The sequence below is a fragment of the Pelodiscus sinensis genome, chromosome 24, assembly GCF_052426305.1.
Source record: "Pelodiscus sinensis isolate ZL-2025 chromosome 24, ASM5242630v1, whole genome shotgun sequence".
Lineage (NCBI taxonomy): Eukaryota > Metazoa > Chordata > Testudines > Trionychidae > Pelodiscus > Pelodiscus sinensis.
Window position 1 is genome coordinate 10349779 of NC_143075.1, and position 109246 is coordinate 10459024.

At 47.2% G+C, this 109246-nt stretch overlaps 3 protein-coding genes and 1 long non-coding RNA gene across 8 annotated transcripts in view; 2 read left to right on the forward strand and 2 right to left on the reverse strand.

The window, feature by feature from the left end:
- The first annotated feature begins 7397 nt into the window (after positions 1–7397).
- On the forward strand, positions 7398–23928 carry TNFRSF4 (TNF receptor superfamily member 4). 2 transcript variants are annotated; one of them, XM_014575521.4, is made up of 7 exons: positions 7400–8045; positions 14632–14754; positions 15682–15795; positions 16795–16861; positions 17680–17906; positions 19389–19514; positions 20261–23925. In XM_014575521.4, exons 1-7 carry the CDS (start codon positions 7898–7900, stop codon positions 20329–20331), a joined length of 876 nt encoding a protein of 291 aa, XP_014431007.1. In that variant the 5' UTR covers positions 7400–7897; the 3' UTR covers positions 20332–23925. The 2 variants fall into 2 exon arrangements, with proteins under 2 accessions (XP_075762389.1, XP_014431007.1); XM_075906274.2 differs by lacking the exon at positions 14632–14754 and having other exon boundaries at positions 7398–8045; positions 20261–23928.
- LOC142819399 (uncharacterized) lies at positions 19360–33192 on the reverse strand. The gene is made up of 3 exons (XR_012897269.2): positions 33043–33192; positions 31792–32023; positions 19360–19496 (listed from the first exon to the last, which is right to left on the reverse strand). It is a non-coding gene; the product is annotated as an uncharacterized LOC142819399 (long non-coding RNA).
- Positions 33193–44098: 10906 nt separating this feature from the next.
- Positions 44099–85970, forward strand: TNFRSF18 (TNF receptor superfamily member 18). Its single transcript, XM_075906350.2, has 8 exons — positions 44099–44673; positions 58744–58869; positions 71204–71509; positions 74693–74836; positions 79981–80068; positions 80571–80668; positions 81974–82099; positions 84056–85970. The coding sequence occupies exons 3-8, from the start codon at positions 71377–71379 to the stop codon at positions 84190–84192; spliced, it is 726 nt and encodes a 241-aa protein (XP_075762465.2). The 5' UTR covers positions 44099–44673; positions 58744–58869; positions 71204–71376; the 3' UTR covers positions 84193–85970.
- An 8178-nt stretch (positions 85971–94148) lies between these two features.
- The window catches only part of LOC102445242 (putative pleckstrin homology domain-containing family N member 1), an 18084-nt gene continuing 2986 nt past the window's right edge, over positions 94149–109246 (reverse strand). Inside the window, exons 4-12 of one of the 4 annotated variants that reach the window (XM_006127111.5) lie at positions 108742–108888; positions 104473–104559; positions 102657–102729; positions 101938–102074; positions 98565–98711; positions 97465–97551; positions 96167–96242; positions 95180–95256; positions 94149–94387 (exon numbers count right to left, since the gene is read on the reverse strand). In XM_006127111.5, the coding sequence (XP_006127173.2) occupies positions 94316–94387; positions 95180–95256; positions 96167–96242; positions 97465–97551; positions 98565–98711; positions 101938–102074; positions 102657–102729; positions 104473–104559; positions 108742–108888 (903 nt within the window). In that variant the 3' untranslated portion in view covers positions 94149–94315. The remainder of the gene's footprint in view (positions 94388–95179; positions 95257–96166; positions 96243–97464; positions 97552–98564; positions 98712–101937; positions 102075–102656; positions 102730–104472; positions 104560–108741; positions 108889–109246) is intronic. The other 3 variants (XM_075906258.2, XM_075906260.2, XM_075906261.2) reach the window with 3 other exon arrangements.

The following is a 109246-nucleotide window of genomic DNA, read 5'->3' on the forward strand; positions in this document are numbered from 1 at the left end:
TCTAGTGGGGGTCCGAGCTCCCCGCCGACAGGGCCTACTGCCAGAGCAGCCTCTAACCACGACATCTCAGACTGCTGCAGGCAGAGGTTGCTTCATGGCAGACTCCCCTGCCCCTTAGCACTCCCCACAGCAGCCTCTGTCTGCAGGGAGCTCAGGTCCCTGCAGACAGGGGCTGCTTCCATCCCACACTGCTGCCTCTGATACAAAGGCAACAGTGCGAGGCAGCAGGCAACCGGTCTGCGAGGGCAGCCAGTTTTTATACCAGCTCCCCTAGTGGTTTGGCTCCCACCTGGCATCCTGGTAGTGGGGCCAGATTGCATTGGCTGCCAGCCCTGCCCCTGGGGACTATTCTGTTACCTGCTATCTAAAATCCCTAACAGGAATTCCAACGGCTGGAAAGAAGAGACAGCTGCCATGAGAAAGGAAGTTGGCAACCACATTGCTTAAAATGGCTATCCAATCCGAGCTGTACTTTTTTTCTGGTTCATCTTCCTTCATTTTTCACAATCTTGTTCAGTCTAGGTATTGGGTGTCTAGAGTTGGAGACTATTAAGTAACTTTGATTTTACAGCACTGCTTTCACAATCTGAAACATGACTCCTTTTTAAACAGGAGTGTATTTGAAAATTTTACAAGTGAAATCCTTTTTTCGATTTAAAGCAGAATGGAAACTGGTCTACGTTGTCATAAAAATCCTGCTTTTGCATTGTTCTGCAGCTGTGCAAGACCAAGATGCTTATTTCAATCACTTTCATTTCAAACCAGTCCATGTTACTAAATACAGAGAGAACAACTTAGCCTGTGAACTTTCAGGGGGTTGAAGTGAGCAAAAATGGATTAATCTTTTAGAATCATCAGTTGTGTTGCAACTAATTAGAATTGATTCTGTTTTCAATCTGGTTAAATTTGTTAAAACTATTTCAATTTGTAGAGTTGAATGGTTCCAGATCACACAAGCTTAGTCTCTTAATATAATGGAAATACAGGTATTGCTGTTTGTTTTTTATTCAAAATGTCCCCTTTTGTTAAATGGCTTGTATCCATCTTTTTATATACTTTTTTTGCATTAAATATATTTTTTCTGTGCTTTGGAAATGCTCCAGCATTGAGATTCTTCATTAAGACAAGCAATCTAAAACCTCAGATTTAAAAAACGGAACCATGAAGTGAGCAGAAGTCAGATAGGAGTGGGAAGACTTGTGGTGGTCTACTCACTTTCTGTTAATAGCCAAAAGTAGCTGGTGGTTTCTGCTAAAATGAGGCTCTAGAAACTGATTTAGATCCCAACTATGTTATGACTTTAAACAAAACTAGAAACTGGTTGCAGCATGGTTGAGTTGTAGTGTAGCAGGGCCTGAAACAATAGCTGTGATGTGATTTTTATCTCACGTGATGTTAACCTGACTTCACTTATCTCTTTCACTTTGGACTAATTGGTCCATTTGCCATTATGAGGATTAGAAACCAAGACTAGAGCTGCACAATAAATATTGTAGTCACAGGTGTGTCTTGCCCTGCGTCATTCCCTGATCTGGCACTAACTCATTTCAAATTTGTGCAGTTGGTTTTTTACAGTTTCCTAGAAATTGGACTAAAAATTAGGTCCTATCCATTAAAAAAAAATTAATTGTAGCTAAGTCAGGATTCAGCAAATAAGTGTCTTCTGACTACATGTGCAACATACTCCGTAGTTATTTTTTAATGCTAAAATTCTGTACTAGAAGGTGCATTAATGCAGTATTGATACAAGATACTGCACATTTGCTCAATCCAATACCCTGAAAGCGAACAGTAGGTACTAGTAAACTTCTTTGGGCTGGTAGAGTGGAGAAAATTTAAAGGCTTATCTATACTACAATATGTTTGCGTTATAACCCGTGCCTGTAAAATACCTTATGTCTACAGACTAGGGATGTAGTTGACTAACAGATAAAGCCAGGCTTATCAGTCAGTCAAGTTCACTACTCGCATTCTCCCTCCCCCTCTCCCTCTGTATTAGAGGCAGCAAGGGGGGAGCTGGCTTAAAAGCCAGTCCCCCCCAGCATCATCTCCGTGGAGGCAACAGTACCCGGGGGGGGGGGGGGGGGGTCCCTCTGTCCATGGTGGGCCCAAGCTCGCTGCAGGCAGGGGCTGCTCCATATCCCGCAGAGCAGCTCCTGTCTGTAGGGGGTCCCAGCAGTGAGCTGGGACCCCCTGTGTTCAGGGGCTACTGGACCCATCATGAGCTGGGACTGAGCAAGTCCACCTCAGCCCCTGCCTGCCTGGCTCTTACTACATTTAAACTGCAGAGCTGCAGCTGGGGGTGGGGGGGCATATAGCTCCTGGACCCAGCACGAGCTGGGACTGAGGCTTCCTCCCTTATCAACTAATCTTTTAGTCGTTAGAAATTCTATTGACTACACGATTAGCTAATTATTCACTTCCTAACATCCGTACTACAGACTGCTTGCAATGCTAGTACTGGTATTACTTTCTCTACCTCTACAATGCTCTACCTTTGCAACATCAGTGGAAACAATAACTGATGGTGCAACTTCTTCACCCTTCACAATTTGCCCTCTGGGTGCAGTCTCGTGGTGTCCATGTTTAGAGCACCGCCTGGTCACTTGTGAAGTGTGCTTAATGATTTCCATAAAAGCCCAAAAACGTATGGCGCAGCACTCAGCTGTATTGTGATCTGCCTAGTGTCCCTCATCTTCTCCTGCTTAGTCGCGACAGGTCTGAGTAATACATGAGATGGTTATTTAGCTGCTCTTGACTTAGGCTATGTCTAGACTACATCCCTCTTTCAAAAGAGGGATGTAAATTAGACATCGAAATAGCAAATGAAGCCGGGATTTGAATTTCTCGTGCTTCATTTGCATAATCGCATCACGGCGTTTTTTCAAAAAACGCTATTTCAAAGTGAAACCGCAGTCTAGACCTGGTTCTTTCGAAAAGAAAAGCCTTTTTTGAAAGATCCTGTAATCCTCATTTTTTTGAGTACAGGATCTTTCAAAAAAGGCTTTTCTTTTCGAAAGAACCAAGTCTAGACCGCGGTTTCACTTTTGAAATAGCGTTTTTTGAAAAAATGCCATCATGCGATTATGCAAATGAAGCACAGGAAATTCAAATCTCGGCTTCATTTGCAATTTCGATATTTCTAATTTACATCCCTCTTTCGAAAGAGGGATGTAGTTTAGATGTACCTTTAATGTAGAACCCACAAAGATACAGTTGGATTTTTGCACTGTTTTGTCCCAGAAAAACTTTTTCTTATTCGTTTCTGTGGGGATTCACCTGAAGAATGCAAATGGAAAAACAATTGTTAGTTGTACAGGCCACACCCACTTTCAAAGACCATACTTTGAGAGTTGCCATGACAGTTTGTGAACTGCCTCAGCGGTGTTTCCTATGCTCCTGAAATCTGACACATGGTAAATGTAACAAAGCTACCCCATGCCCTCAGATAAATCCACGTGCCTCCCACGGCAGGCCAGCTCCCATTTGTTGTCCTTTCTCTGTCGTCTTCCCCGATTATAGAACTTAACACTTCTTTTTTGTGGGGGAGGGAAGGCATTTGCATTTGGGGGCAGGGGCAATTAGACTACATGGAGTGATGCAAATGATTCCTCTCTACATTTTAGAAAGAAACCAACCAAGTTCAGATGCTGTTTTGTTTCATCATCCTATGGCTCTTTAGTGTTCTACTTCCAATCTTTGCCTTTCTCAATTTCTGCTTTTGTCAGACCCCTATCCACAAGGCAGTTTTCATCTACCAGTCATCTACTAGGAAATCATTGATCCAGTTCTTCCATTTTGCACTTCTTACAGTAGTTGATTGTTCAACTTCATCCATGGTCACTTACCACTGTTCATAACACAAAAACAGTCTGTCTACTGCTATTAAGTGCTTGGTAGCCAAGCTATCACTGGCACTTGACAGGTGGGAGGGCTTGTATTTTAGGGAGAGGTGTGGGGATTTAATGAAATCTATTTGGTCTTTAGTAGACTAATTTTGAGTTATTCATTATGTGATATAACATGGGATGCGTGCATATAATTATAAATTCCTGAAATTGAAATATAAAGAATGTACATTAACAGTATTTACAAATGGAACTGTCTAAGAATGGTACTTCACCAGAATTCAGTTGTATTGAAGTATAATCTTAATATTTAATGATCAGTGTTTACATTGTTTTTGCTTTAAATGAATTTAGCACATTTCCAGCCCTGTGGTGTTTGTAAATTTCATCTATATCAAAATCCTTTGTTCTGATTACTTTCCAAATGAATAAACAGATGCTATTTGCTATGAAAGGGGAAGGAAGACAGTTTAATTTGATCAAGAGTTTGAAGAGAAGAAATGTCAGGATATAAAACTATATTTACCTGATTTTTTTTTAAAAGTAACTACCAAGACTTATTCCACTGTATTTCCTATATGCAAACCAGCGTGGTTTTTTTTTTTTTTTTTTTTTTTTTTTTTAAATCGCGGGTAGAGCAAAAGATCATTTGGAGTGAAAAAAAATGTAAGTTCTGGTTTTCTCTTGAAAGGAACGGCTTTTCTAACGCTGTAATTTTCCAGTGATTTAGAGAGGACTGGGGACTGGAAAAAAAAGTCTTTACAAATTGAGAGAGATTGCGGGAGGGGGCGAGATCATAAAAGAAATACAGCAGTAGCATTGCTGTGCCGTTCTCAGCTATATAGAATTATAAGGGATGTCACTCATTTCAGGTCAAAATTTATTTCCCTCCAGTACAAACCCGGTGGTGGTTCCTTACAAGTGAACTGTAAAGTGACATCAGAAACGCTGAGTCTTTGAAGTCTGGTTCTAAAAAGACTTGACAAATCTAAATAAATAAAATAAAACACCTTGAATACACTGTTTTTTAGTTTGGACCTGGACTTGACCACTTTTAAGAGCCATTATCACTAAGGGAGCTAAGCAGCATCAGGGAATTCCAAAAGTTGTATGTCTAACTCCTGTTGATAGAACTTGAATGATGAATGTAGCTGTAACTTTGCTTCTGTCATCAGTCTCATTTTCCCTTTCCGTGCTACACTTAACTAGTACCAGAGCAGGAAGAAGAACAAGATGATGATGCCTTACTCACACTTCTCACTATTGCTGGCTTTTCCCTCCCACAGATGTACCTTCTTTCGGATCCCCCTTCTATTATATGGGAGGACACCAAACCATACTAAGGGTCATCCATGTGGGCTCATTATCCCCTGTACTCCAAGGGAAACCATTCTGCAGGGTGCTTCGTTTCCCCTTGTGCACAGGAAGGCTTTTGAGAGAAGGGTCAGGATGGCTGGTTGGTGTATAGGCCAGACTCCCCTGGCAGCTGCCGTGGAGGTTATGGTGGCTCTAATGCTGTAGCCATTACAGCATAGCCCCACTTTTGCACTAGCCCCACAGAATTACTATGTACACGGTCTGTTTTACTTGCACTGTTCCCTGAGGTACAGATGATGTATCACACTCTTCACTCCTGAATACTAATACAGATACGTACAGACTAAGGGTATGTCTACACAGCAAAGTTATTTCAAAATAACAGCCCTTATTTCAAAATAACTTTCCTAGTGTCTACACAGCCAAACTGCTATTTCGAAATAAAATCAAAATAGCGGAGCGCTTATTTTGAATTTGTTAAACCTCATTCTACAAGGAATAGCGCCAAATTCGAAATAGCTATTTTGAAATAAGTGCTGTGTAGACACTTATTTTGAAATAGGGGGTCTCCAGCCTTCCCAGGGTGCCCTGGTGGCCACTCCAGCCTCAACCAAGCACACTCCTCTTCTTTCCCCTCCATCCCTGGAGCCCTTAAAGGGGTAGACTCTGGCCACAGTGCCTGCACCAGCTCCAAGCCTACCAGCCCAGAGCCAGCAGTCACTGCCACTGACCCCGTGACCCCACAACAGGAGCCAGCAAGCCACTGGCAGCCATCCCTCCACCGCTCCCCAGGAGTTGTCTGCCAGCTTCCAGGATCCTGCCAGGGCCCAGAGAAGGCGGGCACCTTCCTGGTCCAGGGCGGAGATCATGGACCTTATTCAGGTTTGGGGGGGATGCCTCCAATGTCCATGATCTCCACACTAGATGGAGGAACGCAGCCATCTATGGCAGGATAGCTGCCAGCCTGGCCACCGAAGGTTACATGCGAACCGAGGAGCAGGTTTGCATGAAAATCAAGTTGGTCCAGTGAGACCTCCACCCCTGAGCTTCCCCTCCCCCTTCTTCCCCTTGCTTCTCCCTTCCAGGTTTCTCCCCCTCCCCTCTCTCACCCTCTCTTCTCCCTTCTCCCACCTCCTTTCACCTGTCTCTCATTCCCCTCCCCCCCCCCAGTTTTGTTAAAGACTGTTTGCATTTATAAAAAAACGTTTTATTTTACATCAGGAAGGAGGGCTGGGTGGGGAGTGGAAGGACGTGAAGGAGGAATGAGGCACAAGCCCTTGGTGGAGCAGACCAGGGAGGCTCTTAGTGCTCCTCAGGGTGGAAGCTCTCCCGCAGGGCCTCCTGGATACTGACAGCCCCCTGATGGACCTCCCTAACCCTCACCCCAATGGACCTCCCGGATGGCAGCCTGCAGAAAGTGCAGCCAGGCTTGCAGCAATGCATCCAAGAGAAGTACCAGAGTGCCCGGGGGCAGCTCCGGCTCCATGTTGTAGAGTGCTGTGGTGTCCCTGGTGAGGGCAAGCAGAGCACGCAGAGACAAAATGCTTTGCTGTTCTTTGAGGTAGGCAAGCAAGCAGGGAACCCTGAGATCTGGCTGTTGGAGGGGTCCCTTTAAGTACAGGCCTCAGATAGTCTCAGGCAGCAGCCACACAAAGTAACTCCTGACCTGATGCCCTGTCAGACCTGGTTCCGGCCAGCCTTAAATGTGATTCAGCATCCACTCAGTGTGGACACGCTATTTCAAAATAGCAAAATGCTATTTCTAAATGCATTTTGTGTGTAGATGCGTTATTTTGAAATAAGGCTTTAGTGTAGACATACACTAACACAGCCACCCCTCTGAGAGTCTCAGGGTATGTCTACACTAGCTCGTTAATTCGAGTTTGGTAGGCAAATCAGGCAACCGGAGTTGCAAATGAAGGCCGGGATTTAAATATCCCGGGCTTTATTTGCATGTTCCCGTCCGGTCGCCATTTTGAAATTTCATTAGCCCGTAGTAACTGCTGCGCAGCTACACGTGGCAGTGAAATGGTAATTCGAACTAAGAGCTTAGTTCGAATTAACTGTTGCTCATGGAATGAGGAGTAACAGTTAATTCGAACTAAGCTCTTAGTCTGAATTACCATTTCACTGCCACGTGTAGCCGCGCAGCAGTTACTACGGGCTAGTGAAATTTCAAAATGGCGACCGGACGGGAACATGCAAATAAAGCCCGGGATATTTAAATCCCGGCCTTCATTTGCAACTCCGGTTGCCTGATTTGCCTACCTAGCTCGAATTAATGAGCTAGCGTAGACCTACCCCCAGTAATGATGGACCCTCTTTCCTTTCTCCTACCTTTAAAGCCCTCCCCATTTACAGTCTCTGGAGTGCTATTTGCAAAGAATTCTTGCAAAACCATTCTGTATGTGCCCCTTCTGGCTTTAAAAATGAGTGATGGGGCTTCAGCTTACGTAACAGGAGAGGCTAGGGCTGGGATTTCTCAGGAAGGGCATGGTTTGTTGCTAATAAAAACTTAAAGTAAGAAATGACATGTGGCCTCTTTCATAGAATTCAGAAAGTGTTTGCTTCCTTTCAGGAAGAAAGGAAAATAAGAGGTGGAGCTGAAAAGACGTATTACATTGCTGGGAATTTCCCCATTGTAGACATATGAATTGCCTTCCTGTCCTTTAGCAGTTTAGGTTCAACCTCTCCTAGAGTTTACATTTTTGGAGGTGAAGTGAAGAGTCAGAATGGTTGAACAAGGATTAGCCAAATGTATCTGTACTTTTACTGCTGTTTTGTTGTTCTTGCTGTTCTCTGCTATGTGCTGTTCAGGGCTGAGTTGTGGGCAAAATGAATATCCCTTACATGGAAAATGCTGCAAGGAGTGTGCTCCTGGTAAGTCGTCATTATTAACTTAATAGTGACTCTATTTGCTAGATGTAGAATGAAAGTCCAGCACGTAATGAAGGTGGGGAGGGAGAGAATAATCTTGTGAACTGAAAAGGTTACTGAGATGTAAGAAATGTTACATATGAATTATAAAATGGTTTCACACAATGTCTAAAATTGTCTAGTTAGGAACAAACTCTTTCTGTAACTTAAGCAGGTAACCTTAAGAAACCCTATGCATTACTCTAAGGAATGAAATCTTCAAAGACTTGTCTACATGGGCTTATTTGTTCCTAAAATTTCCCCTTGCTGTGCTATGGGAGCACTAGTACAGCCTGCCTGCCAACAGCAGAACTAATTTGTCTGGCTCATCTTAGATTAGGAGTAAATGGCATGTTGGTTAAAAGCTGATGGACATAGGAGCCCTTTTTGTTTGTTTGTTAAAAAGTGCTGAATGACCATATGCATGCCTATTGGGGGGAAAAAACAAGGCATGCCAAATATCACTGAAAAGATCAAGATTTATGGATGGCAGGTGTGTTTGAATTTTTAAAGTGCTCTGGTCCACATGCCATGCAGACCTCTTCCTGTGATGTTAGCTAATTCTCTTTGCTTCACGTAATTCATCCAGTTCTCTTTGCTTCAATGATTCGGTAAAATAAATAGAATGCTTGTTTCCTCGTACATTTTTGGGGGGGAGGGGGAGAAGAAACTGAATTTTGTTTTGTCAGGGGAGGTGGAAGGGTTTCTTATTCACAGCTGCTGTTAGAGCAGAACTACAGTTCTGTAGTCAGAGTAGAGCAGGTGGAAAAGTACCGAAAAAATATAGCCGCTGTTGGATATCATTATAGAAATTACTTGACAACCCAGAGTAACCACAACTGGCATGTGATGCTGCATTGTACAGTGGGCCGTTTGTTAATAGAAAGTGGCTTTGGTGCTAACAGAAAGGGAAGGAAAGGTACGTTCTCACCTTTGCAGGATGATTAGATTGTGTGAATGCACCTTTTTTGCAAGAGGTTACAATTAAAACAAAAATCCTGTGCAGAATTGCTCAAGCATCTTTTTTCACAGTTCCATCCTCCCCACCATGTAAAATGTGTACTGCATTAGCTACTGCAGCAAAAACTGAAATCAGTTTTTTCCGAGACTGGTTGTAACACATCCCCGCTTTTGAGAGACAGATTGCTACATGAGCCCCCTCTGGATATTCCCACAGCTAGTGAGTTTTGTGAGGTTTTGCATACATCATTCTGGGATGCATCCCATCCCTGGTAAGTGGGTACAATTCCTCCAAGCTCACATGCAACTTTTTCTCTTTAGTGTGGTGAAGGAGTTTCCACTGGCTGTGGCTTAGTCAGAAACTACCAAGTCAGTTCTAGACTTGGGAGACCTGTTCCCTCCTGCCCCTCGGGAGAATTTTACAGTTTCGCAGTTAATTATGGAGATGTAGCAGTGGATACAGTCTTTGGAAATGGTCATATGAAGATGCAGGAGTCAAGACTGTGGATATAGACAGTATCTTCCATGATACAAGGTCATTTGATTGTGGGTATCAATCTGTGATTCAGTTTGATTTTGTTCATGTGAATTTGCTCCCAGTTACTCAGAAAATGCCCCAAATCTTGCTTGCTAGTTCTTGGAACATTCTCCATTCAGGGGAGTAATCTGTTTCCTGAGTGTGTAGGATGTATAGTAGATAGCAAGTTAATGGGTTATGAGAATAACTCATTCTCAGAAGTGGCTGCTGTTCACATCCAGTGAAACTTAAAGAAAATGAATGAGTGGGGTGGGGAAAAGTACGAGTGGCTGCTGTTCACATCCAGTGAAACTTAAAGAAAATGAATGAGTGGGGTGGGGAAAAGTGTGATCCTCATTTCCCAAGAGCAAGTGTGTGTATAAGAAAATACAAAAAAAATTAATTGCAGCTGGATTTTAGAAGTACTGAGCATTAAAACGATTGCTCTTTGTTTTCAATTAGTCTATACCAGGGGTTCTCTAATTGTGGGTTGTGATATCTTAGGGTGTTGCAGGGTGGTTTTATGGGACCCACAAGCTGTCAGTTCCTTGGGGCTGAGCCTCCATTAAATTAAATTGCCCCCATTTTTAATTTACAAGGAGGGGATCACACACAAAGACTTGCTATATAAAAGGGCTCTCCAGCAAAAAAGTTTGAATGCTACCAGACGACACCATATTACAGGGCATTTGCGAGAATATCCCTCGATACCTAGAGCATGAGATGGGGACTCAAAACCTCTTGAGTCTATTCCCAGTTCTGCCACTGACTTGCTATTTGACCATGGGCAAGTCATTTAATCCCTTCATCTCATCGTCTGTGAAACAGAAACCAGAGTGAATTTTTACCCACTTCAAAAGTGATATGAAAACTAATGTTTGAGAAGCATTCTGAATTCAGATGAAAGTACTGAAAGTGTAGCATTGTCACATTAGCTGGTGTGGCAACATGAATGTGCCTCATTCCTTGTGCAAAAAACAAAAACAAAAAAAACCCACCAACCGCCTATCCACGATATGCAAGTTTTCTGGGCAGAGATTCAAGACATCAAACCTGGCACAACTGACCAGCATTTAACAGGGAGAGCTTTCTGTCCATATGGATGTTCCTTTGGTATAATGCTGTGTGTATCTAAAACAAGCACTCCTGGAAGAGTAAATCAAATTCTGAAACATTACAAATGGGATAGATTACCTAGTAAAGCTGATAAAACCCGTACACTTCTCTACTATTCGAGAAGAAGTGTTTTATGTCACTTTACAAATGTGATTTGATTATTTCCTGACATATGGATGAGTCGGCTAAATAATATTGGGATAATGCAGATGGGGAAACAGACAGAGCCCTGTACCATAGAAGTAGAACTCAGGATCACTACTTGAACCATTGTACCACCCCACTCCTCTGATCTCTGTTATGTGTCCCTTCTGAGTTAGTGATTTGAATCCAGACTTCTCTGACAACTGTTTTAGCCCAAGTTAAATTATTTTGGTGGCGTTAATCAAGTTGTTATTGAATACTAAGCTAATTTAAGCATGTTAGAAATGGGTAGGTGTTCATATTACACATCCTGCCTTCGTAGCGGACTCCCTTTGTAGTCGAAAGAGGCTGAATCAATTTCTAACTCCTGGAGGGGGTTCATACTTGGATGATGCCAAGAAAGACACCAGTGCTGCTAGACCACAGAAATGAAACAAAGAACTAATACCGATTTGAGTACAAAAGAAAACTGAAACTGTGAGTGATTAGTCTAACATCAGAACCAGGCAAATTGAGTTGAAACTACAGTAAAAAAATAAAATTGTCAGACACATAGATGAACATAATTTGTTGGGGAAAAGTCAACATGGTTTCCATAGAGGGAAATCATGCCTTACTAATCTACTAGAGTTCTTTGAACTCTAGTAGATTAATATGTGGACAAGAGGAATCCAGTGGATGTAGCATCAAAGGTTTTCTGGAAATCTAAGTACAAGGTCCCTCACAAAAGGCTCTTAAGTAAAGAAAGTAGCCATGGGATAAGAGGGAAGGTCCTCTCATGAATTAATAACTGGTTAAAAGACAGGAAACAAAGAATAGGAATAAATGGTAAGTTTTCAGAATGGAGAGAGATAACAAGTGGTGTCCTCCAAGGGTCTGCATTGGGACCAATCCTATTCAACCTATTTATAAATGATCTGGAGAAAAGTGTAAACAGTGAGGTGGCAAAATTTGCAAATGATATTAAACTGCTCAAGCTAGTTAAGACCAAATAAGACTGTGAAGAGCTTCAAAAAGTTCTCACCAAACTAAGTGATTGGGCAACAAAATGGCAAATGAAATTTCATGTTGATAAATGTAAAGTAATGTACATTGGAAAAAATCATCCCAACTATGCATACAATATGATGGGGCTAATTTAGCTATAACTACTCAGAGATCTTGGAGTCAATGTGGATAGTTCTCTGAAAATATCCCCTCACTATGCAGCAGCAATTGAAAAAGCAAACAATGTTAGGAATAATTTAAAAAAGGGATAGAGAATATGACAGAATATCTTATTGCCTCCATATAAAACCATGGTATGCCCACATCTTGAATACCTCCTACAGATGTGGTTGCCTCATCTCAAAAAAGATGTATTGGCATTGGAAAAGGTTCAGAAAATGGTAACAAAAATGATGAGGGGTTTGGAACCAGTCCCATGTGAGGAGAGATTAAAAAGTCTGGGACTTTTCAGGTTATAAAAGAGGAGACGGGGGGATATGATAGAGGTCTATAAAATCATGACTGGTGTAGAAAAAGTGAATAAGGAAAAGTTTTGTACTTATTCCCATAACATAAGAACTAGGGCTCACTAAATGAAATTCATAGGTAGTAGCTTTAAAACAAACAAAAGGAAGTTTTTCTTCATGCAGAGCATGGTCAACCTGTGAAACACTTTGCCAAAGGATGTGGTGAAGACCAGGACTTTAACAGGGTTCAAAAAAGTAATAGATCAATTCATGGAGGTTAGGTCCCTCAATGGCTATTAGCCAGGCTGGGTAGGAATGGCGTTCCTGGCTTCTGTTTGTCAGAGGCTGGAAATGGATGACAGGAGAGGGATCATATGATGATTCCTTTTTCTGTTCATTCCCTCTGGGGCATCTGGCATTGGCCACTGTTGGCAGACAGGATACTGGGCTGGATGGACCTTTGGTCTGAACCAGTGTGGCCCTTCTTATGTTCTTATGAAACATTAGCGTTAATTTCCCACCTCCTCCATCCTCCAATTCTATATATACAACAATGTACTTTGAGTTTTAGCCAGGAGGAAGTGCTCTGAAGAGAAGACTGAGAGATGTATACCTAGTATACTTCAGGACTATGAGGATCTGGATCATACTGATTGATCCTGTAAGCTCAGAAGTCAAGGGGAATTTGCAGGTTTGGGCATATAACTGTTTCCTTTTGAACAACGTTGCTCAACTCAGAGTATTATCCATCTACTGAAACTTATTTTACAATTTTATAGCTACTTCCCTGTTTCAAACAGGAGCCCTCTATTGACCCCACCCCTATCGATTAATATCAAATACTCTATCATGTTCTGCAAGTCTTTATAAAACAGAGCTAGTTTTTCTGGATTCTATTCCTGGCTCTGTTATTGAGTCACTGCATGACTTTGTCATTTGATCTGTGGGTCTATTTTCCTGTTTTAAAAAGGGGAACACAATATCTATACAGAATGGAAAGAGATTGTCTAGGGAGGAGTACTGCAGAAAGGGAACTAGGGGTCATAGTGGACCACAAGCTAACTATGAGCCAGTATCACACTGTTGCAAGCAAAAAAAAAAAAAAAAAAAGATTCTGGGATGCATTAACAAGACACAAAAAGTCATTCTTCCACTCTACTCTGAACTGATTAGGCTTCAGCCAGAGTACTGTGTCCAGTTCTGGGCACCACATTTCAAGAAAGATGTGGAAAAATTGGAGAAGGTCCAGAGAAGAGCAACAAAAATGATTAAAGGCCTAGAAAACAAGAGCTTTGAAGGAAGACTGAAAGAATTGGGCTTGTTTAGTTTGGAAAAGAGAAGACAGAGAAGGGAACATGATGGCAGTTTTCAAGTATCTAAAGGGGTGTTACAAGGAGGAGGGAGAAAAATTATTCTCCTTGACCTCTGAGGATAGGACAAGCTGCAATTTAAGCCCATTGCTTCAAGGCAGGTTTAGGTTGGACATTAGGAAAAACTTCCTTGCTGTCAGGGTAGTTAAACACTGGAATAGCTTGGCTAGGGAGGCTGTGGAATCTTTATCTCTGGAGATATTTAAGAGCAGGTTAGACAGGCACCTATCAGGGATGGTCTAGATGGTACTTGGTCCTGCTGTGGGGGCAGGGGACTGGACTTGATGACCTCTCGAGGTCCCTTCCAATTCTAGTATTCTGTGATTCCATCTGCTCCTCTGATGAGTGCCAATGTAAGAGCTTGGATGGATGAATGGATACCCCAGAGGGGAGGCTGTCAGGCTTCATTTAACTAATGTGCTTTGACATCCCCCTGCAGAAAGATGCAATAGACGAGCACATTATTGTTAACTGTTTAATTGCTGCATGCCATCATCGGTCTATCCTGCCTGCGGGCATTTCCCATCCAGTGCATCTCTTTGCTCCTTGAGAACTAGTCAGGCTGTTCAGATGACTTTATTGTGGTGGGGGGAACTGTGGCAAAGCCACAATATTAGAGAGATTGCAAAGCTGCAGTGGTAAATTGACCCTTGTAAGCAACTTCAGCTGCAAACCCTGACATTCAAATAATTCAAAAGATTCCATAGTAGAAAAATGCTGGTTGGGATGCACTGGTGAAGGGGACAGACACGGGTCACTGTCTAGGTTTTCAGACTATCTAGAACTGGGTCATGGTTGTGAATGCCTGGTCAGTGGCACAAAGGGCCAGATTCCTCAGGCCTCTTGAAGGCAAAAGTCCCCTCTTCCTAAGCACAATCCCAGCCCACACATGGGCTTAAGTGGACAGAAGATGTTTGATTTAGTCTATTTGAGAGATCAAAATATCAGCTTCCCTGTGCTAGACGTCCACATGTGTCCCTTTGTCACAGGCCAGGAAATGAAAACTCGCTGCACAGTAACCTCAGGTACAGAGTGTGTCCCTTGCCGAGATGGATACTATAACTCAAACCATAACTACTATAAATGCAAACGCTGCACCGCCTGCAATGCAAGTAAGTCAGCGACACCAGCGGTTTTCAAACTTTTTTTTTCTCATGACCCAGTTGAAAGAAAATTGTCGATGCCTGTCTCCCAACATCATTTGACTGCAGTGTAGGCTCCGGGGTGGGGCTGAGGGGGGGAGCTTTGGGGTGTGGGAGGGGGCTCCAACTTTGGAGATGTCAAGGCTCAGCAGGAGGGGCTTACCTTGAGTGGCTCCCAGTCAGTAATACAGCGGGGGCGCTAAGGCAGCTTCCTGCCTCTCCTGGTGCCGCAGACTATGCTGTGTTCCAGAAGCAGCCAGCAGCAGGTTCCCAGCCAATGGGAGTGCAGAGCTAGTGCTGGAGGCAGGGACAGTGCATGGAGCCCTGTGCACTCTTTTCCCCTCCCCCGCTTAGGAGCTGGGCTTGTTGCCGGCTGCTTCTGGGGTGCAGCGCAGTCTGCAGTGCCAGGACAGGCAGGTCATTGCCTTCACCCCCCCCATTGGTCACTTGATCCCCCTGCAGGAACGAGACCCAGCACCCGACATTCCCCTACCCAGTCCTGCGTTGTGACCCGTAGTTTGAAAAACTACCGAGCTACACAATGGCCACTTCTCTGCAAGGGGTCCCCAGAATATCTCCTCAAACCCCTTAGGATCTCTCCTTACACCCTTTTCTTCCTCCATCACCTACTCTTCTTTTCTACTCACCAGAGGGCTGACACATGACATTTTGGGGGGGAAATACCATTTTCAACCTATTGTAAGAATGATTTAAATTTCTTTTTAATTCTGACAATATTTTGATGTAGTCCATGCAAGCAAGAGTTGAAGAGAGAAGAATTGACGTCCATGTCTCTCATTTGCCAGTGCAGAATATTGAGCACGAGGCTGGTTTCATTTATGCTTTTAATTGATTTTTCTCTCTCCCTTACCACCTCCCCAACTCTGTTGCTCCTAGAGAGGGGAAGAATAGAGGTGAAGAAGTGTGATAAGAGATCAGATGCAGTTTGCACATGCATGAGGGGTTACACCCTGGCTGACACATCATCAGAGGAATCTGCATCAGGAAAAAGTGAGTGAATAGCTTTTTTAGGGTTATGACTGTATTCCTCCCAGTCAAAAGTCTCTGCTGGTTGCTTTATAATTTATCTCTGTCTCCAGGACAATTGCTAACAGAATGATGGGCAAATGCTGCCATCTGATCTCTCCTCTTTAATCTCCAGAAACAATCTGAAGGAAATGCAAGGAACCTTACTAGGAAACAGAATAAAAAGGGGGGAGAGGAGTTATGTGTGTTCAAAAATTCTGCGCTGGTTAGGCCTCAGTTGGAGTATTGTGTCCAGTTCTGGGCACCGCATTTCAAGAAAGATGTGGAGAAACTGGAGAGGGTCCAGAGAAGAGCAACAAGAATGATTAAAGGTCTAGAGAACATGACCTATGAGGGGAGACTGAAGGAATTGGGTTTATTTAGAAAAGAGAAGATTGAGGGGGGACATGATAGCAGTTTTCAGGTATCTAAAAGGGTGTCATGAGGAGGGAGAAAACTTGTTCATCTTGGCCTCTAAGGATAGAACAAGAAGCAATGGGCTTAAACTGCAGCAAGGGAGGTTTAGATTAGACATTAGGAAAAAGTTCCTAACTGTCAGGGTAGTCAGACACTGGAATAAATTGCCCAGGGAGGTTGTGGAATCTCCATCTCTGGAGCTATTTAAGAGTAAGTTAGATAAATGTCTATCAGGGATGGTTTAGTCAGTATTTGGTCTGCCATGAGGGCAGGGGACTGGACTCGATGACCTCTCGAGGTCCCTTCCAGTCCTAGTATTCAATGATTCTATGAATATGTCACCATCCCTTTGTACAGGCCCCAATGCTAGCTGCAATTTTCAATGGTTCTGTTGTATGTACTCTGGTTTTGTGTGGCACTCTCTGGAATAAAAGCTGTTTTATAAACGTAAAGTGGTGTTGTAATGGGCATGCATCACTTTTGCCCCAGGCTTGTTTAAGGGATGTTCACAGCTACTCCAAATCTGTATCAGGAGACCATAGATTTAAAATATTGTCTATTTTTCAGATTGCGTCCCTTGTTCTCATGGACATTTTTCCAATGGCAACAATGAGAAATGTCAGCCCTGGAAAAAGTACGTATCCAACTTTTGTTTCTTGCACACAACAGTCTTTCTCTCACTTGTCCTAATGTCGGTGTATAGAATTCCCAAAGATAAGCCAGCAATGAATACAGTAAGACTGTCTTCATGATGACTTTTAAGATGCTAGCAAGTGGGTTATGTGTCAGCTATTGGTATGCATGGGCATGCTGCATAGTCTCTTTTCTACTCTGAGGCCTTCAGTAGAAAGATGGCCAAGTGGAAATTTCACCTACCCGGAAAGAACTCGATCACCTCACAGGGAAGCTATTCATGATTGTAGGGAACCACTTGAAACCTGAAGGGACAACCCACAGCTTGGAGGAGAGAGGAGTTTGGAGGAGGCTCCAGGAAGTCGGTCTGTGTACTCATGACTAGAGAATGCTAGCGACTCCCACAGCATCTCTGTAAATAGAGTTCTTCATAAAGAAACAGTTTAATTCATAAGCATGGAGTTTTTTCATGTTATCCCGACATGCACTGCCTGGAACGATGTTTTCTTCCCTGAGAGCAATTCTGTACCCCTTTTTCTTTTTGTCTGACCCCAAGGTGTTCTCTCTAGTTGAGCAAAGGTTGGTAATTCCTACTGAGTGTTGCTATAGAGTAGAAGAGCAGTGATTTTCTTTTCCCCCTTGCAGGATTCATCTGAATTTCAAGTGTTAGAGCAAGCAGGAAAAAAAACCCAGATATCTTTTATACAACATAAAGAAGCCCTTCCTCCCCCCTGCCCTCAACATCCCCCCACAAGTGCACATGCCTCTGTGCAGGTCACTTTTATATTTGTGATTGAAACTATCTATTTACACGGGCAGCTGCACCGCTAATGGGAAAAAGACTCTGAGAGCTGGGACACAAACAGAAGATGCCATTTGTGACGACCAGGGCGAACAGGCTACCACACTCCGAACATCCACCTTGTACCTCTTTGTCATCGATCCCAGACGCAACAGTTCTACGGCAGCACTCACCACCTTCACCCCCCAAAACAACCTTTCCAACCCAGAGGTTATAAATGACAACCAAGCAGGGACTAACTGGGGTAAGGGAAGGCTGAGTCTTGTCTTCTGGTGGTTGCCTCCTTTTCCTGCTCTGAGAACAGCTGTTTTACTCCCCTTCAGTCTGTCTAAAATGCCACTGCCAAACTCCTTTTCCTTCAAGTATATCAGCCTCTTTTTTAACCCATCTCCTCACAGATGCCACATCCTCTTCCTCACCAGCATGGTCCTGTTGTTGCCAACGTCTCATGACTTGTTGCCTGCTTGTTTCCTCTTTCGCTCTGCTAGTTCTGCATCCTTCCACCCCTCTCATTACCCTTTTCCACAAGCATGTCTGCATCTTCCCCAAGTTTTGGGATACCCTCTCTCTATCCTATAGGCCAGGTGGCCTGCCCTCTCTTCTTCAGACCTGTTTTCCCATAGCCCCTCCCTAAGCATTCCTCTCATTCTGTAGATACACAACAAAGAATGACAGCTTCAAAAAAATAAACCAAGGCTTGAAAAGGGCGATTGTGCCAACCCAAGTGTCCCATAACCTGTCACGTGTCTTCCTTCCTCAAAAAGGAGGAAGCAACTTATTTCTGCTGATCTGGGTTCCTGCTCTTCCTGAGCCACTCACATACATCCTAGATTGGAATTTGGCAGTGCTCATGTTTTTCTGTGAAATGATTTAACCTCTTGCTGTCCTAACCACCTACTCATTTGTAGTCATGGGCTAGCTTTTAAAAACCGGCAAGCATGGACACCACAAGTCCTGTGACATGAATGTAGCCTTGATTCTAAGGTAGCCTTGATTCTAAGGCTGCCACAGGTTGGACCTCCCTGGTCCGGCACCCTGGGAACTTGAGTGATCCCAAAGGAGGCAGTTTGAGGACCAGAGGAGGTCGGGTCTTGAGCTCTTTTGAGGCTCCCTTCCTAGCCAATGCATTGCCCTGGCTGCCACCCTGCACTGGCCGGCAAGGCTCCCTTCCTCCAGCTGGCAGCATCTCTGGTCCTTCAGACACGGAGGCTTCACTACCCCCCTGCCACTGGTGGCTCCATGTCCCCAGCCACAGGGACTTCCCAACCAGCAAGGGCTTCCCTTCCCCCCAGCCGCCAAAAGCTCCATGCCCCAAGCTGCGCTCCTTGCTTCCAGTCCACTGGCCCTCCAGGCTGCCTACCGGTGGTTCCTATCTAGCTACTCCCTGTAGCGATACCAGTAGCACAGGGAGAAGTTACATGTAAACCACCAGCTGAGTTCTCAGTCGCTGTCCAGTCCCCATCGAATGTTGCTGGACCAGAGGGTCCTGGACCACAGAGTTCAACATGCATTGTGTTCATTGGAATAGTCAGCACTCTCTCATGTGTTCTACCAAATATCATGCTCCTTGAAATCTTATCGCAGCTAGCAAGTTTTCATGGTGTGCTCATCATCATGGTAGCTGAGTGCCTGCCTTTTATGTCACTCAGAATGGAAACAATTCACAGGGCCAGCAGTTCATTCTCCCTCTCAACCGTGTAATGGTCTTCCTTTATTTTTCTCCTAGGGTTCTTATCCCTCATTCTGATTTGCTTAACGTTGCTCCTGGTATCTGGAATGTCCATCCTCCTCTTGACTATCCAGACAGCCAAAAAGGAGACGACAAAGAGGCCTCCTGTGAACAGACAACATGGTGAGTTTCTGTTTTAAAGCTTGTTGCTCTACACCATTAGTAGCAAGGGAAGGGTGGATAATGTCATCTCTCAGGATATAACTACATTGCAGTTTAGGCCCAGGATTCAAACTCAAGCTCAGTCCTAGTCCCCCATCCAACTAAACACACGTTGTGCTTGCCCCAGCTCAGAGCCAAGGTCCTAGGATCCTAGAGGTTGGAGGGTCCGGACCTGAGTCAAGCCACGTGTCATAACTTGCACTTTTCCCTCTGTGTCATTTTGTATTTGTATTTCCTTTTTTTCCTTTCTTTTTTCCATTTCCCTGCTTATGTTGGGGGTGGAAGAAAATCAATAATATACAAATCATAAGAAAATGGCTGCTCTGCTGGCCAACCATGAAGATGTCTCCTGAAGTTGTGACCCTTTTCTATCCCTGTCCATGTAAGCTACCTCAAAGTCCTTCATTCACCTCCAAGAATGAATGAATTTGGTTTGACTGACAGGGAGCAGGCACTCTATGCAAAGCCAATGAGATGCATCATTCTGGATCGGTCCACTGCTGCCTCTCTTCTTGTTATACACAGCACCAATAAAGCGATCCGTAAACCCAACCCACTTCTGTTACATACCCAGCATTGGCTAGACCAGCAAGCAGTTATCTCCAAAAGCCACTTCCTGCTCCCATATGTGTGAAACCAGAAGAGCCATTTGCTTGTCTTTCCCCTCCTGCACTGTACAGAAAGTTTCTCTACTCTGTATTTTTCAGATGGAAAGAGCTTTCGAATTCCTATCCAGGAAGAGCAAATCGACTCCAATTCCAGTCTCATCAAAAACTGATTCCCGGTTATGCTACATGTTACTGCCAACTGAGCCAAACAGGAGTAGCCTAGTAATGTAACACATGCTCCTCACGTAAAGGAATATTACATATGTTTTGATCTTCATTCCAGGGCTGGCTGCATGACTGTCTCCTTTTTGGTCTCTCTGAGTGCATCCACTCAAGTCTTGGACCTCATGCCTCTTCCTCTCTTGGAGTAGAGTCATGTGATTCTCCCACTGTTTGACTGAGTCATGGGTATGGACTGTGCTTACCAAGTAGGTCCTTACTGAGTTTGAGAACCTACAGCTTTTCCCTTTGGGAGTTTGTCACCAGTGGTCCATGATGAGCAGAGCTTTCTGAACCCCTAGTATTGTATTTAGCAATCATAGAATGCATTAGCGAGAGGATTTCAAAATGACAGTCTAGCCTTACTCTTCTTCCTATGCAGGCCTCTTTTCTCCAGACCCCCACTCAAGGTCCTGTATCTGAGTCTCCTTCCAGTCTGGTTCCGGGGAGGCTCTCCCTCCCCCTGAGAGAGTGACCCCCATTGAATCTTGCTTGGGTTCATTGTTGTCTTGTGATTGTGAGCCTTGGTCTGTCCTGCTCAAAACTGTTTTGTAGGGTGTCTGGAGCCATGGCAACAGAATCATTGACAATAATAACTGTAGCACAGCCAACAGGTTTTAAGCGTTTGAGAGGGTGTAATCTAGAGCCATGCTGCTGCTTTCTGTCTGTGTCAGCCAGGTACCTGTTGTGCAAATACAGTGCATTCATCTGGTAAATACCATCCCTCTAACCCTGATTAGAGAGTAATCCAAATCTGCATGGAAAGGCAGAGTCTTTACACTCACAGCCTTGAGAGACAGTAGTGGGGAACTGTGCAGCTCATAGTGAACAAGCATATCACTTGTCCTCATTTCAGGCGTTATCACTCAGCATTTGCACCACTACTTCACCTGCAAACACACACACCCTCTTGTGCTTCCTGTTTATCTTCATGTGCATCACCATGAACTTCCTGTGATGATGGGTGTCTGCAGACAAGAAAGAGCAGGTGAAGGGTGGGAGCAGATGGAGTGAAAAGCAAATGTAGATACTATGCAAAAGGGGGCCGAGTTGAGGAAAAGAGAACTTCCAATGGAAGCATAAATAGTAACTACTGGGCCAGATGCTAATCCACTGACTTCAGTGGAACTAGGTGGGTGCCTTGGGGTATCCGGCGTACTGTCTGAATACATTGTGTGGTTGGTGTTGCTTTCGAGGATTCTTCTCTCACTGACATCACAATTAAACTGAAACTCTCTGGGGGGGATGAAATTACAATCAAAGTCGAGCTAACGATGCAAAGCCCCAAATAGCTGGAAGCTTGCAAACTGTGAAGCCACTTTGTCACTGATCCTTGCCGCTTTCCACTGTTGTTTCTGAACCCCTTTCTGTACCCACAGTATTATAAGTCTGCGCTAAGTAATCCCAACAAACCCCACTCTGAATGAAGGTGCTGTCTTGCTAGCTTTGCAGCACATGACTTCTTGTACATATACAGTAATATCTTTTCTTGAACTCAGGTATTGGCTGGGAACAGACAATGGATTGGTATTCCAGTAGCAACACCCAGGGTTTTCTGCAGATGTCTTGACAATAGAGTTATGCAGAACCCTGCTGGTAATCGATAGACAATCCAGACGCAGGCTGATATGCTGAACTTGAGTGCTTTGCGGCAGTTCACACTCAAACTGAACGAATACTGATCCAGCTCCTAGCTGAAATCAATAGGCTACATCTACACTGGCAGCTCCTTGCACAAGAACAGCTGTTCTTGCGCAAAAACTTGCTGGGTGTCTACACTGCACACACGTTCTTGCGGAAGTAAATTTACAGTACAGCGTTGGAAAACAGGGCTTCTTCTGGAAGAGTTATTCCTCTCCCCACGAGGAATGAGCTCTCTTGCGCAAGAGTGCAGTGTGGACAGGCAACATGAATTTCTTGCACAAGAAATCCCTATGGCTAAAATGGCCATCAGAGCTTTCTTGCGCAAGAAAGCGTCCACATTGCAATAGACGCTCTTGCGCAAAAGTACATCTCTTGCGCAAAAGCACATGCCAGTGTAAACGCGCTCTTGTGGAAGACTTTTTGCGCAAGTACTCTTCCGCAAAACAGTTCTTGCACAAGAAGCTGCCAGTGTAGATGTAACCCTGGTGTGGTATTTAAATTCAGTAGGAACAAGAACAGACTATATGAATAAATGTTACACTGGATGCCAACTGTGTCTGCAACAGCAGTGCTGCATGTCTTCTCGTTGGGCCATATATTGTCAAGGGGGAGAATGGCATTTAAAGTCAGTAGGAAGTGCCCTTGTAAATCCAGACTCTGAACCTGGTCTTGGGCTAATCTCTGAATCCCTTTATTTGACCCTCTGTGAAGCAGGAGTAATGATAGTTACTTCCTTCCTGGCAGAGTGGGGGAGGATGAATGTTTGAAGTACTCTGAAAATCTTTAGAACGTTTTGAAAACTGACAAGTGGCAGGTTTTGTTATTGGGATCCAGCTGTGACAAAAGTGAAGAATTTGCACTTGCACTGTACAAATGAACATGTTAATTACGCTTTATGTATTTTGGTTTAATATAAATGGGTATAATTTATTAGATCCTATGGTCTAAATTCTTGCAAATATGCGAAAACTAGAGTCCAGGGAGACTACTACTGTGCTTAAAGCAAAGCATGTATATAAGTGTTTGCAGGATCAGGGTCTTACTGTGGTTGTACTTGTAAAATACAATATACAAATGCAAATATATTCCATGTGCTCACACTCATGCTGAACTTTGTGGTGATTTTATATATATTTCACAGTATTTAACATGCCTTTTGGGGTCTATCCCCACTGCAATTAGAGTCCCACAGCTGGCACTAGCTAAGGGGCTGTTCAATGGTGGTGTAGATGTTCAAATTCCATCTGCAGCTTGCGCTTTGAGACTTCCCACTGCAGGGGGTCCAGCCAGATCCCAAAACTTTACACCACAGTTACAGTCCCTTAGCCCAAGCCCAATTCAGCTGGTACCAGTCAGTGATGGATTTTTAATTGCAGTGTAGATATACCGGAAGTGAATTCGGCATACCTTTAATACATTACAGGATTTTGCAATATGTTTTCATCTAAACAGCTTTTGGATGTAATTTCATATGCCTTAATGTATGAAATAGATGAAGGGAAAAAGTCAAAGTGCGCTAGCAAAGCTGAGATGGGAGCGCTCATTTTCAATGTCACTCTTAAAGGTGTAGTTAAAAAAATATTTATTTTGTACACAAAATAACCATCCTATGTGCCAAAATGACCCGTGTAATATAGAATACAACAGCTGCGTAGAAACATGTTTTTTTTTAAATATGTATGGTTATATGTTATACATATAATGTAATTAAAAATTATTTCCAAAAGTGAAATACAGACACATCGTATACAGACTTTTGTATTATTTTCTAAGTATCATAAATGGAGGAATTACTTGTCAATAAAACATTTCTCTAAAATGTGATTTGATGTGTGTGTAGTATCTGTGCAACTGCAGAGTTAAAACGCGGGATGCGCGGGGTGTTCCAACAGGCCGGAGGCAACTTGTACAAGTCATTATGAAACTGAAGACCAAGGGCAGGATTTTCACAAAAATGTTGACCCAGGTCCCCAAAGGTATTTAGGCACCTAACGCCTGTGGGAGGTAGGCATGTACAGGGATGGCTTTAGAGTTTATGGGGCCCTACGCAGTTCTATTAAGCTGGTGTATCCCCAGTGACAACCTGAGGGGAGGGAATCACGACATTCTAGAGCTGTGATTTTTATAATCTTCAACACACTCATGAAATTGCTTTAAAGCAAATTTTAAACTGAGGTTCTGTCGACTAACACAGTAAATTGAGAAGCTGACAGGATATACCTGGAGTTGGCAAATGCTTATGAAATGGCTTCATTCCACTTGAATGGCTCTTTCACATCGATGTTCTACAAAGCTCTGGCAAGCTTTTTCACTTTTAAGTTGACTAGCTCCTCTCCGGAGGAAGCTGAGCCACAGACCACGGACAGGAAGAGGCGTGTGGGTGGATATTAAGACCCAGTGGCGCCCCACATTTTTGGGTGTTCTTAGGGCCAGCCCACAACATTTTGGCACCTGAGGTGGGGAGCTCAAATGATGCCCCCATGTCCCCTTTTCTCCTGCCTGCCTGTTATGTCTCTTGTGCCCTCCTTCCTCCAGCACGGGGCTCCACCATCTCTGTGCATCTAGAGCAGAGAGAATACATATGCACCAGCAGCAGACACCATTTTCTACACTCTGGGTCCTACACAGTATACACTGTGGGTACACTGTGGTGCCCCCCCACAGTCTGGCACCTCAGGCAGCTGCCTCAATTCGCCTCATGGGAAGGCCAGCCCTGGGTGCTCTACACAGCTGCATATTCTGCATATGGGTAAGGACGACTCTGCACGTATAATTAATTACCTTTGAGGATCTGGGCCCTACAGATTTTGGACCATTATCTTTTGAATGGCACTTGTGCTCCTCAGTCACTTAGGAACATTTGAAAAATGTTTGTTACCCTAAGTGACTTGGGAGCTGAAGTCTCACTGAAAGTCACTCACTTCAGTTTCGCTGCGGGTAATAGCACTTCCGTACCACATAGGGTTGTTGTGAGGACAAATGCAGTAATGAATAGAAGATGCTCAGACGCTATAGCAATGGGGGATCATGTAAGAACCTAAGCGAGATCATCAGCAATTGGTTATCACTTTCTTGTCCTTGCACCCACAAGCAGAGACTGGGATCTGTGAGTGGACTGGGCATTGTTGGCTTGGCACGAGGAAGGCTTCCCTAGTGGTTAGGTGCTGTGCTGGGATGGGGGAGAGTTGGGTTTGGTTTCCTGCTATGCCCCAGACTTCCTGTGTGGCCTTGCACAAGTTGCTTAGGCACTCAGGATCTTGGTTTCCCTATCTGAAAAATTGGGAATAATAATCTTCCCTACCTTCCCAGGTTCCAGGAAGGAGTTGGGCTGCTGCGATTAAAAAATGCCCATTAATATGCCATGAAGTGGTGCCTTTGACTGAATCAGCCCTGACAGACGTGGGTGTAGACAGCCTACCCGAGAGCCAAATGTTTCTAAATGCGTTTCACCATAGAACATTTCTGTAAGTGCTGAGCTGGGCAGCATGTGGGCCACTGCCAGATCCCAAATGAACCTTAACAGGTCAATCATGATTAATTCATAAAATGTGTGTGTGCAGCCAGAAGCAACAGCCAGCCCTGTAGGCTGCACAGCTGCAACACACAACTGGCAGATACCATCCCAGTGGAGTAGTGAATATCAAAGAAGTGATGAGCTGCTGCATTGCCCTCCTGCAAATGGCTTTAGCAGAGGCGGCAGCAATCTGGGTGACTGGGAAGGATGGTCTCCGGGCCATGGAATTTGGCGTGATTAACTTCATAGGGTTATTTACTCCAGAGGCTGATGCCCTTTCCCCTCAGTTCACACCCCACCTCCAGCAGGTCCCTTATCCTCCTTTCCAAATGTGGGAGCCAGCGCCATCCCTGGGGCAGCCTGTGTGGGCTGTCTGGCTGCTCCAATGGTGGTGGGCGGAGGGGGAGCAGGACTTAATCCCACCTCCCTGCGCTCCCCAGGCAAATGCCCTATTGCCTAGTCCACTCCAAGGCCTACCCCGACTGCTATACCTCTGGGGGCCTTATCACTTGACTAAAGTGGGTAATCAGCATATCATCTAGAGATTACAACCCTGAGGCTACATCTGTATTACGAGTTTTCTTGGCAAAAAAGATGCTAATGAGGGACTTATTTGCATGAGTCGTGATCTCATTTGCATATTTTCTGGCAATCTGTTTTTGCACTAGGGGTTTTTGCACAAAAACAAGCAGTGTGCACATTTTCTTTTTGGTTTTGCACCAAATCGCCTAGTGCAAAAACAGATCAGCAGAAAATATGCAAATGAGATCATGACTCATGCAAATGAGTCCCTCATTAGCATATTTTTTGCCAAGAAAACTCGTACTACGTCTACACTGGCACGTTCTCACGAAAAAATTCTTTTGCAAAGTAGGAATAAGGGATCTTCCGGAAAAGGGTTTATTTTCTGCAAGATCCCGTCTAGAATGGCGCTTTTCTCTGGCAAAGCCCCGAGCCGGAAAAAAGCGGCAGCCATGTTCATGCAAATGCCGCTGGGGATATTTAAATCCCCCGCGGTATTTGCAATTCCGACTGGTCTCATTAGCATCCCTTTTCCGGAAAAGGGTGCCAATGTAGACACAGCCTTCCAGAAGAGAGCGTCTACACTGGCATGTGCTTTTGCGCAAGAGATGTGCTTTTGCGTAAGAGCATCCATGCCAGTGTAGACGCTCTCTTGCACAAGAAAGCTCTGATGGCCATTTTAACCATAGGGGCTTCTTGTGCAAGAAATTCATGTTGCCTGTCTACACTGGCCTCTTCTGGAAGAGCTCTTGCGCTTCCTGAGTGGGAGTGTCAGAGTTCTGGCACAACAAGCCCTGATTTTATACATTAGAACATCAGTTTACTTGCGCAAGACCACACGAGCAGCAAGTTTTTGCGCAAGAGTGGCTGCTTTTGCGTGAGATTGCGCCAGTGTAGAGACAGCCATAGTGTAGACGTAGCCTGAATGTATAGAACTGTTCAGGACCAACCACTTGGAGTGCATAAGACTTTTTTTTTTTTTTAAACAAATCCATATGGTCAGGCTCTGACAAGTTGAGGATTCTGAGGTAGATTTTTTTTAAGCTTTCCTGTTTCTTATAGGGCAGCGTTTCCCAAACTACGGGCAGCAGGAAAAAAATACCGAGCTTCAGCGTGGTTGCTGGGGTGTTCCGGGCTCCCAGAGTACCTGTGTGGCACCAGGTCCCTCAAGCCCTCGGCCGACCTGGATGGAATCTGCAGCCAGATGTTCCGGCTTCCGGCAGAGACATAGCTAGGGGAGGTTGGGCGGGGAGGAAGGGAGAACCTACCACCAGAAGCAGCACTGGACAGAGGAATCGGGGTGGGCTGCGGAGATGGGGGGGGAGGGGCAGCCAGCGGAAGCAGAGGGGCTGGCCGGGGGAGATCGGGAGGAGGAGTAGGGGAGAAGCGGCTGCCGGAAGCAGGGCTTGTCTGGGGCATCAGGGCTGGCCAGGAGAGATTGGGGGGCCAGCGGAAGCAGGGCTGTCAGGGGCGTGAGGTCGAGGGTCAGGAGCCGGCTGGGGAAGATGTGTTGGGAGGGAAAGAAGGGGCCACTGGAAGCAGAGCTGGCCAAAGGATATTGGGAGGAGAAGCGGGGGAGAACTGGCTGTCTGGGAGGGGGTTGGGGGAAGTGGGGCTGGCCAGAGGCGCAGCGTGAGGAGCAGGGAGGGGGGAGAGAATCGGCCGGCGGGGAGCGGGACTGACCTGGCCATATGCAGATCTCGGGGCACTGCCCCCTTTTCCTCCCGCTCCTGCAAAGCACGAATGAGTCCAGCCCGTGGATTCTATTGTGCCTCCCCCCGCCACACTCCCTCAAGTAGTAGCGAACTGGATGGCTGGTAGACACACTCATGCAGCCTGAGCGCATTTGCCAGCCAGGCAGTTTGAAACTACAAACTGATACATCTAGTACAGTAATAATAAAACGTACCCAATGAGAAAATACCAGACATGTTATATGGTTGGTATTTTCTCAGTTTGTTTTTTATGTGTTTATATTTTTGGGCTGCAAAAAACAGTCCTGAAAAAAAAGAATTCCAACTAAAGTAAAAAGTTTAGGAAACCCTGGTCTAACCAGCTTTCTGTCTTACAGTCCATTTATCCAATCCATATTCCTTAACTTGCTGGCAAGAATATTGTGGGTGAACATATCAAAAGCTTTGCTAAAGCTGGCACTGGGGGCTTTGGGAGGACCAGAAACAACTTATCTGAATATTCATCATTTGATTAATGAATATGCAAATGAATGTTACCGGTCCTCCAAAAGTTATAGGGAAAGTTATAGGGAATGTAAAAGGGACAGTTAAAATAAAATGGGGGGGGGAAGGGGGATTCAAATACCGTAGGGCAATGGTTCTCAAATGGTGGGTTAGGACCCCATTTTAATGGGGTCACTAATGCTGGCTTAGACATGCTGGGGCCAGAGCCAGAGGGCTTCTGACCTGGGTGGTGGGGATGAGGTTATAGGCCCCTACCTGAGTCTGTTATCTTTGAGCTTCAGCGTTGGGGATCCCTTCAGAGGAAGTGGGGCTCAGGCTTTAGCTCCCCTACCCGAGGCAGTGGGGCTTGGACGAGCTCAGGCTTCAGTCTCCCTCCCTGGAGTGTGTAGTAATTGTTGTTGTCTGGAGGAGGTTGCGGTGCAATGAAGTTTGAAAACCGCTGCCTATGGGTAGAACAGCAGAGCCCTTTATTTCAGTCCCTCTTCCTTGGCATTTAGAACATTGTGCAAGAGAAAAGGAAGGAAATACCCTTCTTTGGAGACAGATTCACGCATGGGCCAGACTGACCCTGGGCTGATGTAAACTGTGGTAATTTCATTGGAGGCCTTGAACCTTTGAGCGTTCTTTCTCTGCGTGTCACAAGGAGAGCCTGGCGGAGCCCTTCCGTTCTGTTCTGGGGAGCTGGGTTGACCTCCAGCCATTCTTGCAAGCCACGTGTTCTCCAGCTGGTCCAAGACGGTTGGGTGTGAGTATGTTGCAGGTGGAGGGGTGCGTCTTGCCAGGACTGGTGCCTCAGCAGAGTTGTATAGTTGTTAAAACCATAATAGCAAGAGGTAACAAGCCATGATTGAGGGACTTTGGCAAAATGGTGGGGAACTGAATCAGCAACGAATTGGAAGGCATCAGGTTTTATCAAGGGCAGATGGAGCAGAATGATAATAGAGCCCGGTGGCTCTCAACCTTCCAGATTCCTGTACAGGAGTCTGTTTTGTCTTGTCTACCCTCCAAGTTTCACCTCACTTAAAATCCACTTGCTTACAAAATCAGACAGAAAAATAAAAAAGTATCACAGCGCACAGTTACTGAAAAATTGCTGCTTTTGTCATTTTTACTATATTATAAAGTAAGCCAATTGGAATATAAATACTGGACTTACCAGTGAGTGTATAATGTATAGGGCAGTATAATCAAGTCATTGTATGACATATGAATCAAGCGAAATATGAGTCAACAGTGTGACACTGTTGCCAAAAAGGCAAACATCATTCTGGGATTCATTAACAGGAGTGTTGTGAGCAAGACACGAGAAGTCATTCTTCTGCTCTGCTCTGCGCTGATTAGGCCTCAATTGGAGTATTGTGTCCAGTTCTGGGCACCGCATTTCAGGAAGGATGTAGAGAAGTTGGGGAAGGTCCAGAGAAGAGAAGCAAAAATGATTAAAGGTCTAGAAAACATGAGCTTGGAAGGAAGACAAAAAGAACTGGGCTTGTTTAGTTTGGAAAAGAGAAGACAGAGAGGAGACATGAGAGCAGTTTTCAAGTATCTAAAAGGGTGTTACAAGGAGGAGGGATAAAAATCATTCTGCTTAACCTCTGATGATAGGGCAAGAAACAATGGGTTTTAAATTGCAGCAAGGGAGGTTTATGCTGGAAATTAGAAAAAACTTCCTGTCAGGGTGGTTAAATACTGGAAAAAATTGCCTAGGGAGGAATTGTGGAATCTCCATCCTTGGAGATCAGCCCCAAATGATACATCTTGGGCTTCAGTTTCAGACCTGTTGAGCACTGATTTCCCTGAGAATCACTGAAAATCATGCCCTTAGGTTCTATGTAATTTGACACACTTTTTAATTTGATTTTGAAGGGTGGCGGTTTTGTTTTTTTTGTTTACCTTAAAAAAAAAAAGATAGCCCAGCTGAATTTTAACCCCTTCCTCTTCACCGGGAAGAAAAGTGCAGTGCCTGCATGTGGTAAAACCCCAACTCTACCCAAAGCGCTGATAGACAATTACGTAGATGATAGCACAGAATCTGAAACAAAACGAGTGCTCCGTATGCTTGTACCCACATTGCTCTTTTCAAGCCTACCCGCATGACAGCGAGAAACTTTCCCTTCTCTGAGGTGGGTATCTACATGACAAAGCCAGTTCCTGTTTTTAAACCTTTTTAGACTTCCCCGTTTTTTTGAGATGGCTTCTAGCAAGAAGACTCAGAAATGCTTTCGAGTTCATGATATTTTATCTCAGCTAGTTATGCCAGGTCTATAATGGAAACATTTGCTGGCATAAGAATCATACAACGCTGGAACAGGAAGGGACCTCGAGAGGTCATCGAGTCCAGTCATTTGCCCTCATGGCAGGACTCAGTACTGTCTAGATCATCCCTGATAGATGTCTATCTAACCTGCTCTTAAATATCTCCAGAGATGGAGATTCTACAACCTCCCTAGACAACTTAGTCCAGTGTTTCACCACCCTGACAATTAGGAAGTTTTTCCTAATGTCCAACCTAAACCTTCCTTGCTGCAGTTTAAGCCCATTGCTTCTTGTCCTATCCTCAGAGGTCAAGGAGAATGATTTTTCTCCCTCCTCCTTATAACACCCTTTTAGATACTTGAAAACCACTAACATGTCCCCTTCTCTGTCTTCTCTTTTTCAAACTAAAGAAGCCCAATGCTTTCAGTCTTCCTTCAAAGCTCATGTTTTCTAGGCCTTTAATAATTTTTGTTGCTCTTCTCTGGACCTTCTCGAGTTTCTCCACATCTTTCTTGGAATGGGGTGCCCAGAACTGGACACAATACTCCAACTGAGGACTAATCAGGGCAGAGTAGACCGGAAAAATGACTTCTTGTGTCTTTTTCACAACACACCTGTTAATGCATCCCAGAATCATGTTTGCTTTTTTTGCAGCAGCATCACACTCTTGACTCATATTTAGCTTGTGGTTCACTATGACCCCTAAATCCCTTTCTGCAGCACTCCTTTCTAGACAGTCACTTCCCATTGTGTATGTGAGACTGAGTGTTCCTTCCTAAGAGGATTACTTTGCATTTGTCCATATTAAACTTCATCCTATTTACCTCAGGCCATTTCTCCAGTTTGTCCAGATCATTTTGAATTATGACCCTATCCTCCAAAGCACTCGCAACCCCACCCAGCTTGGTATCATCTGAAAACTTAATAAACATACTGTCTATGAAGATATTTAACAGAACAGGTTCCAAAATAGGCCCCTGAGGAATCCCTCTTGTTATGTCTTTCCAGAAGGATTGTGAACCATTAATAACTACTCTCTGAGAATGGTTATTCAGCCAGTTATGAACCCTCCTTATAGCAGCCTCATCTAAGTTGTATTTGCCTAGTTTATTGATAAGAATATCATGCGAGACCATATCAAATGCCGTACTAAAGTCTAAGTATACCACGTCCACCATTTCTCCCTTATCCACAAGACTCATCATCCTATCAAAGAAAGCTATCAGATTGGTTTGATATGATTAGTTCTTTACAAATCCATGCTGGCTGTTACCTATCACCTTATGTTCTTCTTCGAGTAGTGTCCCCATGGGTGCTCCATCAAAGGTGCCTGGCTCATCCCAGCACCGCAGCACGGAGATTTTTCTGTAGCAGTAGCCCCTGGCAGACCGCGCATGCTCAGAAGCCATCTCGCGCCGTTGGCGCCTTTTCTGAGTCACGCGGTCCAGCCCGCCAGTTCCTCCTAACTGTCCATGGTCACAAATGGATTTGGGATGAGCTCCTACTTCCATCCTGAGGAGAGAATTAGTATAGCACATTTAAACTTCTTATTCCTCACAATTTAGCCCCTACCCTATAGTTCTATTAGTGGTTCATTTAAAAAAAAAGAAGAAAAAGAAAAAGAAAAATGCTGTACATAGTTTTCTGTCAGTTGGCCAGTTCACTCAGGCCCAGTTTCATGGCCTCAGACTCATCATGCCTGGCTCTCTGGGATTTAAGAAATGTGCGTCATGTGGAGACGCTCTGCCAGCATCGGATGGCCATTCCTGATATATAAGGTGGTTGGGGGAAGGCCATATCCCCCAGAAATGCACCATTGTTCTAAACTAACTGCCCATGCGAGACGGGACAGAGAAATGCAGCTGAAAATGCTGCTGTTTAACAGAGTGTTACAGCCTCCATCTACAGGACGCCCAGCGGATGGTGTTGCTGTGACACTTAAGTCCCATGGAGGGAAGAGTCCCACTCTGGCCAGAAGTGCTAGTGCAGGGGATGCACCAACAATCCCCGGGGTGTCACCCAGGCACACCACAGGCAAGACATCTAAAGCCCATAATACTTCTGCGCCTAGCCTGGCCGTATCTTCCCCTCTGGTGCCAACGGCATGAACGGCAGCACAGCCTGAATTGGCGCCATCTGCGTCGGCACCATGAGCCGACCTGGCACCGAGAACCGAAGTGGCACCACACAAACCAGCACCGTGCAAACTGGCACCAACAACAGCACCGGTCAAGACGCGGGGTGCTCCGAGACCAATATCATCGGCACCGTCACCCCCTCCTATACGGCCGGCACCAGGATCACCATCATCGGTACCAAGGATACCCCCCCGACACCGGGAGATGTTGCAGCCAGGTTCCCTGGCCTCCATACTGGCTAGTCCGCCAATCATGATTCCAACGAAGGCACAACGGAAAACTTGACACGTGCGCACACCTATCCCCAACCCCGATAGGCTGTTTTCTCTCTGGAGCCTTCCCCTCCACCTCCCCGCCTCTCAGACAGGCATGAGCACAACTGATATAGATCACCTGCACGGTGTTATTGGAGGTCCCCATGTCGATCCCGCACGCCGCCTCACTACTACCGGTCCTATCATTCTCGTTCACCATCGCACTACACGGAGCGATCAAGATCGCCGGTGTCCCCAACCCATTCATATTACTCTAGCCACAGGAGTGCAAGTTCATACTCTCCTAGACATTCCCCTTATGGGTATCATCGTCACCTCACCACTGACATCACAGAGACTATTATCGTGAACAGCCACACTCCTGCAGTGTTGTTCACTCAACATTCAAGTCTCCAGGCCATGCCCAATCACACTCTCCGCACCCCCGAATCCGGGATACTCTACCCCCAGGGCAAGCTCCTCTAACACCCACAGGAGATGCTCCCTCTACTTCTACCCAACAGGAGAGGGATGATATTCAGTCCCCTATCGGTGAAGAACAGCACATGGACTCCCCCACTGACCAATCGTCCTCGTCACTGGATGACGCGGTCTTTCAGGGTGTCTCTTCTCCTGTTGACGATTACAAACAGTTTCAGGAGCTATTTAAAAGGGTAGACCAGTCTCAGGACCTACACACGACTGACATTCCACAAAAACAACACCATCTCTTAAAAAATCTACAGCCGTCCCAAAAATCAAAGTTGGTGCTCCCCTTTGATGAAGCTATCCTTGAAATTGCCAAGACTATCTGGCAAACACCAGGTTCCGTGCCACCCACGAGCAAAGGGAAACATAAAAAGTACTTTGTGGCTGCCAACGATACAGAGTTCATATTCATGCATCCCCAATCCGACTGCATCGTGATTGATGCGGCACAGCAAAAATCAAAGACGGCACAAGGCAAAATCACGGTGCATGACAAAGAGGTGAAAAGATTAGACCTGCTGGGTAGGAAGATCTATTCTTTAGCCACAGCTACCCTCAGGATGACAAATTACGCAGCTCAACTCGCCAATCACGACTTTGATAATTATTCAAAGCTTGTCTCCCGCATAGAGTTTTTGCCTGAGAGTAAGAAACAAATTCTGAAGGCCGTGGTGCAGGAGGGCTACATAGCAGCCTGTACAGCACTCCAAATCACCCTGGACATCGCAGATACTGCTTCCCAGACCACAGCAACTTTGGTGGTCATGCACCGTGCTTCTTGTCTCCATCTGGCATCTGTACCGAAGGACCTCCAACCAAAAATGGAGGACTTACCCTTCGAACGGCAATCCCTGTTTGCACAAAACATTGACCAGGTCTTCCATTCTGGCAAAGACTCTCGCAACACCCTGAGGACGCTCGGAATGTATACCCCCATTCAAATGTAAGAAATTTGGCCCATACAATAGACAAAGACAACACCTTTGGTGGAGCACCCACGGGGGGACACATCTTGAAGAACAGACGTTACTACACAGGTGAGTAACTCTTTCATCTTCCAGGTGTTTGCAGATGAATTCCTTAATTACTTGCTCCATTATCTTTCCTGTCACAGAAGTTAAACTGACTGGTCTGTAGTTCCCTAGGTTGTTCTTATTTCCTTTTTTATAGATGGGCACTATATTTGCCCTTTTTCAGTCTTCCGGAATCTCTCCCGTCTTCCATGATTTTTCAAAGATGATAGCTAACGGCTCAGATACCTTCACTATCAGCTCCTCAACTATTCTAGGGTGCATATCATCACCTGTGGTGACTTGCAGACATCTAACTTATTTTTATCTTGTTCTTTATTTTATCTTCTAAACCTACCCCCTTCCCACTAGCATTCACTATGTTAGGCATTCCTTCATAAGACTTCTTCATGAAGACTGAAACAAAGAAGTCATTAAGCATCTCTGCCATTTCCAAATTTCCTGTTACTGTTTCTCCCTCCTCACTGAACAGTGGGCGTACCCTGTTCTTGGTCTTCCTCTTCCTTCTAATATATTTATAGAATATCTTCTTATTTCCTTTTATATAGGAAATATATAAAACGTCTGTAGCTAGTCTGAGATCGTTTTATGCCTTTGCCTTTCTAATATTGCCCCTGCATGCTTGTATCAGAGGGTTTGCTTCCTTATGCTTTAAAAGTCCTAGTGTAGACACTGATACCCCTGCAAAAAAATTCTTTTGCCACTACAGCTTGTTTTATTGGGGGAACTGAAGAAAGGTGGGCCAGCAAAAGACCTTTCTGCTGGTATCAGCTGCAGCTCTACTAGGAAGGTTGTTGGTATAATTATGCTGGCAAATTCTCTCCAGACACCAGACATTGTAGCCACAGGTCTTTCTTTACAGTCTTGTGAGATTTATTCTTGACTAATATGTTTGTAATTTATGGTGGAAAACATGAAAATTGTCCAAACAAACAAACAAAAAAATGAAAAGCAGAGAAACTCTGTGTTGGGATTTTCAAAACTGACAGACAAAATTGTTCTGGATTTTTGGTTTATTTCCCCTTTTCTTTTTTACTTCCCCCCCCCCACTTTTTTTTGTCCCTTTTCTCATTTAGTCTTAGAGGCAGGAGGCAAGGGATAGAAGGGAGAGACAGAAAAGAAAAGGATGGGTGGGATAGAAAAACTCAAGAAAAGCTGAAATCTTTTTCATTTTTAAGCAGACTCACTGTTTTCATCCAGCTTGGCCTGTTTGCTTCGTGCATTTCAGCATTGAGTTAGAAGGGCTTCAGACACAGAGGCTGTGTCTACATTGGCAAGATTTAGCGCAAAAGCAGGTGCTTTTGCGCAAAATCTTGCCGTTTGTCTACACTGGCCGCGAGTATTTGCACAAGAACACTGATGTTCTACTGTATGAAATCAGTGCTTCTTGTGCAAATACTCTGATGCTCCCGCTCAGGGATAAGTCCTCTTGCGCAAATGTTCTTGTGCAAGAGGCCAATGTAGACAGGTAATATCAATTTCTTGCGCAAGAAAGCCCGATGGTTAAAATGGCCATCGGAGCTTCCTTGCGCAAGAGAGCGTCTACACTGGCACGGATGCTTTTGCGCAAAAGCAAATCTTTTGCGCAAAGGCACATGCCAGTATAGACGCTCTCTTACTCAAATACTCTGACGCAAAAACTCTTGTGTTTAGATTATTTTCGCTAAATCTTGCCAGTCTAGATGTAGCCAGAAAGTTTATAATCTAAATAATGAAATGTATACCTCTGGCCGTCAGGCCTTTACGGGTATGTCTATACAGTAAAGTTATTTCGGGATACCAGAGGTATTCCGAAATAGCTACCCAGTGACTTTTGAATGCATCCACTATTTCAAAATATAGCAGACGTGCTATTTCGCCATCCCGGTAAACTTCATTCTATGAGGAGTAGGTCTCTTTCCCATCTAATAGCCGATCCCACGGGTGCCAACAGGTTCCGTGAGTCCTAGGCAAGGTGTGTATGGGGGGGGTGCACTATGCTCCCAGCAGAGGCAGGATCTCAGGCAGAAGGGGCGGGACCAGAGGAGCCAGCCCTGAGCACTGCATGTTTCCCCCCACCCTAGCCCTTTGCACTGCCTGGAGCATGCAGCACGGTGTGTCAGCAGCGATTTGAAGGGCCCAGGTCGCCACCTGCCACAGTAGCAGCCAGGAGCCTCAGAACCCGTTAAATCACCAGACCCTAGGGCAACTGCCCTCTTTGTCCATCCTGTGGGTGGGCCTGGCAGTTGTTCCCTTCTGCGGTAAATTATATCAGGAGATGTCATGAGCCAAACAGGAAAGTGCAAGATTAGGGTTGTTTTCCTCCCCTCTCTTTTTTTCTCCTTTAAAGGCGTTTTTTCCAGTGTAAATGAGGCCCCGTATTTCACACCTTGGTTGCTGATATATGCAAAAGAGCACACAAGAGACCACAGATTCACGAGTTAAGGCAGATCTCTGGTGACAGGCATGCCGGAGGTTCATTAGCGCTCCCAACAGGAGAGGAGCCGTGTCTTTACAAAGCCGTCAGCTTTAATTGTTTGGACTTAACCTGCCAAAAAATCCATAGTGCAGGCAAAGCAAGTGGTCTGCATAATTCCTATGTACCACTCTGCCAAATTTCCTTATTCAACACCTGTGATATTATTGCTGTTTCAGTCCAGGGCCCTTACACATTTCTGACTATATACACACACAAACATATACAGGCAGTCCCCGGGTTACATGGATCCGACTTACATCAGATCCCTACTTACAAACGGGGTGAGGCAACCCCGCACTAGCTGCCTCCCCCCAGCAGACCAGAGAGATATGAAGCTAGCGCCCCCCGCCAGCAGACCAGGGAGACGCGGAGCGGCTTTTCTCAGCAGACACCTCATCTTGAGAATAAAGGACTGAGGGAAGTGAGGTGTGGGAGAATAAAACTGAGCTCTGGAGAAATGTTTGGCTAGAGTTTCCCCTACAATATGTACCAGTTCCGACTTACATACAAATTCAACTTAAGAACAAACCTACAGTCCCTATCTTGTACATAACCCGGGGACTGCCTGTATATACACACACATTGCTGTTATATATCTCTTGGATTCTGTATTTCCACTCCAACGCATCTGATGAAGTAGGTTTTACCCATGAAAGCTCATGATCCTATACCTTTGCTCGTCTCTAAGAAGCCCTGGTCTACACCAGGGAGTTATTTCAAAATATCCCCCCTTATTTTGAAATAATAAGCAGAGCATCCACACTACCAAGCCCCCTATTTCAAAATAAATGGGCTGGTTATTTCAAAATCAGTACTCCTGCTTTCCTCAGGGAATAATGCGTATTCCAAAATAGCTATTTCAAAATAGTGGTATGTGGCTACTCCGCTGCTGCTACTTCAAAATATCTACTCTTCAGAATAATTTGAAGTAATTACCCCCCAGTGCTTTCTGGGGCTATAAGTTGAGGTAATGCATCCATAATAATGACGCTTGCCTCGGACTCATTTTCAGGCTTCCCTGTAGTGGGGATGTGCTATTTCAATTTTGTTATTTCGGGAGTTATTTTGAATTTAGTTATTTTGAAATAATTTTAGACGTGTAGACATGCCCTATGGTGCTACAGGACTACTCATTGTTTTTAAAGTTACAGACTAACACAGCAACCCGTCAGACGTTTCTGACTGTGCACTCAGTTCTGATCTGCAGCCAGCCTACTTATATTCCTTGCTTGGGTCACTCTGCACTGTTCTGCCCATGCAAACCTCAATCCTGCCCATCATATTTCCCCCAAAGGACTGTAAAACAGTAATTCCCCTTCTGGAAAAACAGCGGGCAGAGTCTGACTAAGTTATAAGTCTGACTCGCTTAGCTGTGGAACCTTGTTATTTAGCAAATACACCCAATGAAGTGCAGGAGAGCTAAGAAATATTCATCATGGCAAACCCAAAACATTCAAAAATCATTAGATTGGCTTAAAAATAATGAGATTTTAAAATAACAATTTTAAAAAAATTGTCGTCTGGTTTCTGTTTACATTCAAGTCACTATAGCCCCCAAAACCCAGAGGGCTAAAAAGTGGAGATTCACACATAATCCCAGAACTCCAGGAATTCAGGGCATAAGAGAAAACAATAACTAGCATGAGACTCTCAATAAAATCACAAGAGTTAGCAACCTTGGTTTACATTAAAAACCCTCTTAGCTCATTCAACTGTCAGCAGAGATTTTGATATTTTAAAATCTGCTGCATGTGTTTTATGATTAGCATACAAGGGGGGGAAGCAGGTTATTAGCCCATCTACTTATGTCTTACTAGCAGATTTACCCAGCATTCCTTGGGTCCTTAACTCAATTAAGGGTGGGTTTTTTTTTGGGGGGGGGGGAGTTGGAAAATAAAAGGAAAATATACATGTTTAATTAAAATTATTGTATTTTTCAAAAATAAAATGTTATTTTTATGATGATAATTTTTATTTCAGATTTCTTTAAAAAAGGGATTGGTAAAATTTGTCCAAGTAATTTTTTTAATAGGAATTCCATCAAATGTATTTTTCTACATTCCTATAAACTCTGATTTGCCATGTTTTAACAAAAAAGGGCTGTTGTCAATTTGGTTTCCAATAACACTGTATTCTAGTTTTCAAACCCTAAGCATTGGTTTAGCTGTGCCAACACAGAGCACTACTCCAAATGTCTCTGTTTTATCCCTTTTCTGTAAGGTTTATTGAGAAGCAATCCTATTCCAGATTCGTCCTATGTTTCTTGATCATCTTGGTTTAGTCTCTTTCAACATTCGCTCAATTGTGTTAGGTTTGAAGACTGTACTTGCTTCGGTGATTTTGTCTTTTTTCTGTTTGGTTTTATGAGAAGCAATCCCATTCCGGTCACAGCCCATTTTCCCAGCACAACCAAACCCTGACCTTGCTTTAAGTTACGATAAGAGGAAACTGCATGCCAAGTTTGGTGGTCCTAGCTCTTACCATTTAGGAGAAGTTCTTGAACAAATAGACAGATGTACTGACAGACACACAGACAAACTCTCTTGACTACGTAGTAGAATAGTGTTGGCTTATTGGGTTGTTTAAATGTTCAAATTTATAGTATAGGTAGTTCCTATACATCTATTATAAGACTTTTAAATGACAACACGCAGGCTGTGATACTCAACAACGGCAACACAACTCACAACTGAACCAGTTGATGTAAGGACCGGGGTCAAACAAGGGTGTGTGATAGCACCTATGCTATTTAATATCATTTTGACAGCCATGCTACAGGTTATTGGAGATGACCTCCCAGGCAAAGTCATAACAACCTACAGGATGGATGGTAGCCTCTTCAATCTGGGCCACTTCAGAGCCAAGACCAAGACCACAATAATGCCAATGGTAGAACTTCAGTACGCTGACAATGTCCAGGTCAGTGCCACCTCGGAAGATGGTCTCCAAGCAATCATTGACATTTTCGCTGCAGCCTTCTGCAGGTTGGGACTGACTCTCAGTTCACGAAAGATCAAGGTTCTCTTTCAGCCAAAAACTGCCATACCGTTATCCAAACCAACCATCACTGCGGACAACCAAGTGCTGGAGAATGTCAACAGCTTCCCCTGTCTCAGAAGCTATCTGTCCAGCAATGCTGATTTTGACAATGAAATCCACCACCAAATCTCCAGTGTGAGTGTCACTTATGGATGTTTACGGAGGCGAGTCTTTGATGACAGTGCCATTAAGATACAGACCAACATCGACGTCTATAATGCCGTACTTATTCCAACATTGCTGTATGGAGCTGATGCCTGGACTCCCTATAGATGTCATATTAAAGATCAGGAGAAATTCCGCCAAAGGAACCTGAGGTGAATATTGGACATCATGTGGCAGGACAGACAGACCAACATTAGTGTCCTCGCAGAGGCTGATTCCTGCAGCATAGAGGCAATAAACACTCACAGGCAGCAATGATGGTCTGGTCACATGGTCAGGATGCCTGACACATGTTTGCCTAAACAGGTTTTCGATGCTCAGCTGAGAACCGGGGCGAGATCTCGTGGCGGGCAGAGGAAGTGCTCCAGATACGTCCTTAAGAACACCTTGGTTTAATGCAACATTGACACTGACACCTGGGAGAGGCAGATGAAGGATCGGGTACCCTGGAGGACCACCATCAAGAATGGTGCCTCTGTGCCTGACATTTTGAGATCAAGCGTCATCTCCATGAAGAAGATCAGAGAGCCCAACGTAAGGAGTGTGCCTGGACTCACATTGGGGCCACTGATGTTGGCACTGATGGAGATAGAGACATGCTGCCACTGCCAGAGAGTGTCCCTTGCCAGAATTGGCCTAATTTCTCATCTACGCAATCATCAGTTAAAGGCGTCTAAGGAGAAATCTTACTCGATTCGAGGGATCCCAGAGAGGAGAGAGATAAGTAGTTCCTGATAGCACCAGTAGAGGGACCCCTCTATCCTTTTGTTAGACTTCAGCAAGTTAAGTTGTCTCCCTTCAAGGCAGTAAGTGATGGAACAATAGTAGCAGCTCTGAGTGCTGTGTGGAGTTTGGGCAGTACCCAGAGGTGCCCACAGTCTCCATGGGCCCCTGGGCAAGGTGGGGGGGCCAGCTCCATGCTTTTGGAAGGGCGAAGCCTTGGACGGAAGGGACGGGGATGGGAGCTGCCACCCTGCCACGCTGCTCAGAGCAAGCTGCCCCCCTCCAGTACTGAGAGCCACAGACTCACATGGGATTGCAGAGAAACTGAAATCTACCGGAGAGAGGGAGGATGGGTCAATGTTTTAGATGCCAGCCTGGGGCTTGTGACACTTCCGTAAGCATCATGGTGCTGGTCTGTAATGTTTCCCTACTACTCTAGTCTTATCATTAGAGCCATGGAATTACTATCCAGAGACACTCTGTGTTACTGGTTAGCTCATGTTAAGATGTTTTATCTCATTTGATTCCAAACTTTCTTTCACTGATGGTGCCACTCCCTGTCCAGCACGACCTCTTCTGTCCTTCCGATATATTTGAATTCCCCCATTATTACTGAGGGGTGGTTTTCTTTATTATTTAATAGCCTCTCTGATCTCCATGAGCATTGCTTAGAAAATAACTTAGAAAAGTCAAAACAAAAAACAGGGCTATGTAGCACTTTAAAGACTAACAAGATGGTTTATTAGGTGATGAGCTTTCATGGGCCAGACCCACTTCCTCAGATCAAATAGTGGAAGAAAATTGGCACAACCATATATACCAAAGGATACAATTAAAAAAAATGAACACGTATGAAAAGGACAAATCAAATTTCAGAACAGAAGCGGGATGGGGGGGGGAGGGGGGGAGTAAATGTCTGTGAGCTAATGATATTAGAGGTGATAATTAGGGAAGCTATCTTTGTAATGGGTAAGATAATTAATGTCTTTGTTTAGACCGAGATGTAAAGTAATATCATTAGCTCACAGACATTTACCTCCTCCCCACATCTCCCTTCTGTTCTGAAATTTGATTTGTCCTTTATATATGGTTGTGACAATTTTCTTCCACTGTTTGATCTGAAGAAGTGGGTCTGGCCCACGAAAGCTCATCACCTAATAAACCATCTTGTTAGTCTTTAAAGTGCTACATAGTCCTGTTTTTTGTTTCAGCTACACCAGACTAACACAGCTTCATTTCTATCCTTAGAAAAGACAGATGTCTTCAAGTCACCATGGCCTGATGGAATGCATCCTAGAATACTCAAGGAACTGATAGAGGAGGTATCTGAGCCTTTAGCTATCATTTTTGAAATGTCATGGAAGTTGGGAAAGATACCAGAAGTCTGGAAAAGGGCAAATCTAGTGCCCATCTATAAAAAGGGAAATGAGAACAACCCAGGGAATTACAGATCAGTCAGTTTCTCTGTGCCAGGAAAGATAATGGAACAAATAATTAAGGAATTCATCTGCAAACACCTGGAAGATAATAAGGTGATAGGTCATAGCTAGCATGGATTTGTAAAGAACAAATCATGTCAAACCAATCTGATAGCTTTCTTTGATAGGATAATGAGTCTTGTGGATAACGGAGAAGTGGTAGACATGGTATACCTAGACTTTAGAAAGGCATTTGATACGGTCTCGCATGACCTTCTTATCAATAAACTAGGGAAATTTAACCTAGATGAGGCTACTATCATGTGGGTGCATAACTGGTTGGATAACCGTTTAAAGAGAATACTGTAGTTAATAACTGTTCACAATCCTTCTGGAAGGGCATAACAAGTGGGGTTCCACAGGGGTCTGTTTTGGGACCAGTTCTGTTCAATATCTTCATCAATGATTTAGATATTGGCATAGAGAGTACGCTTATGAAGTTTGCAGATGATACCAAGCTGGGAGGCATTGAGAGTGCTTTGGAGGATGGGGTCATAATACAAAATGATCTGCACAAACTGGAGAAATGGTCTGAGGTAAATAGGATGAAGTTTAATAAGGACAAATGCAAAGTATTGACTTAGGAAGGGACAACCAGCTTCACGCATAGGCTATGTCTACACTACAGGGTTTTTGTGCAAACCCAACCGTTTTTGTGCAAAAACCCTCAGAGCATACACACCTCAAGTGCATTTTTGCGCAAGAAAATTTACAGTAAAATGGCAGAACAGAGGGATTTTTGCGGTGTAGATATACCTCTTTCTATGAGGACTAATTCCTTTTTGTGCAAGAGTTCTTGCGTAAAAAGGTGTGTGTGGATGCTCAGCAGGGGTTTCTTGTGCAAAAAGAGCCTATCAAAAGAAGCACAACTGCTCTAATGGCCATTTTATTAATGGCAATCAGAACTTTCTTGTGCAAGAGTGTCCATGCAGTGTGGACACTCTCTTGCACAAAAGCACATCACTTTTGCAATGCGCTTTTGAGGTATGGACACGTTTTTGTGCAAGAAGTTTTTGCAGAAGATCTCCTCCGCAAAAAGCTTCTTGTGCTAAAACCCTGCAGTGTAGACAAAGCCATTCAGAATGGGAAGCGACTGTCTAGGAAGGAGTCAGCAGAAAGGGATCTAGATCTAGGTCATAGTGGACCACAAGCTAAATATGAGTCAACAATGTGACACTGTTAGAAAAAAAGAAAACATGATTCTGGGATGCATTAACAGGAGTGTTGTGAACAAGACACGAGAAGTCATTCTTCCACTCTACTCTGCCCTTATTAGGCCTTAACTGGAGTATTGTGTCCAGTTCTGGTTATCACATTTCAGGAAAGATGTGGAGAAATTGGAGAAGGTCCAGAGGAGAGCAACAAAAATGATTAAAATTTGACCTATGAGGGAAGACGAAAGAATTGGGCTTGTTTAGTTTAGAAAAGAGAAGTCTGAGAGCGGACATGATCTCTAAAAGGGTGGTACAAGTAGGAGGGAGAAAAATGGTTCTCTTTGGCCTCTGATGATAGAACAAGAAGCATTACATTGCAGCAAGGGAGGTTTAGGTTGGACATTAGGAAAAACTTCCGCACGCCTCAGATGGCCAAACACTGGAATAGATTGCTTAGGGAGATTGTGGAATCTCCATCTCTGGAGATATTTAAGAGCAGGTGTCATGACCATGAGGGTTAGCCAGCAGCCTGGGGACTAAGGGGTTAACTATGTCGCTTACCTAAGCCAGGTAGATTCAGCCAATAGGAATCTGTGTGGCAGTTTGGCTGCTGGGAGGGGCAGTATGCCTGAGGGAGAAGGGTTTCTTCCCAGTTCTTTGTCTCCTGGGGAGAGTGGTGCTGTAACTGGAGTGGGTCTAGTAAGTATCATGTCAGTATCCCAGGTGTAAGGGGACTGCTACCCCTTACTAAAACTCTGTGGGAGTTTTTGGTTTGCCAGCTCGCAGTATCTGAAGGGGAAGATTTCATGAGACTGACAGACCCCAGAGACAATGGAAAGCAGCCAACACTCCAGCTCAGCCTGATTGACAGGTTGGACAGGCCAGTGAGGAAGGGGAGAGGCCAGGCCCCGTCCCTGTGATCTGGGATTGTTCTGGCTCTCTCTCTGAACAAACAAGCTGTGTGCAGAAGAGGTCCTGCAAAGACAGAGAGCTGAAATAGGAGTACAAGCTGTGTGAAGAAGTCCTGCAAAAACAGAGAGCTGAGAGACTGCTAAGAGGAGCAAGCTGTGCTGAGGGGCAGTTTTTGCAGCAGCAGAGCCAGGCATACACAGCTCAAGGAGAGCAGACCCTGTGTTGAGCAGCAGACTGGCAGTGCTCAGAGAGCCAAAAGGAACAGAGAAGCCACACAAGGAGCTGGAACTGGCCAAGCAGCACAGCCTGCAGCTGGATGTGGTGAGCACCTGGGACCAGCAAAGTGTGGGGAAAGGCTCTGGACTGGGAGAGGGGTCTGGCCACTTCGAGCTTGAGACTGTGTGGTCACTACCAGAGCTAGCGTGTCCTGCCTGTAGCCCCCCTGCAGCATATCCAGGGCCTCTAAGAAAGAGACTGTGGACTGTCCTTACACTCTGCAGACTGCTGTTTTGATGTCCCTGTGCTACAGAGCAGGGCTGTGTGTTCTCATTTAACCATTCTCGCTTTTTCTTATTCTTTTCTCTTTAATCAGTTGTTGTTTAATAAATTGTATTTGCTTTGAACCTTATGAAGTGATCACTGGGCCAAGAAGGCCTGCAGTGTAAAGAGAGCACCTCGGAGTGGGGACACCCTAACTCCTGCCCCTAGTGACTACAAGGTCAGGGATTAAGCCCCAGGAAACCTGGGCCCTGCCTTGTTGGGGTTTCAAGGGCTCTGCTACTCCGGAGAGTGGAAGGGGAGCCCTCAGGATCAGGAAGCCTTGGGGTAAAGGAAGTGGGAGTGGGGACTCAGATCCTTTCGCTGGTTCATTTCACCGGGGTGTATAGAAGCCAGGAAAGTTCCCCACAATAGCGGGATCATTCCCTCGCTTACACAAGGATCAAACAAGTCTGGTGTTTGTGTGTTACCTGTTGCTGGTGTGTTGCTGGGAGGGAGGAGAGTGACTCTGTGTGATCAGGGTACTAACCTAGCCAGGACACCTGGGGAGCAGGAGGGTGTGGTAAGTGTGATACCTACAGACAATATGGAAGTGTGTAGCAGTCTAGAGAGCTGCAAGGGGGAGGGAGATGTCTCTGATCTCCCCCAGATGAGTCTGTGTTTTCCTGAAGGGGGGTTGTGTGGAGACCTGCCTGTTCAGGGGGTTAAGGAAACTCCAGGGGAGTTGACGATGGCTCAGCAGGGCGATGCTTCTGTAGGGCCAGGGGAAAGTGAGCTTTTGCTCACAGAAAGCCATAGGGAAAAGAATCCTTATAGTAATGTTGGCTAGCAGTTTGCTGTGCCTGAAGGGGGTCAAGGTGACATGGAGTTAGAAAGATCCAGTGTGGACAAGGGTAAGGAAGTTGCAGAGGGATGGAGGGTGTTTCAGATGGAGTGGAAGAAGCCAGGGAGATGAAACAGCCCTCTGGTGACCATGTGACTGTGTTTGCTGGGAAGTGTGGGTGACTGAAACAAAAGTGTTTCCAGTCTGATTCTGTGAAGAGACCAGAGATCCATAAGTCTATCAGACCAGTATACCCAGGCCCTGTCTCTGTAAGGCAGTGACCCACTTAGAAAACTAGCTGGAAAACTAGATTGAAAACAGCAGGGTGCCAGATTAGTATCTGGATTGCTTGCTTCATGATTAGCTGTGGGGAGCAAAGGGATTCCATAGCCATTGTGAGCAGGGGAGACACACCCAGCCAGCCCTTTGTCTTTAGGAGAGGGCGGGGCAAGACTTGTGTTTGCCCAGGAAGGCTGCAGCTTTTTAAATCAAAAAGCCCAAAACTGTCAGGGTACACTTGCTATGGGTTTGATCCTATTGCTGACGTCAACTTTTGTAACCACTGTACTGCTGTTACTAAGAATTGTAACCATGTCCACTGTGCAGGATCTTGTGCCAAAATGCTGGAAACTGTTAAGAAATGTACCCAAGGACACACTGTATGTTAAAAAACCTTGTGATACTGATATTTCACTGTTGATGCCTGTAATTGAGTTTGGAGCTTCTCACCTGAGAAGGGGCATCCCAGGACTGGTGTGCTGTGTGAAAAGGGAAACTGAGGCACAACTATATTTTTGTTTTCATGGCTAAGTGCCAAGATGCCTACACTATGGGGAATGAGGATACATACATTGTACCAGTGTTAATTGGATTTCAGACCACTGCTAAAGCTGGCATGGATAAATTTAATTTCTTTAGCTCTGAGCAAGGGCATTGCTGTACCCACTAATGGGTGTTGGATCCAAATTTTGTGAAAAGGGGCCCATGAAAGGTGCCTACAGAAAGCTTGTTCTCTGCTGATTCTATGTATGATACTTGTGTACGTGTGTGATGTTTGTATATGGAGTTATGGAATGGACTCTGTTCTTGTATTTTTAAAATGTTTTCTGTCTGGAAGGAAGCAATGGAAATGGACTGCTTGCATGTGACCAGTTCCAACTGGAAGACGCAAGGAACATCAAAGGGCCCTCTGATACTAAGGACTGTTAAGCTAGCAGTTTGTACTATCTGTGCTAACCACCTGCATCCAGCACTCGGTGATCGATGTATAACAAGTGTTCTTGTTAACAATCATACTCTCAACTTTTTCTTTCTTTTATTAATATACCTTTAGAGTTTAGATGCTAAAGGATTGGCCCAGGGATCTTGTGGGTAAGATCTAAAGGAAAATTGGCCTGGAACTGTGGCTGAGTCCTTTGGTTCAGGAGGATCTGTCTGGAGTTGGTGAGTGTGGGTTTTATAACCTCTCACCTGTGTGTGAGGCCTAAGTCTGATGATGGCACAGGGAAGCTGTGGTGTCCGAGGGGTTTTGCTGGTGAGGCTTCCTGCTGGCCAGAGTGGCAGCTGAAGTGCTCGGTGTAACTGGCCGGGTGCCTTGGAAAGGACCCCAGTTGAGGGCAGTAAGTAGCCCAGGTTTTAAGCAATTAACCCTAAGCAGATGCCCTCAGCAGTGCAAAGACCTGGCCTGGTGTATGACAGTGTTGTATTCATCAGGATGCACAAAACCTGGTCAACTGAGCTTTGGATCAGGACCCTACACAATTCTAAATTTGATTTGAGACTGAGGGTACGTCTATATTAGCCCCCGTTCGAACTAGGGAGGCTAATGAGGGCGACCGAAATTGCAAATGAAGCGCAGGATTTAAATATCCCGCGCTTCATTAGCATGTTCCTGGCCAGTCACCATTTTGGAAATTGATTAGCCCGGAATAACTGCCCACGACTACACGTGGCAGAGAAGTGCAATTCCGAGATAAACCCGTTAGTTCGAATCAACAGTTAAACATCATGGAATGAGGTTTCCAAAATGGCAACCAGCTGGGAACATGCTAATGAAGCACGGGATATTTAAATCCTGCACTTCATTTGCAATTTCGGTCGCCCTCATTAGCCTCCCTAGTTCTAACCAGGGGGCTAGTGTAGACATATCTTGAGAGTTTGGTTGGTTAAAGGGACAGTTGAAATGAGACAACAACATGGGGCCTTGGCAAAAACGCCCTGCAAAAGTAATGCTCTACAAGAAATATACTTAGGACTCTCTGTATATCTGTCATGGTACTCCACGGATATGGAACCGTTGTGTTTACTTTCCATGTATTTCAATAGTCTAGTAAGGTGTGCATGTACTTATTCACTATGTTTTATCCCAGACCTCCCAGAAGAAATCACAGCCAGTGTGGCCAGAAGCTGTCCAGCACTGTCTGCGATTTGGGGGGCGTGTCATGACCATGAGGGTTAGCCAACAGCCTGGGGACTAAAAGGTTAACTATGTCCCTTACCTAAGCCAGGTAGATTCATCCAATAGGAATGCAGGTAGGAATTTCAAACTAGGACAAAGGAATTTTTGGGTTTTTCTCTTCTTTGTCCCTGAGCAGTTTGCTCTCCAGCTAGTGAGGGGGACAGACAGAATGTCTCCCTCCAAGAAGAGACTCTTTACTATCTGTAGGTAGGGTAAGGTTTAGATAAATCCGTTAGGTTTTATTGTTTTATGGTTCGGAAAATGGGATCTGATGTCTGTGCATTTTTAAAAATGGGTTTTGCTCTCCTTTGAAATTAAGTCTTGGCCCATGGTGGGGTTCCCCAATGAGTATATTAATTTGTGACTTTTCCATCTAATCATTATGCTTGCAACAGGAATATTGTGGTGATAATAAAAGTTCTTTCTCTTTTCTTTTATTAACCTGGTATTGGTTAATTTTTGTGTCCTGGTTTTTACATTAGGGGTGAGACTTCCCAAGTGATCTTTCCCCTGATTTTCTTATCCTTACTTGGGTGGTGGCAGTGGATTTTATCCCCGAAATCTAGGTTTTTAAGATTTTGGGGGGAAGTTTTATACCAAAGCCTGGAAAGATAAGGTTTTGGGGTACTTTTGCGGGCCCCCACTTATGCATTCATCGTGCCAGAGTGGGGAAGAAGCCTTGACAGCAGGTCAGACAGACATCTATCAGGGGTGATCTAGACGGTGCTTGGTCCTGCCGTGGCAGGAGACTGGACTTGATGACCTCTCAGGGTCCCTTCCCGTTCTCGTGTTCGATGATTCTATGATTTCACAGTATCTGTCACATTTCTGGTAATAGATTTCAAGGCCAGAAATGATACCAGCTTAATATCACCTAGAGATTTCCCCCCAGTTATCTCAGTGTCGAGCCCAATAATGTGTCTGGCTCAAGAATCTTCCAGAAAAGCATCTAGTCTGGATCGGATGACTTCAAAATATGAAGATTCCAGCACTTCCCTGTTAGTTTATCCCCAAGGGTGGTGGCTGAACGGCTGATTTGGGGAGGCAAGCTTCCCAGCCCCACCCCTTCCGTGCCCTCTGGAGCCCTTCCAGCCCCTACTGCAGCCATTGGCTCCTGCCCCACACCTCCAGATCTCCTCATTGTGACTGCTGGTGGGACCCAGCCCTAGGCTCATACTCCCTGGAGCATTAAGTTGCCAGACACCACAACCCCCCCTGCCACCCCCCTGACCAGGCAGCCACATGGCCCCAGCTTTCCTGGCTTGTCAGCTGGCTGGGCAGCAATGAGGCTATGGAGCAGTGGCCGAGACAGCCACACCCATGAGTGTAGGAGGGCCATGAAGCGCAGGCCACGCTCCCAGACATGGCTCCTGGCTGCCCTTTTCCCTCCAGCTGCTAGCCCCAGCGCCAGGCCAAGAACAGCCTTCTGCATGCAGGAGGCGGGGGGACCTGACCAAGGATGGAGCATGGACAAGGCCACCCCTGTCTGTTTGGGAAGGCAACACTCCCCTTGCCTTCATTACCCAACAGCCATGTTTATCCCATTGGTTCCCCACCCTAAAAATATGTCTCATTTCTAATTTGAATGTGTACGGCTCTAACCTCTGTAACTGATGAGCCTTCTGCTTTGTTCTGCTAAATTAAAGCCCTGCCGTGCCTGGTAGCTCTCTCCCCGAAGGTGCTGACACACTGTAATCCAGTCACCTCTCAATCTTTTTGATAAACTCAGGCCCGCTCATAGGAGGTGGGGGCAAAGAGAGCAGTTGCCAGAGGGCCCAGTGGTTCAAAGTGGCCTGGGGCTCCTAGCTGCCATTGGAGCACTGTGCTCCACACACCTCTGAGGGCTGAAAGGGCATCATGACGCACTCCGGGACGCACTCCAAGGTGGCTGTTCCCAGTTCAGACCCTTCCACCCAAAGCCCCAACCCCTTTTGGGAGCACAGAGCCAGCCCCACACATACCTTGTCCAGGGGCCTACAGAGGCTGTTGGTTCCCGTGGATGCATTCAGTCTATCACTGTTCGCTTTTTTTTTTTCTAGCCCTCAAAAATTTTTGGTGGTTCATTCCTGCATCGGCTCCAGTTTTTTCAGCATCCTTGCTAACGTGTGCAGTATTCCACGTCTACTAGACACGATACCCATTCTTAGTCTCACTGGTGCCATATTGGCAAAGTCCAGAGGCCTTTCTCTTGGACTGTTTTTTTTTTTCTTATATCGATTTAGCAGAGCAGAAATTGACGGACATAAGGACATACAACTTCCTCTCCAGACTGGGTCTGTGGCTCTTCCAGGTTGAAATCCTGCTCCTGTTGATACCTTAATAGCAGCTAACCCTGTTCTTATTGGCAGGTCCAGTGAACTTGGATTTCCTCGCTTCTTCTCACCCTCTGAAAGAAACTAAGTTTGAATTCCTTGTTTCATTGAAATGAAACGGATTTTGGCCATTGACTTCAATAGAGCCAGAATTTTGCCCTAGATGTCTAATGCAACAACTCTTTACCACTGGAGATATGGGTTTGAATAAAATTGCTGCACACTATTCATCTCCTACTGTAGCTCTGTCTGTGTGGGAGAGGCCTTGGAGGGGAATAGCATGCCTGGTTGGAACAGAGGTGTAGTTGAAGAGCTGTGTGGGATCCGGGGTTGGAAGAGCAAATCAGGACTGAGGTGCAGTGGTAGAGCTGTGTCAAACCTACAGCTGGAACCACACAGGACATTCTCTGGATCAGAAATAACATAAGAACTAGGGGTCACCAAATGAAATTAATAGATAGCAGGTTTAAAACAAACCAAAGGAAGTTTTTCTTCATGCAGTGCACAGTCAACCTGTGGAACTCCTTGCCAGAGGATGTTGTGAAGACCAGGACTTTAATAGGGTTCAAAAAAGAACTAGATAAATTCCTGGAGGTTAGGTCCATCAATACTTATTAGCCAGGATGAGTAGGATTTGTGTCGCTCGCCTCTGTTTGTCAGAGGCTGGGAACAGATGACAGGAGAGGAATCATTTGATGATTACCTGTTCTGTTCACTCCCTCTGGGGCATCTGGCATTGGTCACTGTTGGCAGACAGGATACTGGGCTAAATGGACCTTTGGTCTGACCCAGTATGGCCGTTCTTATGTTCCTATGTTAAACGAGGTCCAATGGCAGAGCTATATGCAGGTGTGGAAAGATCCTGGGGGCTGGAATGGCAGGGGGTGTTGTGCGCTAGGGATCAGGTACATTGGCAGAATGTATGTTATTCTTTAGACAATAATCACAGGGGATTAACACACTTGCAAAGTTGCACAGCAAGGTAAACTGCCTAGTGACTAGCCAGGTTTATTAGTCCTTTAGCATTTCTGAGCAGCTTTTGTGATCTAACACAGCCCTAACCTACCTCTAGGAACTGTACTGAGGTTGCTTCTTTGATCGTGCGCTGATCTCTACATCAGCAGGTTTTAACCAAGGCTTCTCTCTCATTTTATCATTCGTTGTCATCACAGGTTTTAAAAAGATGGTCACAGTTTTACCACTTGGTGTTCATTTCTAGCCTACCATTACTGTGCGTAACCACAACAGGTGTGAGATGTGCAATTTGCAGGAACTAATCACTCAGGGTTCATTTCCATTACGCATAAAAATACTTCAGCACCTCAGCAGATTTGTAGCGCGGGCGAGAAGATTTCTGTGAAGTGGGGCTGGTGATGTGTGTGGGGCTGGTGATGTGTGTGGAAATGGGCAAGAGCTGGCTGGAGAACGAGATCAGTAAAGCTACACTCTCCGCGCCAAAGACTATCAGCCCAATCTGTTTATTTAATCCAGTGGTCTCCAACCTTTTTAAGCACAAGATCACTTTCTGAATTTGTCACCTCAGGATCTATTTCACACCTGAATACCCCTGCCCTGCCTCCTTGCCCGTTCTTTCCCCTATCCCACTTCTTGCCCAAGACCCTGTTCTGCTCACTCCATGGGGATGGGGTACAGGAGCAGAAGAAAGGGGACACCCTGATGTTAGCACTCCCCTCTTCTGCCTCCCCCACCCTGTACTATGAGCTGGAGGCTTCCAGGGGTCAACTTCAAGGCAGAGGGTAGGAGCAGTGTGGCAGTGCAGGGGAGGGCAACTGCAGTGCTGGCATTTGATAGCCTCATGACCAAACCAGTCTGGATCATCTGTCAGAGGCTCCAAGATCTACCAGTAGATCTTGATCTACTGGCTGGTGACCACTGATTTAATCTAATGATTTTTATCTTGGATTCTGGTCCACGGCTATTACAATGCTAGGAGCCCCTCATGGTCCAAAATGCCCTGTAATGTATATTTTTCTATAGTCAATGACCAATCACAGAGCTCAATGCATTGCTTCAACCTTAGCTCGACCCCACTTCTTGATGTTTAAAAGTCTCAGAAGGGTAGCTGTATTAGGCTGTAACTTTAAAAACAAGTAGTCCTGTGGCACCTTGCAGTCTGTCTATCTATCTATCTATCTATCTATCTATCTATCTACCTATCTACCTACCTACCTACCTACCTACCTACCTACCTACCTACCTACCTACCTATCTACACACCTACACACCTACACAGCATCATGAGCTTTGGGGGCAAAATCCACTTCTTCAGGTGAGATGATCTTGAGTGGAGTCTCAAGATCAGCTCATCTGAAGAAGTGGGTTTTGCCCATGAAAGCTCAGGATACTATATATATATATTTGTGAGGTTCTAAGGTGCCACAGGACCGCTCCCACGTCTTGAGTTATGCGACTAGAAGAAGCATGAGCAAGGATGTGTGGAAAAGATACCTCTCTGGGAGCACTGAGGCAGACTTTGGAAGGCTAATCTGTCCTGTGTGACTGGATATATTTGGGGATTCCATCACCATCCAGTTCTGCATGAAAAAAGTGGAAGAAACCACATCATCCCTGGAGTTGCTGACATACTGTGGCAAGAAGGTTCCCCATCGCTTGGAAATGAAGCACTACGGGACAAAACAGCATCAAGCAAGGCTGTGAGGTACAAACAAAGCCACGAGGGCTAACACCAATGTTCCCTCTAATCTGTGCCATCAATATGGGGATTTTTCCATCCATGTGCAGAAAAATTATACATGCACTGAGGTATGTATGAATGTGCACCACCAGTAGAAACAGAGACCAAGCTGTGAGTGTTCTGGTAATCAGCTGGGCAGCACTGGAATCTCCTGAGTAGCCACATAAGCACACAGTATATAGGCAGTGTTCCCTTTAAGCTGCACAGCATGGAGCCCTGAGCCTCTGATTGGGCAGGGCTGATTAATTGCCGATGAAGCTGGGCTGCTGTGCAGCTTGCAGGGAACACTGGCTAACACTAGAGCCATACGCATGGCATCAGCACCAAACCAGCATATTATACCATTCTCATGGCTCTGCAGTAAAAGTTTCATTCGAAGCCCTAGTTGAGATTTTCAGAGCTGATTCGATTGGGGTGCCAGATTCCCATTCATTTTAATAGGAGCTGGGCACTGAAATCCCATAGGCCTCTTGTAAGCACTTCACTCCTATTTCTTTCTTTGTCTTGGTCAGGGAACTGGGAACTGTCAGGTTTTATTCTTGAGACTAAGGAGAAGTCCCTGGGAACTTCATGGCTTGGAGTGCCTCTGAAAATCAGGAACCTGATGTTAGTCAACTGGTTTTGAAAATGGTCGGACATGACCTACTGCAAAGAACCAAAGCCAGTATTTGAACCCAGGTATTCCGCTCTTCCTTACTGTTGCTTTCTAAGGGTATGTCTACACTACAGCACTAATTCGAACTAACTTGAACTAGTGCATCTAGACCTCAAAAGTAGTTCGAATTAGCATTTTGCTAATTTGAACTAGCATGTCCACATTGAGTGGACCCTGAACCGAGGTTAAGGCTGGCTGGAACAGGTGCCGGCAGGGCATCAGGTTAGGACTTAGAGGTGGAGCTGCTGCCTCAGGCTAGCCGAGGGCTGTGCTTAAAGGGACCTGACCCCCACCCCGGACAGACAGTTCTCAGGGTTCCCCGCTTGCTTGTCTACCTCGATGAGGGACAGCAAAGCATTTGTGTCTCGGAGTGCTCTGCTTGCCCTCACCTGGGGCACCACGGCACTCTGCAACATGGAACCAGACCTGCCCCCGGGGACTCTGCTGCATCTTGTGGACATATTGCCGGCAGCCTGGCTGCACTGTCTGCAGGCTGCCATCCGGGAGGACCATCGAGGGGCAGTCAGGATCCAGGGGGCCCTGTGGGAGAGCTTCCACCCTGAGGAGTGCTAATAGTCTCCCCGGTCTGCCCCACCGGGGGCTCGTGCCCCATTCCTCCCTCTCCTCCTTCCACTTCCCTAACCCCCCTTACTGATGTCAAATAAAAGACTCGTATTTTCAAAAAAACAACTCTGTTTATTGAACACAACTGGGGAGCAGGAATGAACCTGTGGGGAGACGGAGGAAAGGAGGTGGGAGAGGGCAGGAGAGAGGGTGGGAGAGGGGAGGGGGAAAACTGGGAGGAGGGAGCTGGAAGGGGGAAGCAAGGGGACGGAGGGGGAGCGGAAGCTCAGGGATCAGGGTTGTGGGTCTCGCTGGGCCAACCGCCTCCCAGCACGACGAGGGAGGGGGGCCTCAGTGTCCCCGGGAGGATGGGGTGGAGGGTGCGGAGGTTGAGGTGGGGGGTGTGGACATTGAGGAGGAGGGTGTGGAGGTTGAGGAGGAAGAGGTGGGAGGGGGTCAGGAGTGGGAGGAGGGACAGTTGTTGGGGGGGCAGCAGGTGCCGGATGGGCACGGGGCGCCATGCTCTGCAGCAGGGCCTGCAGGGTAGCAATCCTGGCTCGCTCCTCAGCCAAGTGTTCCTGGCAGAGCTGCAGGTCTGCCCGCATCCAGACCTCCACTGTGTGGTGCAGGGCTCGCAAGGACCCCAGATGCTGGTCCCAGTACTCCTGCTCCGTGGTGGTGGTGCAGGAGCATGTCCTGGGTGGGGTGGTGGACCCTGCACGAGCAGCTGGTGCAGCTGTAGAGAAAGGAGAGAAGTGGTCAGTTCTCCCTGGGGACACAGTGGATGATGCCCAGCACCCCCCTGCGACGTGAGGGCAACCGTGCCCTGCACCGTCAGAGCCGTTGTGTTTGTACAGAGGCCGTTGTCAGGATGTCTGGCTCTCCCCGGGACTGGGAGCTGCCCCAAGACCACACCCATGTCCCTGTGCCGTGTATAGTGTGGCTGGGGCCGGGGATAGGTGTTCCCTGCCTCTGTGTAGAGGGGGCGTGTGAAGGGAGAGCGTCCTGCTGGGTCCTGCCCCGGGGTCGGGAGCGTGTCAGGTCTCTTCACACATGCATGTGCCTATTGTGCCATGGCCCCTGGATGTCACGCAGCTGGAGCCACCTGCCCAAGGGTGGCATGGCACGTGCTTGCATGTGCACAGGTGCCTGTATGATCCATGGGAGGCATGGCCCACACGCACGGTCCCTGGTCTTTCTCCCCACCTCCCCCTCCCCCGGGCAGGGGACACTTACCCGGTATGGTCTCCCTGGCTGACCCTGCTGACTCCGGTGCTGGAACACTTGGCGGTGGCCCCTCTGGTGTGCCCAGGTCAGGGCCCTCCGGTCCCGGCTCGCTGCCTCCCGGGCTGGCGCGGACCGCCCCGCCCCCCAGGAGTCGATCAAGGGCGGGGAAGTAGGGGCAGGTGTCAGCCCCTGCTGCGGCACCACACCTGGTGGATCTGGCGTACGCCTGACGCAGCTGCTTCACTTTCCGGCGCACCTGTTCTTGCATGCGCCTGTGTCCCTTGCGGGCCACGGCAGCCGCTATGCGGCCATAGATGGCCGCGTTCCTCCTCCTAGTGCGGAGATCATGGAGATTGGGGGCCTGCCCCCAAACCTCAATGAGGTCCATGACCTCTGCATCAGTCCAGTTGGCCGCGCGCATTGTTCTGAAGGAAGGAAGACTGGATTTTGTTTTTAAGATCTTCAGCATGTAGTGTCTAATTCCCCATCAAATGAAGACCTATTTAACCCCTGAACTGCTGCTGAATATCCTCAGCGTGCTACACCAGACAGCCTGGCCTGGATAGCAGTGAACACACGGTGCTGTCTCGAAATGGCACTGGGGGTTAATGGGATTTGAGGGTGGTTGGCAGCACCTTGCTGGTCCAGGGTGGCTCTGGCAGCTGTCCCAGGCTGGGGCAAACAAGGCAAGAGGCCAAAGTCAGCGGCTGCTGGGTGAAATGTCATTCGTTCTGAGATCAATACAAGCACTTTGAAAAAAGCCCCATTGATCTCACACCCAGATACAGGCCCTGAAAAGGTCACAGCTGATCATTGCAATTTTGGCCCCAGATGTGCTGCTGCTGCTCTCCGTGCTTTTCTTGGACGTGTTCCACCCTTGGCAGGGGGATACCAGAGCATAAGTGCGTCACTTGCCGCAAAACCTGCGAGAAAGATGAGAGGAGATGACATCAGGAGGAAACAAAGTGAACCGAGAGAGCAGGTGGCGGGGAAATCATAGAATCATAGGACTGGAAGGGACCTCGAGAGGTCATCGAGTCCAGCCCCCCGCCCTCAAGGCAGGACCAAGCTCCGTCTACACCATCCCTGACAGATGTCTATCTAACCTGTTCTTAAATATCTCCAGAGAGGGAGATTCCACCACCTCCCTTGGCAATTTATTCCAATATTTGACCACCCTGACAGTTAGGAATTTTTTCCTAATGTCCAATCTAAACCTCCCCTGCTGCACTTTAAGCCCATTACTCCTTGTCCTGTCCTCAGAAACCAAGAGGAACAAATTTTCTCCTTCCTCCTTGTGACACCCTTTTAGATATTTGAAAACCGCTATCATGCCCCCCCCTTAATCTTCTTTTTTCCAAACTAAACAAGCCCAGTTCGTGAAGCCTGGCTTCATAGGTCATGTTCTCTAAACCTTTAATCATTCTTGTCGCTCTTCTCTGTACCCTTTCCAATTTCTCCACCTCTTTCTTGAAATGTGGCGCCCAGAACTGGACACAGTACTCCAGCTGAGGCCTAACTAGCGCAGAGTAGAGCGGCAGAATGACTTCACGAGTTTTGCTTACAACACACCTGTTGATACAACCTAGAATCGTATTTGCTTTTTTTGCAACAGCATCACACTGTTGACTCATATTCAACTTGTGGTCCACTATGACCCCTAGATCCCTTTCCGCCATGCTCCTTCCTAGACAGTCAGTGCAGGCTCCCGTGGCACCTGGTCCGCACCAGTTGTGACACTGGAACTGCTGCTCTCCACCTCATTCCTGCCCCATAGGAATGTCCACTGCCCCTCATCCCTTGTGTGCCAATCTCTAGCACAGGCCTGAGCAACCCACTGACTCCCTGTTCCTCTGCACTCCACTCCCCAGCTCAGCCCTTTCTGTGGGCATTACAGGAGCCCCCTCAGAGCCCTCTCCCATACCCATTCACTCTCATTTCCTGGCTCAGATCTACCCTCCAACTCTCTCCTTGCCTTTCTCTCCTGTAGCGTATTGTACTTTGAATGGCTGTCTCCCATCTCCTGTAGTAGTGAGGGGCAACCGAGGCTAGTGAGGGGCCCTCCTTCATTCCAGTGGGCCACAAGATTGTCGTAACCCAACAGCCACGTCCTCTTTCCCCTCTCCTTCTCCTCAGGCACCAGGGCGCACCCACATTCCACTCTTACCCTCAGCTCTCCACAGCAGCAGCCTCCCCGAAACTGCTTGTTATTCTTGCCCAGCTCAGCTCAGCTCCCAGCTTCAGAATTACGCCGCGTCCTTACTGAGTTCTTTCCACTGTGTGTGCGCTCTCTGCTTTCCTGGGATCAGGGTGTACAGTTTGTGTCACCGAAGTGGGGGGAGTCACCGGGCCCTGCACCCCCATCCACAGCCAGACGTGACACTCAGCCGGCAGGTAGAACTGAAGGTTTGTTAGCTGACGGAGACACAGCGTAGAAAAGACTTGTGAGCGCAGAAACCAGAAACAGTAGGTACAAGCCAGCACGCGGAGAGGTGGGGCCCAGAGCCAAGGCCCTGGTCCCCCTCCCTGTACCCTAAGCCAGCTGAGACTCACTCACACACTCAGCAACTGGTCCCAGCCTTGCGGGCAGCCCTACCTCCTACTTTGTCCCATTTCCTAGGCAAAAGGTGTCATCTGGTTGCACCCCTCTTCCAGGCTCAGGTTAAAGAAAGCCTGGGCCACTGTGTATGTGCTGGCCTCGGCAGCCTCCTTCAGTGAGTCACACCTGATATTCCCATCCCCATCTAGGTATTGGTGCAGTGTCCAGGGAAACTGAGGCACACACACGGGGCTATTACAAGACAGCAGAAATCACATGCGATTCAACAAAGCGAGCAGAGCAAAGACCGTCCCCACTTCATCTCAGCTCAGGGCTGCACTTCCTCACAGGGGACTGCTAGTTTCCAGAAGGGCTGATTTGGAGCAAGGAATTTGGAGATGTGCAGGAGCTGCAAAGTCTGGATGGGCTGAAGGGTCCAGTGCACATGTGAGACAGAGATTGGGTCAGTGGTTCTGGTAGCATTTGGAGCCAATATGGCATTGCCCACCGCCGGCATGCAAAAATCCCCAGAGCAGTGCGAAAAATCACGAGATTTCCTTTTTTTTTTAAATAACACATTTTGGGTTCTTTTTATTTAGCATCTGCCTGGAGGGCGAGGACACCCACTCTTTTGTGTGCCTGCATGCTGCGAGTCTCAGGAGAGCACAGGACTCCCAGAGCCAAGCATCACGGGACCTGGGATAAAATGGCAAGTTGGCAACTTTGTGAGTATATCGTGTGTTTGCAACATACTGGGAAATCCATTTCCACCGGGAAAGAGCAGGCACGTGTTTCTCTCTAGGAAGCTGACAGATGGGGAAACTGAGGCACAGAGCGGTGCCTGCCTGGCCTAAGTGTCAGAACCTGGAAAAGGGCCCTTCCTTCCGGACTGCTAGTTCCGTGTCTTAGCCCCAAAACCAACTGCCCTTGTTACCTTACCTGCCCCTCCGGCAGAGTGTAAAGCTGCTTGTGAGGGTGTGCCAGCTTCTCCAGAAGGAGAGTGGCCTTGTGGTGTGGCTTCCCGGGTCTGCTGCTAAGAGAGGCGGCGCACTTTGCAACTCCAATGGACTTCAGCTTGGGGAGGGCTGCCCAGAACCTCTCAGGGCTCCTCTAGGGACTGGTAAGCGGCGTGTCTGCGATGGTAGAGTGGGCCAAGGAATGCAGAGCCACAGAGGCGTGGCTGGTAGGCAGGCTGGCAGCAAGCCCAGTGGGCCCGACAGCCACCGCAGGCTCCAGGCAAGTAGGGTTGCCAGGTAGACCACACTCGATCGTGGGGGGGGGGGGGGAGGAGGGGGAACCAGCCGGGACGGGGGCAGGGCGGGAAGAAAAGCTGGGGGGACTCCGGGGGCCACGGGGCTAGATGGGAGGGGGGGCAGGGGCTGCAGGGCTGGACCGGAGGAGAGGGGGGCTCGGAGGAAGGGGGGCGGGAAGCAGACCTCGCTGGGAGGGGGGGAAGTAGCCACTGGCCACAGCTGGGGTCCTTCGGGCCGTGCCCCCAGCAGGCACTCCCTTTACTTGTGAGCAGAAGTCAGGTGGGGGCGGGGAGGGGCTGGGAGTCACTCCCCCCCACCCGGCTTCTGCACCCAACCAGAGGCTCTGGGAGTGGCTGGGACATTGCATGTGTCCGGTATTTTCTGAATTTTTCTACTGGACAGACGGTGCAGATACCGGACTGTTCAGTAGAAAATCGGACACCTGGCAACCCTAAGGACAAGGTGTGTGTGGGGGGTTGGAGGGGGGAGTTGGTTCTGCACCCCTCGGAAAGGGCAGGACCTCAAGTGGAAGGGGTGAGGCTCGTGACAGATTGCGGACCCACACCCCTGCAAGCTCTCAAAGCCGTGCAGAGAGCCCGGGGCGGGGGGGGGGGGTTGCTCCAACGCTGCTGCAGTAATTCAAAGGGGCCAGGACCTCCAGTCAGCCCTGCTGCTACTGCAACATTGGTGGCAGTCGGAGCCTGAGGCCCCTTGAATTGCTGGTTCCGGGGGGCGGAGGGGGAGGGCTGCTCCCTCCTCCTGCCCCTCCCATTCTCTCAGCTGTCAGGAAAGGTTCTCTCCTCCTTGCTGCTGGCTCCCGCCCACCCACCTACATGTGGCTCCTTCTAGTGAAGCCGGTTGCTGACGTCAGCCTGCAGTGCTGCTGGCAATGTAGCCTATTGCTATAGCATCTGTGGCCTTTTAGCTCACAGCCGGCCACGTACTGTTGCTTGAGGTCTGCTGCTCTCAGTTTCACTTCTCAGGGCTGCCGTGCTGCTGGGAGGGATGAGGGCGGCTGGAAGATTTTTTACTTTCCATGATGAGACTTCGGCTCCCCCTCCCGCTCCGCCTCCCGACCAGAGGTGAGAGATGCCCTCTGCGGGGCCATGGGCAAAGAGGAAGCCCACGGATGCAAGCTGATACCCAGCTCAGGGCTGCAAGGGAAGGGAAAGGCAGGAGCTCTCAAAAAGAGTAAGGCACAGCCTCGGCCAGAGATCGGCCCCTGCTCTCCTCCCCACTGAACACCCATCCAAAGGGCAAAGGTGCCGCTGCACCCGGTGCTGCCAGCGACTAGGGAGGGCTTGCTTGGGAGCACCCTGGCACGTTGTGAGTGCAGGCGTGTGCTTCTTGGTTACCGATGCGGAGTGCAATGATGGGGTATCCCAGCCACAGCAGCTGGAGTAAGGTACTGGCATCGTAAGGACTTCTCCAGGAGCAGCACTGACTGAGCATGGCCATGCCCTGCTCGGATCCTCACTCTGCTCCTGACCAGGATTTCGGAACAACCCAAGAAGAGACTCCCCCCTCCTCAGTCCTCTCCAGATGATCCATCCCGGGTTTATGGTGAGCTCTAGGGAGCAGTGGGCATAGGCAGGGCTTTGTGCCACGTGTGCAGTGACCAGTGAAGCTGATGTTTGCACAGCACCTCGCTGGGGCGTCCCTGGGCCTTTGCTGAAGAAGTCTTGCAGGATGGCCATTGGACTTCCCTGCATGTCGCTGAGATTGTTAAGCTCCTTAGGGCAATGACTGGTTATGTTCTGCGTTTGTACAGCTCCTAGCGCAGTGCTGCGGCTGTTCAGCGCTCTGGTGCGAACAGGAATAATAAATGAGGCAGCTCCCGTAAGACAGTGGCACAGTGGGCTCCCTTTCTGCCATGAGATTGTTTCTCTGAGGGATTCCCCACGCCTGTAACACAGGAAGAACCCATTATGGTGCACATGGGGTGTTTGCTCCCTGTTAACCACAGTTTTTCTGCTCTCTGGGGATGCCAGCATGAGAGGGCTGCCTACCTGGCACCTTTCACTCACACCAACACCTTCTGCGGGCCCTGGCTTCTGCGGGACCTGAGGTTGGTGTCGTCATTGACACCCTGTGAAGCTGTGGGTGTAAAATGCTATTTCCCCCCAAATTCTCCTCTCCCTGGTCTGGGGAAAGCATTTGAAAAGCCACCGTAGTGCACATATGAAAACGACTACACAAAGCACCAGGCTGAGGGTGCCCGAGCCCAGGAGAGAAACTGCCATGGGCAGAGAGCGGCCGAGGGAGAGAAAGGAAGCTCCGGTCTACCCCTGTGGATAACAATCGAAACCACGTGGGCCAGTGGTTAGCATGAACTCACATTTGGCATGACTTCCCCGGGTTGGGGCTGCAAAGCTGTGGTGCTGCAAGAGGCTGCTAAGACTCATTCTCATAGCACAGGAGGGATGGGCAGATGGTTGTGGCCAGAGCTTGGCTTCATCCCTTGCTCTTCCTTTCTGGGACATTCAGAGCAAGTTTCTCTTTTCCTTTGTCTCCCTGGGCCTCAGCGCCTCCTCTGCGAAGTGGGGATATTAGCACTGTGGGGTTGCAAGGCTAACTACAGAAAGAGGGCGAGGAGCGGAGATAATGGGGCTCTTGTGGTATCCTAGGCAGACACGTTGTTCTATTTGAATCTGGGTGCGTCTAGACTGGCATGATTTTGCGCAAAAGCAACAGCCTGTGTATACTGGCCGCGAGTATTTGCACAAGAACACTGACTTTGTAATGTACAAAATCAGTGGTTCTTGCGCAAATACTCTGACGCGCCCGCTCAGGGATAAGCCCTCTTGCGCAAGTATTCTTGCGCAGGAGGGCCAGTGTAGACAGCAACGTTAATTTCTTGCGCAAGAAAGCCCGATGGTTAAAATGGCCATCGGAGCTTTCTTGCGCAAGAGAGTGTCTACACTGGCATGGATGCTTTTGCGCTAAAGCAAATCTTTTGCGCAAAGGCACATGCCAGTATAGACAATCTCTTGCACAAATACTTTTAAACTTTTCTGTTAAAAGTATTTGCGCAAAATCATGCCAGTCTAAACGCAGCCTCTTGTGTTTTCCGTGGCATCTGCATAGAACAGCAAATCATAGGAAAGGAGGGCTGGAAAGCACCTCATGGAGTCACCACGTCCAGTGCCTGCACTGAAGCAGGACCCAATCAGCCTAGACAGATGTTTAGGGACAGATGTTTTAGGACAGATGTTCCTAAAAACATCCAGCGAGGGGGTTCTACAATCTTCCTTGAAAACTGATGCCAGAGCCTAATTACCCCGAGAGTTGCAAAGCTTTTCCTAATGCCTAACCTAAATCCTTATTGCTGCAGATTAATCCCAGTACTTCTTGTCCTACCTTCAGTGGACGCAGGGAATAACAGGTCACCGTCCTGAGCTGCTCCTTCACTGTTCGTTTCTCAAGACTAGACATGCCCCGTTTTTTTCACCTTTCCTCATAGGTCAGGTTTTCTAACCCTTTTAGCATCATTATTGTTCTTCCATGGACTCGCTCCAATTTATCCACATGGGGCACCCAGAATTGGACTCCAGGGGATGCCTCACCAGTGCTAGATAAAGCCGGGCAGTCACCACCCATGCCTTACATAGGACCACTTGTTAACACACCCCAGAATGATACTAGCCTTTTTCACAGCTGCGTCCGATTGTTGGCTCCTATTCACTTTGGCTGTGTCCAGACTCAGGGGTTTTTTCGGGAAAAGTAGCCTTTTCCCGAAAAAACTTCCCCTGCGTCCAGACTCAAGCTGCGTTCTTTCGAAATTATTTCGAAAGAACACGGCTTTTCTTTCGATGGCGGTAAACCTCGTTTCACGAGGAAGAACGCCTTCTTTCGAAAGTTCCTCTTTCGAAAGAAGGCGTTCTTCAATGTAAATAGGGCTTCCTCGAAAGAGAGCATCCAGACTCGCTGGGTGCTCTCTTTCGAAAAAGCGGCTTGCTCTTTCGAAAGATCCGCCTGCAGTCTAGACATAGCCTTTGGGACTTAATCTTCAGCAGGGGAGCCACCAGCCTGTGTTGGCCCCTGGGCAAGGTGTGGGAGCTGTCTCTGTGCTCCTGGAAGGGACGGGGCCTTGGGTGGAAAGAGCAGGGCGTGTCCCCAGCCCTCAGAGCCGCACAGAGGGGGCGGCGTGGTGTGCCAGTATCAACTGAAAGAACCTTGGGTTCCAGCTACCGCTGAGGCTGCAGTCACCAGGAATCCCAGGCCCCTTTGAATTGCCTGGGCCCGGGGCAACTGTCCCTTTTACCCCTGCCCCATGCAGGCCTGATATTCAGATCCTTTTCAGCAGTAGTACAGTCGAGCCAGTGACTCCCCATTTTTTAGTAATGCATTTGCTCTTATCTTCCTAAGCATGGGTGGCTGGTAATGTAGGCAAGGGAAGGTACAGCCTTCCCAAAACTGCCTACATGCCCAGCCACTGAGGAAGGCTGGGGCAACCACCGGGGAAGGCTGCAGCCCAACTTCCCCAGACACAAGGGTGGGCTGGGGCCGCGGCGTAACCACACTGCTCTGTGGGCACTACGGAGGGCTAGGCCAAGGCCGCCGCAGAGCAGCCCTGGCCCTCCAGGTGGCCAGCAAGGATTATGGTGAGGGCAGGAAGGGATTGGCTCCAGGGGCGGGGCCTCGGGCAAAAGGGGCGGGGTGAAGCTGTGGCTTGCCTTCCCTAACTGGGCTTTCACCCACCGCCCATGTTCCTAAGCAACATACTTTCCCCACAGGACTCCTCGTCGCTTTCCCCATGTCTTTATTCAATTTCTCCTTCTTGATTTCAGCCCCAATTTTCTAATTTGTCAATTTTAATTTTAATGCTGTCCTACAAACTACTTGCCAGCCTTCCAATTTGACAGTGAACCACTTCTCTTGGAGTATGTGAAACAAAATACAGGACTATGTAGCATTTTGTTTCAGCTACACCAGACTAACACGGCTACATTTCTATCACTATTCTTGGAGTATGGTCTTTCAACCAGTGCTGCACCCATTTCATAATAATTTTATCTAGACTACAACTCCCTAGTTTGCTTATGAGAATGCTATGTAGGATTGTGTCAAAAGCTTTACCAAAATCAAGATAAATCTTATCTATTGCTTCCCATCTATCCACTAGGCCAGTAACTCCACCTAAGATGGAAATTAGGTTGGTTTGACATGCTTTGTTCTTGACAAATCCATGCTGGCTGTTCCTTAAAACTATTATCTTCTGCTGTTTACAAATTGATGTTTAATACTTTATTCCAGTATCTTTCAAGATACCACAATTAGGACGACTGGTCTATAATCTCCTGGGTCCTCTTTGTTCCCTCTTTAAAGATAAGTACTATGTTTGTCCTGCACTTCTCACCCCTTCTTCATGATTTCTTGAAAATAATTGCTAATGGTTCAGAGACTGCTTTAGCTGAAGCAAAATGCAGGACAATGTAGCACTTTAAAGACTAACAAGATGGTTTATTAGATGATGAGCTTTCGTGGGCCAGACCCACTTCCTCAGATCAAATAGCTGGTTCCTTAAATGCCTTAGGACAAATGTCATCAGGCCCTGCTGACGAAAGTAATCCAAATCCTCTTTAATTTGTTCTTTCCCTGTTTTGTCTTGTGTCCCTCCCCCCTTTGTTCATATTAATTGTGTTAATTAACTGGGCACTATTAACCTTTTCAGTAAAGACTGAAGCAAAATAGTCATTAAACACAGCAGTCTGCTTGATGTCATCAGCAATTAGTTCTCCTTTCCAGAGAAGTGGAGTTCATATAACTTATTTTTTCTTTCTCTCTTGACCCTAAAGAACCTCTTCTTATTGTCTTTTATGTCCCTTACGAAGCATAACTCATTTTGTGATGGAGCCATTCTGCTTTTGTTCGTACGTGCATGTGCTATTCTTTTGCATTCCTCCGTTGCAATTTGTCCATATTTCCACTTTTTGTAGGATTCCTTTTTACTATTCAGGTCCTTAGAGAGTTCCCGTTGGAGCCATACTGGCCTCTTATTATTATTCCTGTATTCTCTTTGTATTGGGTTACCTTGTAGTTAAGCCTGTAATATTGTCTCCTTGTGAAAGTGCCAGTTCTCCTGAACTCCTTTTTCCCTTTCATAATCACTTTCCCCCAAATTGCCTGCCACCATCAAATTCACAACCCATTCCTCCCTTCTGCTCAGAATCCACTGTAGATTGGCTGTCCCCCTCATTACTTCTTCCATGTTTGATGCAAATTGTGTATCTTATTTTGATGCTTTTTCAAAATTGCTTATTTTGTCATAACCCGCTATTCCGAAACGTCCCTTACTCCTCGTAGAATGAGAGTTACAGGGACATCAGAATAGCGAGCCCGAAATAACGGGTTTGCCATGAAGACATGGGATAGTTATTTCAGGATACTCTGGTATCCTGAAATAGCATTGTAATGTAGACAGTCTAACAAAGCAATTAACCCTGTTTGGTGTAAATGAGGGAGCTGTGTATTAAGAGATAAGTGTGAAAGCCACCAGAGCAGATGTTCTAGGGAAGTACCAGGGACTGACTAGAGGCACCAAAGATTACTGCATATCAAAAGAGGGCAGATTGGCAACCCCAGACACTGAGGGAAAGAGCAAGTTTGTCCCCTATTGGGACAAGATATTCTTGATTAAAACCAGCTTAGCATGGCAGAACAAAGAAGATAAGGAACAAGAAAAACAACTGGAGATAACAGATATCTGTCAGAAAACCAGAAAGGAGATGCAAAACGTACTGATCCCAATTAAAGATAACTGCTATAAAAAAGAGCTGCTTTGCCATAATTTTGGGGGACATTCTGCCAAGACTGGCGCTTTGGTCAAGACTGATAGACCCCTCCCTCCCACTCCTCTCCCCATGATCAGTCTGGTTGGCCACGGACCATGGACTGATAAATATAACATCAATTGGTGGGATTCTGTGTCTGTCTGCCTATGTAAGCAGATGCTAACTGCTTTGCCATTGTATTCTCAGTAAACGTGGCATAGTGCCTTTCCCCCCTATAAAGATCCCTGTGCTTCTTATAAGCACAACATCTGAAACAAAAAGTGGTCTCATGCTCTCTGGAGCACTCCACATAGCTTATAGTGGAGCACTTTTTAAGTGGGAGGCATCTCACAGATATTGCACTGATCAGCGGTTGTGTTGAAAGTTAAATGGGAGGTATTGAGTTCATTGGTTTCATTGGGTTCACTGGGGCCACACTCAGGACTGGCCCGAGCCATTTTGGTGCCCCAGGCACACGGCGCATGCGCGAGCCTCCCCCTGGGGCATGAGCCCCCCTCCCCCCCAGGGCACCTGGGCCCGTCCCGGGGTGCACAGTGCATGCACTGCCCAGCCATGGCTGCTAGCGTGCAGCCTGAGGCCCGCCCCTGGGGCGCATTGTGCATACGCTGCCCAGCCCGGCCCGGCCACCACTGCTGGCGCGCAGCCCGGGGTGGGCTGCACCTGGCTGTGCAGGGTCCCGTGGCCGTGAGGGAAAGGGTGCTGCTGGCTGGCGCCCAGGGGATGGGGGGGGCCTGCACTGCAGGATCTGGGCACACGGCGCCTGATGGCAGCTATAAGGGATGTCACGCGCACCTTACAGCTGCCATCAGGTGCCCCCCATCAGTTGGCGCCCCGGGCAACTGCCCGGCTCACCCACCCCTTAGTCTGGCCCTGGCCACACTGATTTGCACCAGCTCAGGATGTGGCTATTGGTTGCTAAGCAAGTGGATGGTAATTCAAGAATTTTACAGTCCAGCGTTTGCAAACGGTTGTAACACTCAGCACCACCAGATTTGGAAAAGATGTGTGATTGAGTTTGGTCTGCGGTGGTTAGGAATGCGAGGGTCAGACAGTCTCTGAAGCCTTTTATGGGAGCTTCGAAGCAGGTATGATAATGATTTAGAGATTGCGTGGAAACAAAGGGAATTTCTAGACTGAGAGGCTATGTCTACACTGGCACCCTTTTCTGGAAATGCTTAAAACGGAACAGTTTTCCGTTATAAGTATTTCTGAGAAAAGCGCGTCTACATTGGCAGGATGCTTTTCCGGAAAAGCACTTTTCCGGAAAAGCGTCCGTGGCCAATGTAGATGCGCTTTTCCGGAAAAAAGGCCCGATCGTCATTTTCGCAATCGGGGCTTTTTTGCGGAAAAGAAATCTGTGCTGTCTACACTGGCCCTTTTCCGGAACAGTTTTTCCGGAAAAGGACTTTTGCCCAAATGGGAGCAGCATAGTTTTTCCGGAAAAGCACTGACAATTTTACAGTAGATGGTTATTGCTTTTCCGGAAAAGCAAGCGGCCAGTGTAGACAGCTGGCAAGTTATTCCAGAAAAGCGGCTGCTTTTCCAGAATAAGTGGCCCAGTGTAGACACAGCCAGAATGTCTTGGGATAACTTTGCTCAATGTGTTAACATTTATTTATCAGACTTAGGGTATGTCTACACTACCCCGCTAGTTCGAACTAGCGGGGTAATGTAGACATACCGCACTTGCAAATGAAGCCCGGGATTTGAATTTCCCGGGCTTCATTTGCATAAGCGGGGCGCCGCCATTTTTAAAACCCCGCTGGTTCGAACCCCGTGCAGCGCGGCTACACGGGGCACGAACTAGGTAGTTCAAACTAGGCTTCCTAGTTCGAATTACCGTTACTCTTCATTTCACGAGGAGTAACGGTAGTTCGAACTAGGAAACCTAGTCCGAACTACCTAGTTCGTGCCCCGTGTAGCCGCGCTGCACGGGGTTCGAACCAGCGGGGTTTTAAAATGGCGGTGCCCCGCTTATGCAAATGAAGCCCGGGAAATTCAAATCCCGGGCTTCATTTGCAAGTGCGGTATGCCTACATTACCCCGCTAGTTCGAACTAGGAGGGTAGTGTAGACATACCCCTAGGGATTTGTAGTCTATGCCTCTGTGCAGTAAATAAATAGATTCCAAGTTAGAGCTCCTTAACTAGTTCAAAAACATGTTAGTCAGATAAGTGATTCAATACATCTTTCAACTCTCTTTATTCTATGAATAATAGATCATCAACGGGCAACCTAAGCTAGGGAGTAGGCTGCATGAGTGGTCCTCCTACATCTCAGTGGGCCACAAGATTGTTGTAACCAAGATGGTTTTCTGGGATAGAGTAGTTTTGCTCACTGCGCTGGCGTACCTAGAATTTGCGGGAGGTGCCGACTGAACGGTAGTAGCGCTTTGCTTGGCTGCGGAGGGAGCGCACGACTCTCAGAGTCAGTGTGATGTGCAATCGGCACTCCCCTCACTTCACACGTCCTGGTTTTACGCGTGTGACATTTTAGCAACACCGGTAGGGAAAAAACTACATCCTGTGCATGGGCAACAGTAAACAAAATGTCTGGTGGGCCACACACAGAACCCCAATGGGCCGTATGAAGCCCACAAGTTGCCCACTATTGATACAGAACTTCACATCCTCAGGAAGCGAGGTCGGCAGACCTATGGGATTATAGGGATGGGAAAGTGGTGACAATCCAGGCCCAGAGAATTTAGCCCCAAGCTGCCCTGGGAAGGATTCCATTTCCACAGAAAGCGTCTGACTGGAGCCGCTGAAAATTCTCTCTCTGGATAATATGGCGGGATTCACACATCAGCGATTCCTTTGAGGAGATGAGCAGGGGAGAGATAGCCCAAAGACTGGGTTACCCTCCCCAACAGAAATCCATGCTGGTGTTCAGAGCGACATCAAGCTCTCCTGGCATTAAATACAGGACACAAGACATAACGGGCCACATCAGACCCATGAGTTCAGCTAGCACAGTATCCCCCCACCCCCAAATCAATGGGCCCATCTGAATGCTAACACATCTCTTCTATCCTGGTGTGACAATTAGAGTCCAGACACCCCAGTGAGAGAAGAGGAGGTCTGCACCCCAGAGAGTACGCAATCAAACCTACTGGCTGAATGCAATGTTGCTATGTTTACAACAATGTCGAGTGAAGTCTTTTGGAAAGCTTGTAAGGTTCTCAACTCGATGGTTATTATGAAAGGTGTAGCCAGGCTGTGGTTGTAAACTGACGTAGGGATAAAACTGTGCTCATAATTCGTATTGCCTCCTGCAGCTCCACCTTGCAACGGGCAGGTTTGCCAGGCAGGGGCATAGTCAGCCTGCCTCCTCAGCCAGAGAAGACTAGCTCTAAGCACCTAGCATTGTACAACATAAAGCAAGGCAAGTGAAGGGCCATTCAGGTTATTGGGAAAACATTGCAACAGCTTGAAAACAAAAAGAAATCACAGTCTTCAAAAGGAAGTTCCTTCCTTCCTTCCTTCCTTCCTTCCTTCCTTCCTTCCTTCCTTCCTTCCATCCATCCATCTGTAAGGGGACTGTTACCCCTTACTAAAACTCTGTGGGAGTTTTTTGGTTTGCCAGCTCCCAGCTTCAGAAGGGGAAGGGTTCATGAGACTGACAGACCCCAGAGACAATGGAAAGCAGTCAACACTCTAGCTCAGCCTGACTGACAGGTTGTAAGCGGGGATTGTTCTGGCTCTCTCTGAGCAAACAGAGAGCTGAAAGAGTAGTGCAAGCTCTGTGAAGAAGTCCTGAAGCGACAGAACCAGACACAGACAGCCCGAGCAGTGCAAGCTGTGTGCAGAAGAAGTCCTGCCAAAGGAACAGAGAGCTGAGAGACTGCTAAGAGGAGCAAGCTGTGCTGAGGGGCAGTTTTTGCAGCAGCAGAGCCAGGCATACACAACTCAAGGAGTGCAGACCCTGTGTTGAGCAGCAGATTGGCAGTGCTCAGAGAGCCAAAAGGAACAGAGAAGCCACACAAGGAGCTGGAACTGGCCAAGCAGCACAGCCTGCAGCTGGATGTGGTGAGCACCTGGGACCAGCAAAGTGTGGGGAAAGGCTCTGGACTGGGAGAGGGGTCTGGCCACTTCGAGCTTGAGACTGTGTGGTCACTACCAGAGCTAGCGTGTCCTGCCTGTAGGCCCCCTGCAGCATATCCAGGGCCTCTAAGAAAGAGACTGTGGACTGTCCTTACACTCTGCAGACTGCTGTTTTGATGTCCCTGTGCTACAGAGCAGGGCTGTGTGTTCTCATTTAACCATTCTCATTTTTTCTTATTCTTTTCTCTTTAATCAGTTGATGTTTAATAAATTGTATTTGCTTTGAACCTTATGAAGTGATCACTGGGCCAAGAAGGCCTGCAGTGTAAAGAGAGCACCTCGGAGTGGGGACACCCTAACTCCTGCCCCTAGTGACTACAAGGTCAGGGATTAAGCCCCAGGAAACCTGGGCCCAGCCTTGTTGGGGTTTCAAGGGCTCTGCTACTCAGGAGAGTGGAGGGGGAGCCCTCAGGATCAGGGAGGCTGTGGGGTAAAGGAAGTGGGAGCGGGGACTCAGATCCTTTCGCTGGTTCATTTCACCGGGGTGTATAGAAGCCAGGAAAGTTCCCCACAATAGCGGGATCATTCCCCCGCTTACACATCCATCCAAAGTTCCCAGGTAGGTGGTGAAAGTACATCTTATTGGTCCTAATGATCCCCAAAACTTCAACAACTAAATGCAGTGGAGGCTGAAAACCTGGACTCCCCAGCATTGTCTACACAAGGAAGGATTCCAGAATAACTCCACATTCAACCCCTTTTTAAAATCCAAATTACCTTGCAAGTGTAGACAAAACCCTTTGAAAATCCAAGTCTGCATTGCTTATTTCAGGATGCTCCATCCTTACTGATGTCCTTTGTGAGTGGCCCCTTAACTCAGTCTGCGGTTGGAATTCCAGCTAGTTTGTATTGTGTTAAAATAACGAAGCCCTGCTCTTCCCCCCCCCCCCCCCGCCCCTCTTTGAAACAGAAACTGCGTACAGGAAGAAAACCACGTGTGTGCGGTAGCCACTTGCTACAAAAAGTGCTCTACCAGAGCAGAATGCATCAGAGAGACGGAAGACACTTGGCTGGGGCAGTGTTAAAGTAAACCCAGCCGCAGTGCCTGAGTGGCAGCCACCCACAGGGAAACCAGCTTGAGACATGACCAGGCAAAGAAGACTTCATCTCTCCAGTCAGGGCATCAGCTTGATTTTGTTGATGAACCTGTGGTTGCGGGTGGAGCTGGCTTTGGCGATCCAGGACCCGGTTACAAACTGTCTCCAGAGCAGCTCAGGTAAGAGAGGAGGGCAAGTGTCTTCTGTCTTGTCCCCATATTGCATGTTGACCACAGAATCAATGAGGCAAATTACAGAGTGACAGGAGCAGCAGTGTATTCAAAGGAAAATAGCAACAGAGGATTTCCTCCTTCTCATTATCAGACAGGGGCTTGAATGGCAAAATTCAGACTAAATGTAGCTTCTAGTTTTTGAACCTGCCTTAACTCAAAGGTTGCCGGTGGGGAGCTATGGGATTTGGAATTGCCTTTTTGGAGGCACAGGAGCAAGCTGCAAAATCCCAATCTGACGTTGCAGGTGGAACCCTCCCCAAGCTGAATCATGGTTTGTGTCTAGCATGTTGGGCCTCGCCCAGCTCTCCTTAGGATCGCAATGGAAAGGAAACCTGCTGCCTTGGGGAAGCTGCCCCTCAGGGTGGTAGCAGCCTCTGCATTTGGGCTAGATATGCTCCCATCTGTGGGACCAAAAGTGGGAGTGCTGGCTTCTCCCCCAGCCTTGCCATGGTGTTGCCAGTCACACCTTTGCCAAGTGGCCATTAAATGCCACAAAATCCCTGCTTCGCACAGGACTAAATGACAACCAAAGGTGCGAGATAATAGGAACCCAGGCCTGGAGGCTGGGGATCATTGCAAACGGTGCGCAGGTCTTAGGATGTTCATGGAAGAAGGTAACTAGGGCGTGGTGGATTCTCCATCCCTGAAGTCAAGACGGAGATGTCTTTCTAAAAGTTCTGGTGTAGCTCATTCAGCAGGTAGGGGTGGGATGCAGGAATTACAGGGTGACGTTCTTGGGCTTGGTTTATGCAGGAGGTCAGAGCAGATGCTCCTAATGGTCCCTTCTAGCTTTAGTATCTATAAACTGCCCCACCAGCATAGATCTAAGTGTAACCCACTAAGTGGCACTAAGACCACTGAGAAGGGAGAGCAAAGTTTGCTCTCTACAGCCCTAGCAAAGAGCCAGCTGGCTTTTAGCTCATGCTGTAGAGGCTCATGGCTTTAGCCCCTAAGGTCTCAGCTTCAATCCCACCTGCCGACGACCCAGGTCTGACAAGTTTTCATAAGGTACTTCTCATCTGGTCTCATGTCCTTAACAGTGGCCAGTGTTGGACTCCCCAGGAGCTGATGCTTGGCAGCAAGGGGACTGGGAGCCAAAGTAAATTTTACCCTGGAGAGTGTAACAGCCAATGTTGTTCTCATACAGAAATGGCAACTTCATGTAGGTGTGGTGCTCCAGTTTTTCCGCAGGCAGTTTTGCTGCCTAGATGAGGGTTTTGTTGCAGTCTGTGAAGGTGACCTCAGATTCCAGACAAGTGTAAAGGAGTGATGCTCTCACCCTGCCTGTCTCCTCCCAGCCTACACTTAAAGAGGCTTTTTAGTGCTAGGGGACAAAATTCAGTCATTTGGGGGCATGAATTGTAGTTGGTGAAGGGCTATGGAGTCTGCCCCTCCAAATTCATCAGTTTAAACCCCAGCAGAGGCGAACGGTCATTGGAACTCAAGTGAGCTCAGTAGCCTTTTGTGTAGGTGCATCTCGGCCCATTTTTCCAGTCTCACACATCCCCCTCAGCCAAACCATGTCTTTCAGCTGGCTGTCTCAACAAAAAGGCCACAGAGTGAAAGGACCATGGGGATGAAATTCCCCTTCAGCTACCAGCCAGCACACCAGTGGGGCAGCGTGGGAGGAGATGGCTTCACTGCTGCTGTTGATGCTGTGTGCACAGAGGGTTTCGGATTCCCAGGGCTGTGCCACTCCAGCACCGTTCACCAAAATGAACCTCCAGAAGAAAGAGGAGGGCAATCTCAGGTCAGCCAATGGCAGCTCAGCAAACCCTCAGGCCTTTCTCCTCGACTGAGTAACTGGACTTGGCTACCAATGGAGGGTCATCAGGACTGGCTCATTATTAGCCTGTCATTCACAGGCTTTTAATGCACGGAGCAAAGAATTATAATCTCTCTTGTCTCCTGCTGTCTGCTTCCTTTAATTGCCAAAGTCATTCCATTACTCTGTCTCCAAACCATCCCAGAATGGAAAAAAATACAAGGGGCCAATGTGTGACAGGTAGACTGGTGAAAGGCCCAGGGGAAAGGCCCAGCCCCCTGGTACATACCAGCATCAGCTCAGGAAATTGCTCTGGGTTGACCACTGCCACACACTTTTTCATTTGACGTCCTACTGCACTAACCTGTACTTTCCCTGTATCGCTCTCAATATCATCCAAGTGCTAGGTGACCACACCGCTCTCTTTCCTCTAAACAGCCCCCCAGGAGCTGGTATCACAAGCTCTGGCCCTGACTCATGTGGTCAGGGCTTCATGTTCACGACCTCCGGTGTTGCTCACTGTTAGCTTTTCTGTTCTGTTCTGTTCTGTTTTTTTTTTTTTAAAAGAGTATGTCAGAAATAGACGTGGGCTGAGTTCAGCTCTGGGATTGGAGCTGGGCTTCTCCAGATTCGGAAAGGGGGAGGGGTTGGCTCCATGGTTTTGATTTGGAGCCAGCTCTTTCTCTCTCAATATATTTTGGGAGCAAGTGTCTGAATGCAAGGGAGAGAATGAGAACCGGGCCCTGGTGGCCTGGAATCCTGTGAGCAGCCCTCAGACGCGGGGGCTTTGCCTCGCAGTGCCATGCATTGCCACCTGACTGGAAGCCCGAGGGCTAAAGGGAGGGTCTGTTCCTGGGTGGCGCTCCTTGTGGGAGCTGGGGTTGTTCAGCGCCCATTACCTCAGAGTACCAAGGCCTGACATTTGCCCTGAGTACCAGCGGATTGCAACTGTCTGCATGTTTCGTATGAAACATTGTGTGCTGAGACCTACAGGCCTCATTGGCAGCATTTTCCCATTAAATGTGGGGACAATCACAGACTTCTGGCCCACAGGCTGCACATGCGTTTACCTGTCCGGACAATACACTTGGTTCCAGGCACCCCAATATGCTGGAGGAGTCACAGTGGCTCAGATCCTCCACATTTTACCTCAGTGTCACCCCTCTGACTGAAAGAGAGTCCTCCTGGATTTCACCCAGTGTTGCTGAGAGCATATTTGGCTCTGTGCCTTTATAGCTTTCCCAGAGTCACCCTCCTGCCTAGAAGGAGATTCTCCAGAATCATCCAGTAACACTCATGGTTAAATAACATGCACCAGTTTTTGGTCTCCGTCATTCCAGGCAAATCTCACCCTTTGCTTTTAGTGACATGTGGCCTTTCGGATCTATGCCCCAACATCCTGAAGCTGACCGGGAATTGTAAACCTGGGGAGCTGTGTGGTAATCTTCCGTGTACAATCTGCACTCCACTGCCGCAGTGCAAGGCCGGGATGGAGCTGAACAAATCAGGTAACTTTTGGAACACAAACAGACCCGCCAAGTTGAGTGCTGTAAAGGTGGCGAGGGGAGGGAGTTAGTGGCCACTGCATATACATCTGCTACATGGGCGCATTCTGGAAGCCTTGTGGTGGTAAGGGGGAGACGTGGGGTAGCAGGCCAAGCATCTGCTTGGAAGTGGCTCAAGTTCATGAAAAGAATTGTTCATATCTTGGGGGAGGAAAGCCCATTCATTAGCTCTTTCTGAGCTATTTTGCAGCTTTAAAACACTGGCGGTGGCAGGGGAGGAAGGGAGTTGTGAAATGCTTACTCCAAACAGGCAAAATGTCAAAATTCTTCACGTTGCACTGCAAAATGTGTGTCTAGTATTTTACTCGATAATGAGACCATTTGGGGGCATTCAGGAAGTACAGTGGGAGGGGAGCAACTGCCCATGGCCCAGTCATTCAAAGGAGCCCTTTAAATCGCTGCCAGAGTGCCACACGCCATGCTCCAGTGCCCTCTGGACAGCGCTGAGGGCTGGCTGCCCTGGCCCCACCCCTTCTGCCTGAGGCTCCACCTCTTCAGAAGTGCAGAGTCTCCCCCCCTGCTCCCCCCAGCTCCTGCAACTTGCCCCGGGGCCTGGTAGGTCTGTCGGATCCCCAGCTGAGGAGTGTGATATAAAAATGATTGATGGACAGAGTGAAAATTAGGCCAGATTTTACTCCAAGAGTCCACTTTCTGAGTATCAGAGGGGTAGCCGTGTTAGTCTGAATCTGCAAAAGCGACGAGGAGTTCTGTGGCACCTTATAGACTAACTGAAGTGTAAGAGCATAAGCTTTCGTGGGCAAAGACCCACTTCGTCAGATGCATGCATGTGACGAAGTGGGTCTTTGCCCACGAAAGCTTATGTTCCTACACTTCAGTTAGTTTATAAGGTGCCACAGGACTCCTCGGCACTTTCTGAGTGTAAACCAAAATGGCTCACAGGGGAGGGGAGGGGAGAGTTCATGACACTGAGCCGCTTTCATGAAGTACTAGGTTTCTCATCTGATTGCAAATACTTTGCACCACTCAGGAGTATAACAGTGAGCACCCAACAAAGGGGAAATGAAAAGGGAACTAAAAGAACCAGTCTAGAGGAAAAGCGGTTGGAATAGCACATTTTAATTTACCAACGAATCCCAGTTTGACATTGTTTTTTAGCACTGAGGAGGAAGGGCGGAGTTGCGGCTGGGGCCTAGAAGATGTGGACTCATGCTGCAGCCCAGCAACATGCAGGCTTCTTGTGAGACTTTGGCGGGAAAGACTAATCTCTCACTGCCTTGTTTCTTATGTATCAAAGAGAGAGAATGAGGGTATGTTTACACTACTCCGCTAGTTCGAACTAGCGGGGTAATGTAGGCATACCGGAGTTGCAAATGAAGCCCGGGATTTGAATTTCCCGGGCTTCATTTGCATAAGCAGGGCGCCGCCATTTTTGAACCCCGTGCCGTTCGAACCCCGTGCTCGTTCGAACTCCACGAGGAGTAACGGTAGTTCGAACTAGGAAGCCTAGTTCGAACTACCTAGTTCGTGCCGTGTGTAGCCGCGTGGCACAGGGTTCGAACGAGCGGGGATTTAAAAATGGCGGCGCCCGCTTATGCAAATGAAGCCCGGGAAATTCAAATCCCGGGCTTCATTTGCAATTGCGGTATGCCTACATTACCCTCCTATTTCGAAATAGCAGGGTAGTGTAGACATACCCTGAGACTTCCCTACCTTGTAGGGTGACTCAAGGTGATAGCTCCATACATGTGGAAGGTGTGCTCAGATATTACAGTGGGGCCCAAACCAAGAGGTGGATTTTTAAGGATCGGGCTGATTCAAAACCCATTAAATTCAATTGGAAGAGGCCCATTGGTTTCATTGTGACGTTTTCAAAATGCCCTGTTTGATTTCTTGAGACAAAAGGACCTTTTGTTTTGAAATTTTAGAATGTTTAGACCAGAGGTGAGAAACCATTTTTCTATCAGGGCCGCTGATCCACAGAAAAAAATCAGTCAGGGCCCACACAGAGCCCCATGAGTCAGAAATCTTGGGGCTTCTCTTTGGCTCTAGGGGTGGGTCCAGAAATGAGAAGTTCAGAGTGTGGAGTGGGGCTCCAGGCTGGGGTAGGGAGTTGAGGTGTGAGAGGAGGTAAGGGCTCTGGCTGGAGTTGCGGGCTGTGGGGTGGGGCCAGGAATGAGATAGGGGGCTGGAGTATAGGGAGAGGTTCAGGGTGCAGGCTCTGGGAGGCAGCTTGGGTGCAGGAGGGGGCTCAGGGTTGGTGGGGGTGAGGTCTGCTAGGGAGTGGGAGAGGGTTCCAACCTGGGGCATGGAAGTTGGGGTGCGAGCTCCAGTCGAGCAGTGCTTACCTCAGACAGCTCCCAGTCAGTGGCGCAGTAGAAGTAAGGTGGAGTTCCTGCCTGCCCACCTTGGTTCCACGCTGCTTCCCAAAGCAGCTGCCACGTCCATTCCTTATCTGGGAGAGACAGGCAGCTCTGTGCAGTACGTGCTACCATGCCCTCAGATACCGCCCCTGCAGCTCTCTTTGGCCACAGTTCCTGGCCAATGGGAGCTATGGAGCTGTTGCTGCGGGTGGGGACAGTACACAGAGCATCCCTGATTGCTCCTCTGACAAGGGGATGCAGGGACATGCCACTGAGCCGGTGTTCATGGCTCTGGCCCTGCCGGGGGTCCCAAGGCTGGGGCTTCTGGCCCACAGTGTGGAGTCTTGCCACCTGCCACATGAAATGAACCAGTAGGCCAGTTCCCACCCCTGATTTAGACTAAAAAAAGGGTGGAGGGCAAGGTCAAAATCAAAATGGGACATTTTGAAATGATGGAAACAAAACATTTTGTTTGACCCGAACCAAACGTTATTTCATTTTCTCTCTGTGGCATCCCAGACAAGAATGCTCCTGCCACCTCCTCGTAGGGGACCAATCTCCAATCTAAGGGAACCTCCCTCTTCAGGGAAATGAGTGGTCCTGTAGCACCTTAGGGTATGTCTAGACTACATGGCTTTGTCGCCAGAGCCATGTAGATTAGTTTATTAGACATACCCAAATGAAGTGGTGATTTAAATAATTGCTGCTTCATTTAAATTAAAATGGCTGCCGCGCTGAGCCGATCAGCTGTTTGGCGGCACAGCACTGTAGTCTGGATGCTCCGTAGTCGACATCAAAGGCATTTGTCGACCTCCCTGGTAAATCTCATCCCATGAGGCATAACGGGGAGGTTGACAAATGCCTTTGATGTCGACCGCGGAGCGTTCAGACTACAGCGCTGTGCCGCCAAACAGCGCGGCACAGCGCAGCAGCCATTTTAATTTAAATGAAGCGGTGATTATTTAAATGGCTCTGGAGACAGAGCTTTTATCAAGAGCTTTTGTGGGCACAACCCACTTCTTCAGATGAGTGGAGCAAAAGCAAGTCACATAGAAAGGCTTATGGGGGAATGCATAGGGCCCCGTGCATTCTAAGGATGGCCCTGCCTGACAGGTGTTGGTCCAATCAATGATCACAAATCTCCAGTTATGGAGATTCCTTAAAACACCCTTGGAAGGCTAGTCCGAGCATTTTTCTACCTTCAGAATTTGTAAAGGTGTCCTGATATCTAATTGAAATCTCCCTTGCTGCAGATTAAGCCCATTACTTCTTGTCCAGCTTTCATTGGACATGGAGAACAAGTGTTGAGATATTCATGAGATATTGAGAGATTGCTTTCAGGCCCCCCTCAGTTCTCATTTATCTAGACTTGCCTCATTTTGTTAACCTTTCCTCATAGATCCAGTTTTCTCACCCTTTTCTCATCTCTGTTGCTCTCCTCTGGACTCTGACCAGTTTGTTCACATCCTTCCAAACATGTGGCACTCACAACTGGACAGGGCATGCCAACTGAGGTCTGAACAAATAGAGGGTTGAGTATAATGAGACAATTATTTTGGATGTCTGACATACCATCTGGTTAATATACCTTGTGACCCCAGAATACTGCCTCTTTTCACATCTGCATTACGTGGTTGGCTCATATTCAATTTGTGACCCCGTATAATCCCCAGTTCCTTTTCAGCAGAGCTAATACCTAGTCAAATTGTTCCCCATTTTGTAGTTGCACGTTTTATTTTTCTTTCCTAAATGAAATACATTCCCCTTGTCTTCACTGAATTTAATCTTGTTGATTTTAGGTCAGTTCTCTTAATTTGTCATGGTCATTTTGAATTCTTATCCTGGCCTCCAAAGTATTTGCAGCCTCTCCTAGTTTGGTGTCATCTGCATTCTTTATAAGCATACTCTCCACTCCATTATCTGAGCTATTAATGAAAATATTGAATAAATCTCTGGATCTCTGTAGAACACCTTTCCAATCTGGCAGTGAGCCACTGATAACTTCTCTTTCAGTATGGTCCTTCAACCAGTTGTGTTGATGCTTTATAGTCATTTCATCTAAACCACATTTCACAGGTTTGCTTGTGAGCATATTATGTGGGACTGTGTCAAAACAACAGTGTGCTTTACTACAATCAAGATATATCATGTCTACTGCTTCCCACCTGTGCACTAGGTCTGGACAAAGAAGAAAATGAATTGATTAGTCATGATTTATTCTTGACAAATCTATTCTGGTCCTTCCTTATAACCTTTCTATTTTCCAGGTGCTTACAAACTGGCTGCTTATTTATTCTTTCCAGTACCTTTCCAGGTACTGAAGTTAAGAAGGCCAGTCTATAATTTCCTAGGTAGCTTTGTTTCCTTATTTAAAGACAGGTGCTGCGTTTGCCCTTTTCTAGTCTTCTGGCACCTCACCTTTCTTCCATGAGTTTTGAAAGATAACTGCTAATGGCTCTGAGATTGCTTCAGATAGTTGTTTATATACCCTAGAATGAGTTTCATCAGCCCCTGCCAGCTAAATACATTTAATTTATGTAAATATTCTTTAACCTATTCTTTCCCTATTTTGACTTGAATGCCTTCCTTCTTGTTAATATTAATTGTGTTGAATATTTGGTCTCCATTAAACTCCTCAACTTTCTTGATGTCATCAGTTATTAGCTCTCCTCTTCATTCTCCATGTTGATGCTCAAATTCTTGAAGATAGACCCTATTTGTCATCCTAGGCTCCCCAGAAGTAACCTTCTTTCTTTTGTCTCCTAGGCACTGATCACTTCAAATTCACCTGTGAACCATGTAAAAAAGGAACTTATTCTGACACTGTGAACAGCTGTTGCAAGCCTTGGACTAAGTATGTATTTATGGATAGATCTCTTTTTTGGGGCATTCATGATACATACTCCATGTGGCTAATTTTTAATTTTTCTAAAAATTGAAAGCCACCGTAATGAATTATCTAAGAGTCTGCTGTGTTAGGATTACGGGAGTTTTTCCTTGGCAGGTTACCACATAAATCTTTTCTTTGGTTTTATACCTAACCAATCTTAAAGTGAAACTCAATGAAGACAAAAAACCTCTGTGTTTCACCTCCTTTCAGGTCAAAGCCACAAACTTACGCAAGTGTGGATATGGTTTGAAAGTCGGCCTGGGTGGGATTAAAGATCAATTAACTTCTCAGCAGAACCTGTCCAGTGTATCCGATGGGGGCAGGTGTACTTTGGCCACCTGTAAACTAAGCAAATAAAAAAGTAAAGGAAAGAGAGATGGGGGATGGGGAGAGAAGGAGGAAGTGGGCGGAGGGCGGCAAAAACAGGTAGAGAGTTGTTCTGAACAATGCTTTCTCTTTTTCTTAGATGTGAGAATTCTGGATTACGAACAATCATACCAGGAAATTTTACCCATAATGTAGAATGTGGAATTTCCAGAGATGTGCCCCTACCTGGGGAGCAAGGTATATCCTGGGTGATGGACCGTTTACTTCAAACTCTTCCTTTCCTCGAGGCATTTAAGAACGTGACCAATGTTTCCTCAGTGTTCCTAAACTGCATGATAGCACAGCCCCACATCTGCTTAATCAGCTCCACCCAGTCAGGGGCTCAGGGTTTAAGCAGCTGCAGGGCTTTGCTGCCTTGTGGTTTAGAGGGAACACTGACTGTGACCCTCAGACAAAAGCATGATCCTGGGTTTGTGCCATCATGGTTTCTTGGCATGGAAATAACCCTTGAATTTTCTGCAGTATTTCTGAAGCAGCACAACTTGCTGAGCAGGGCAGATTTGAACATCAAGGGAACATTATTGATAACAACCCTCAAAGGGCCAGGAGGAGAAATGCAGGGGTGGTAAGAGAATGGTTCCTTAGCAAACAGCTGCGCAGAGTTTTCCATCCGGCATCTGCTGCTCTTTAATTGGGCTTTCTCAAGAGACACAATTTAGCAGTTAGTCACCCACGTTTAAACTTCCTTCTGTCTCTGGCTCCCCACCACGTGCCCCTTGTGGGCCCCACTCACCGAGATGTGAATGAGCAGCAGAACCTGGAAATTCAAGTTCCAGATAGAAAAAAATAGTGGGCCTCATCCTGACAGGTACCAGGCATCTCTGGTGAGGTACTCAGAATCCTCAACTGTCATAGGTCATTGGAGCTGAGGGAACTCTGGCACCCAGCCTCTCGACTGCAGATATCTTTCATTATATTGGACCAGATTACCTCGTTGACTTCACTAGAGCTGCAACTGGGGTGAATGTTTGATCCATTGTATGTTGTCTTCCTTCAGGGAAACCTTGGGCGGGCTTTGACTTGCACCTATTGAAGTCAAAGGTAAATGGATGAGGCGGAAGTGCTGTAGACATACTAGGTCATCGTTATGGAAAGAGATGGATGCCTTGTGGTTAAGCAATGTAGCGATCATGCATGCTATTCGTGTTTAAAGAATGCAGAGATCATGCATGCTATTTATGTTTAAAGAATGCAGAGATCATGCATGCTATCCGTGTTTAAGCAATGTAGGAATCATGCATGCTATCCATGTTTAAGCAAGGTAGCGATCATCATGCTATCCATAAACAATGATCTCCTGCACACACGATCACTGGCCAGTTCTGTGCTTAATAACCTGTTCTGTGGTTTTCCCTGCTTAATGGCTTTGCCAGTTTCGTGGTTCCCTGTCTGACTTAAGCACCTCTCTTTCATTTCCTTGGAAGCTGTGGTTTCACTGTTATCTGTGGTCATGTATTTCATTTCACTCCCCCTCCTCCTCAGATCCCAAGTACACCACCATCCTGGCAATACTGGCTGCACTGGGCATATTCATTCTCATCCTGATGACCTTCTTCCTCCACCTTTGCTTATGGACCCTGAAGAAAGAGAAACTCCTCATAATCGAAGGTCAGTGCAGCTGAAGGGAGGAAGGGATGGGTCAGAGGGCAAGGTCCTAGCCTAGGGCTTGGTAGACTTGGCTCAAATCCCTGCTTCACCACTGACTTCAGATGTGACCTTGGGTGAGCAGCTTCAGTTTATGTCTACACTGCAGTCAGAGGTGTGATTGTCACTTTGGTAGTAAGGCTTAAAATAGCATTCAGTATGGCAGCATGCACTTCCATGCAGGCTGTGCAAGTGGATATGTACTTGCACTGCAAGCTCGTGCTGTTGAGTCTTCCTTGCTATTTTTAGCTATGCTGGCTGGATTAAAGCTCACATGCGTATGTCTACTGGAGTCGCATGTCTGAGTGCAGTGTAGACCTCGCCTAAACCTGTCTGTGCATTTGTCTTCCCCTCCCTTCTGCAGAGGGCTATTGCAAAGGGAGATATGCTTAGGACAGAGAGCTGCTCAGAGTTATAGAAAGCTAGGGTTGCCAGGTGTCCGGTATTGACCCGGACACCTAAAATGTCCGGTATTTTCTGATTTTTTCCCAGCCAGGAGGCGAAAATCCCGGGTGCTTATCGGGTTCCGCAGGGGAGCTGTCCAGCCCGGAGCAGGGAGACAAGATGGCGGACGGCCGCTGGCAGCCTGTTAGGGCAAAAAGCCTCAAAAGCATTTCTTAAAGGGGCAATGCTGGGTTTTTTTTAAAAAAAAAAATTAATTTTTTGTTTTGTTTTACAGTTCTCGGGTCCCCCCCCCCCCCTTTTTCTTTTCTTTTCTTTTTGGCTCAACAATTTTGGTCTCCTCCCTTTTTTTTCTCAACAGAATTTTTTCCCCAGTGGTTTTTTTTGGAGGGGAGGGTGTTCGGTATTTTTTGCTAAATCATCTGGCAACCCTTTGGAGAGTAATGGGGGCTGTGTGGCTACAGATGCAATGTGTGTCAATGAAGCAGACTCTCTGGAGGTAGAGGTGCTGCTTCTCGGTTTGCTTACATAGCAGCAAGCGGCGGGGGAGCTGGTTTTGTGTGATCAGACTGTGTGCACAAGTATTTGTGGCCTGCAGAGTGAGTGTGTGTGCGAGGAAGGAACAAGCAGAGATTATATGGCCAGGACTTGGAAAAGTATAATCTAGTTCAGAATCTTGGTCTCTATATAGAACAGAGCCCCCCTCCCACCACCGAGGGTCAAATTTTCATTTGCACTAAGTGCAATGACACCCTGGCAGAAGTGCAGTGAGGCTTGTAAGTGGGAGTAACCACATTCACACATAGTCGAAGACTTCCTCACCCTGTCTGAGCAAAGCAAAGGGACCTTAGGGTATGTCTACACTGCAAGAAAAAGCCCCTTGGCAAAGTGTGTCACAGCCTGGGTCAACTGCTGGACTTGCGGGACTCCCGCTGCCGGGCGAAGAGGACCAGGGTAGAGTTAGGGCTCAGCCTGGGCTCCAAAAGCCAGTGTGGGGGGAGGGAGTCAGAGCCCGAATGTATACACTGCTACTTTATCACCCAGGCTCTGAGACTCGCTGCCACAAAGGGGCTCCCTGCAGTGTAGACACACCCTGAGTGTCAATCTGCCCCAGTGTTATTTACAACGTGCCAGACATGTCCTTCCAGGCTGATGATTCAGCCATTTGAAGGCAGAAATGAGGCAATCCCTGGCAGAGTGCCTGGCCTGTGGGTTCCCTATGTGTTCTACTTCCGGGCAGGCACTTCAAAGCAGGTGGTACTAGCCACTGGGTTGAGGTGTTCACATGGATTTTCCACATGGGTTGCCGCAGCTCAGATGTTTGTGGACGTCACCTGGACTCATTCCAAGCTCTGAGGTGATACAAAACCCTAACTCCTCAGGCTGAGCAGCAAGTGTGGGCTCATTCATCGCCACATGTGGGGCACCTGTCAGGCCTCCCCATGAAATGTTGCTTCCTCGGTGCACGGCTTTGTTCCTTACAACCGCAACCCTAACATCTGCTCATTCCCTGGGCAGAGCCTGACCATGCCAACCTGATGCCTGCATGCACCCTGGTCGAAGACTCCTACAGCTGCCAGTACCCAGAGGAAGAACATGGAGGCAAAACCGTGGACGGAAAACCCTCCTATTGCTCCTCTGTGGAGCCACACTGAAGCTGCAAGGTGGTGTGCGAGCTGCTACAAGCAGAGCAGAGCCGGGCTTGTCTTTTTAAACATAGAAATGGAAAGGGGGCAAAGGTGCAATTTTAAACCTAGCGCTGAAAAGCGGGCTTTGGGAACCGACTTTGTGTTAGAAATTGAGGAAGAACCAGCGCAAGGTGACATTTCATGCAGCCAGAGCCCCAGCGGCATGTTCCCCCTTCTCTGAGTCAAGGGTCTTTTGGACTCAGTCTGGGACCAGTGTATCCAGATCTGATTATTTCCCTAGGCATCACTTGCTCATGACCCTGAGGTTCCTCCCTTCTCAAGTTACATTTCCATGGAGTGTCAGGGTCCCTGTAGGAGGCCTCTGTCCTGGACATGACAATATGTCCCTGGGGAACTTCATTGTAGTTTTCATCATTTGCATTGCCAGTCTGGCAGATGTGCCTGCTGGGTTTACATGAAGTGTGGCTGAAGGGCCATATAGAGTGTGCAATACAGCGCTCGACCATACTTTCATTCCTCTCGTGCTGAATTGCCTTCCATCTGTAGGTGGAAAGGGGAGTTCCATCTGACTGTGTGAAGTGCTTTGCTCTCTGTGGTGGAAACAGGATTTCCTGGATGCTTGTGTGGAAGGTGCGAATTTCTTCACAAACCTCCTGTCCCTGTATCGTTTCCAGTCGGAGACTGGTGCTGCGCGTCAGTGTCTCTGAGCCCCGCTGTGGGGACAATCAAAGAAAGGCCCTTGCAGAGAGTTGTTCAGCAGAGCAAGAGCTGTGGGTTAGCTAGGGGAAAACACGGGGGCATCTCACCTCAGAGAATATTTGTTTCCATGGAGGATTTTCTCCCGTGAAGCCATTTTTATTTGAGGGATAGTCAATTAAAAACAGAAACTCTCACCTGAGGTCTGGGCAATCCCAACTGTGAAGCTATTGCTTTGTAAATTATCCTCCCCAGCTTCTGCAGCAACCAGAAGAAGAATAGGGAAAACCCAACAAAGCCAGGACTTGTATTCTGGGGCAAAGCCAAGAGAAAATTGTGCCTCCAAGTTTATCTCTTCATCTAGTATAAGTTGGCAAAGTGCAATGGATGTGACCAGTGATTTCTGTGGGGCCACGCTGATGTACCCCAGCTGATGCTCTTGCCCCAGAAGTTTTATGAGAAATTATATTAAGCTAGAACCTCAGATTTTCACAGGGAACCAACACTGGTAGCATGAGTGCCCCTCCCCCCCCATCATTTAATTCAATTTAAAAGGCCAACTCCTAATCTTTGGGAGTCTCCTCCTCTTTCTACCGAGCTACCTTGATTTGTGTCAGCTGAAGATGTGGGTCTCTGGCTAAGACTCGGTGTCAACCATCAGATGGCTATGTAGTTTCCCACTCTGCCTCCACCTCCCCCGTCTGCTTCCAGGAAAGAACAATAACCTTGGAGCGAAATCTCTTGATGACTAAAAGCTCCCTGAACCTGAGCTTCTGAGTCAGACTTCATATAAAGAAAATGCAAATACCACCTACCTCAAACCAGGATGTCAGTTTCCTCCTCTGATGTCTGGGGAGATAAGGAAGTGACGCTGATAAGACAAGCACTGGAAATTTGAATGCGTGGTAAAGAGAAATTTCATTTTTCTTATTAAATGATAATAACATTTGTTATATTTAGCTGTCCAGACAAGTAAAAATAAATGAATGAAGTCCCAGTGATGAGGCCTGCTCAACAGAGGACTCTCCTCAGCTGGGAAGTATTTTCAAAGCAGTTCTATTTGTCTCTACAGGTTGAACCTCTTTAGGCGGTACAATTCCTGGCTGGACTTATCCATTTGTGCACAGATTAGCTGCTGTTCCCCACAGCCTGTTGGAATCCCATGGACATCATCCCAGGGGGGAGAAAGCCTTCCTGGTTTGATCACTTTATTTATTGGCTGCTGCTTCTTGGAGAGAGAAATAATCTAAGGGATTGGGTAAAGATGAGGAATAAAACCCTTAAGCCCAAGCCTCAGCCTTCTGCAGGAAAGAGCATTCATGATAGAGAGTCAGAGTGTTTCAGGCTAGAAGGGCCGAATCATTGAGGACAGTGGCTCTCAAATCCACTCAAGGCAGACCTTTCTGTGGACCACCAGGCAACCACTGATGATGACAAAATGGGTGCAGGAGCAGGCTGGGTGGTCTGGCTGGGAGGGAGGGTGCAGAAGCAGGGTGGGAGTAGGGGAGGGTCTAACCAGGAGACAGGTTGGGTGCAGGAGCAGGGTGGAGCATCTGGGTGAAAGGGAGTGTGCAGGAGTGTCCTGAAAGTGTGGGGGTCTCGGTGAGAGGGGGTGAGTGTGAGGGCAATGGGGGTGATGGGGCTGGGCATGAGGGGGATGGGATGCGCTTACCTGGCTTTATGCCACCTCCTGCATCCAGGCACAGCTCCCCACTACTCCCATTGGCTGTGATTCTGGCCAATGGGAGCAGCAGAGAAAGCCTCCAGATGAGCAGTTTCCTGCGCTGCCATTCCCCCAGCTGGCCCGTTCCCTCCCCCCACAGCAAGAAGCGCTGGTGCTCTAACTTCGTGGGCATTGGGGGAAACATGCCAATGCAGGCTCCCTGCTGCAGAGGGGGTGAGGCCCTAGCCCACAGCCCGCCTGCAAGATGGTGGCAGACCACACTTTGAGACCCTAGGCTGGCCTATAGCATGGGCTATCCACACCAGCACACTAAACCCAGCACGCAGAATGAGACCAGCATATCACAGCCCATAGGAGACTAGACTAGTGTGTGTCACAGGCAGCGGCTAGGGGGAACTCCAGTGCCTGAGATCCCCAGAACTGACAGGGAAATAATGAAATGTGATAGTAAGATAATCCTAGTGACCCACATGCTGCTGAGGAAGGTGAAACCTCCCCACAGACATTGCGAATCTGACCCGGGGGGGAATTCCTTCCTGACCCTACAAAAGGTGATCAGATAGACCAGGCCTAGGCAAAATATCCGGCCTGCCAAGCCGCCCGATCCAGCTCATGGACACAGCAGGGAGCCTCATGCCCCCTGCTGTAAAGCTGCTGCCCCCCTCCCAAGTAGGGGATGGAGGGTGCAGATTCTCAGGCTTTGTGGGGCACCAGATTTCACAAGGACGATGCTTTTCTTCTCCTCAGGTCACTTCTAGCACTGCCTTAGGGTACGTCTAGACTACATGCCTCTGGCGACAGAGGCATGTAGATTAGGCTACCGGACATAGTAAAATGAAGCAGCGATTTAAATAATCGCCGCTTCATTTAAATTTACATGGCTGCCGCGCTGAGCCGACAAACAGCTGATCAGCTGTTTGTCGGCTCAGCAAGATAGTCTGGACGCTCCCCTGCCAACATCAAAGGTATTTGTCGACCACCCAGGTATGCCTCATCCCAGGAGGCATACCTGGGTGGTCGACAAATACCTTTAATGTCGGCAGGAGAGCGTCCAGACTATCGCGCTGAGCCAACAAACAGCTGATTAGCTGTTTGTCGGCTCAGCGCGGCAGCCATGTAAATTTAAATGAAGCGGCGATTATTTAAATCGCCGTTTCATTTTACTATGTCCGGTAGCCTAATCTACATGCCTCTGTCGCCAGAGGCATGTAGTCTAGACGTACCCTTAGTAGCCATCATCTTCTGTTCCTAGACACCCACGGAAACACTGATCTCCACTGTTAGCAGCTAGCTGAATACCCACAGCTACCATGGGACAACTCTCATGAGTCATGTAAGAGCTGCAGGACTGGCCCCTTCATTGTTTTTGCAAAAGCAACTCACAATGTTTCCAGAACCCAGCAAAACCATAAGCCATTGGTCTGGGCTATTGTCTAGAATGTTAACTCAAAGTTTTGTTTCCTGTCAAGAGAACTTCAGGTAGCTCAGGAAATGGTGTCTGTTTCTAAGAAATCTGCCTTTTGGTCATTGTCTAACCAAACTTGTGGTCTTTTAATGGCATCTTGTATATTTTACTGTAAACAGTAAAATCGGCCATGAGGAACTGACCCATGACAGGTGTTTGACAGAGATGGTTCTTCTGATAACCCTATTGCATTCAGTTCTTTTTTGAGACAAACAAAGGGTCACTCTAGGCCAGGTCTACACTAAAAGGGAATGTCAAATCAAGATACGCAACTCCAGATACATTAATTATGCAGCTGGACTTGACGTATCTTGATTCGAGTTTCCCTGCTGTCCACTCAATGGGAGACCAATGGGAGCAAATATTTATTTATTTATTTAGATATTTTTACCCCGCCTTTCTATTTAAAATATTCAAGGCGGCTTACAAGAACAAACAAAAAAAATACGAATATATATACAAATTTAAAATATGAGAATTTAAAATATGAGACCTCAGAGGGACATAACCAGCTAAAAACATATAGAGAGGAGGAACACACACATACAGACTCAAACATTAATAAAAGCACGAGTAAAAAGGGTGGCTTTAGCCTGACACTGAAACAACGCTAGCGTTGGTGCCATGTGAATATCCCAAGGAAGAGAATTCCATAGCCTGGGAGCAAAAGGTGAGAATGCCCTGTTCTGCGTAGATGTTAATCTTATCTCCACAAGTGGGGGAACACGAAGCAAAGCCTCCCCAGCTGACCTCAATCCCCGAGCAGGTTCATATGGGAGAAGACGGTCCCCTTCAGATACCCTGGACACAACTCATTTAAGGCTTTATAGGTCATAACTAAAACCTTAAATTGTGCCCGGAAACATACTGGAAGCCAGTGCAGCTGCCGAAGCACTGGCATAATATGCTCTGTATAACTAGTGTTAGTTAAAACTCGAGCAGCCGAATTCTGGACCAGCTGAAGTTTCCGAAGGTTCTTTAGAGGCAGCCCTACATGAAGTGCATGACAGTAATCTAGTCGGGATGTAACAAGAGCATGGATCACTGTGGCCAAGTCATGTTTGTTCAGGAAGGGTCGCAGCTGGCAGATCAAATGAAGTTGCCCAAAGGCACTCCTGGCCACCAACGAAATCTGATTTTCAAATGTTAAAAAAGGTTCCAGGAGGACTCCCAAGTTACATACCTGTCTAGAACAGGTGCCATGCCACATTCACAAACAGATGGCCTCCTGATCCACAGGACCTCACTCTTATCTGGGTTCAACTTCAGCTTATTTGACTTCATCCAAACCATCACTGCCTCCAGACACCAATTTAGATCAGTCGCTGCCACACCTGGTTCTAATGTCACAGGGAAATAGAGTTGGGTGTCATCTGCATATTGATGACACTGTCCTCCAAAACTCCTTATGACCTCTCCCAGCGGCTTCCTGTAGATATTAAACATCATAGGGGACAAGATGGAACCTTGTGGGACCCCATAGCACAATCGCCACGGGGTCGAATGGCAGCCCCCTAGCTCCACCTTCTGAAAGCGTCCTGACAGGTAGGACCGGAACCATTGCAAAACAGTGCCTCCAATACCCAACTCTGCCAGGTGTCCCAGAAGGATATCATGGTCAATGGTATCAAAAGCCACTGAGAGGTGTAGGAGAATCAACAGGGTTGCACTCCCCTTGTCTATCTCCTGGCGTAAATCGTCTACCAGGGCAACTAAGGCTGTTTCAGTTCCAAAACCCGGCCTAAAGCCAGACTGAAATGGATCTAAGTAGTCTGTTTCTTCCAAGAAGGCTTGGAGTTACAGTGCCACCGCTCGAGTACCTTGCCCAAGAAGGGAATATTAGCAATTGTGCGATAGTTATTTAAATCATGTGGGCCCAGGGAGGTCTTCTTGAGTAACGGTTTTATCAAGGCAGCAGGAACCATACCAGTTCTAAAAGACGCATTAATAATCCCCTGGACCCAGCCAGTTATCCTTTCCTGGCAAGATTTAATAAGCCATGAAGGGCAGGGGTCAAGTGAGCATGTGGTCGGTCGCACTCCTCCAAGCACCTTGTCCACATCCTCAGTCTGCAATAGCTGAAACTGATTCAGAGAAAAAAGACTGGGTGGTACACTCAACACATACTATGCCGCACTTGCACAGCAACCAGAGTCTAAATCCAACCGGATGCGGGCGATCTTATTTGCAAAATGCTTTGCAAACAGATTGCAGCAGGGGGCCAAAGGCTCCTCTATTTCGTCATGAGTGCCGGACTGCAACAGGCCCCGCACTACTTGAAACAATTCTGCTGGATGGCATTGTGCAGATGCGATATGGGTGGAGAAGTAGCTTTTCTTCGCTGTCAGCACCACCACAGAGTAAGCTCGCAGTTCAGCTCTAACCCGCAGTCGATCAGACTCAGCTCTAGTTCTCCTCCAACGGCGTTCTAGCCATCGCACAGACTGTTTTGCTGCCATCAGCTCCCCAGAAAACCAGGGAGCAAACTTGGCTCGACTGGTCCAAAGCGGGCACTTAGGAGCAATCATATCAACTGCCCGGGCTACCTCGGTGTTCCAAGTATCAACTAGGGTATCTACAGGACCATTCGCCATAATGGCTGAACAATCCTTCGGGGACCTCAGAAAACCCTCCGCCTCTGTGGAGGGGAATATCAGCAGATAGTCTAAACTTGACCAGGTAGTGATCAGTCCATGACAAAGGGAGTGTAGCCACATCCCTTATCCCAAGAATTCTAACACCCGCAGTCCAAAAAATCAAATCGAGGGTATGACCTGCAACATGTGTTATACTCTCATCCACATCCCTTACTCACAGAAGCACGCATACCAGATGTTAACTGGGGCACCCTCTGAGTTTGATTTAGCGGGTCTTAATTAGACTTGCTAAATCGAACTTTGAAAGATTGATCGCAGCAGTGCTGATCTTCCATTTAGGGTTAAGATGTTTTCCAAGAAGGGTGGCATCTTGTATCGTTTTCATTGTGTATAGAACAGAGATAAAGTGTGTGTGTGTGTGTGTGTGCATGCATGTGTGTGTGCATGTGCGCACACACACACACACATGCACACACACATGCTTTGGGTGGATTGGGACTGACATGTAGACCTGAACTCAGGTTCAAATTTAGCAGTGACACAAGCACAGATCCAAATAAAGCAATGGAGCTCTCTGAATGGAAACTGTAATTTATGACAGTTCCATTGCCTAGGGACTCTGAACTGGGAACATTTGTTTTCTCTGAACCATGTCTCAACCACCGGTGGCTGAAATGTCTCCAGAGTTACAATCACTCACAGTTATGAATTTTCCCCCTGATCAGAACCATGAAACCCCAAGCCTGGAATTGATTTTTTCCATCAATAATAAGTCCTTAGGTGAGCTGTTAGATTCGCCAGAAGTGGAAGTGTTTCTTGAACCAGATATAAAGTAAATGGGCCACTATGCAAACTTCTCCCATGTCCTATAGCTGTGTTCAAAGCTGCTGGTTTGGACTGAAATGTATTGGTGGAGCCAGATGTATAAGGAAGAGCCACGTGGAGAAAACTTATTCAGGCCAGGTTTACACTAGGGCTATGTCTAGACTGCAAGCCTCTTTCGAAAGAGAGCGTCTAGACTGCACGCGGAACTTTCGAAAGAGCAAGCCGCTTTTTCGAAAGAAAGCACCCAGTGAGTCTGGATGCTCTCTTTCGAAGAAGCCCTATTTACATTCAAGAACGCCTTCTTTCGAAAGAAGCACTTTCGAAGGAAGGCGTTCTTCCTCGTGAAATGAGGTTTACCGCCGTCGAAAGAAAAGCCGCGTTCTTTCAATTTAATTTCGAAAGAACGCGGCTGCAGTCTAGACGCAGGTGAAGTTTTTTCGGAAAAAGGCTACTTTTCCCGAAAAAAACCCTGAGTCTGGACACAGCCTAGGGGATAAGTCCAAATTAAGATACACAACTCCAGCTACATTAATTGGGTAGCTGGAGTCAACATTCCTTGATTCCAGCTTTGGCGCCATCCCCACAGAAGAAGGGAGAAACACTCCTGCTGACTTACTCCTTGCAGAGAGTAGGAGTACCGACAGGGGTACCCTCAGCATTAAATTTAGCAGGCCCTTACTAGACCCGCTAAATCGAATGCCAGAAGATCGATTTCCAGAGCCTGGATCCACAGGTAAGTATAGACATGGGTCCAATCAAGAGCACTGAGATAAAGCCACCAAAATAAGATAATTTAAAAAGAAACAGAAAACAGCCCCACAATTGTTCTCAATCTCTGCTAAATTCGTCAGCTTTATTGATATATTAATCTGAGCGAATGTTTATTTTACCTTTACAAAAGGTCACAGTAAGATTTTTTTTAAAAATACAGAGCGAAAAGGTAAATGCAATGCACAGAATGACAGCTTCCAAGCACTCCCACCGCAGGGAGCAGCAACAGCCTTTGCTTTGCTGGCAAGTTGGAACAGGGAGGATATCTACTTTAACCGGATCCAGGGAACTCCCATGAGAGCCCAGAGCAGTAACTGTGCCAGAAAACCATCCTTTTGGGCCCATTCCCTCTGGCATCTCTATTTCACCCACCTCCCACCCTCACTATGGATCTCTGCATTCCCCAGAAGGAGCAGAACAAGCCCCCGTCTCTTCCTCATTTTTATAATTGTGCTGATGTGTTTTAGCCCTGCCAGGGCAAGTCATGTTAAATGTAACAGAATTAATGGGGAACTGATCAAATGTCACATGGTGGAGGGTGAAGGAAGCAAGACTGTATTGGTTTTCCTGAGCAAGAATGACACTTTGAATCTTGGTCTGAAAGGCATTTGGAAAGCATCAAATGCTGTACAGAAACCAGCCACACAATGCCTCTATTACAGATAGGGAAACAGGGACATTGATTAAGTGACTTGCCCGAGGTCATGCAGAAAAACAGTTGCAGCATTAGGAGTCTGGACTCCTCATCCTGCGCAGTGTGATAACTCTACAGTCCTTTCCACTTGGGCTCAGTCTACACTGGCACTTTATTACGCTGTAAGGCTATGTCTACACTGCACCCCTTTTCCGGAAAAGGGATGCAGATTAGACACTTTGGAATAGGCAAATCCGCGGGGGATTTAAATATCCCCCATGGTATTTGCATTAACACGGCTGCTGCTTTTTTCCGGCTTGGGGATACGCCGGAGAAAAGCACCAGTTAACGTGATTCTCCAGAAAATAAACCCTTTTCCGGAGGATCTCTTATTCCTAATTGAAAGTAGGAATAAAAGATCCTCCGGAAAAGGCTTTATTTTCCAGAGAATCATGTCTAGACTGGCGCTTTTCTCCGGCTTATCCCCAAGCCGGAAAAAAGCGGCAGCCATGTTCATGCAAATCCCGCGGGGGATATTTAAATCCCCCACGGAATTTGCAATTGCGATGTGCTACCTTAGCATCCCTTTTCCGGAAGGGATGCCAGTGTAGACACAGCCTAACTTTCTACCTCAGGAGTATGGAACTCCGCCCCACCCCACAAATGCAGCAAGTTACAGCGCTGTAAAGCATCAATGTGAACCAGGTTCTGGTGCTGGGAGCCGTGCTCTCAACCTTGTTAGCTCCTCCCCTTATGGATGCGTTTTACATAAAGTTTACACTCAGTGCTCCAGCCATGGCCACTGCCATCGCTGTGCTTTAAACTATTAGACAAAGCCTTGATCTCACCCTTAGAAATCACAGAATTCGGTAGTACACATGGAACGTTCAAACAATATACCCCGGGGGCAGTATGATAGTGGCACACTGAAATATGGGAAAGTGCCGGTGTGAGGAACTCAACAATCAGCCTGAATGATTATTGAATGTGCGGTCAGGAATTGTACAGGTTGAACCTCTTTAGTCTGGCACTCTCTAGTCCATCAACATCCATGGTCCAGCATGATTTCAGCTAGCCGGCAGTCCACTTATTGTGGGTGTGGCCAAGATTCCCACAGTCCCATAAAGTTTGTTTGCAGCCACCAGTCCTGGTTCTCAGTGTTCTGTGCTGTTATTTAGCTCTAATATACCCCTTAATGTCTTCTAAGAGCCCAGGAAGCAATGGAAGTGCTGGTAATGCTGCTAGACAATATTGACCTCCTACGGTCCAGCACATTCTCTGGTTCACAGGGCAAGTTCAGACCAAAGTCTCCCAAATCAGCTTGCACAGTCCGAAGGTCCATTTCTAATTTTGCCAGTGGTGGGCTCCTTCCTGCAGCATGCTTAGACCATGCTTAGTTCAGCCTCCCCCACCAGCGCTGTCACCGGGTGCGAGCCTTTTCCAGAGGCTCTACAGCTCTAACGCTTCTGCGATTTCTTCGGTACCATGGGAGGTGGCTGGACAGTCACAGTGTCGAGGTTTTCCTCGGGCTGGAACAGATCAACGTCAGCAGATTAATGTCATGCTTCTGGGAAGACTTAAGGCACTTTTAAGATTCTAAGCATTCGGAAAAGGTTCAGCCAAGTTCTCAAGGGGCTCAGAGTGTTTCTACTTTTAAAACGTTGCCTCCCCCACATCAACTTTTTGTGAACCCCAAATATGTTCAGTGTATGCCAGGTGTCCCCCTCACATGCTCCACAGAGCGTAGGATGCTCTTAGTTGCTAGTGGTCTCTGCTCTTGAGGGCCAGCTGGAGAGGCTGATGTTAAACACACTGTCTAGTTAGACAAAGGTATTGTGATACCCCAGTGATGAATCCTTTGGGGAGAGGCTGAGTTCCAAGGAACTGAATGGTCACTCTGAGTGGTAAGTAGTTTTGAATCATGAGGGGGAAGGAGGTATAGGAGGCAGATAAGCCATAGAGAGCAGGGGTGCATAAGTTGGGAAAGACCCAGGTTAGAAAAGCAACAGCCACTTGAAGAAGGTATATGGAAATTAGGGAGGAGGAGAGTGGGGATGCTTCAGCCCAGATAGTCTGGATCTGCCTCCCCCTGCCCACCATAGCTGGGTTGAAGTGGTCCCCTGGAGCAACACCTGCCTCTGATGCACCCAGGCCTGCTGCGGACAGGGGCTGCTCCGGCTGAGCTAGAGTGCCCCGTCTGTGGCAGGCCCCGTGGGGCTGGAGCAACCCCCTGCTTGTGGTGGGCAGTGGGCTGCTCCAGTCCCCACCCAGTTAACTGGTTAACCTTTTGCATGCCTAATGGAACCATGTCTGACGAGTACCTTTTGCAGGTGGAAGAGGCATTTTTCATAATCTTCTGCAGTGGAGCAGGTGACCAGGATTGGCTCCATCAGGCTTCCTGCCAAGAGAGCGGTGAGGGATGTGGGAATGGTTTGGTGCAGGAATGCACTCTTCTTGGCCCACCTACTCGCGTACGCTGGGAGAGGGCACAGGGATTCCAACTGCATCCCAGCAGCCAAAGAATTAACTTTCCCTTCTCTTCTCCCCTCCTCCCACCTGCTCAGACCCCTCACAGCAGCTGTACAGGGTGGAGTAATGAGACAGGGCTGGAGAGCAGATGGGCCAATCAGGGAACACACCAGGCCATAAAAGGCTGATAGCCAGAAGTAGGGGGAGTGCATTATGGGGGCAGAGGTGTGTGTGCATGCATGTGTGCTAGAGTGCTCCAGGGAATTGGGTGTAGCCTGAGCAGAGGGTATAGATAGGAGAGGAGGCTGATTTGCAATCTCTTGTGGTGGATTTATGCACAGGCTAAGCAAGATAGAGCTTAGGGCCTCAGATTATGAGGAGCTTGGGGCCCCTAAATTAAAAAAAAAAAAAAAACCTTAGTTTTTAGTTGCATCCATGCCTCTGTACCAGTATATATGCAAATATAAAACTTGATTCTTTCTATTTTCATTCCCCTTTCTGTTAGAAGAACACACATTTTTTTGGTAATGCTGAGGGGTAATTTTAGGGCCTCAGCACATCTTAAGCTGGTCCTGGGTGGAGAAGAGGCAGGGCTCAGTTAATGATGAGGAAGAGGATTCTTTAGTGAAGCCAGCTGTAGCTCCACTTGCTCACCACAGCCTGGCCTGCCTAGTGTCCTCACCCAGGGCCATGTTAGCGAAGGCCTGGACCAACAGCCCAGGACTCCACTGCAATGTAAGGATCCTTCTAGCACAGGCTGTCTTCCCATATCTCCCCCCAATCAACAACTGGACATAGCTGTGATTTCATCTCTCTCCTCAATCAACAACTGGACATACCTGTGATTTCAAATTCTAGCCTTCCCAGCAGAGCAGACTTCTCCTTTGCCTGGATCCCGGCTAGAGGGAGTTTACCCTTCAATGAGAAAAGGAAAGAGGAAAATCCCTTCAGTGGACTGTCACAGGGCAGCTTCCCTCAATGAGCTCTCGAATGGAGAGCCTGCTGTACTATGTTATAGAAGTTGCTAGCACCCAGTAAGAGTAGCAGCCTGTATGTAGCTAGGCCTCGCGTGTTTGTGTCTGTTTAACAAATATGGATGTTTTGGACCCTGCTCTGTCCTTGTGGTCCCTCCATGTTGTTTTTATTGCACAAAATGACAAAGATGCAGCAATGTTCTTATAATTGCATGCAGTTCCTTGGAACGTAGCTACCTTGGTTTCTGCAGTGCTGTTGTAGTGGGGTTGGTCCCAGGATATTAGAGAGAGACAAGATGGGGGAGAAGTGGATCCAAAAAAACCCTACAGACCCCTACTAGCTGACCCACCTTGTCCTGTGCGTTCCCTGAAGGCTGAGCTCTTGGGCAGCCACCCAGGAGCAATTCAAATGCTGATTAGCAGAGCACCCACAGCTAGGTATTTTTGTTTCTGCTGGTGGTGCACATTCACAAATGCCTCGGTGCACATAGAAAAACATTATTCTGCACATGGATGGAAACATTAGAGGGAACACTGATGTTAACCCAGGTTTGAAGTTTAGGAGTTGAAGTTGCCTCGAGCTTCCTGGGGGTTAGCTCTGAACCATGACAGAAATGGAGATCGGAGGCTGTTTGATACAATACCACACTGATTTTTTAAAAAGCGATGAGGAGTCCTGAGGCACCTGATAGACTAACAGATGTATTGAAGCATAAGCTTTTGTGGGCAAAGACCCACTTGACATTGATTTTTAAGGATTCTAACAGCTTGACTAGGAATTGCCAAGCCCTGAAGTCAAAGAAGAGAATGGGCTCTGAAGTAACCACGTCCATCTCCTCAGACTAGTGCAGGATTTCCTAATTGACTATTAAATATCCCAAGCACAGGGATTTCCACATCTGGGAGAAGATTCCACCACCCTCCTTATTAGGACACATTTCCTGATAGTTCAAGTTTTCCTTAGCTCAGCTGCATCCCATAACTCCTTGTTTGTCCTCCCTGGGCCACATAATCAACCCCTCTCCTTCCTTGGTGCTGACACCCCTCCACCACCTGTCGGGTGCTTCTTGGATTCCCCTCTCTCAGCTCTCATTGAACTGTGCTATGGCCTCAGTCAGTACTCTCTTTTCTGCAGCCGACCCCCCTCCTGCTTCATTGTTTACCTCATACGCAATGCCTGCTCTCTCACTGTCTATGGAGAGGAAAACCAGATCTTCTGCAAACAGCACCAGCAGCCTTTCTACAAAGTTCTGCAGAGAGAAGCACATAGCTCAGTTTGGAGACAGCTCAGTTTGGAGACAGCAAAGTCACTAACTTTTGCCTAACAGCAACAGGCAATCTTAGCTTGAAGGCAGAATGTGTAGTAATATCAGATGGGTATGAACAGAGACCCTACATCACAGGGTCGCTTCAAGCACTCAGTCGTCCTAATCACACACTCCACAAGCAAGTATTTTCCCTTTGTTTTGCAATAGCTACAATATAATATAATGGTGGAAGGTAATCTGTCGTGGTATGCTGAAGTGCATGATACGCTTCAGCCACTAGGTGGCAGAATGTGCCAAATACCTTATTAAGGCTATCTTTAGCCATACCAGGCAGAGCATTAAAGGATCCTAAGAACAACCCATCTGGTGTGTGTACGCAAGCTCTTTAACAATGGTCCCAAATCATCTGAATTTGATACTGTGGGGTCCTTTTTCACTAGCCTATTTGGCTGACACTTGCTTCTTTCCTAATGATTCATTTAGGGTGCCCCGGCCCATGAGAATTCTTGAGATTTAAGAAAAGTTTTGCCATTTAAAATTGGGGTGAATCATTGACATGTGAAAATGTCTTGTGAACCAACAACCAGTGAAAACCATTTCCATTTGGGTCACTCCAATAATTTTGTTTTGACCATTTTGAAACCGTTCTTTTAATTTTGACATTTTCCCCTTTTATAAAATTGTGTTGTGATCTAAATTTACTAAAATTTTGAACTCAAAAGTCAATTAGGCTAAACCCCCCACTACCACCACCATCCTTTTTCATTTCAGAAATTTATGCTTCTCAAACAGTTTTGGTTTTTACACATTGGCACTTTATGATGAAAAACTGGCAGGCTGAAAAATGCCTGACCAGCTGTTGTCTCCATATGCACGTATCTAGTGAGGACACTAGGCCAGCTCAGTCCAGGGACTCAATGTGAACCCACACTCCAGATGCTTCCAGTCTTTTTATAGGGATCCCCATGTTTAGAGCAATAGATGCTATACGTTACCCCTGTGCTGACATAAGCCACTTGCACCATGGCAAGGTAGTGTATCGGTCCTAGGTGCTGGATGGGTTTCCCTTCCCACTTCAGAATGGTGCTGTAAGACAGATACTTCATCAGCTTCCGTTTCTTCCATGGCTCATCGCATGGGACCTTTACCGAGAAAGATCGGAATGCAATTCAGAAAGTAATAAAAATACAAGTATGATGTTGGTTAGAGGTCTGCGGGTGTTAGGAGAAAATGTCAGTGACTAAGTCTGTAGCATGGGACTTAAGAGAGCTGGACTCAAGTCTCTGCCCTGCTCCAGACTTAGCCATATAGCCACTCTGTACCTCAGTTCCCATCTGTAAAATGGGGCTTTTAACACTACTTTGCCTCACTGGGATGTCATGAGGCTAAAGATACAGTTTGAAAAGTGCTTGGATACTTACAGGAATGGGGTCCATACAAGTATCTGAGATAAATTTGCATCTGAAGCGAAACTTCCCCCAGGTTTGAGAGGGGACATTTTGTATGATGCGAGATTCTGTTTGGGGCCAGTGATAAAAATGGGTCTAATCTACGTGAGAATTTCCCTCCAATTCAAAGCGGTTTGGGTCTGGGGTTCTGATTCAGGCCTGTCTCTAAATGACATAAAAATAACTCTGAACACACACACCCCTGTTCATGGGGAGACTTGGAAGAAAAAAAATGTAGTCAAGATCGTTCTCATCAACCAACCACCCCGGCCTCTCCTCTCCCCATGCCTGAGATCTTACATACTCCAAGTTGTCCAGTCTCCATTGCATTCTGTAAGCCAGAGGTTGGGAACCTTTTTTGGGTCAGGGGCCGCTGACCCACAGAAATAAATCAGTCAGCACCACACACAAGTGAGAAGCAAAGTGAGAAAGTCTCTCCCCACATTCCCTTGCACACCAGGGCCTGGGGGGTCCAGGTTGGTAGATTTTGTGTGCTCCAGCCCTGAGGGTGGGTGGCAGGGGGACTGGAACACTAGAACAGGCTCCCCAATACTGAGCCTCAGGGACCAGATCCAGGCAAGCCGGGGGCTGCATCCAGCACCTGGGCCTGAGGTTCTCCACCCCTGCTGTAAGCCCTCAAGCACAGCTACATTGTGAGCCACAGAAGCAAGGGGGACAATCAAGTGGTGCCTTGGTTTTCCTGCACAGGCAGGGAGTGAGCTTCCATCTGAAAGGGGGGACCGAGTGACAACCAGTTTGGGGGCAAAACAGCCACTCTCTGACCCTTTCCTGGAAGGGGAATAAATTGGTAAAGGTAAGGGAGTTACTCATTGGTTAGGTGGGCTTCCTGCATCTCACACACTAAAGACCTAGTGGATCATTGATTAGCAGTGTATTAATAGATGTACAGTATATGCAATAGAGATGCCAGTTTTGTAGGCCTGTGTGGGTGTAATAACCTTTGTATAACCTGTTACAAGTGGAAAAGTGTGAACAAAGGATCCTGGCAAAGAATAAGATCCAAACACCCTGTTATTGTGTTTTTGCCATGTTTAGTGAAAGCAAGGAAAGTCCCTTCCCCATAATAGGACTGCTAGGTTGTTATTGCTACGTAGGGGAATAAGCTCTAAACACGGCTGCGTCTAGACTGGCATGATTTTCTGCAAATGCTTTTAACAGAAAAGTTTTTCCATTAAAAGCATTTGTGGAAAAGAGCGTCTAGATTTGCGCAAAAGCACTTTTTGCAGAAAAGCGTCCGTGCCAATCTAGACGCGGTTTTGCGCAAGAAAGCCCCGATCGCCATTTTCGCCATCGGGGCTTTTTTGCGCAAAACAGTTTTTACCTGTCTACACTGGCTCTCTTGCGCAAAAGCATTTGTGCAAGAGGGCTTTTTCCCGAGCGGGAGCAGCATAGTATTTGCGGAAGAACACTGACAATCTTACATTAGATCATCAGTGTTCTTGCACAAATTCAAGCAGCCAGTCTAGACGCAGCCTCAGGGTATGTCTGGGTAGATGAGGGTTGTAGACATAGTAAAATGAAGCGGCGATTTAAATAATCGCCACTTCATTTACATCAAAATGGCTGCTGCACTGTGCCGATCAGCTGTTTGTCATCACAGCGCGGGAGTCTGAACGCTCCACGGTCGACATCAGAAGCCTTTGTCGACCACCCCCATAAACCTCATCCCACGAGGCATAACGGGGCAGTCGATAGAGCCATGTAGGGTAGACATACCCTCAGTGTGAGCAATTTGTTTGGAATCCTTGGGTGTGTGAGGTAACTTGCGGGCCTGCTTGAATTGGTCACGAAATATCCTTATGTTACGTGGGTGTTTGGAAGAGAGGAGCCTTCACTGAACTTTCAGATGGTCACCCTGAGAAAGGAGTGAGGGACTAGGTTGGTCTGGGTTTATTGGAACCTTTTGTATTTAGAAACATGAAGACAGACTTTGTAGAGGAGAACAGGATGGAAAGCCCCTCTGCTTCTGGCCTCTGGGCTCTCTCAGGGGGACTGCCAGCCTCCTGGCTGGGCTTACCTTCTGGCTGCTGGCCCCAGATCCCAGGCACCCCTCCTGGCCACTGACCCCACTGCTGGCCCTGGTCACCAGGCTCTGCTGCTGGCTTGAGCTGGGCTCCCTGCCACCGTGCTGCTGGTTCAGCTCCATTCCCGCTCCTGGCGGATGGCCCCTCAGCCACTGGCCTGGCTCCACTCCCAGCCCTGGTTGGGCTCCTGCCTATTGATTGGCTCAACTCCCGGCCACCAGCCCATCTGCTGCTGGGCTCTCTGATCCAGGGGACCATGGATATTGCCGGAGCAGAGAATCCCAGACTAGAGAGGTTCAATCTGTAGTGTGTTTAGGTTTCCACAGCCTGTAATGGATTTGCGGTGCCCCCAGGGAGTACACTAATGTATTGCATGGGATTGTGTCTTCCTCTAGTCTAAGGCAGTGGTTCTCAAACTTCAATGCTTTGTGACCCTCTTCTAAAAACAAAAATTACTACACAATCTACGGGTGTGTGTGTGTGTGTGTGGGGAGATTTCAAAATCCAAAATCCAAGGGATTCAGCCTCAGATGGGGGAGACGGGGCAGGGGAGGGTCTGTAACCTCAGGCTTCTGGGACTCCAGCTTCAGCCTTGTCCCTAGAAAGTCTAATGCCAGTCCTGGCAACCCCATGAAAATGGGGCAAGATATAGTTTAAGAACCGCTGGTGATTCAGGTAGCACGAGGCAGCAGAGGTCACTGTAGCTGAGGGGCATGGTGTCCATAGCTCTGGCATTTTGCTGCTGGCCTCGGGGTGTTGCATCCTCACCTGGGGTCCCTTCATACGCAGGAGCCACTAACATTACTTGGCCCCCATCTCATGCCCTCTGAATCGCCTCCGGGCTTTACCCACCACCACCAGGAAGGCAGCCTCACCAGAAATTTAAGGATATTGCTGGGACAGGCTGAGCAGTGAGCATTGGCCATCTTGATATGATGCCGGGTGCTGAGAACCCAGATGTGGAACTCATCTGGACTCAGGCATGAGATGATCCTGGATTCTATCATGGACCCTGTGGAAGGAAACACACAGCTCTGGAATCCAAGAATGAAGACAGAACCGCCTCTGATGGGTAAATTCCTCCCAGCACCCTACAGATTCACAAGCTGGTAGCCAGCCTTCCAAGCATTTCCTGTGGGACCAGCTCTACTGCTGATGCTGAGGCCAGTCCATCCACCTCTCATGGCCAGTGATGGTGGGCTCTGGGCTAGCCCCTGTCAGAACTCGACAGCTGCCCTGCTCTACAGGAAAAGACACTGGCCTCTAAGAGGCGGGCTCACTGCTTTGAGGGAGCAAATTCACGATTTAGGGTGACTTTAGCAGGAAGGGCCAAATGACCTTTGGCTGGCTTGAGAATCAGTGGCTGCTGCATTTATATGTGAAGAATGAGAATCTCAATGTTCCTAGCCCCTAATCCCTATTGCATTCACTCAGCATGGATGCCCCTGTTTATGGGAAGAAGGATGAGGTGGTGTCTGGAATGAATGCAGAAGAGACAAGGTGCCCTCTTCCTTCCCCTCCCCCCCCCCGCCATCAAAATGGGATCTTCCATCCATTTAAGACTCTCATGGGCTTCTAGAGAAAGAAAGCTTACCAGTAATTTCAAACACGCAGCCTGTGTCACTTGGCACCTCCCTCACACTCATCCCTGCGAGAGGAATCAGGCCCTGCAGCAACGGAGAATTACTGGTAGAAAGCAACCATTGTGACTCTCTCCTCTCTGCACTCCCTCAGTGCTCTCTCTCTTGCACTACGCTGGCAAGTGACTGCACAGTAAATCAGCTCCCAGCAGTCTAACTCCCAACATGTCTGCACTGGCAAATGCGTGCTAACGCTGAAGTTGCTGCGCTCTAGGTAAACCACCTCAACAAGAAGCATAGAGCTTGAGGCACTTCAGATATAGCTCAGGGGGGCCAGAGTGGACACTTGATGTGTTGTGACTGGCCTCCGAAAATGGCCCATAATCCCTCAAGTCCCCTCTGCTCTTTGTTTGGAACCTGTCTGTCTGCCCCGCAGGCATGCACATCCCCCCTTTTAGAGCTCTGTTTTGGGAAGCTGGCAGGCTGTGCTGATTGGCTCCGAGACACTGAGCAAACCACCCAGGTGGAATGTTCCTGCTGTTGAACACAGAGGCAGGTGTGTGTGTGTGTGTGTGTGTGTGTGTGTGTGTGTGTGTGACTGACTGACTGACTGACTGAGCCAGGGAAGGGGTGGGGATGAGATATCAGGGTTTGACGCTCCCCTGCTTCAGGGGGGTTGTTTTCTGTTGCTGTCTGAATTTACAAGACATCATGCTGACATCCCCCAAAAAACTCTTGTATCCCTCTGCCCCTCCCCCCTCACACATTCCACATCACACTCTTCTCCTTTCCCTGGACTTCTGCTGAAAAGCAGCTGTCCATGTAGCAGGATGAACACGTGATACTGACTACCCCATGTGGCATTGCAAACCCTTCCCAAAGCACTCTGGCCAGTTGCACAGTGGGACAGCTCCCACGATGCACTGCTCTCTGTGGCATTGCAAGAGTTGCTAAAGTGGACGTGCTCCCCCATCACAAGGAGCACCGTGTGGACATACAAGAGCAATTACAATGTGAGTAGCACTATAACTACCAACGCTTTACATCTGCCAGTGCAGAAATAGCCTCAGTCTTGCGCTTTCACAGCTAGACTCTACTCCCCTCATAGACAGTGTTTCCCTGCCTCCTGACAGCTGGTTCCCTTCTTCAGGAAAATGAAATGCCCTTTCAGCCTGCCTCTTCCAACGGAGGTGGTGTCACCTTGTTGCTAGAGCACTAGACAGGAATTCGGGAGATCTGGATTTGATTTCTGGTTCTGCTTTGGATGAGGCATCTGTAAAATGGGGGAGATGACACTGGCCTTTGTGGAGGCTCTGTGGATGAAGTCGAGCTATGCTTTGAGATCTAGGGATGGAACGTGCTTGGAAGAATGGGTATTGCTATGATTCAGCTTTGCCGCGAGGTGTTAAAAGGCTCCATTTTCTAACGCATATACCTTCTGTGTCCCTCCCCCAGCTGCCCCTTGCTTTGCTCTACCTACCGGTGTGGCTTATCCCATGTTTTGGGCAATGCGGCCCCACCCCTTTGATTTCTCTGCTGTAGCTTGTATTTGTATACATCTCCAATGTCCTTCTCTCCCTCCTGTCATCTGGTCCCTCCTCACCATGCCCCAGTGATGGTCAGGTCTGGACTCTCTGATTTCCTCTGCTTTGGAGTCCTCTGGCATGGAGCCCTCATTCTGTAGTTAGTTTTCTAGCGGAGCCCTTGTTCTGATATTTAGTTATTTGTGCCACAGATGTGCAGCGAAGGGGTAGCTTGGTGTTGTCTTGGTTGCCAGGGCTCCAATGAATTGGGGCTTTACACCATACAAGGGGGCACCTTGTGCTTTACCTGGTAGGTAAATGTCTTCTGCATGTGATCCACCGATAGAATCAGCAGCTGGAAGGAGAACAGCACGAGGTACCGTTCCGACATCTCCTGCGGAAATAGGGTTTTATTATCACCAGCAGCCAAAAATGTTAAGATATGTTTAAAATAAAATACGACAGAGATTAAATTTCCCCCTGCTCTTCACCTTACTCGTTCTGCACTCCCACCCTATTTCCTGCGTCCCAACATGAGCACAGTTCCAGCAGGTCAGTTTGGGCAAGGGATGGAGAAGGGAGCTTATGAGCTGAGCAGTGTTATATGCTGGGTAGCCCAGGGTGAGTCAAAATTCAGGCAACGCGCTACTATTAATACATTGATTGCCATTCTATAGCATCTTTCCTCTGAGGACCTCAAAGTGCTTTTCAACTACGAATGAGCTAAGCACCATTCCGCGGTGAGACAAGGTATGATTTATCCCCAATGTAGCTGCCTTTGTTCACCTTAACTTCCCTGACAGTGCCTGTGTAGATGTGACCTGAGATATCAGCCTGAGGTTTTCTCAGCTGGCCTTCTTTCAGCAGCCACCCCATGCAAATATTACAGAGAGATAATTTACTTGTCATAGTTATTGGAAGAAGTGGTCCCTTCAGTTCAATACCACAGCAACAGGGAAAAAAGCTCTAAGGTTAGTCTAGAAATGTTTTTTGTTCTTGAAACAATGTAATCCAAAGATGTACCTCTCTCTCTAGCTCTCTCTCTCTCTTTGTGGGTATATCTACACTTGCAGCCTAATTCAAAATAGGGCTGCAAATGTAGGCATTCGAAATTGCAAATCAAGCCCTGGATTTAAATATCCCATGCTTGATTTGCATCTTTTCGGCCGGGCACCATTTTTTGAAATTGACGAGTCTGGAATAACTGTCTGCGTCTACACGCGGCAGTGAAATGGGCGTTTGAAATAAAGCCCTATTTCGAAATACCTGTTATTCCTCCTGCAATGATCTTTAACAGGTATTTCGAAATAGGTCTTTATTTCGAGTGCCCATTTCACTGCCGTGTATAGATGTGGGCAGTTATTCCGGTCTTGTCAATTTAAAAAATGGCACCCAGCCGGGAAGATGGAAATCAAGCGCGGGATATTTAAATCCCAGGCTTGATTTGCAATTTCGAATGCCTACATTTGCAGCCCTATTTTGAATTAGGCTACAAGTGTACCCTGTGTGTGTGTGTGTGTGTGTGTGTGTGTGTGTGTGCGTGTGTACTAGAAAGCACCACCACCTTTTTTTTCTTTTTTCTTAAAATATTTCAAAAAATTCTTTGGGCATGGATATTTCCATTTAAGCACACACAAAAAAAATCAAAATAACATTTTGAATTAAAAATTTCAACCGTTTCTAAAACACTCATGTGAGACCTGCCCACCTCTAGGGGGGTGTGTCTAGACTACATGCCTCCTTCGACGGAGGCATGTAGATTAGCCAGATCGGAAGAGGGAAATGAAGCCGCGATTAAAATAATCGCGGCTTCATTTAAATTTAAATGGCTGCCCCGATCTGCCGATCAGCTGTTTGTCGGCAGATCGGGGGAGTCTGGACGCGATGCCCCGACAAAGAAGCCTTTCTTCATCGACACAGGTAAGCCTGGTTTCACGAGGCTTACCTGTGTCGATGAAGAAAGGCTTCTTTGTCGGGGCATCGCGTCCAGACTCCCCCGATCTGCCGACAAACAGCTGATCGGCAGATCGGGGCAGCCATTTAAATTTAAATGAAGCCGCGATTATTTTAATCGCGGCTTCATTTCCCTCTTCCGATCTGGCTAATCTACATGCCTCCGTCGAAGGAGGCATGTAGTCTAGACACACCCTAGGTGACATCAATGGGAAAAACTGAATTTTTATCCCCCGTTATCAGTCCCAAGCCCCTCCCAGAAAACTATGGCTCCAATCCTGCGCTGGGAGTTATAGATTCCCAGGCCAGAAGGAATGGTTGTGATCATGTAGCCTGGACTCCTGCATAATAAAGGCCAGAGAATGTGTTAGAAAAACATCTAACCTTGATTTAAAAATGGTCCGTGATGGAGAATCTATCACGACCCTTGGGAAATTATTCCAGCAGTTAATAAGTCTCACTGTTAAAAATTTCCATCTTATTTCCTGGGGGAGTTTGTCTAGCTTCAACTTCCAGCTTTTGGATTGTGTTAGAGCTTTCTTTGCTAGAGTGGAGAGCTTGTGATTAAATATTTGTTCCCCACATAGATACTTTTGGATTGTCATCATATCACCCTTTAATCTTCTCTTTGTTCCGATAAATAGATTTAGCTCTTTGAGTCTGTCACCATAAGGTAGGTTTTCTAATCCTTTAATCATTCTTTGGCTTTTCTCTGAGTCTGAACCCTCTATGATTTATCATTTTTCTTGAATAGTAGTCACCAGAACAGGGTATGTCTATATTATAGTGTTTTTTTCAGAAAAACTAACGTTTTTCTGAACAAACTACACTTACGTCCACACTGCAATCGCGTTCTTCCAAAATAAAATGAAAAGAACAGAGGGGTTTGTCCGACATTGGTAAACCTCTTTCTAGGAGGAAGAAGCCTCTGTCTGAAAGAGCTCTTTCAGAAAACAGTGTGTGTGGACGGGGATGAGGCAGTTCTTTCAAAAGAAGAGGAAAGAGGAAAAAGCACAGGTGCCCTGCTGGCCATTCCACTCATAGTAAGCACAGCTTACATGCGAGATAGCATCCACTCAGTCTGGATGCTATTTTTCGAAAAAGCAGATCGCTTTTTCGATGCACTTTTGCATTGTGGACTCTCTTTTGGAAGAAGTTCTTTTTGGAAGATCTCTTCCGAAAAAAGGTTCTTCCGAAAGAAGTCTGCAGTCTAGACATAGCCCCATAGCAGCACTTGCACCCATGCCAAATAGAGGTGAAATAACCTCTCTCCTCTTACTTGAGATTCCCTGTTTAGGTATCCCAGGATCATGTTAGCTCCTTTTGGCCACAGCATCTGGCGCTCATGTTTAGCTAATTATCTACCATGATACCTAAATCTTTTTCAGAGTCCCTGCTTTCCATTCTGGAAGTATGGCCCACAGACTTTGTTTCCAAATACATACGTGTATATTTAGCCATATTAAAATGCATATTGTTTGTTTGCACCCAATTTAGCATGTACTATGGAGCACTCTAGATCCGTGACCTGTCCTCTTTATTATTTATGTCACTGATGATAAAAATGATAAATAGGGCAGGACCAAGAACTGATCCCTCGAGTCCCCATTGGAAACAGATCTGCTCACTGAAAATTCCCCTTTTATGCAATGCTCAGGTCCTTAACTCAAATAAGTTTGGTTTTTCTTCCTTTAAATCATTGCTCTGGGATGGGGCTGGGCATGTAGGTTCATTATACGGGAGAGAGGACAACTCCAGCCCTCCCTCCTGCAGCAGCAAGTTGGGGCCAGGTGAGAAGCACCTCTCCATGGTCGCTGCAGTGGGCCACACCCAAGGGAGGGGTGTATGTTCCCTGGCTGGGAGAAAGACAGACACATAAACAGGCAAACTCTCTCAGATATATAATAGACATTTGTCCCTTTCTCCACCCTTGGCCCCTGCCAGCCCAGTGGGGTTATAGCTGCCCCAATCCCCATCTCTGGCCACTTGCTGCCCCCCTGTGGTCATTCTACAGTATAATGGTCCCTCTTACCAGATCCCTCTATTTTAATTTTATGAGAAACAATCGAATTCCAGGCTCATCTCCTGTCCTGGCACAACCAAACCCTGACCTTGCTTTAAGTTAGGATAAGAGGAAGTTGCCTACCAAATTTGGTGGTCCTAACTCTTACTATTTAGGAGACATTCTTGCACAAACAGACTCACAAATGGACAGACAGACAAGCAGACACACGTTTCTAAAATGTATAGTAACAAGATTTTCAGACCTATCTGCTAGCTCACTTTTAATCCATGTAATGTGTGCCATGTACATTTTACATGATTCTAGTTTTTTTTCATCACAAAATCATGGTAACCATCTGGCAGAAGTCTAAGTATATTACAATAACATTACTGCATTCATCAACCAAGCTTATAATCTCATTAAAAAGATATCACGTTAATATGACAGAATCTATTTTCCACAACAGCATGATAGCAGATCCAGCATGATAGCAGGTCAAAGGCCCAAATTACCCCAGTCTTTCTGCCCCTACCATTTAAAAATACAATGGTTTCTAAATGCATTTTGGAAATCTTTTGCTAAAGAGACTGAAGGTGCAGATAGGGTGAAGATGGTTACCTCCATATGACAGGTGCGCATAAAGACCAGCGAGGACCATACTATTTCCCCAAGGGAGTGGATGCTCTCCCCTTCCCAGCCAGCAATGGGCTGTGCGAATAGGAAGTTCCTTAGTTCTGCCCGTGTTCTCCCCCACAACGCTGCTGCCTGGAAGCAAAAAGAATGACACGCAAGTGTCTGTATTAGCCTGGTGGGAAGTGTCCCGAAAAACACACAGAAACTAGAGTTGGAACCAATTGTGTTTGGATGTAAGGTGGAGGCCCTTTAAATTGCCACTGGAGTGCTGTGCTGCACAGTCCACCTGGCTCTGAAAGCTGGGGAGGGGTGCATGACACGTTCCAGGTGGTGGGGAGGGCTGGCTACCTCTGGCTCCGCCCCTTCTCCCTGAGGCCCCACCCCTTCTGGGAGCACAGAGCTGCCCCCCCCATACCTTGCCCAGGGGCCTGGTGTGGCTGTCAGCTCTCCTTAAAGCATTGAACTGAGACTCGGGACACTTGGACTCAGC

Bases quoted from the DNA above. Each gene is read 5' to 3' on its own strand.
- TNFRSF18 (XM_075906350.2), top strand. From the start codon at position 71,377: ATGACCAGGCAAAGAAGACTTCATCTCTCCAGTCAGGGCATCAGCTTG. The intron at 80,069-80,570 runs GTATGTATTTAT...TCTTTTTCTTAG, and splicing joins TGTTGCAAGCCTTGGACTAA to ATGTGAGAATTCTGGATTAC. The intron at 82,100-84,055 runs GTCAGTGCAGCT...TTCCCTGGGCAG, and splicing joins GAAACTCCTCATAATCGAAG to AGCCTGACCATGCCAACCTG.
- TNFRSF4 (XM_014575521.4), top strand. From the start codon at position 7,898: ATGGTTGAACAAGGATTAGCCAAATGTATCTGTACTTTTACTGCTGTT. The intron at 14,755-15,681 runs GTAAGTCAGCGA...TGTTGCTCCTAG, and splicing joins CTGCACCGCCTGCAATGCAA to AGAGGGGAAGAATAGAGGTG. The intron at 19,515-20,260 runs GTGAGTTTCTGT...TGTATTTTTCAG, and splicing joins TCCTGTGAACAGACAACATG to ATGGAAAGAGCTTTCGAATT.